Source organism: Urtica dioica, chromosome 12, assembly GCF_054948205.1.
Source record: "Urtica dioica subsp. dioica isolate 48M chromosome 12, U.dioica_male_clone48M_v1_H2, whole genome shotgun sequence".
Classification (NCBI taxonomy): Eukaryota; Viridiplantae; Streptophyta; class Magnoliopsida; order Rosales; family Urticaceae; genus Urtica; species Urtica dioica.
This window is the reverse complement of record NC_142767.1, coordinates 13,366,479-13,510,657: the sequence shown is the minus strand read 5'-3', so window position 1 is coordinate 13,510,657 and position 144,179 is coordinate 13,366,479. Positions and strand designations below refer to the sequence as shown.

The 144,179-nt window shown below is 35.6% G+C and overlaps 11 protein-coding genes, 1 non-coding gene and 2 pseudogenes across 16 annotated transcripts; 7 read left to right on the top strand and 7 right to left on the bottom strand.

The window, feature by feature from the left end:
• Nucleotides 1-15,572: 15,572 nt before the first annotated feature.
• On the bottom strand, nt 15,573-16,452 carry LOC149379290 (uncharacterized; annotated as a pseudogene).
• An 11,173-nt stretch (nt 16,453-27,625) lies between these two features.
• On the top strand, nt 27,626-31,504 carry MTP11 (Cation efflux family protein). 2 transcript variants are annotated; one of them, XM_089602880.1, is made up of 6 exons: nt 27,626-27,964; nt 29,375-29,484; nt 29,571-29,816; nt 30,068-30,148; nt 30,275-30,508; nt 30,630-31,504. In XM_089602880.1, exons 1-6 carry the CDS (start codon nt 27,808-27,810, stop codon nt 30,975-30,977), a joined length of 1,176 nt encoding a protein of 391 aa, XP_089459006.1. In that variant the 5' UTR covers nt 27,626-27,807; the 3' UTR covers nt 30,978-31,504. The 2 variants fall into 2 exon arrangements, with proteins under 2 accessions (XP_089459006.1, XP_089459007.1); XM_089602881.1 differs by lacking the exon at nt 27,626-27,964 and adding an exon at nt 28,514-28,644.
• A 5,720-nt stretch (nt 31,505-37,224) lies between these two features.
• On the top strand, nt 37,225-44,696 carry LOC149379287 (sulfate transporter 4.1, chloroplastic-like). The gene is made up of 17 exons (XM_089603360.1): nt 37,225-37,705; nt 38,635-38,683; nt 39,172-39,373; nt 39,686-39,854; nt 40,045-40,110; nt 40,194-40,301; nt 40,772-40,879; nt 40,980-41,045; nt 41,351-41,411; nt 41,557-41,684; nt 41,871-41,912; nt 42,355-42,471; nt 42,837-42,888; nt 43,181-43,319; nt 43,447-43,535; nt 43,761-43,837; nt 43,981-44,696. The coding sequence occupies exons 1-17, from the start codon at nt 37,400-37,402 to the stop codon at nt 44,275-44,277; spliced, it is 2,076 nt and encodes a 691-aa protein (XP_089459486.1). The 5' UTR covers nt 37,225-37,399; the 3' UTR covers nt 44,278-44,696.
• On the top strand, nt 44,539-44,694 carry LOC149379288 (U12 minor spliceosomal RNA). Its single transcript, XR_016294308.1, has one exon. It is a non-coding gene; the product is annotated as a U12 minor spliceosomal RNA (small nuclear RNA).
• Nucleotides 44,697-63,304: 18,608 nt separating the features above from the next.
• On the top strand, nt 63,305-64,801 carry LOC149379286 (uncharacterized). The gene is made up of 3 exons (XM_089603495.1): nt 63,305-63,427; nt 63,576-63,681; nt 64,272-64,801. The coding sequence occupies exons 1-3, from the start codon at nt 63,395-63,397 to the stop codon at nt 64,418-64,420; spliced, it is 288 nt and encodes a 95-aa protein (XP_089459621.1). The 5' UTR covers nt 63,305-63,394; the 3' UTR covers nt 64,421-64,801.
• On the top strand, nt 64,532-75,559 carry LOC149379285 (uncharacterized). The gene is made up of 5 exons (XM_089603981.1): nt 64,532-64,599; nt 74,165-74,462; nt 74,544-74,636; nt 74,709-74,813; nt 74,877-75,559. The coding sequence occupies exons 1-5, from the start codon at nt 64,532-64,534 to the stop codon at nt 75,456-75,458; spliced, it is 1,146 nt and encodes a 381-aa protein (XP_089460107.1). The 3' UTR covers nt 75,459-75,559.
• A 7,339-nt stretch (nt 75,560-82,898) lies between these two features.
• On the bottom strand, nt 82,899-85,783 carry LOC149379284 (glutathione S-transferase DHAR2-like; annotated as a pseudogene). Its single transcript, XR_016294172.1, has 6 exons — nt 85,588-85,783; nt 85,393-85,483; nt 85,162-85,305; nt 84,359-84,476; nt 83,809-83,947; nt 82,899-83,206 (listed from the first exon to the last, which is right to left on the bottom strand). The product of XR_016294172.1 is annotated as a glutathione S-transferase DHAR2-like (transcript).
• Nucleotides 85,784-87,081: 1,298 nt separating this feature from the next.
• LOC149379283 (glutathione S-transferase DHAR2-like) lies at nt 87,082-89,077 on the bottom strand. Its single transcript, XM_089602217.1, has 6 exons — nt 88,842-89,077; nt 88,642-88,732; nt 88,401-88,544; nt 88,029-88,146; nt 87,772-87,912; nt 87,082-87,382 (listed from the first exon to the last, which is right to left on the bottom strand). The coding sequence occupies exons 1-6, from the start codon at nt 88,897-88,899 to the stop codon at nt 87,296-87,298; spliced, it is 639 nt and encodes a 212-aa protein (XP_089458343.1). The 5' UTR covers nt 88,900-89,077; the 3' UTR covers nt 87,082-87,295.
• Nucleotides 89,078-92,596: 3,519 nt separating this feature from the next.
• TRM18 (Phosphatidylinositol N-acetyglucosaminlytransferase subunit P-like protein) lies at nt 92,597-96,009 on the top strand. 2 transcript variants are annotated; one of them, XM_089602214.1, is made up of 5 exons: nt 92,597-92,726; nt 93,275-93,358; nt 93,515-94,636; nt 94,820-95,006; nt 95,103-96,009. In XM_089602214.1, the coding sequence occupies exons 3-5, from the start codon at nt 93,602-93,604 to the stop codon at nt 95,678-95,680; spliced, it is 1,800 nt and encodes a 599-aa protein (XP_089458340.1). In that variant the 5' UTR covers nt 92,597-92,726; nt 93,275-93,358; nt 93,515-93,601; the 3' UTR covers nt 95,681-96,009. The 2 variants fall into 2 exon arrangements, with proteins under 2 accessions (XP_089458340.1, XP_089458341.1); XM_089602215.1 differs by lacking the exon at nt 92,597-92,726 and adding an exon at nt 92,745-92,825.
• A 68-nt stretch (nt 96,010-96,077) lies between these two features.
• LOC149379281 (dirigent protein 24-like) lies at nt 96,078-97,402 on the bottom strand. The gene has a single exon (XM_089602216.1). It carries the CDS (start codon nt 97,362-97,364, stop codon nt 96,210-96,212), a length of 1,155 nt encoding a protein of 384 aa, XP_089458342.1. The 5' UTR covers nt 97,365-97,402; the 3' UTR covers nt 96,078-96,209.
• Nucleotides 97,403-103,355: 5,953 nt separating this feature from the next.
• Nucleotides 103,356-104,208, bottom strand: LOC149379280 (dirigent protein 18-like). The gene has a single exon (XM_089604530.1). The coding sequence runs from the start codon at nt 104,177-104,179 to the stop codon at nt 103,448-103,450; it is 732 nt and encodes a 243-aa protein (XP_089460656.1). The 5' UTR covers nt 104,180-104,208; the 3' UTR covers nt 103,356-103,447.
• A 5,255-nt stretch (nt 104,209-109,463) lies between these two features.
• Nucleotides 109,464-114,319, top strand: LOC149379279 (spliceosome-associated protein 130 A). Its single transcript, XM_089602578.1, has 4 exons — nt 109,464-112,681; nt 113,042-113,533; nt 113,737-113,904; nt 114,003-114,319. The coding sequence occupies exons 1-3, from the start codon at nt 109,667-109,669 to the stop codon at nt 113,872-113,874; spliced, it is 3,645 nt and encodes a 1,214-aa protein (XP_089458704.1). The 5' UTR covers nt 109,464-109,666; the 3' UTR covers nt 113,875-113,904; nt 114,003-114,319.
• Nucleotides 114,320-115,702: 1,383 nt separating this feature from the next.
• LOC149379278 (caffeoylshikimate esterase-like) lies at nt 115,703-120,554 on the bottom strand. Its single transcript, XM_089603802.1, has 8 exons — nt 120,293-120,554; nt 120,163-120,195; nt 119,940-120,066; nt 119,723-119,869; nt 119,355-119,485; nt 118,230-118,367; nt 117,546-117,644; nt 115,703-116,189 (listed from the first exon to the last, which is right to left on the bottom strand). The coding sequence occupies exons 1-8, from the start codon at nt 120,293-120,295 to the stop codon at nt 115,920-115,922; spliced, it is 948 nt and encodes a 315-aa protein (XP_089459928.1). The 5' UTR covers nt 120,296-120,554; the 3' UTR covers nt 115,703-115,919.
• Nucleotides 120,555-140,998: 20,444 nt separating this feature from the next.
• On the bottom strand, nt 140,999-142,778 carry PPL1 (PsbP-like protein 1). Of its 2 annotated transcripts, none has more exons than XM_089602218.1 (8): nt 142,674-142,778; nt 142,420-142,528; nt 142,097-142,177; nt 141,925-142,007; nt 141,736-141,858; nt 141,578-141,649; nt 141,412-141,508; nt 140,999-141,333 (listed from the first exon to the last, which is right to left on the bottom strand). In XM_089602218.1, the coding sequence occupies exons 1-8, from the start codon at nt 142,719-142,721 to the stop codon at nt 141,230-141,232; spliced, it is 717 nt and encodes a 238-aa protein (XP_089458344.1). In that variant the 5' UTR covers nt 142,722-142,778; the 3' UTR covers nt 140,999-141,229. The 2 variants fall into 2 exon arrangements, with proteins under 2 accessions (XP_089458344.1, XP_089458345.1); XM_089602219.1 differs by having other exon boundaries at nt 142,420-142,522.
• Between the last annotated feature and the right edge of the window lie 1,401 nt (nt 142,779-144,179).

Sequence of the window (144,179 nt, the reverse complement as noted above, 5' to 3'; positions counted from 1 at the left end):
CTTACGATCAAAACATATATTAATACTAGGTTTGAAACAAAGTTTATACTTCTAATTGTGCTTGTCCAACATATCATTTTACTTTGTTCTATTGTTGAAACCTTGTGGAACAATTGAATAAAGTTCAAAAGCTCACAAACTTAATTCCAATCTTTTTATTATTGATATCGATCAACTCTATTAAAGGATCGTTACCCAAAATATGAGTTCATATTTATTTTATTTTATGTTTGATCCAATACCCAAAGTACTACACGAAAATTGATTCATGTAGTACTTTGTCATGTTACCCTTTGTGAATATCTAGACAGAAATATATAAATTGTTATTATATCCTTATAATATGTATTACCCAACTCTTTTGATGTTTTTGAATAAAAAAAAAGCATGAGTGAGATGTCTCTAACATGACACTATACGTTATACAATGAAATCATTCATCGATCACCAAGGCCGGTTTATTTATTGAAACTCTTCGAGAAGAAATCATGATATATATATATATATATATATATATTATATTATATTGCATATTAGCAATCTCATACTTAAATTTAGTGTATGTAAATCTCACAACACTCACCAGATTGAGTCATATCACTAGGATTTTTTCCATTGACTAAGTTAAATTCTACGTAGAGTCACAAGAAGTTGTGCATTAACTTTACGATTGAGATAATTATAAACACACCCTTTTGTTACTTTTAAGACTTTAAGCATTCAAACGATTTCCTCTTTGAGTCTTGAATCGTTGTTGGTCTCATTTAATATCTTCATTCGAGATATCTAGCTAGGAGAAACTATAAAGTCACAATTTGTATGCCACAAGATCCGACATCAATATCCTAACAATCATTACTTGGATTCAATTCTCCTTTTGATCCCAACATTTTGAGTGTAAATTTTAAGCAAATGGTTGAATTTATGCCCCTCGATGTAAATAATAGGTTACTCATTTTCTTAGGTCTAAAGTCCTTATGATATGCCGCAAAAACTGTGTTATGAATATATGTGCTTAGAAGAGAGATAATAAAAATCAAACAGTTTCGCTTTCCCTTATATTGCACGCCTCACCCTTTCCCTCACACTTCTCTCTTTTATTTTTATATATATCTCATGTATTGAGAGCAAGCCCGCATTTAATTTAGTTTAGATCACACTATTAGACAAATAGCTTTTGGTGGCAGTTTTTTAATGCTACTAAACACAAAAGATGACATTTAAAAAGTGTTACCTATGTGAGTGCTACTAAAAATTATTTACTATTTAGTGGCGGTCAAAATTTAGATGACGGTCATTATTTAAATGCCATTAAATAAAGAGATTTATAAACAATTAGCCTACTTATAAAGGGGACTTTTAAATTATAGTCTAACTATCTATTTATTTAGGGAAACGGTCCATATTTCTCATACTTCCAAAATTGCCCTTGGTTTCACAAAACTTTATTCTTATGTGTTTGTTAATTCCAGATTTTTTCCAGTTATTCATCATCGGATTTGAATCATGGAATCGTTCGCCAAATCGGAGACATGTATTTTGTTTTTCGAATGGTAAGTAATATTTACTATCGAATGGCCCGACTGTAAATATTATTTACCATTAAAATTATCATACGATTTGCAACCAGAATATTCGACGACTCATTTGGAATAGATGTTTAGGATCGTCGATTTCGTAGATGTTTTTCTATTGTTCTTAGATTATCTGTTCATCTATGTTAGTCATTTAATCCTTCTTGGTTTATGTTTGTCTAGTGTAGGTGTCTAGGTTCTTTCATTTCTTAAAACTTCGTTCTTATTTGTTTGTCAATTCCAAATTTTTTCTAGCTATTCATCATCATATTTGAATCATGGAATCGTTCGCCAAATCGGAGACAAGTATTTTGTTTTTTTCGAATGGTATTTAATATTTACTATCGAATGGCCCGATTGTAAATATTATTTACCATTAAAGTTTTAGAGTTTCGGTTATGGTGTTCTATGGGTTAATGAATTGGAAATATTATTTACCATATTTTATAGTTAATCTAACAGAGAATTGATCGGAGATGCGGGGTAGGGTTTCGATTATGGTGTTCTATGGGTTAATCGAATTGAAAATCATATTTACTTACCATTTTTTCCAAGTCTGAGAACAGAGACGCTTCGTCGGCTTCGGAAGTGACGAAATCAGAAAATTGGTGGCGGAAAAGAAGGTCGGACGCAATATTGGAGGATTGAAGGATTCAAAATCGATGGAGAGTTCGGAGGCAATATCAGAGGATTGAAAGATTTAGAGTCGGATGCGAAAATTTTGGTGTGTATTTGATGGGGGGTAAAATGGGAATATAATATTGTTTGGTAGTGGATTGAGCTAGTTACCTAATTTAAGTAATAGTTGGGCTAGAATTTTAAAAGAGGTGGTCAATTTGGGCTAGATACCTAACCGGCTCTTAAATAAAAAGAATCGCCACTAAAAGAAGTGCTTCCAAAAATAGTTGTCTACTAATTGTTTTTAGTGGCACTATTATCTTAACCGCCATGTATTTGTAATTATTTATTTATATAAAAATTTATAAATATATATTTTTATTAAAAAAATAATATATCATTTTTATTACAAAATCATAAATTTCGAATTTAATATTTAAATATTTTATTTGCACTAAAATTAAAGAAAACAAGTAGATAATTTATACTACAACCAACAAAATAAATGTATTACAAAGAGAATTTTTGTTATGAACAAGTTTTCAAATACTAATAACACACTAATGAAGAAATAATTTGCAAAGTCCTTAGAGAAACGGAGTTAGAGTATCCGCCCATTCACTTCGGAGTTCATCGATCTCTTTTTGCATGTAAGTGATTTTCTGATTGAACTGTCAAAAGAGAAAAATATCTGTTAACACTTGTGTTTTAAACGTGAAACACATTGTCAATGTAATATAATTTTTTCTTACCGCATTTTCCATCAAATCAATAGCTCTTGTTGAAGAATAAACAAGTGCTCGCATGTAAGACAAGATATAATATCCGCATTCCACATTCGTAGGTTGACGGGGACACTATAAAGAAAAATAGAAAAATTTACATATTAATTAATATATATAACATAGCATATATAATACATAATTAAATAATTTTAAATAAAAATACTTAAAAGAACTTACAACAACGTGTTTCCACAATAGCTTTTCGGTGCTGGATTTTCTTTGAAGAACATTGTTGACCATCCCAAAAGCCCTATATCATAATTTAATATTAAATAACTTGTGATAAATATTGCTAAATATCTATCTATACATTGATATCTTTTCATGGTTGTGTAAATTCACTCATTCATTTCAATCAATTTCTATGCAGTGTACTATTTTGCAATATTGTCTCAATATCAATTAACATCTCATGGCATCTTCAACTCTCAGTACACGCTATAAAACAAAACCCAATAACTTTTACGGTTAGGTTTATGTCAACTCTAGTATTTATTAAAAAAAAAATAACCCTAGCCACATATCATGATCAGACAATTTTTTTTTGTATATTCGACATAGATTAATTCAACGAGACTTATAAATTAAACTCATAGATAAATACTTATTTTCAACCATCTTTAGTTCTTATATTTATCTATTTGTCTAAATAATATAATTTGTATACACACATAATTATTTGAGAGCAACGCAAGAAATATATTGAATTTGATAAAAAAAAAAAATGAAAAGCTTAGAGTCTGAACTAAAATTTGATTTCACCAAGAACTATCTATACGAGACAATAAAGTATGAATGAAGTGAGACCGAAAAACTAAAAATATACTTACTTGTTAAGCAAATCTTCAAGCTCTGTAGGAACGCATCCACGGATAGGATCCAAGTAGTAAATAGTCTCAAAATATGGATGAACGACACACAAAACCCAATGCCTTCTAAATATACAAAATATAAATATATTATTAAAAAAAAAAGCATTGGTTAAGAAATATAAAACCAAAGATATTACTTACCCAGTATTGATAGGGAAAAAAATAAGTTGATCATCCATAGCTAAAGCTAAACTATTTGCCACAATTTTCGCTCGTTCCTCTAAAGATGGATCTATAAAAGAGAATGAAGAACGCTGACTTGATCGACCTATGAATTCATCTAGATACCTAGAAGCTCAAGTAAAAGATAAAATATTAGAACAATAATAACATTATTAATACACTTGTAGTTACTAAAAAAAAAAAAAAAAAAAAAAAACTAACCTTATGTAGAACACAACACAAATGGCAGATATTTCTTCCATTCTGCAAAATTGTATAATATCCTCTTGCGGGATATACAGCGTCTCGATGTACCCAAACACTTTGAGTGGAACTTCCACTGTACTAGAACGATTCATATTCTTACGAGCATAAATGAGCAAAAACTTGCAAGCGGTGGGAAGATTTTCTAAATCGTCTAGAATTTCATTCGACATTTCCGACTCTTTAACTTGTTGATACTGATGCTCATGATCTGATTGCTCAACCAAATCCCCAACTTCAAACGGTGATTGAGTTTCAATGAACGTTGGGTAATATGGAGTCAGAGATGTAGTCTTTTTTTCCTTATATGTACGAGCTTTTTTGGTATCTACCTTATCTTTTAATTCCTATATAATAAAAGTTCATATCACTAATTTGAATCGAAAAAATTAAGTAATGTGATGAAACGAAAATTAAGTGTGAAAAAAAGTTCATACAAAAATTAAGTGTAAGAGAAAATTACCAAAGTATCACCCATCAACGCCACTAAAGGTTTTGGCCATTCAACAATTGACCCAATTGCATCATTTACGGTTACTATTTCATCATCGAAGGGAATGGGAATTTCGATTTCACATTTGCCTTCTAGTGCAAAATCAGTAGTAACACGGTAGTTCATTGCACTTAGAGGTCGCCAATGGATGGTAGGATTTATTGTATCAATCTCTATGATGTTTCCTCGTGCAACAATGTTGTCAATTGATCCGATGGCCAACTCACGTGCTTTCACCTACGATAGAAATTGAACAAATGCAATACATAAATAAATATATAAATAACAAGTCAGAGACATTTTTGCTAACCTTTGGAGCTTGATTTGAAAGATTAGTATCCAAATCTTTATATGTTGCTGAAGTTGGATCTATATCGTCAGTTGTTTGTGAGCTGGAATACTTCACACCAAAAAATGTGTCGTCCTCTTCTTTTTCTCCTAATCAAGCTTGAAGTTCACTGATTTTTAGAAGAAGTTCTTCTTGAGTTGCTTCATATTTCTCCATTTTCGACTGTTGTGATTGTAGCATTTCTCATTGTTCCTTCAATAATTCTGCTTCTTGCTCTCTAGATTGTTTTACATTGTTTTTGGATTTTTTGTAGAACTCCTTCATAGTGACCCCAGCTCCAACACCTCAAAGGCGGCCAGAATGATCAGGTTTATCCAAAGCTTGGGCTAAGATGTCATTGGTTTTGTGTACGGGAAGTAATCCTTTCTCGTGCAATTGACTGAATTCTTCCTACAAAAATATTTAAGAATAATACTAGTTATAAATTTAAATTATGAAAAATTGGAAGTAATTGATACCGTACAATTCTATTTGCATAATATCGACTCTCATCGTCTAATGATTTTGCTTTCTTATCTTTCCGTGCCTCCACCCATATTTTTTCTCGACCGTAATCAAGGGGAACATCACTTTTCGCTTGCTGTAAAAAAATAAAATAATTTGTTATACAAAACAAATAAGAAATAATCCCAAGTAACTAATGTATATACCAATTCTGCTTCAAGTCCAGCATATCCTTTACGACCTGTGCGATGAGGACATGTAACTAGTTTTGCCTTTTTTGATTGTTTCTCACTGAGTTCCTGCAAAATCAAGCTTGTATTAAAAGCATTCTAAATCAATAAATGATAAAAAAAATATGGATAAATTACATAAATGCCCTGGATTCTTGACCACTTAACAAACTGGTCCCTACTTTTTTTTTCTCGCATCAGCGGTCTTAAACTTTGAATTTCTTACCAATTCAGTCCTTCCGTTTCTTTTTTGAACGATTGTTAAATTTTGAACGACTGATTTGGCAAATTATTAAAATGCCCTTTTTAACACATTATTAATTTATATTAAAATGCTATATAAATTACCTGAACCTAATAAACTTGCCTCCGACTCTCTCTTCCAAATGTAACACGAGCTCGAGATCGTGAGCCCTAAAAAACTCGCCTCCGAGTCTCTCTTCTTCGAACTCGAGTAGGATTAGAGGAGATGAGCCACGATTATCGCCGACGAAGTCAAACTTCTGACAGCAACAACGAAGTGAGCTCGTTCCCTGAAAATCGTCGACTGTGTCGATGTGGAGTCGCGAGCGTGGAGTGTACGGCTTGGACTGACGATCACCCAGGTCGAAGATTTCTTGGTTGTCGTAATTTTTAGGTACGAAACGAGAAATCTGGTTCTGTGCATTTGTATAAGGTTTCTATGTCGATGTTGAGTTTTTTTCATTCACAATCCTTTTTTTATTTCAGAACGCCAAAGACAGAGGATGTGGGCATTTTGATTGGTTGGATCCGCCAATGTGTACGAGGTCGATGCAGGTAATCCCACGTTTGCTGAGGAGGTTACACGCAATGGAAGGTGAAAAACAGAGGACACAGATTGAAGAAGAAATTGGTGAAATTGATATGGAGTTGAACGTACCTGTCTCTGTTGAAATTATTGGAAAAATTACAAATGAATAAAAAAAAATTAAGATCATGTTGATTATATGTATGGTATTGCTATTTGTAATAGTTTGCAAGTAATTTATAGTGTCATGACTGCAATTGTTTTGGTTTGTTGTTAATGTATGGGTCGATGGTGAATATATGCTGTTAAATGTGATTATATGCTTTGTTGCTGTTAAATGTGAACTAGATTATGACTTGCTTATAGGTATGTCTTTGTTGCTATTAAATGTGAACATATGTTGTTTATGTGTATTTTAGAATGAGGTGAAAGTTCTGAAATGTTACATGGTAAACAAATGATAACATTATTATGGGTATACTCATTGGAGTTGCTTCAAAGTTGGTCTTAAGAAGAGCATCCCAATGTAGACCTCCACTGACAACTGCCTAAGAAAAAAGACTTGAGAATTCGAGACAATAACATGGCTGAGTGCATACTTGTTGAGAACATTCAACTTTCTTGTTTCACAATTTTAAACAAGAACCACATGTGCTTGTTTCACACTTAGACAAGTGAAAGTAAAATGAGAAATTTCTGATTCTGAATCTGAACTTGACAATAGCAATCAAACAACCCAGTTCACTTAATTTGCATCATATTTTGGAAGGCAATGGTCAATAGTAAATGAACAAAAAATTGGTAAATGAAATCAAAAGAAAATCCATAATCCATTCATAACTTAATATTGTACCAAAAGAGGACCATAATACATGCATAATTTAGAATGAGTTTGACAGGATTTTACATGGCATCACTTACAGTGATTAGCTACATAATCTGTCCCAAAAATTGTTACAAAAAACAGCCTATTACCAACATGGTCCTTTCACAATGTTTCATAAAAATAGCCTAGACAATTCACTTCTTAAATAAACCCCTAGGTTGAAGTCCTGATTACCTGAGAGGTTCCATCGTTTGCAAGAACAAGTCCTGTCACTGAGATTAACCGCGTACATCAACCCATACATGTTAGTCACCTGGTAATCTGAATCACCGGCCCACTTTGCAATGTTTTCAGTGCTCTTCAGTTTGTTCTTCTCAAGAATTTCTGAGATCCTTGGCCCTATATCACCATGCCATCTATCCACTACAAGTCTTTGTTATGTGAACCGCTGCAAGATGTACATTCTTATCCTTTCTAGCATAGACAATATAGGCTTTTGTCTAGCTAGCAGAATAGCTCGTGTTCCATTGAAACATTCACACAAATTATTGAGGAGGATGTCACACTTGATAGCAGTTCGGAAGTTGCATCTAGCCCAGTGTTGAGGCTCCTTCTCCATGAACCACTCATACACCTTCTCGTCCTCGGCTTTTATGAAATCCATGTTAGTCTGAAAACCATGAGTTGAGTATGCTTGAGCAGCTGCCGTCATTGTGACCTTCATAAACTGTCCTTTGAAGACATGTACATTACAGAAAAAAATCACCAAACATATCTTTTAAAACACGTTTTTCCATAAACAAATCACAAAAAATATGTGGTTTTGAAACCTGTTTTTCCAGAAAAAATCACCAATAAATAAAGCCATCACAGATTTTTTACCTTTGTAAAGTTGCTTTTTGAAGATGTCTTGCGCAATGCCTATGCTCAGTCGGCTCTGATCCTTCGTCCCAAAGTCCGTTCAAAGCTTCTTTAAGGCCTTTTTGTTTGTCCGTGATAAACGTCCAATGCAATCCATTCCTAATACTGATATCCTCTCTCAGAATATTCAAAAACCATGATCCAGGATTTGTTCGCTTGATTTCAGCTCCATAAGTCCACAAAGCACCGTATTGTTCCTTATACGACCCTTCTATGACTTTCTCAGCAAACTTCCTTGCCCTATACGCCTTCATATACGAACAGTCCAAAATATAGTCGTTTTGGACTTTATTCATGAACTGTGGTGCCGACCAGGAATCATTGTCTTTAAAATACTGCATATATATGTTCGCCAGCCACTTGGAAGTGGCAAACTTATTCTTGTTTGTCCTCGCACATGTGTACTCCGGCTGATATGTCTTGATCACAAATGAGTTTGTCTTTCCAAGGTACGATGCATAACAAATCCATTGACATTTCGAATCCTTACATTCGGCTCGAACCCTGGTTGAGTCATTTTTCTTAAAGAAAATTTCTTTCCCAGCAGCTATGGCATATTCTCTCACTGCTTCTCTAAAAACCTTTGGACTGGGAAATACTAAACCCAACTTCAGAGTTGGATTTCTCATATTTGTCTCAGCATTGAATTCCTGAAATGTTGGCAACTTCTTTTTTCAGATTCTGGCCCTTTGTCGATGTACCAGCTCTCTTTTTTGTCACTTCTTCTGCCTCACTTGAAGATGAGTTATGCCTACCACCAATGTCGCATTCATCGCCATACTCACTACCAGATTCCAGTAAGCCTTCTTCGTCATTAACTACGTCATTTCCTTTCTTCTGTAGCTTTTTCAAACCAGCGTCTACGATATCACCATCGACGTGAACATCATCCTCACTCAGCTCGTACCCGTTATCTTGTATTGCATCTGTTTCATCTTCAACAACAACTCTCTCATCTTCTTCATCAGCTATTGCTTCATCTTCTTCAGCAGCTGTTTCGTCTACAATAGCACTGTCTTCAACATCTTGCTCTTCTACCGCATCTGGGTCGTCTTCTTCTTCTTGAACTGCATGTGCTTCAACATCTTGCTCTTCTACCGCATCTGGGTCGTCTTCTTTTTCTTCTTCTCCTTGAACTGTAGGTGCTTCAACATCTTGCTCTTCTACCGCATCTGGGTCGTCTTCTTCTTCTTCTTCTTCTTCTTCTTCTTCTTCTTCTTCTTCTTCTTCTTCTTCTTCTTCTTCTTCTTCTTGAACTGCAAGTGCTTCATCTTCAATTGCACGTGTTTGACATTCATAACTAATTTTCAGTGGTGGTGCACTAGGAAAAACTAGAGCATTTATCGGGTGCTCACAGTACACATCAACTTCCCTTGACATTTGCATCTTCTCATCACATATGCGGTATAGCTCACTGTCAGTTCCAAGTAGATCATAGTTAATCCCCTCTTTTCCTTTCAGATAATACAAAGGCACGCAGCTATAAACCATCAACTTTTTCACAATTTCATCCAACACCAACAACGACATCTCGTCCAAATCACAGTGATCAACATGATCAATTTTGCCACCAATGTACGCCATATGACCATTCTCGTAAGACATGGACCCGGCGTGGTGAAACTTTAAGGTAAACTTCGTAGAGGACAGATTTGCAATAATCAGAACAAAACAAAACCAAACCACTATTTAATACCCACCAACCATTAAAACAGAAAAAATTAAATAAAAAAAGGAACAAATCTGAATACAACAAGAAATATTTAATCCTACTTAATATTCCTAACCCAGACAAAAAGAGACAATAACAGGCGAGACTAATAGACATATGGGACCAAACAGATGAGACTAACAGACATATGGGACCACAACAACAAATCTTGGTCGACTCACGTGGTCAACACTTTACAACCATTATAAATTCAAGATTCAAAGATTCTTTACCATAAACAGGGGCTTTGCGCTCGGGTATAACTGGTTTAGAAGTTGAGGCTTTCTCCGCTGCTTTTTTCTTCGATTTCATCTTCCCCGTCGCAGGTGTCTTCATAGGGGATTTCATCTTCGCCGTCGCAGGTGTCTTCATAGGGGATTTCATCTTCGACGTTGCAGGACTCTTCATTACAGATTTCATCTTCGTTTTCTTCGCTGGAGATTTCGTTTTCATTTTCACGATTTGGGATTTTCGCGTGTTTTAGGGTTTCAGAGGATTTGGGATTTTCGTTTTCATTAGATACTAAATTATGCAATTATGCAATGACCATAATACCCAAATCAGAGAGTGCACGTGACCAACACATGATTAAAAATTTAACAGCCGTTCAAAAAAAGAAACGGAAGGACTAAATTGGTAAGAAATTCGAAGTTTAAGAGCACTGATGCAAGAAAAAAAAAATTAGGGACCAGTTTGTTAAGTGGTCAAGAGTCCAGGAGGCATTTATGTAATTTATCCTAAAAATATTATCTAGTTAACCTACCAAAAAACATGCTGATTTTCTTGAAGCAACAAAAAGATCCCAATCAGATTGACAAATTTGTGAATATTTGAGTGGAGGTTTCTTGAATGCCACTTGATTTTTAGTCTTCACAAACGGTCTTATATATTGGGTATTCAACTTATTTTTAAAGTTGCTCCATTTTCTTCCGATGGAATTCAATTATTTCTCTCTTCTGTCCTCTTCTAGGTCAAAAGCTTGCTAGACATGAATAAAAATATTAGAAAATTCTTTCAAGATGTACTTGATATTTAATAATAATAAAAAAAAGGTTACTTACCACAAGAACTTCCCAAAGCTTGTCTTTGGTGGTAGATGGAACTGCGTGCCAATCACTAATTGCCAACGGAACCATATTTCTTGCCAAGACACCATGATATCTCTTTAAATTCGAAGCATTAATTCCTACTCCTTGATTGTGACGGTTGTAACTTACGTTTATTTTTTCTCCTTGACTTTTTTTGCGTGTGAGGTTTTTCATGATCGGTTGACCTCTTACTCTTCTATTAGACTTGTCCTTTCTTTTATCCTGGTTAGGATTTGGTGGTTCTTCTTGATCAAAATCCATCTACAAACATAATGACAAAAATGTTATAATATATGTACAGTATATATAAAATGATCACAATAATAAAGTAAGGCTTTGCATATCACAATAATAATCCATCTACAAGCTATGAATTGTGGCGGCTGTAACAATAAAGTAAGGCTTTGCATATCACAATAATAAAAAAAAACATGTATTTCAATCACAACTGTGGCGGCTGTAACAATAAAGGTTTTGCATATCACAATAATTAAAAAACATGTATTTCAATCAAAATTGAGTGGTACTGAACGGTGTAAATAAAGTATGGCTTTGCATATCTTTTTTCTTTTGCTCATTTTATCACCAGAATCTTAACTTTTATGTATTCAGGAAGGAAAAAAAAAGCTACTAAATAAACCAAGCATCTAAAGACCGGCTGTTCGTCGACCGTAAAGACCGGCTGTTCGTCGTGCAACTCAGCGGCGATGGGAGCCACAACGCGAGAGGCAGAGAAGTCGTCGAACTCGTCGACCGCAAGGACCGGCTGTTCGTCGCGCAACTCAGCGCCGATGGGAGCCACAACGCAAGTGGCAGAGTAATCGTGGACCGGCTTCTCCGCCTCCGGCATATCCGATGACGGCGTTAATGAATCGTAAATTCATGGTAATAGAACATTATTACCCACACCTAAATATAATCTAGAGTCACCATTCTATCAAGTTCTAAAACACTACAAATGTCAATCGTGTATTCTTTATTGTACAATTAGCGTTAGCGTACGTTAATCTGATTGCTGTAGCTATTGTATTCCAATATATTAGTTTTCCTTGTCTAACTACCTGGTGAAAAATTGTGGGAAAACGAAAATAAAGAGGGAATAATGTTAGCTATATTGCTAATAATAGGCGGGAATAATAAGACAAATTGCATAACTAAATTAAATAAATAATCATGAACGAAACTAATAAAAATACTGACATGAGAACCAAAATAAATAAATTAAAATAACTAAACCGGATATCACTAAGAAACCGGTATAGAAAGGGAAATGGAGAACACGTCGAGGCTTGTTTGACAATTTCCTTAAAGCGTTATTGCTCTCCCACCGGGTGTTGGAATAACGTGAGCAACCGCCTCCCAGGATACAACGACGTACGAGAAGAACAAAACACCAACTTGTTCATCTCCGGCGAACTTGAACGCATGCCAGAATACTACCACCAACAACGAAAAATATTGAGGGGAAAGAAGAAAACATGTGTGCGTATTTACCATAGCTTATTAGCCATGTACTTGGGCTCATTCCTTTCTCTCAAATGATAACATGCTCCAGCCTTTTATAGGCTCGTGATCATAGCGGTTTTAGACCCAAAACCGTTACACAATGATGGCATTTTAATGCCCATCAAAGTCATAAAGTGTGTTGAAGGCTTTTGAAAACAAAAACGTCTAGCCTTAATGCTATGGTTGTAACCTCCAACCCATAAGTGCATGGTTACAACTCAAAAACCCATTAAAACATACAAAAACGTTTTTGATCAATGAAGGCAAATAACTAGTCCAAAAATTAGACCACAACACGTACAAATTCCTTCAGAATTTTTAATATATTCAACACACTTTGAACATCAATTTCTCATTCATCATAGCTCCGATTTTGGCACATAAATAACGATCTTATACCTCTCACAACGAGGAATAAGAATCAGTCAAAACATTTCAGTTTTGATGAGTAGACCCCACTCGAATATTTTCCACAAATTAGCCAATAACTTGATATTAAATTCTTGTTAATATCAATAACCACACAATTTTCCAACAATCCCCCAACAGAGAAGTTTGAGAATTGTGAAAACTTTAGTGGAGAGAGAGAGAGACCCGCGGCAGTATTTTACTTTTCCTCGGGTGACTATCTGAGGAAAAAAATGTGGGAAAACGAAAATAAAGAGGGAAAGATTAAAGAGAGAGGTTTGAGAATCGGGAAAATTTTAGTACGTGGAATTTTTTAAACGTGGGACTTCTTTAACGTGGGATTTATTCCTGTTTGTTTGCTTTTTTTTTTTAATCATCCCTATATCTACTCACGTCATTAACTGACTCTATCTTATTTGAAGGAGAAAAATACATAACTGCTTGAATCTGCTATTTATTTGATCAATTCATATATATTATACGATCACATTATACCATGTATATAGGAAAATAACAAACGCAAAGTAAAACATAATATTTAATTCTAATATCAATAATATATATATATATATATATATATAAGTATATGTTATACTCATGAGTCAAACCAAGAAGAACAGAATAAATATTTCATTCTAATATATAAAAAAAAAAAAAGCAAACGAACTAGATAAAATGCAAATAATTTTTTTTTTCTTAAGAAGTCATACAAGTCTTAAATTCGATGATCAATCCAAATCCCATCACAATCGAAACGCGCGTAAGCATTAGATGTATCATCTTCATCGTGCATATCTTCTCTAGACAAATGGGCGATCAATCGATGATGATCCTGGATATCATCGACATCCTCGTCATCACCAAATGCTATATTAAAATTTCGTTGGGGTGAAACAACGACTATTGACTTTGTTCTTGTTGGAATTAAGTAAATAAATAGTTGTTATTTATTTACATGTGTATGGCTTATTTGTGGCAACAATTTGAGTGGGTTCCACTAATCGGATTTGAATAATTCCAAGTGATACGGATTCCTCGTAACGAGGAGTATAAAATTGAATATTGGTTTGCCAAAAGCGGACCTAGGATGAATGAGAAATTGATGCTCAAAGTAGGCTAAAGAAACACATTTATGTTGTGTTGTGGAAGTGGAATACCAAGAGTCTCACATTGGATGAGGATGTGTGTTGTGGTAGTGTTTAAATACTATGCTATTTAATTAGTGGATATCCAAGTGCAAGAGAGGAGAGTGTGTGTGGGTTAACCCTTAACCCCTCACGCGCGCGCGCACACACACGCGCGCCGCCGGGCCGGGCTCGGTTTCGGGTTTCGAGAATTGTCTCGGTCTCGGGCTTTCTTTTTATTGCAAAGTTCACTTCCACAAATGTTTTAATTCCATAAATAACTCTTTTGTTACGTTGGGAACTAAACCTTGGGTTAATGCCATGAAGGCCAAAACCGGACCCTTGTTGAGTCTTGGCCTATATAAAGAGGCTTCAGCTCTCATTCAGAACACACGGAAAATCCTTCTCCCCACTGTTCCGAAATTCTCTCCACTCCAGAATTTTTTCTTCTCTTTTTGTCTTGGTGATAATTTCTCACAGGTCCTAGTTCGCCGAGAGTCAAGCCTATTGGTGCTAAGCTTGCCTCTACAGTCGTTGTATTCTTGGAGGCTTTCGCTCACGTATTCTAGCATCCGTGGGGGGGCGATAAAAAGCTTCAAGGAAACCGTCCAACGGGCCTCGACAGTTTCTTTTCATCTTCTCCGATTCGTTTTTTCCGGTTCTAAGGTTTAGCCGGTTTTTTGTTGTAATTTGTTATTTCAGTTTAATTTTTCCTCCATGCAAATTGTCTTGTATTTCCGTCAATATTAATATAATATTGCTAACCGTTCTATCTTTCGGATCTTGAACATAGAAGACTTGTTTCGCTTGAGATGCCATTATGAACGGGTCAGATTTATGACCTTTCTTGGTCAAATCAACAATGGTGAATCCGTGTTGATCAACTATCACACCGTTATTGTTGTCAACCCAATCACACTTGAGCATGGGAACGCGAAGGGTATAGTAATCAAGCTCCCATATTTCTTGAATGACCCCGTAATATGCCATATCTCTATATACCGGATTTTGATCTTTAGCAGTAGAGAAGTGATTAGCTTTTGCAACAATACTTTTTGCATAGTACGTACATCATCGAGTGATTTAACATTAAATCTATACCCATTAATGATGTAAGCATTATCCTTAATAACATACATTTTAGGTGTATGAGCTATCCATTTCAGCGATTCCGTTATGTTGTGTCTCTCTTCTTGTAGTTAACTTTCAACTCTATCTCGTAACCAATTTATGAAAGTACGACGATGCTCATCGTAAAACCATTTCGCACGCTTTGATTTTGTACGATTTATTGTCTTTAAAAACTTCATATGCTCCCTGCATGTCAAAAAAATTAATTAGTCATGTCAATTTTGTTTAATTAATCATTATAACATTTCATCAAGCTAAACAAGCATATGAGTAAAAGAATTAAGGTTATGACATGAATTACCCAACATAAGGAGCGACTTCAATAGAATTTTGCAAAACAACACTATGTGCTTGAGCCCATAGAGATCGATCAACTTGCATAGTAATCCCTGCTCCGATTATAGCTTTCCCATTTTCATATGAATCATATCGAGGTTTAGGCACTCCGATTTCAATAGCAGTTGATAGATATTCTGAGCAAAACTCTACTGCTTCTTCTATGATATAACCCTCTACAATGCTAGCTTCCGGTCGATTTCGATTCCTCACATAACCTTTCAAAATTTTCATGTACCTTTCAAAAGGGTACATCCACCGAAAAAAGAGAGGTCCACACAACTTGAGTTCACAAACAAGGTGTACAGCTAAGTGGACCATAATATCAAAAAACGAAGGTGGAAAAGTTTTTTCAAGCACACATAATGTTTCCACGATATCTCGTTGCAACTCATCTAACTTGGCAACATCAACAACTTTGTCACATATTGCGTTAAAGAAAAAGAAAAATTTTGTAATAACACGTCGAAGATTTTCAGAGACTATGCACCGAATCGCAATAGGAAGGAACTGCATGTTGCATCAAAGTATGGCAATCATGAGACTTTAGTTCATATAATTTCAAATCTTTCATTGATACGAGATTTCGAATATTGGACGAATATCCTTCCGGCACCTTGATATTTGCTAAGGATTGACAAAACTGTTCTCTTTCAATCTTTGATAAATTATAGCATGCTGGCAGAATGTAACTTCGACTTCCTACAATCACCGGCACTAATTTTGGCATTATCTGCATTTCCTCAAGGTCTAAGCGTGCTGTATATCCATCCTTAGTCTTACCCGGAATATTAAGTAGTGTACCTACGATACTCTCACATACATTTTTTTCAATGTGCATTACGTCTAAGTTGTGGCGTACCAATAGTTGGTCCCAATATTCAAGCTAAAAAAATATTGACTTTTTTTTCCAACATTTATCCCTTTCCGTTTCTTCTTCCGAATCCTGATTTGTTGAGTTGTATTCACTTCGAGGACGCTTCTTGGACTTTATTTTCTTACCTTTTCCAAACTGAAAATTCAATTTGCTCACTCTGATTCTCACTTGTGCTCCCGTCAATATTTTTGGAGCTTTTCTAACCTCTTTCCCTCCATAAAACTGTTTACTTTTTCTGAAGGGATGATCTTTAGGTAAAAACCGTATGGTCTTTAGGTAAAAACCGTATATGCCCAAGATAGCAATTTTTTTTCCATGTGTCAGTCTATGTGAGCTTATTTTGTCCCCGCATATTGGACATGCATGATAGCCTTTGACATTGTGCCCAGAAAAAATTTCCATAAGCAGGATAGTCGCTAATTGTCCATAATAAGATTCCACGCATCGTAAAATACTCATCTGCATGAGAGTCATACGTTCTTTCTTCACCTTTCCAAAGCTGTTGTAGATCTTCAATCAATGGTGCTAGATACACGTCAATGTCATTTCCAGGTTGTTTACTTCCAGATATCAACGATGTTAACGTCGTATATTTTATTTTCATGCACAAAGGAGGCAAATTGTATATCACAAGTATAACTGGCCAACACCTATACTGACTATTGAGCGATCGAAAAGGATTTATACCATCCGTAGATAGCCCGAGACGAAGATTTCTGGGCTCATCACCAAATTTTGGATATTTGTGATCAATGGACTTCCACGATGGTGAATCTGTAGGGTGTCGAAGATTTCCATCTACAACTCTGTCAGTTGCATGCCAAATTAAATTTTTTGCATGTTCTGGATTTCGAAAAAGTCTCTTGAAACGCGAAATCGGTGACAAGTACCATAAAACTTTTGTAGGGATTCCATCCATTACCTCTTCTGATTTTTTTTTTCTTTTTCCATCTTGATATATCACAAACTGGGCAACGATCTTCATCCTCGTAGGCTTTCCTGTACAAGATACAATCCTTTGGACAAGCATGTATCTTCTCATAATCCATACCCAAGGCAGATAACTTCTTTTTTACTGCATATTCAGATGGAGGTATTCCATATCTTCTGGCAACATTTTCTTCAGCAAATCAAGCAGCTCTGAAAATCCTTTGTCACTCAAACTGTTTCTTGCTTTAAAACTGTACAACTCAACCAATGCAGATAAATTAGTATACTTATCACAACCTTGGTATAATGGTTTTTTTTTCTGCATCTGATAATAAGTCATTGAACATCGTAGGATCATCAATTAATTGCTCCTCTGCATCTTCTACCATTACTTCAGGATTATCATTATAGTCGCTAGCATAATTTGAGCTTGACTTTTGGCGTTGAAAATTTGCACTTCGTCTCGTTTCTTCGCCATGAAATATCTTTTCTTTATAACTTTGATCTATGCCATTAAAAAAAAGTGTGCTCGAACATCATCTAGTTCAAGGATTTTTATGTTCCACATTTCAAACACGGACACCTGATAAAATTTGATTTCAGAGAACAAAAAAAAGACAATGAGACCTCAGGCGACAAGGAGCTTTGTGAAAGACCGAGGAAAATCAAGTGCTCGAGGTCGGGGACGGTACGGCGACGGAGATGTAGCGGAGTACAAGGGACTCCGAAAACAGAGTGGAAGGTAAGTGACTGCGTGGTCTCGAAGATTCGCAATAAAAGTTCGCCGGAGGAAATTAATTTCAGATGGCAACGGTGACAAGGTTAATTTCATCTACGCTGTACATCAAGAAGGCAGGTGCCTGGAAAGGCTCGAATTCCAAGTTTCCAATGGGGAAGATGATGCTTACGTTGTGTGTTGAGAATTTGGGCCTTAATGGGCCACTAGGGCTGCTTGTGTTTTTAATTGGTGGCGGTTAATACATTATAATAAATAAATAAAATAAATAATTTTGGTGGCGGTTATGAATGCCATCTTTTTCAATGATTTAGCAGCGCTTGATTTATGAATGCTTTTTTTTTTTGTAGGTTAATGTTTTGGTGGCAGTTTGAATATAATAGATGGTAGTCTTTCAGCAAAACGCCACCTTTCAAGTGCCACTAAATAGCATTTTTCTAGTAGTGAGAGATAGCCATGGAAGACTGTCATGCCGTCCCTAGAGGAGAATAGTTATCTCTCTGTGTTGCACATCGTGAAATAATTGGAGTGGAATATAAGAAAGACAAATACAAGGTTATGCTATCGAGATTACTCTTCTGTTTATATAATATTCCACGTGCGTTCTCTTTTTATTAGACTTCTTACAATTTTAGTCTCGTTCATGTTTACATTATAAATGTGAACGAATACAATGAGCCCTATAACTAGTACAAAAAACAGCATTGGGTGCGACTTTTTTCGCACCTAAAAGTCAAAAGTCGCACCCAATGATACCTTTAGGTACGACTTTTCCGCACCTAAAGGTCTTGGGTGCGAAAAGTCCGCACCTAAAGGTCTTTGGTGCGAAAAGTCGCACCCGATGGTCATGACTTTTAGGTGCGACGTTTCGCACCCATAAGTTAGAAAAGTGATGCTGAAAAAGTCCGCGGGAAGGCCATTGGGTGCGACTTTTCGCACCCAAAGGCCTACCCGCCAAACCTTTGGGTGCGAAACGTCGCACCCAATCGCCTTCTCGCCAAACCATTGGGTGCGACTTTTCGTACCCAATGGTCTTCCCGCCAAAATTTGGAGGGGAATATCGACCTTTGGGTGCGAAAAGTCGCACCCAATGGTATTCCCGCCATAATTTGGTGGCGGCGACGGAGCTCGGAGTGTGGTGGTGGTCAAAGAATTTGTAGGAGAGAAATCGGAGAGAGAAAGGCGAAATGAAATGTTTTGGCTCGGATAGAATGAAAACCGAGCAGAAATTTGATTTATAAAAAACTTTGAATTTGGGTGTGACTTTGTCGCACCCAATGACACTTTTGGGTGCGACAAAAGTCGCACCCAAAGACCTGTGTCAGTACTTTTGGGTGCGAAAAGTCGCACCCAATGATATTTGTAAAAAGAGGGGGAAAATTTGGCCGCGGAAAAATTTAGGACATTTGGGTGCGACTTTGTCGCACCCAATGACACTTTTGGGTGTGAATTTTCGCACCCAATAATATTTTAACCAAAAAGAGGGGGAAAGTTGGCCGCTAAAATGTTTTCAGCCTATGGGTGCGACTATGTCGCACCCAAAGTTAAAAAAATCAGCGAAAATTTTCAAAAGCTTGTTTGAGTGTTGGGTGCGAAAAGTCGCATCTGAAAGCCTTATTTGGTGGCAGTTTGAATATAATTGCCACTGAAAATATAAAATAGATGGTAGTCTTTCAGCAAAACGCCACCTTTCAAGTGCCACTAAATAGCATTTTTCTAGTAGTGAGAGATAGCCATGGAAGACTGTCATGCCGTCCCTAGAGGAGAAGAGTTATCTCTCTGTGTTGCACATCGTGAAATAATTGGAGTGGAATATAAGAAAGACAAATACAAGGTTATGCTATCGAGATTACTCTTCTGTTTATATAATATTCCACGTGCGTTCTCTTTTTATTAGACTTCTTACAATTTTAGTCTCGTTCATGTTTACATTATAAATGTGAACGAATACAATGATCCCTATCACTAGTACAAAAAACAACATTTAGTGCGACTTTTTTTGCACCTAAAATTCAAAAGTCGCACCCAATGATACCTTTAGGTACGACTTTTCCGCACCCCAAAGTCCGCACCTAAAGGTCTTGGGTGCGAAAAGTCGCACCCGATGGTCATGACTTTTAGGTGCGACGTTTCGCACCGAAATTCGCACGAATAAGTCAGAAAAGTGATGCTGAAAAAGTCCGCGGGAAGGCCATTGGGTGCGACTTTTCGCACCCCAAGGCCTACCCGCCAAACCTTTGAGTGCAAAACGTCGCACCCAATCGCCTTCCCGCCAAACCATTGGGTGCGACTTTTCGCACCCAATGGTCTTCCCGCCAAAATTTGGAGGGGAATATCGACCTTTAGGTGCGAAAAGTCGCACCCAATGGTATTCCCGCCATAATTTGGTGGCGGCGACGGAGCTCGGAGTGTGGTGGTGGTCAAAGAATTTGTAGGAGAGAAATCGGAGAGAGAGAGAGGCGAAATGAAATGTTTTGGCTCGGATAGAATGAAAACCGAGCAGAAATTTGATTTATATAAAACTTTGAATTTGGGTGTGACTTTGTCGCACCCAATGACACTTTTGGGTGCGACAAAGTCGCACCCAATGATATTTGTAAAAAGAGGGGGAAAATTTGGCTGCGGAAAAATTTAGGACATTCGGGTGCGACTTTGTCGCACCAAATGACACTTTTGGGTGCGAATTTTCGCACCCAATAATATTTTAACCAAAAAGAGGGGGAAAGTTGGCCGCTAAAATGTTTTCAGCCTATCGGAGCGACTATGTGGCACCTAATAGTTTTGATAGACTTTTGGATGCGAAAAGTCGCATCCAAAGTTAAAAAAATCAGCGAAAATTTTCAAAAGCTTGTTTGAGTGTTGGGTGCGAAAAGTCGCACCTGAAAGCCTTATTTGGTGCGTATTTTGGGTGCGAAAAATCGCACCTGAAAGCCTTATTTGGTGGCAGTTTGAATATAATTGCCACTGAAAATATAAAATAGATGGTAGTCTTTCAGCAAAACGCCACCTTTCAAGTGCCACTAAATAACATTTTTCTAGTAGTGAGAGATAGCCATGGAAGACGGTCATGCCGTCCCTAGAGGAGAAGAGTTATCTCTCTGTGTTGCACATCGTGAAATAATTGGAGTGGAATATAAGAAAGACAAATACAAGGTTATGCTATCGAGATTACTCTTCTGTTTATATAATATTCCACGTGCGTTCTCTTTTTATTAGACTTCTTACAATTTTAGTCTCATTCATGTTTACATTATAAATGTGAACGAATACAATGAGCCCTATATATTATAACGACCAACCAACCATTTGTATTACAAAGCACCAACGAGGGAAGCCGATAATATAACAAAAATGACAGTGTAATGTTTGGGTATAACTATTAAATCCGAGCTACGAAGAACGATAATGGCGAAACTAGGTTTTGGGAATTGAGAGAAAGAGAAGACGAGAAAGGACTGAAAATAATAATTCTCATTCGTATGTTCTGTTTACTGATTTGACTCGTATATAAGCGAAATCAAACAGTAATAACAACCAAAACTAACTCAGCGACCAATAAGCGAAAGACACGTACACAATTACAAAAGAAATATAAAAGCGACAACAATAATAAAAAGGTAACTAAAAATGACTTGTCGTATAACAGTGATCCCAATACTCCCCCTCAAGCGAACAAGTTCTGCAATCCGAGCTTGGATAAAATACTCCTCAACACCGGGGTTGGAAGTGGCTTAGTGAAAACATCTGCAAGCTGATGTTGTGTTCTGACAGGCAAAAGCTTGAACGTCCCTTTATTAACGTGATCTCGAACAAAATGCAAATCAATCTCCAAATGTTTTTTCCGTTCATGGAAAGAGGGATTTGAAGCAATATGAATTGCTGCTTGGTTATCACAGTATAAAACTGAAGTTGATGAAGGAACAACCTTGAAATCTTTCAACAACTAATGCAGCCAAATGATTTCACTAGCCGCTGATCCCATTGCCCTGTACTCTGCTTCCGCTGAGGACCTTGACACGGTCGACTGCTTCTTTGACTTCCAAGAGATTAGAGAATCTCTAATGAACATACAAAAACCAGTAACATACCGTCTTGTATCTTCACAATTACCCCAATCTGCATCTACAAATCCTCTAATCTGTGTAGAGGAACTCTCAGGGAAGAATAATCCAAGGCCAGAACTTGACTTTATATATCTGAGCAGGTGATGAGCAGCCTTGAGATGGACATCAGTGGGAGAATGGAGAAATTGACTCAGGGCATGTACTGCAAAGGAGATGTCAGGTCTTGTAATGGTCAGATACAAAAGCCTTCCCACCAGACTCATGTAGTGTTTTGTATCAGTAAGAACAATTCCACTATTTGAGGTCAACACTTGCTTAGGAACCATTGGAGTGTGGACAGGCTTTGACTCCAGGAAACCATAATCCTCCAATAACTGAATAGCATATTGTCTTTGATTCAACACTATTCTTGTTGAAGCTCTAGCAATCTCCAATCCCAGAAAAAATCTGAGTTGTCCCAAACTTCAGCTTGAAAGTAGCTGCAAGATACTCTTTAACTTCTTCTATAGCCTCCATATTAGGGCCTGCTAGGATTATGTCATCCATGTATAGCAGTAAGGCAACAAAGGTTTGTCCAGCTCCCTTTGTGAATAAAGAGTAGTCTGACTTTGACTGTGTGAATCCAGCTAAGACAATTGACTCTGTAAACTTCAAGTTCCACTGTCTTGAGGCTTGCTTCAACCCATAGATTGACTTATGTAGTTTGCACACCAGCCTTTTTCCTGTGAGATCTTCACCAAACTCCCCCTGAGGATGATATCCTAAAGGTAGTTCCATATAAACTTCTTCATGCAAATCTCCATTGAGAAATGCATTATTGATATCCAATTGTGTAAGATGCCATTTTTGAGATGCTGCCAAGGTTATCAACAGTTTCACTGTGACCAGTTTAGCCACCGGTGAGAAGGTGTTGATGAAGTCCACCCCTTCCTTCTGGTTGTATCCCTTGGCCACCAATCTTGCCTTGTGCCTTGCAAGAGATCCATCAGAGTTAAATTTGTTGGTATAAACCCAACGACATCCAATTGGTTTCTTATCAATTGGCAGCTGCACTATGTTCCATGTCTTGTTCTCCTTCATTGCTTGCAATTCTTCATCCATAGCTGCTCTCCAATGCTCATGAGGAGCTGCTTGATGATAGTATTTTGGCTCTGGTTGATCTTAAATTGACAAGCAAAAAGCCAAGTATGAAGGAGACAGCTGGTCATATTTGAGAACCTGAGACAGATGATGCTTAGTTGTAGGAAAACAACCTGGTTGGTTCACTATTAGCCCACAATGATAGTCTTTTAGGTAACTGGGGGCTGTTTTAACTCTTTGTGGCCTCATAGTGGACTCATGTTGAAGATGTTGATTCTCAAATTCAGACTGTGTTTGGTCTGATTGTATCATTGTCAAGCTATCATCCCTTCCATTGTGTTGTTCTCCAATAACATCATCATCATCATAGGTATTAGGAATATCCTCGATCTCATGATTGATTTCATGACTGTTATTGTTGTCTCTATGATCTGGAACAACAATCTCATAATCAATTTCATAAGTATCTTCTGAAGGGAAATTTTCAAGAGCTGTACTTGTAGGCAAAACAAGATCTGGGAAAGGGTCTATATGACTTAAGTTATCAGAGATTCTATGAAAAGAAAAAACATTTTCATGGAAGACAACATCCCTGGAAACAAAAACATCTCTGGTCTTGACATCTAGCAGTCTATATCCTTTATAATAAGGAGGATAGCCTAGGAAAACACATTCCTTAGCTCTAGGTGCAAACTTAGTTCTATGGTTTTTCAAGGTTGATGCAAAGGCTAAACAACCAAAAACTCTCATGGTCTCATAATCGACCTTTTTCTTATATAACAGCTCAAAAGGAGTCTTGTTATTAAGAACAGGTGTTGGAGTTCTGTTTATCAGATAAACAGAAGTGAGAACACAGTCTGACCAGTAGATAATGGGCAGTTGAGATTGAAAAAATAATGCACGAGAAACATTAAGGATATGTTGGTGCTTTCTCTCCACCACCGAGTTCTGCTGTGGTGCTTCAACACATGAGAATTGGTGAAAAATTCCATGCTTAGAGAAGTAATCAGCAAAGACTAATTCCTTGGCATTATCTGACCTGAAATGTTTAATCTTAGCAGAGAAAAGATTGTGAATTAAGGCACAAAAACGAGGCAAAATATGATGAACATCAGCCTTGCTTCTCATTAGGTAAATCCAGCAGAACCTTGTACAATCATCAACAAGAGTAAAAAAGAAACGATGACCTGTTCTAGAATTCACATAATAAGGTCCCCATATATCACAGTGTATCAAATCAAAAGCTGTGTCACAATGTTTATTTTGAGAAAAGAAAGGAAGCCTTTTTTGCTTGGCTTGAGGACAAACATAACAAGGAATATCTTTACTGCTAATAGTAAAACCAAGGTCAGATTTCAAAACATCAAGACACTTATGAGAAGGGTGACCTAGACGTCTATGCCACACATGATCAGCCACTTTGTTGATGTGCGCAATGGATTCATCTTGATCAGTGAGGACATAGAGGTCTTGGTGGTTTTCACCCCTGCCAATCATCTTCCTGTGAAGTGTATCTGTATGGTGAAACCATGATAAGTGAAAGAGATAACCAAATTTGTCTTGCGTGTTAAGGCACTGATAGAAATGAGGTTGAACTTGAAACTAGGAACAAGAAGAACATCTCTCGGAATAAGATGGTTGTTGACTCTAATGTCACCAAAAAAATGCACTGGGATAGATGTGTGATCTGGCAAGGTAACTTTTGAATTCTGTAAAGGCTTAAGACTCAAGAATAAAGAATGATCAGAACATATGTGCTTAGTTGCACCAGTATCAAGAATCCACATTCTATTATATTTGTTTGACGAAATATCAGAACAACTATAACATAAGGAACCTGTGGTATAGGATGTTATGTTGACTTCACCAGTTCTGGTCTGAGGAGTTGTTGTGGTGGTGATTCGATTTGACAGAAGACTGACGAGCTGATGGCATTGATCAGCCGTGAAATTTTCCATGGCATTCAGTGCCTCAGTCTTGTTGCCAGTCTCCTGAATCCCTCATTCAGCTGCATTTGCTTGTCCTCTAACCTTCGGCTTATAACCTGGTGGATAACCGTGCAACTTGTAGCATTTGTCTGCTGTGTGACCAACCATCTTGCAGTGAGTGCAGGTAGGCCTTTCTTCCTGTTGTTGGTCTTCTTCTGATCTTGAACAGCGCTTAAAGCCATGGTGCTAGATTGATCCATATTCCCAAGCATGTCACTCTGAACAGATTTCTGCTTTTCTTCTTGAGTGATCAGTGCAAAGACCCTGTTGATTGGAGGAATTGGATCCATGAGGAGCACTTGACCTCTAGCTTGAGCGAAGCTCTCATTGAGTCCCATCAGAAACTGCATCACATATTCTGAGTGAAGGAAGGTTGCCAGATCTTTAGCTCCACCACATTTGCATTCACATTTGCAGCATGGTCTGAAATTGCTCAATTCTTCCCAAATTGCCTTGAGCTTGGTGTAGTAGAGGCCAACAGATTTCTGATCTTGAACGCAATGCGCAAATTCTCGGCGTAACTCAAAGATTCTTGGAGCGTTGCTCTGCGAAAACCTCTCTTCAAGATCTTTCCAGACTTCCATGGCGGTTTCTGTGAACATCAAGCTCGACGAGATCTCTTTTGATACGCAATTTAGGATCCAAGAAAGCACGATCTTGTTGTTGCGATTCCATTGGCGGTGAGGCTTCACTTCCTCTGGCGAAGGTCTTGGAAGCGTTCCGTCAATGAATCCGAGCTTGTTCTTCACATCCAGCGCTATCTTCATGGATCTATTCCAGGAGATGTAGTTATCTCCAGTGAGAGCTTGTGAGACGAGGATCGAACTAGTGGTGTCGGAGTGATGAAGGTAATAAGGATCGAGAAGATCATCTTCGATCGATCGCTGAGAAATCGCCTTATTGGAGAAATCTCCAGTCGGTGTTGCTTCAATCTTGGGATCCATTGGAGATGATCTTCAGTGAAGCGTGCGACCGAGAATGGAGAGAGATGCGTAGCTAGGATCGAAAACGAAGGGCGTAGAGCTCTGATACCATATTAAATCCGAGCTACGAAGAACGATAATGGCGAAACTAGGTTTTGGGAATTGAGAGAAAGAGAAGACGAGAAAGGACTGAAAAGAATAATTCTCATTCATATGTTATGTTACTGATTTGACTCGTATATAAGCGAAATCAAACAGTAATAACAACCAAAACTAACTCAGCGACCAATAAGCAAAAGACACGTACACAATTACAAAAGAAAGATAAAAGCGACAACAATAATAAAAAGGTAACTAAAAACGACTTGTCGTATAACAGTAATCCTAATAATAACCGATACAAATCATTTTTGCATTTCAATAAAAAGGAATCCGAAAGATAATTCAAAGTTGGGATAATACAACTTTATCGTGGTTTGAGAAAGAAATTATTTTGTAAACCGTGGCGTAAGTGTTGCCAAACTACACCATGAGTGTGCTCTTTCTTCATTTAGATTTTTTGTGGGAAGGTCGAGAGGGTGATGACCAAGTATTGATGGGATGCGGGGCCGAGTACTGGATGACGGTTTCGATGGATGGATACGGAAAGATTGAGTCGTCACAAGTACAAAAAAGGTGAATGAGTTTTTGGACCAAGAGATTTTAATCTCGATCTTCTTAGAAAGCAAGGTTGAAACATTTGATGAAACATGAAAATCCATTGGTGAGTAGGGTGTTAAGTGTTCGCTACTTCCACTCATGTTCGTTTGAGATGTCCAACTACTCAAACGATATTTTATTTTAAGGTATGCGTCCAGAGGAGAAGGACCTAGGCCGGAAAGGTTGATGACGAAAAATTGATTTATGAGTGTGTACATAATTTTTGACATGGCGTGTCGTGACGTGATTCTTAGTTGGATAACACTCTAGTTGAGAACAACCATCTTTCTTTGGCTAGGGCCCGAGAGAATGAGACGTTGTTGTATTCATTGACCTCCCTCACTGGAAAATGAAAATAAATTCGTGACCACTTAAATAGAACAAAAGGAGAATAGAACACTAATGCCAAACTAGTTTGGTGACCACTTAAATATAAAATAATAAAAAAAATATTTTTTTAACTATATTTCTTTATCATAATATATTATATAACTACACATTTCAATAGAATTTGCAATCCACGGTTATCAATAAAACTTTTATGTAGATCAAATATATGAAATCATTAATTAACCAATTGTTTTGCAACATATCTTTGCGTAAAAAATGAGCCTCTTTCACACGATATTCTGTAACAAACAAACAAATTTTTAATAGAATTTTCAGATATCTTCCTGAATTACCATATTTAAAACGAGGCTTATTAAATTTAAAAAAAAAAAAAAAAAAACCCTGGCTTGAGAGAAGAGCAGATGATATCTAAGCCGGGTAGTTGTTATTATTATTAGGATTATTATTATTCTTGAACTCCCTCCTAACTTCTCTGGTGCGTGAATCGCTGACCACAACAGCCTCAATCACAAACACCACGACTCTTCTCTCTCTCTCTCTCTCTGATAATGGCGAACGACGGCGACGAAGAGGAGCTCTCGCTCTTGCGACGGCCGAACAATGGCGACCGGTCGTGGCAGTTAAACTTTGAAGGCTTCCAGTTGGCTGCCGAACGAAAAGACAAAAAGCCACCTCGGGGCCTCCACGATTGCTATGGGGTTTTAGGTATTTTTTTTTTCTTCTCTGTTTCGTTCTAAACTGACTGAAATAGAGAGAATCAACTTCACTGTCTTTCCTTTCTGTATCTTTTTATTTTGTGTGCCGATCTCACAATTTTACTTTTACTTATTTGTTTATTTATCGTTTCTTCTGGTTCGATGCTTCTGCGATTCTTCCTCCATTAGTCGTTTTGGTACTTTATTATTTGTCTCGTATGTACTGATTAGATTATTGTACGTGTCAGATTATTTTATTCTGCTGATTTCCCTTTCAATCGGGGTTATATATCTCTATATGTATAAATATTCCGTTTTCAAACTATGGGCGTTTTTAATTTATTTATTTATTGTGATTCTGTTTTGTTTTCTTTATTAATTTGATGTGATTTTTCTGTAATAGTCAAACTATTCTGAAATTCTGCGAGGAAAAACAATGATTCCCAGGTTCTGCATTGGCGGTTTTGATATTATTTTCGTGATGGGTCATGTAATCCTACTGCAATAAATTGTGAAGAATCTTTGAAGAGCCTTATATAAAATATAGTTCTTTTATGCTGTTGGTTGAAGTTTGACGATGCATATAAATACGAACAACTATAGAATTGATTATCTCACGACTGGCTGTTTTACTTTGGGTTGTTCCATAAATGGGTTTGTGGAATTTGAAGGTATTGGTTGCAGGTTTAGGTAAGTCAATTGTTTTCTTCTCTTGTGGTCAATGGCTGCTCTACTGAGTTAGTATAGAAGTTTGACTTGTGTGTGATTTTGCTTTGTGTTCGTTACTAAGCTAAGCTCTTTTTTGTTTTTTCTTTAATTGGTATTGTATCTGGCTTTTGGAATTTTCAGTTTGCTTTGTTTTTTGTTCTCTAGTGAATTCTTCTATTTAGGTATCTGCTTCTGGATTTCAGAACATTTAAAAAAAACAGTATTTTCCCAGGCGTGTCAGAGTCACTTTCCGTTTCCAGTTTTTATGCTTGAACGTCTGAATTCCTTTTTTTTGTCAAACACCTGAACGTTAAGTAATCAAAAGTGGTCATGGTTAAAGAAGAGATTCAAGGTTTTGGCAAGTCCACGTAAACTAATCTTAGAATGTAATCAGCAACCATTCGGGTGGTTATCGTTATGTCTGGGATTAGAGTCCCACTACCCAAATTAAGGCTTTGTATATTCGGATATTGCTTTCAAATAAGTATGAGCATCAATATGAGTGTGACATGTACCCATTTTGTTAAGACTAGTGGATCAAGAATATATTCACTTTCTTTATCCCACCCACATATGATGCTTTACTCTTAAAGGGAACCAAAAAAAAAAGATTGTTGTAAAGCTGAGTGCATATCATCTGATGATAACATTACTAGCTTCACTTTATAAGGTTTCTATGGCTTCCATTAAATTATTTGCTTGATGGCTACAGGCCCGGAAGATACGGTGGCCGAGTACTACCAACAGCAGGTAGAAATGCTTGAGGGATTTAACGAAATGGATGCCTTGGCCGAGCGTGGTTTTGTTCCGGGGATGTCAAAGGTACAGTCATTCTCTTACTGTCTTTGTAAAGTAAAAAAACACGTGATGTATTCTCAATTGAAGTGATTCATTCGTCTTGGTTGCAGGAGGAACAAGAGAGTTTAGCGAAAAGCGAAACGTTTGCCATCAGAATCTCGAATCTTGCAAACATGGTGCTCTTTGCAGCGAAAGTGTATGCATCGATCAGAAGTGGTTCGTTGGCCATAATCGCGTCTACGCTGGACTCGCTTCTCGACCTTCTGTCCGGATTCATCCTTTGGTTCACTGCTTTCTCTATGCAAACACCCAATCCGTATCAGTACCCTATTGGAAAGAGGCGTATGCAGCCATTGGTTAGCTCTCTCTCTCTCTCTCTCTCTCTCTCTCTCTCTCTCTCTCTCTCTTAACCAATTTGGAATTTACGGGATTGAATTTTCTGAGAGTCCTCTCTTGCTCTTTGACGATAAGTGAAACTATGCTGTCATGTGCATGATTTATAACCGGATATGGTTTGCTTTGGGAAAGGGCAGTGAGTTCAATTATTTGATTACGAGCATGAAAACAGAGAGAAGCATCTTAACACTTGATTGTCTTTGGTGTTTAGGGAATCCTCGTGTTTGCCTCTGTCATGGCCACTCTAGGACTGCAGATCATCTTGGAGTCGGTGCGCACCTTAATATCTGAGGCAAGCAATAAAATTTTGTGCCTGACTCTCACTTCTTGAGCTTTTAATGATCTACATCCACTTTATAAGCGTTCACCAAAGTTTTGTCGTGTGTAGCTCATTTTTTCTTTATGTGCTTTCTACTAGGAATCCGATTTCAGGTTGACCAAAGAGCAAGAGGAGTGGGTTGTTGGTATTATGCTGATGGTAACGCTGGTGAAGTTACTACTGATGCTTTACTGTCGCTCTTTCACCAACGAAATCGTCAAAGCGTACGCACAAGACCACTTTTTCGATGTCATCACAAACATCATCGGCCTCATTGCTGCGCTTCTCGCAAACTACTTTGATGCGTGGATGGATCCCGTTGGAGCTATAATCGTAAACCCCTCTCTCTCTCTCTCAGATTTCCACTGAACTTAACTCGGAATCAACAGTCTACTGTTGGGTGTTAACGAAAATAGTGATATGTATGTAATATTTTTTTGTAATTATTGTTCAGCTGGCATTGTACACGATCAGAACATGGTCGATGACGGTGCTGGAAAACGTGAACTCTCTGGTGGGGAAATCGGCGACCCCAGAGTACTTGCAGAAGCTGACGTACCTTTGCTGGAACCACCACAAGGCGATACGCCACATCGACACGGTGCGGGCCTACACGTTCGGGTCCCACTTCTTTGTGGAGGTCGACATTGTCCTCCCCGCCGACATGCCCTTGCAAGTGGCTCACGACATTGGCGAGTCCCTTCAAGAGAAGCTCGAGCTCTTGCCCGAGATCGAGCGCGCCTTTGTGCACTTGGACTACGAGTTCTCTCACAAGCCCGAGCACGCTCGCTCACACTCCTAGTCTCTCTCTCTCTCTCTCTCTCTCTCTCTCTCAAGCACTGTACCGACACGACCTTTCTGCTATCCATAGAGCATTGATTCATTCAGAAACAAGTGAATCGAAAGCCTTGTAACGTATAGATAATTATCCCTTTTGCATCTCCTAGTTCCAAGCCACGCAAAGCTTGGACATTTGTCTGCTATCCGTTGAAAATGTAAAAATGTTTGCTTTTCTCTGGATGAGGTTGACTTTCAGTGAGTCGAGTAGGGATGGCCGTGGATTGTGGCGGGGATCGTAGAATGTTTCTCTATTAATGTCTTTATTATTAAGAAACCACCTTAAAATCTATCCCCGTCTATACTTTAAAGCTGAGACGGAATCAGGAATTAGCTATTACAAAAAAGCGTCTCTATAATGGTTTCTAAACCTGGGTGTTTAGTCAGAACGAGAATTATGTTCTGAATGAACTGGAATTCCTATCCTTAATGGACTGCCATGTTCCGGTCCAAGTAGTGTTGGAATTTTGGCCACCTAACGTTCCGTTTCAATTAATTCCGGCCCTATTCACATGTAATAAAAATAATTGAATCCTAAAAATGTAATCCAATATCCCGGGAAAAAAAAATTCAATGAATAGTACCAGAACCCAGTTCCATAAATAATACCATAACATAATTCGAAGACTATAAATAGTGATGGGAGTTTTGTTCCGTTTTGAATGCTTACTTTACTTGAATTGATAAAATTCTTTCTCATGTGTTTTAAAGGAAATGAAAATATTATCCACCAAATGCAAATAAAATTATTTGGATTCCCCAACAAGATACAAACGGTATACACAATAAAAAGTTGTGGTAAGCATTTTGGTGTATAAAGCCAGTAAAATAAAAATAAAATTAGAACAATGAAAATATTAACGTCGTTTCTGTACTATTTATGTTATAATATTGCTCAAGGTAAAAAAAAGTAATACAATGCAGTGTTGGAAGTTGGAAGATATTGAATGAATGAGAATTATGAAATATGACTATCACAAGGGAAACAATATTCATGTAACTTTATTTCATAATTAAATAAACTGCTGGGTCAAATTTTCGCAAGATAGAAATGACACCTCAAGAGCAAAAAATGACACATCAAGCCCGTTCATAAGGCCAAAGCCCACAAGCAAACTCACGCGACAAGCTCCGAGTCAACACTCATAAAATATCTTTCAAAAGAGACTCTCAAAAAATGTTTTCAATCTAGACTTCTTGAAAAAGCTTCAAGACAAAATCACAAAAATGACCACCCGATCGGCCAAAGAAAATGACCACCCGGTCGGCCAAAGAATATGACCACCCGGTCGACCAAAGAAAATGATCACCCGGCCATCTTCACTTGGCCAAAACCACCCGGTCGTCTTCACTCGGCCAAGACCACCCGGCCGTCTTCACTCGGCCAAGACCACCCGGCCGTCTTCACCCGGTCATCTTCACTCGGCCAAAGACCACCCGGTCGTCTTCAATCGGCCAAAAACCACCCGGTCGTCTTCAATCGGCCAAAGACCACCCGGTTGTCTTCACTCGGCCAAGACCACTCGGTCGTCTTTACTCGACCAAGACCACCCGGACATCTCCATCAAACCAAGTACTTCTCACGAAACCCCTTGGCTCCTATAAATACCTCACACATTCACAACACAAAGTAAGTTTCTCTCAACTTGTCAAAACTCTATAAAAATCACACTACAGCTCTCTCTCTAGAAAATATAGAGACAAGTACAAATCGTTCACCAAAAACATAATACAACACGACTAATGTTGAGCTTCGGAGCGCGCGCCGAGAGAAAACCCTCCGCGTCCCTCTAGATTCACATTTTCTTTGTGGTTAGGTGACGGTGCAAGGATTCGAAGACCTGGCGAAGAACATGAAGAATGTCGAAGATCCGAAGACCCGGACACTCGAAGATCCGAAGAACACGATGAACGCGAAGAACACGAACACGTGAAAAACACGGAGAACGTGAAAGATTCAAAGGGTTGAAGGCTCAAAGAAGCAAACATTCAAGAATTCAACAAAGAACACGATGAACGCAAAAGATCCCAAGATCCGGAAACTCGGAGACCCGAAGATCCGAATAACATGAACACGACGAGAAAAGAAGAACTTCACCAAACCCAACTTACGTGCGATCATAAGGTCCAGCCCTAGATTGAACCATGTACGATTTTTAGTGCTAATCCAAAAACGCGATTAACAAAAACCATTCAAATAATACGTATGAATAATAAGTAAGAAGAAAAATTATCAAATCGAACTAACATCTTGGAGCGTTATGACGACTTTGTCGGTGAGCAGCCGATATCTCACTTCATATGTCGAGAATTACATCGACTTTTTCGGCTCCATAACCACTCATTAGAATCAAAATTAAAACTAAAAAGAACCATAAATGTTAAATATCTCTCTCAAACCATTTGAAAATAAATTTTCGAATTATTTTTTTAGTCGCCGCTCAAAAGCGTGTGAGATAAATAAAATCTTCACTAGAGAAGAAGTGCCCACTAGCTACCGTAAAGACTGCAAGAACTTACATGATCCACTATGAATAAATAAATTCTAATTTGCTCTTTAAGATCTTCTAGCTGTAATGAGAGTGTGACATGTGGCATATAGGTAGCATTCTCTCGCTATGCCATGTCATCGCTTCTAGAAATATTTCTCAAAACAAATTTCAATGAAATAATATCAAATCAGATATATAGGTTGATTTCTTATAGATTATATTTAAGAAATTATATGAAAAATAACTGGCACCATGGAGTAGCCACCAATTTTATTAGATCTTTTATCCTAACTGGACCTTAGCAAAAAATTTAGGGCTTTTGTCGCTGGAATTTTGAAAACAAGTGTTCATTTCGTGTGGTATGGTTTGGTATTGGCATAATTTAGTTATGTTGAAGGCTTGAAGCATTGTGTAACTATTTGTTCAAGATTTTATGGAGTGACCAATCATGTGTTTTTTCACGCGCGAAATCTATCTATCTAATTACATATTTTAGTCATACACGTTGCTTTAATATCATTCATTCATTCTTCTGGCCGTCATCGACTATGAGTTGTGCTTTTCAATCTCTGTGTGCACATTCATGACAAAGAATTGCTCATTATTTGTATTTGCGTTTGATTGTTGAATGATCTTTAATAGAGGGTTGTATGGAACATAAATGGATATTTTATCTAAAAAGATTTAGATTGCAGTTAATCAAGAGACGAATGTGACGACTGTATAAGAGGTAGTCTACGACGTAGGAGATCTGACACAAATTCTCTCATGAATCTTTCTTGTGGACTCGACGACGCAGATGCCTTGGCACAAATCTATCTTGTAAATACAATCCATGGCAAAGTTTCTCATGGGTTGTGTCCGCGCCAGGGATCTACGATGGTGGCTTCGCAAGATGATCCATGGAGTTAGCGTTAAGGACTCATGCGAGAGGTCCGCATCAAGGGGTCCACGATGACCGGCGCATCTACGTCTTGTTGATTTAGAAAGATTCAATTTTTCGAAAATCATTTGAAAAGTTTGAAACTTGCAAATCAAACTTTAAAAATTTAGTCATGTTTTTACAAATTTTTAATTTTTTTTTCAAAACACAACTACAAATGCATGAAAATCACATTTAAAATAAAAAAAAAACATAAAATTCTTAAAAAAAAAAAAGAGTGAAACTTACCCATATAACAAGACATGAGGATACACAATTAAAGGTTGAGGTTGATTATGTGTATTGTCAAACATATATTGTATTGAATTTAAGATTATATTAGTCTTTTCCATTTTTTTTTTCCTGATAAAGTCAAAACCATATTGTAGTTAAATATTATAGCTAGCATGATTTCTGAGTTCCCTTAATTTTGGTAAGGACTCAGCAAATCTAGCGTGTTAGCACATCATCTGCTTTGCTGTCAAGCAGAAAATATTATTTATATAGGAATCTCTTTTGGAGATTTTGAACTAGCCCCAAAATACAGTCCAAGTTCATTCGTTCCTTTAAAATCGCCACGTTTTTTATTATTTTATTTCTATATTTTACATATATATGATCAGTCATCTGCACAGTGACGCTATATGATGAAGATTCAGGTTTATTTTCTTCATATAATAATTCCTTTTATTTTTAATTCCTTCGAAAAAAGGGGGAAAAAAAAATCCTTTATTAGATCAAATTGTTTCTAGAACGCCAAGTAGGATATAATTTACCTTTCTTTTCAAAACTATGAGATAAATTACCTATGTAGCATGATGATCGTGATTATATATTTTCTTAAACAAAGGAAGGGAGAAAGTGATTTATCATGATAACTTTTTTTAATAACACTAAGTATTTGATACATGAAGAGCCGTATCGTCCTCTTACACGTACAATGTTGCACATATGAGCTTATTTTCATATTTCGTATGTCTTAGAAACGTATTGACTTGGAAATTTCCGATTTCTAGAGAACTTGGATTTTAGGTGGAAGCTGTGTAAACTCCCATAGTAAAAAAAAAAAAAATTGGAATAAGTGAATGATCTAAATTCATACGTTTCTAAATATCAATTCAACACAGACTTATACTGCCATCATTATTTTTAGATGAATAATAATAATGATAATAATAATTTGATGTGTATCCGCCCTTGTTTGTAAACTTGTAATCATTTGTTTATTGGAAAAAGTCTATGATGTTTTTATTTTTTTTATTTTTTTATTTTTATAATATACAAAGGTCTATATCAAGGATTAAAATATCGATACCGAAGTTTTGATTTTACTAATATATCGAATATCGACTGATATATCGACGAGTATCTTATAACAATTTCAATACCGATTAGCGATGATATATCGACAAAAATCATATAACAAATAGATATTATGTATATATCATTTAATGATACATATAACAATTATAATATATATATATATATATATATATAACATATCTATATATATTTATATCTATAAATATACTTAATGAATGAATATATAATATTTATTTGAATTTTGAACCGTTCGATTTTAACTTGAAACAAGGGAATACAAAAAATAAATAAATAATAATAATAATAAAACATGAATGATGTTATTTAACTAACAAATAGAATTCGCCTTGTGAAACTAAAAAATTGAATGAAATTATTCCATCTAAACCTATTTATCCTCAAAGGTCCGATTAGCCGAGGCGCAAGACAAGGCCATGCTTTTCTTCGCGATCTCTGCACGGATTCACGGCAAAAGAAAAAAATCGGAACAAAACAGACCATACAAAAACAATTTACAGATTTATTTGCAATCATTAATACATCTTCTTCTCTCATCAATAGCTTGATCTTTGAAGACTCCACCAAATATGGCCTCTGACAACTTCATGTTCTTTGTCTAATACTGTCGGAGCTCCATTGAAGAGAAGCAGATGAAAAATCTGCTCGCCAAAGCTTGATACTATCGGCGTGGACATTATTAAGTGTTGCACATAAAGTGTTTGATGAAAGTTCTGTGAGAAATTTAGTTTCTTGAACTTCTCTAATCAATAGGTGTTCTCTTCATGTCTTATCCCGCGTCGCTCAGTCATTCTCTTTGCTTTTTCCTTATTCTCCGACGAACAGAGGCGACATCAGAGTAGATTGAGGGGTGAATGAGCAATTGTGGGGTTTAAATCTACGAAAATAGTTTTTTTTTTTCAAGTAAAAAAAAATGTTTTTGCTTTACTTCTGGAAATGATGTGATCGATCGTGTTGGTAATTTGGAGTCTATACTCTATTGTTGTTTTGTTTATGGAAATGGGCTAATCTGAGCATATGCGCGAGAGAGAGAGAGAGAGAGGGAGAGAGAGAATTTTTCTTAAATTTTGTATTTTAATTTTTTAAAAAAAATTTACAATAAAACCTTTTTTTTTAGCTAACACGTGATAATTTTTTTGGCTATTTTAACGGTAATCCTAGCAGAAGGACTAAAAACAAATTTGAGTCTAATATAAAGGGGTGAAACGGCAGTTTTCAAAGTTCAAGAGTCAATCGTTAAAGACAGCATAGTTAAAGGAGAAAAATATCATTAATTCTAAAAATAATTAATAAATCCAAGGGGGAATAAGTTAAACTAACCGCTAAAGTAAAATTGATTAAAAACTGAAAAAAAAGACTGATGCATTGTCAGATAATTTCACCATTTAGACATATTCTTCAAGTATGATTGGGGAGCAAAATATGGAAAAGTAAATCTTGCGTTATTATATATGTTTCTATTAAATTTAAAAGGGAATATGAATTGATATCTTAAGCGCACTCTTGATTTTAATATAGTATATATTTTCCTATTTTCTATTTATCCACCAATAACAATTCTGAGAAACAGAGAGAGCCACGAACACTATTTTTTATCTCTCGATATTTTGCGCGGGAGTGTGGGAGAACATCATGGAGATAACTCACGCGTCGCCGAGCTCGAACGATCTGGCGGCACAAGGACGGCGTTCTCCGGCATCCCTGAGGCCGGTCAAGATCCTTCCTCTGCAACACCCAAACACCTCGTCTTCTTCGCCTTCTTCTTCGCTGAGCTTTCAGTTCTGGTCATGGACTTCCAAGGTACAGAGCATGACGTGGATCGACTGGCTCGAGACCTGTCTCCCGTGTTCCCGCTGGATTCGGACCTATAAGTGGCGAGAGTATCTCCAGATCGACGTCGTGGCTGGCGTTACCATCGGAATCATGCTCGTTCCTCAGGTCCGATTTTATTTTCCCCTTTCTGTTTGGTTCGTGAGGAGATATCGATGTGAATTGGTTGTTCGAAGATGTGATTGAATAAAATCCGAAAACTGTGTATCATTTGCTCTCGGTATCTGAATTTTATGTTTGATTGTGTGTTTGATCAATGGCGTGGTGAATGAATATACGCTAATTTTTTTCTAGATTCGTCAACGTTTTTGAGAAAATGAAGGAAAAGTTTGACTAACTCTGTTGCCACCACTTTTATAGTATGATGATAGGTTTTGCTCGGCTGCTGAGAAAATGAAAAGACATAGAACGAAAAGTAGCCAGAGACCAAAATTTTGGCCTCTCTCTGGATTCGCTTATATTGGTAGTGTTTGTTAATTTTAATTATATAAAGATATATGTATATATATATATATATATATATATATATGTGTGTGTGTGTGTGTATAAAAAATTTAATTGAAACGAAGCTTCAGAAAAAAGTAAGAAAGAATTGCAAAAGAAAACTAGATTTAATGTCCTGTTGCGTTGACGGTCCTTTCTAAACAACGGAATAAGAGAAAACGGATGTATTTAAAGCTTTTTCCGAGTAAGCCTTGAGATAATATGATAATTTTTTAATTTGTTTTTTCGTTTTGCTTTTCTCCAAAACGTTTGATTGATAAGACTTGTGTTTTCATCTGAAATAATTTTTTTTTTATTTTTTATTGATATTTGTGGACCACTTCAGTACAAATAATTACGTTTGGGACTATTCTCAGGCCTCGGCCAAAAAGAAAAGAAAATATAAATTGATTGTTCTTGACATGGGTCAATTTTCGTTATTTTTAAGTGTTTTGCTGCATCGTCATCATTTATCATTTAAGTGATATGTTTAATTAATTATTTAATTTAACTGAGTTTATCATGACTAACTCTTCATTTTTGTAAATTTGCAGGCAATGTCTTATGCAAAATTAGCTGGGCTTAAACCAATTTATGGACTATGTAAGTTGTTAAGCAAAATTACAAAGCTATGTATATATATATATATATATATATGTCTCTTATCGACATCTGTTTATGATACAGTCTGAAAAAAAAGTCGTATGGTTCATTGTTCACTTCTTGCACATTCTCTGCAAAATGGTTGATATATTTTATTTAGCGATTTCTGGACGATGTAGATTTTTCCGTCCAACTTATCGAATGTAGTAAATCCTTTCAAACTTGGAACATTAAGAAGATTTCGTATATCATTGAAGTTATTAACAAAGAAATCAAAACGAAACAGATTCTGTGTTCTAAGATTTCATCTCATAGTCTGTCCTTGATCACTATTGCCGTTTCATTCTTATAAGCGTCAGACTAATCACAAGTACCAACTTGTAGCAAATATTCGTACTCTAAGGGATGATATTAAACTTAAGCCATTAATTTTTCTGGTTGATTTACTTTATAGTTTCTGATTATGTTATTTTGATTTTGCAAGGAAGACTCTGGTTTTGTGCCTTTATTTGTCTATGCCATATTTGGGTCGTCACGTCAGCTTGCTGTTGGTCCAGTAGCACTGGTTTCTCTTTTGGTTTCCAACGTGTTAGGGACAATAGTTGATTCTTCTGATGCATCATATACAGAGATGGCTATATTATTAGCTCTCATGGTTGGAATATTGGAATGCGTTATGGGGCTTTTAAGGTTGGTTTTTTTTTTTTTTTTTTTTCTGTTTAAATGTATGAATAAGACGTGCATCCTGATTATAGCTAGAAATTGAGTATCTTAACCAGTATCCGTTGATTTTAAAATTCATGGAGGTTATAGAGAATAAACTTGGTGCCTTTTTTGGGAGCTAAGTACTATATCAGTCGTGTAGTTAATCTACTGCAGGGCATTATCTTTTGCACACATTGATTACTGACACTTGTTATGTTGAATTTACTAGCTTTTCCAAGTATGAGGATGACTAGCATGGTATGCTCTTAGCTAAATTACATTATCTTTGCTCTCCAGGCTTGGATGGCTGCTTCGTTTTATCAGTCACTCTGTGATATCTGGCTTTACAAGTGCTTCAGCCATTGTGATTGGCTTATCTCAAGCAAAGTATTTTTTGGGATACGATATAGAGCGAAGTAGCAAAATTGTGCCACTGGTTGAGAGCATCATCGAGGGTGCAGATGGGGTATGCTCTGTGTACCTGAGTGGTATATCCTTGAATATTAAAAGAGATACGAGTTAAAATGAAGTAAAATTTCATTTCAGCCTCTTTACTATACATCCAGAAACCACCATACTCTAGCATAGCTCTTGTATTTGCTATTATCTTTCGCTTGATGTTTCATTCCTTTAACCATGGAATTTTTTTTTGGTAGTTTTTATGGCAACCGTTTGTAATGGGGTCAATCATTCTTGCGATACTTCTGACCATGAAGAATTTGGTATGCCCTTATCCTTTATTGTATGTTTAACATCTGCCTTTAGACAGCCGTTCTGGTTATGATCTTTGGTGTTATGCATTTAGGGAAAATCAAGGAAGTATCTGCGGTTCCTGAGAGCAGCTGGTCCACTCACAGGAGTTGTTTGTGGCACTGTCTTTGTGAAAGTGTTTAACCCATCTTCGATATCATTGGTGAGTATAACCTAGTAAAGTAATTTAATATAAACATAGCTTTTATAACTTGAATTTAGAAGGATACCAGTCAATAATTAGATAAGTATTTGGGAATCATTAAAAGTGACCTTTCGCTATACTATCGAAGGATACCAGTCTATAAGTAGAGAAGTATCTGGGAATCATTAAAAGTGACTGTTCGCTATACTATGCATAATGTGTGTGGATAGAGAAGGGTATATTAGCAAAGGAGATGTAGAGGTTGGATTGCGACATATATTTGATTGCATTACTAGAGCAGATGCTTGTTGTCTATTTTGTGTAGTGTAATACATTGTAGATTAAATCAAAATTTGGAGTGAACTTTATTTTCCTCGTCATATTTTCCCATACAATATACTTGCTGCAATGACAGTTTCAATATCATTTAAATTAACCGAACGAAAAAATATTTGGAAAATGATGAAGGATAATGCTAACTTTGACAGGTAGGAGATATACCACAAGGCCTTCCATCATTTTCTATTCCAAAAGATTTTAAATTCATCAAGTCCTTGATCCCAACTGCATTTCTCATTACAGGTGTAGCTATACTGGTAAGATCTGATAATAAAAAAAAAAAAAAGAATTGTTTCATGCATCTTATGTTCTTTGGCGATTATGAGTTCTTGAAAAAAAAAAAATTCTGAACATTAGGAATCTGTGGGTATTGCAAAAGCATTGGCAGCAAAGAACGGCTATGAGTTAGACTCAAATCAAGAGGTATTCATTTGAATAGATAGTCTTTCATGAATCATTTTATCGTCTTCACACCAATAGCTTCCTACTAAAGACAAAAAAAAAACCATGATCTTTATAACTGTTTTTTTCTTCCTAAATATAATTTTTTAATTCATGATTCTTCAGGTCTTAATCAGCAGTTTCCATTTGTGAAACTTAAAAATTAAGTCAAGTAGCTAGAAACAATTATGATTTAGCGTGATAGAGAATGTTCTACCAATAAACTTAATGCAGTTTGAGGAAGGAAATTAAATAATAACACGAAGAGTCTTGTTTTCCCTTCTCAGTTATTTGGCCTTGGCGTGGCCAATATCTTCGGTTCATTTTTCTCAGCTTACCCTTCAACAGGTATGGTATCTATGAAACTTTAGAGTGTGGTTTTGCGATTGAGTTTGTAATCATCTTACTTTATATGTTAACTTTATTTATTATAAGCTACGCAAGAATAGGTATAATTTTAAGAAATTTACATGTTTTCTTATGCAATTTGCAGGGTCCTTTTCGAGATCCGCTGTCAGCCATGAAAGTGGAGCAAAAACAGGATTATCGGGAATTGTTACTGGAATCATAATGGGCTGCTCCCTTTTGTTTTTAACTCCGTTGTTCGAGTATATACCCCAGGTTCTGGCGATTCTAATGATTTTTCCTTGTTCATATTTGCTATGCTATTCGATAATTAATTTAATGGAACTTTTTCTTCTATTTATTCTGTTAGTTCACGAGTAAATTTGATGTTCGTTTCTGTTTCTTGGGGGCGATGGCTAACTACAGGTTTGACTGTTTTTTATTTTATTTTGTTTATTTCAGTGTGGTCTTGCTGCCATTGTGATCTCTGCTGTTATTGGTTTGGTGAGTATTGTACCTTTCCATTATACGACGTGATATTGGATAATTTTATAAGCCAGTGAATTTTTATGTGGCATGTTAATTACTACCATTGTTTGACCAGTTTTATGTGCTCAAAACATATGTGGGGAACATAATACTCGGACATCTATTAAAAAATTTCTCCATATCAATTCCTACGTCCAGAATAAGTAAGACATTTGCTAGCTAGTAAAAGATAATGGCTTGGTTGTCTGAACTGTTATGAGAAGTGTTAACAGACACTATACAAGGTTTATTTAGCTTAGGTGTTCGTGAGCATACTACAGCAGAAATTATTTACAGATACGATTTGTTGTGATGCATTTTACTATTCTTTCTTCTTATTGTGTGTTTTAACCTTCATCTGTTAATTATCAATGGATTTCAGATGACAAACTTGTTACCGCATTTTTTTTAATTTCAGGTTGATTACGAGGAGGCCATCTTTTTATGGCGTGTAGATAAAAAAGACTTTCTTCTTTGGACAATTACTAGCATTACTACCTTGTTTCTTGGCATTGAGATTGGTGTCCTGATTGGGGTACGTACTTGATTTTATTATGCTTGTGTACTTCGTTAATATTAGTTACTCTATTAGCCTCAGAAGGCTTTCTCCTCAGATCATGTATTGATCAAAAGATGATTACATGAAACATTGTAGGATAAGCCTATGAATCTACATTTACGCTTTGTGAATAAATTCTCTGAATAATGTAAACTTGGACATTCTGATTTTAGAACTGCAGGTTTTTGTTTCCTCAATTTAAAAAAAAAAAGAAAGAAATAAAGAAACGGGACCTTCTATTGAAACTGGCAAAGCCACAGAAGCAGTTTTTTTTGTTTCTCAATACTGCTGAGATATTCCGTTGAGTTTATTATTTGAATTTTATTGCTTTTTTGTCGCAGGTTGGTGTTTCGCTTGCTTTTGTCATTCACGAGTCAGCAAATCCACACATAGGTACATGCATAAATTCAGTTCTAGCAGTGCAAAAGTAGCAGATTGGAGCTGACCGAGTACCAGTAGAATGTTCTTCATTGCTGTGAACGTTTTGTAATTTCTCCCAAATGTCAGCTTTCTTTAACTGGAAGTGGGTGTTAGGAGAGCTTCGTACCATTAAAGCACTTTAAGACACCCACATTAAAAGTTAAAAGGAGGAAATCTTGACCATTTGAGTATCTTTGAGTGAATGGGTTTCTTTCTTTCTCTGAGTTAGTTGATACATATTCCACTTTTCAATTTTTGTTTGCAGCTGTACTGGGGCGTCTTCCAGGAACTACTGTATATAGAAACATTCGTCAGTTTCCAGAGGCATATACTTATAATGGAATTGTAGTCGTGAGGATAGATGCGCCGATTTATTTTGCAAACATAAGCTACATCAAAGACAGGTAAATACCTCTATAACCATTTTTATGCGGTGTTGAATATTTATGCTTTCTTCTATACCCTTTATTAATTACCTGGGTTTATCTTTCTCAATGAAACACCCTCGCTCATCCTTGTGTTCTCTGGTAGGTTACGTGAATTTGAAGCCGCTGTTGATAGATGTAGTAAACGTGGGCCAGAAGTCGAAAGAATATATTTCGTGATCTTAGAGTTGTCACGTAAGTCACTGATTCTGATCATGCATATTTGCTCGTCAAAGAAACTACAGGCACACAATTACTATATCATGACCAAAAACAGAGACACTAGGCCTTTAATAATTTTTTTTTAGTTTTGTGTTACTGGTATCAGACACTAGTCCCACTACATTCTGTTCTAATATCTGGAAATTAGGTACCTCGTCTCATTTTTTGTTTAATTATTTCTGTTCAATGTTATTGCAGCTGTTACGTATATAGATTCAAGCGCGGTTCAAGCATTAAAAGACTTGCATCAGGAATACAAGATGCGCGACATCCAGGTGAAAAATCTCGTTGAAATCTCATTCTCAACTACGTACATTATTGTTTTTTAAATTAAAAAAAAAATCATTTTCTTAAGAACAAATCATATTTCCTCAAAAAAAAAAAAAAGAACAAATCATATAGATTATTTTCTGTGCAGATAGCGATTTCGAATCCGAACAGAGAAGTTCTGAAGATCCTATCAAGAGCTGGCGTGGTGGAAATGATCGGTAAGGAGTGGTATTTCGTGAGAGTTCACGACGCTGTCCAAGTGTGCCTTCAGCACGTTCAGGGCTTGAAAGAGACTCCTTCCAACTCCGCGACTGCAGAGAATCAAAGCCACTTCCAGAGATTGCTGAGACAGAGACTCGACGACTCGTCAATTGACGATATAGAGTCCGGGGCTGTTGGAACCGTTGACCCTCATCTGGAGCCACTCTTGTCCAAAAAGAATTGAAAAAAAAAAAAAAGATCGCATTGCTTTGTTTCTTTTGCTTTTTTGTAGAGCAATATTCATTCAGGTTTGCTAAGTGTGATGTAATTAGTGACTAGGCTTTGTTGCAGAGCACGATTCAAATGTAAGAATAAATGACTAATGGCTCATCCTTAGACTCTATTTTACTTGAATTGCTTCTGAGAGAGTCCCACATCGATTGCAAATGAAGGAGTTTTCAGATATAGAGGTGTATAAATAAGGAGAGAGGTTGTGCAATAAAACTTGCCTTAAACTAATGAGTAAGGAAAACAAAGCGAGTGGTGGGAGCTGCTCGCAGCGCCTGATACAAGTTTTGTGCGCATGAATTTGTGGAGGGGTTATAGGCTGGCCGAGCGTTGACGCTGCTTACTCTGCAGAACTCGCTCTGGCGGGCCTCCCAACTTCCCTAATTTTTAGTCAAATCATTTATCATTTTTATTTTTATTTAGAATTTAATTCTTTATGCACAAAAATACCCCCTCTACTTTATGTAAAATTACACCCTTATACAAAAATACTTTAAAAGACTAGCTCAATCAATATAAAGTCCGAGCATTATTTGTGGCTAAAAAAGCTATCAAGTTCGTAGACAAACGCTATTCCATTATTTGTGACATTTTACAACTCTTTTCTTTCTTGCAGCGGAACAAACATCCGGAACCCACTACAAAAGACGGTCGTTATAAAAAAAAAAAAACATATATAGCGTAGTACAATTGTACTAAAAAAAAAAAAACTCGAGTGGACCCAAGGACGAAACCAGGAATTGCCGCTAGGGGGCTGACAATTAATATAAACATATAATATTAAATTTATTATTTAAACTCTATAATGTTATAGATTATATAGTTATTTTAATTGTCTATAAAAAGTAATTATTCACTATATAATTAAAAAAGCGAAGCACAAATATACAATATTTAGGATGAAAAATAGTTATAGTCACACCACATTTTTATTTATTTAATATTTGTTTGATTTTATCACAGCTCTTTTTTAAGTCTAAAGAACCACACATCACATATGTTGTCTATACTTTGCATAATCAAATGAATCTCATATAAAAAAAAATGGAAATAAATATGAACATTATGAAGAGTTCGATTAATAAAACATGGAGCTTCAAAATTATTTATTTGGTTATAAAGTCTTCAAAAAGTAATATTTTAGTTTAATATAATCTTGTCAATACATATATAAAACCGTGTAATATTAATTAATAACATATTTTTTTAAAAAAAATTATATGATACTTAGCCTAGTATGATTTGCCAAACTTAGACTTCTTCGGAGGAAATTTTTTTGGTCGTCCTCTAAAGAGGAGCTACCCCGTTTAAATGAAGGATTATAATACCGTTTAAATTTCTGCTCAAGGTCCAAAATATCCCAAAATTGCTTTTTACTTCACATGAGCACTTAAATACAAGGAACATCATTAATAGCACAATTATGAGTGACGAAAACACGAAGTACAAGTAGATAATGATATAAAATTTATGGAATCATACGCTTATTAATTCCACCGGTAGATAGAGGGCAATATTAACGACTAGTTGAGAAGTTGAGTTACCAAGCTCATACACATCCGAACATCAATTTCTCCGTTAGTGTTGTAAATCAATTTATGAGTAAGTCACACAAAGATCACTTGAGTGTAACATATCAATTGTTTTGATACTTGAAAAGCCAATGCAGATGCCTATCATTAAAGAAGAGTGAAACATTGGCGTCTTCGTAGATTCTGATTTGGCCTAACCCTCTAGTCGATGGTCTAATACCAATTATTGTACCTTCATATGGAGAATCCTAGCCACATGGAGGAAAAAAAAACAAGTAGTTGGACGCAACAACCCATTTGTTAATCGCGTTTTTGGATTAGCATTAAAAACTGTCCGTGGTTCGATCTAGGGTCGGATCGACCACACATAAGTTAGGAGTGGTGAAGTTCTCTGCTCTCGTCGTCTTCATCTCGTCAATGAATCTCTTTTGTCCTTCTTGCATTCGTCATGCTTGTCCTTCTCGTCGTGTTCTTTGGATTTTCGAGTCTTCGGATCCTTGAATCTTTGGGTCTTCGAGCTTTTGGATCTTCGGATCTTCAAGTCTTCGGGTCTTTGTGTTCTTCGGATCGTCGATTTTTTGGGTCTTCATATCTTAGAGTCTTTTGGGTCTTCGAGTCTTTGAGCTTTGGATCTTCTGCGTTCTTCTTGTTCTTCATGTTCGTCGCGTTCTTCGTCGAGTTCTTGAGCTTTAGCCTCCTCAAGTCTTCAAACCTTTGAACCTCTCTCCAAAGCCTTACCTTCAACCCGTTAAACCTCTTTCGAGACCTTATATTCAACCCATTGATCTTCTCTCTGAGTCTTCGCATCATCGTGTTCTTCACGTTTATCGTCGAGTCTTCGGATCTCCGAGTTGTTCTTGGATCTTCAATTCCTTCATGCTCCTCGTCGAGCCTTCGAATCCTCGCACCTTCACTTAAGTACAAGAAATCGGTTATCCGGTTTCATAACCGGTTATGCGATTCAAACCAACTTGTTTTCCTACAATTTTGTAATAATTTAGAAATAAAAAAATAAAAAATGATTAAACAAGTTCCAAAATTTTTTATCCGATTGAAATCGGTTACCCGGTTTTAAAACTGGTTATCTGGTTTCAAAACTGGTTATCAGTTTTATAAAAAGTTAAAAAATAAACAAAAAACAAAAATTGGTTAAATAACTGATAATCGAATTTTTGGATATTCAAAATCGATAACTGATCCAGTTTCATAAAACGGATAAGTTAACTGAACCAAATTTTTGGTTTGATGACGTGACACCGAATTTCGGTTCCGGAGCGGTTCGATTATCGGTTTAACAATTTTCGGTCAATTTTTGTACACCCCTTTTGGTGGCATGGTTTGGAGTTTTTTTCCAAAGAGTTGAGCTTGTAAGCTTGATTTTTCAGAGTCTGATTTGAGAACTCGTTTGAGATGTGTCTTGTTTTGGTGCTTGGCGCATGAATTCGTGGACTTGATTTTGAGTCGTTGTGATGACTCAAAAGATGCAGTCTCTGATCACCACGTGGACTTGAGATTCGACTTGTTGACGTGGTCTTGAGATATGTCTTTTTTGACGAGGTCTCGAGTCGTCTTGTTGACTTTGAGAAATGACTCGTCGACGTGGTCTTTTAAGTTACTTTGTGAAAATAACGGCGTAACAAGTACCACATCATGTCACAAGGAATTGGTGAAGGTATTGGGCTCAAAAGTCTTTTCGAGGAGTTAAAGTAGATGAGCAAAGGAATATTCGTCAACCTATTTTGTGATAATTAATCTACCATTTAGATTATAAATAATTCACTTCATCACGATTCCACCAAGCATGGGCGGGGAAATATAGACACTAATCACTTCGTCACTGGAAAGTTGGATAATTTTGTCCAACATGCATATTCTATAGTAATGATTGATATCTCACATCTCGCGGCTGTACCGCACCTCTAATTTTGAGTGTATCTCGTCTCGTATCATGGTATTTCGCGGTATTTGATTAACATTCAAGATATTTCGTACCGCGTAGTAAACTGCATTCCGCGGGGTAAACAGCAAAAAAAGTATTCCGCGGGATATTTGAACAACAAATAAATTTAAATAAAAAACTTCTCAATTAGAATACTCAAGGATACATTTAAAAATAGAGCTTTCAACATTTCACACAGAATTGTCACACATAGAATTTTCATCTCACATCAACCAAACCACACTAAATAGAATACAAATCAAGACACACATAATGAAGAGTTCTCACACAAAACTATACTAAATAGAGTATGTGTACTACAAACCAAAACATAGTAAAAAAGAGTTCACGCTCACTATTCATAGCTAGAGTTCAAACAAAACCGTTCGTCTTTCTTTCAAGGGGCGTATAATATTTTCGGGCCAGATCCGAACTCATTCTTCAATTATTAAATCTAAATTAACAAAATATATCAACATTAACAATAATGAATAACGTTGTTAATATTATTAATGTTGCATAGTTTAAATCAACAATAATTTAGAAAACATTGCATAATTAACAATCATTCAAAACAACGCTGCATATTTAACAATAACGAATAACATCAACCAAGCAATCAATAATCAAAGAATTAATTAAATTTAGATCAAATTAATTATAAATTAAATCTAAATCAACTAAATAAATCAACATTAACAACAACATGCAATTACTCAAATAATATTTGAATTCGGATTTTAAAACAAAAAACCTATTTCAAATAATAATTACAAAATCAAGTGAACAAATATTTCCATAATTAAAAATCTTCGTAATATTTATGAAATTCATAATTTCATTACCAAATCAAACTCCAAATCCATTAAAAAACCAACTATAACAAATTCAAAACCTAGCTCTGAAAACTTACCGCGTGAGAGCGGTAGAATTTGGTGAGATTTGGGCAATTTTCAAAGCTACGCGGCGGAAAACGGAGGTCTTGCACGAGAATTAGCGAGAATGGAGCAGATTTGGTGATAGACAAGACGAAATTCACAGAGAGCATATCTCGTCTGGTTTTGAAAAAAAAATAGCAATAATGGAGGATATTTGTTCACTTTTGTACGCGGCGGAAGAGAGAAATGGGGTGCGAGAAGTCACGCCTGAAGTCGCGAGAAATGATACAAATCATGAGTTATTCTCATACTCCTCCCGCGCCCTCGCGAGAAGCGAGCTCTCGCGTAAGATATCCCATCTCGTGCGAAGTTTTGAACCTTGATATATAGTACCGATAATAGATAATAAATAAATATTAGTTTATTAGATTTTATATATCTCCTGATTTTATGGATTTTAGTTAGGTTAAATCTACTCTATATATGATGTACTCTTATGTTTTTGAGTAAGTAATAATAGAAATCATATTTTTGTCCTCTCTTATTATTACCGTTCGCATCAGTTAGAGGTGGCCAAACTTATTCAGCCCAAATTCTCTTCACGAATTGAAATTCAAACATATAAATAACTACATTGACCAAACTATAAAATATTGTCTTCATGAAACTCACAATTAGCATTTCTTATTTCGTTGAAGTCTTATGATATGTTTGGAATTTTAAAAAATTGAGAGAGATAAAATGAGAATTCATTGTGTTCTTATCTCACGTGCATTGAGGAAAAATTATAACTAAAATTAAGATTTAGTTTCCTGAAAAAGAGTAGAAAATTAAAAGGGTCAAACGTGTGTTTCTCTTATATCAGTATCTCCATTGTTAGAAGTATCTCCATTGTTAGCCCCTCAAAATTTTCTCGACTTCTAAACCCAATGTAAAATTTTGACGTTCCCGTATAATTTTTCTTCCAGTTTTCGTTTTCTTTATAATTTTTACTTTTTATTGCAAAATTCTGGTTACAAACTATTAGAGATCAAATATGTTTGTATACTTATGGCTGCGTTTGGTTGAGATTAAAAAGTCTTGTTTTTGTTTTTAGAAAAAACTAAACTGCTTATCCGATGCTTGACAAAACTGTTTTTACAAAAAACTTCAAAAGCGATTTTAGATTTTGTACATGAGATTGAAAAGCTAAGATTCCTAACTTTTGGAAAAAAAAAATATTTTTAAGTTTGCTATACAAATTACTGTAATATCATCGTACAAAGTGTTTCTAAGTCATCTGTACTTTGCCCAGTATGATATTCTAAATTTTATCTCCCCTCGCAAATTGTGAGGATTTTTGTATCATAATACATAACTTTTTTTCTTTGCCTCATCTTTTTTTTCTATCTAAGAGTGAAACTTGTTCAAAAATGATTTGTGCATTTTATTGAAATATTGCTGGTCGTTGGAGTGCAATAGTAGTTTGTCTTGTTACGTTATCTTTTTTTCTATTTGTTTTTTTAAGAAAAAATATTATTCATATACATGCATATAAATAAGCATATTCATAATTATTATTTAATTATTAAGAACATGTCTATTTTAGTCTTTTTACTATAATATATTTATTTTACGAAACACTAAATCAGCTTTTGTTACCAGCAACAACTGTGTTATAAATAGTTTACCAAACACCTGTTAGTTTTTGAAAAAACACTTTTTTTAATCATCCAAGATGAGAGTTTTTTTTCCCCAATTCTCAAATCCAATTTCTATCTATCCTAACTTAGAAATGTAATATGGTATCAGAGCAAAATTTCATGTTCGATTATCCACTTCGTCATCCCCGATTCCTCAACGATCGGAATAGATCTCCGACGACAAGCTCGATGGAAATTCACGAAGGTCGATTTCATTTTACCTCTGAATATTTCGAATATTAAACGCCTCTTCTTCTCGATTTCAAGTTCTTCTCTCCATCGCTTCATCGACGAAAAAAAAGCTTCATCGACAGAGACGCACCGGAAATTCGGAGCGTTTTTTTTATCAAAATTTATCACCGGCGATTTCAAGCCGTGTCATTCATCGAGAATCTTCTTCCGGCGAGTCTCGCCGTGTCAACATTAAAGAGGCTTCTCCGGCGAGTCCCGCCGTGTCAAAGCTTCAAGTTCTTCTTCCGGCGATTTCCTGACGTGTCAAGGCTTCAAGATCTCGGATTTCTGATCTCCGATTCCTTCTCCATAACGATTTCAAGCTCCCTTCTTGTTGCTATGATGCCGGATATAATGAAGCTTCATCGAAAGAGATGGTTCAAGCGGTCCAGAGTTTATGATCCGGTGAAGATTCAAGACGACGTTCATTTCTCTCGATCCAATGAAGGAACGAGACAACGTTCAATCTTGAAGTTAAAGAAGGATTCTTTTTATAAGATACCCAATCAAATCAGTGTTCTTTCTTCCTCTACACGTCCGTACAACAATGGTGTCCTCGGATCCGGAGAAAGAAAGGTCGCTCCGAGACGAGCTCTCAGTGCCGATCTTGCTCGCCGACCGAGTCATCGAAGTCGGAGTGCTCTGAGCTTGCTCGCAGTGTTGTTCGCTTCTCGCAGATGCTATGCTCCAAGCGAATCTGCTCCACCTCCTCCGCCGTCTACGATCGTCCCGCCCGCCGAATTGGGATACATTTTCCTTCTGAAATCGCCCCTCCCCAGATCGTCTTTGATATCATCTTCGAGGTGGAAGAACGGCTCGTTCGTCTCATCTTCTTCTTCGCGGCCGTTGCTCGCCATGTCAAAGTACTGGTCGGTTTTTCCGTCGCTGTCGATCTCAAAGAGCTGTTCGCAGCCATTCTCGAGCTCGTTGCCTTTGTCATCCAAGAGATTCTCGTTGTGCTGTGACACTTCTTCAATAGTGATGTGGTGATTAGGATCAGGTGACAGTTCGAGAAAGATCTGACAAACAAGGCTAAAAGCTATGTTTGCGTGTGATGAAAAAAAAGGCTGAAGCTATGTTCTGCAATGGGCGTTCAGGAGTCTGTTTAAAATATGCACTCAAGGTGTTCAAAAAAATGCCTCTGAGAATTTTTTTTTTCTTCTCTCAAAACGAGATCAGTTCTTCACAAAGTCCCTGCTAGGGATTTGATGAGTGCGTATTTTATGTATGAATCCGCTCTCATTTGACTTGGACTTAGCGCGTTCTCAAGTATTTTTGATGGTTTTAGTGTGGTTATAGTGAATTTCAGGTCAACATAGATGAAAAATAGCTGCCGGGTCACATATCGATGGAACGGAAGTAAAAGCGATGAATTTGAAGTCAAAATGAAGAAAATGAAGATTTGGAGGCTGGTGCGCAAGACCTCGCGGCGCGATCTCAGCGATCACGAATTCTCGCGTCGCGACCATAAGATCTCGCGCCGCGACCCCCGCATTTTCACGAACACAAAAAGTTCCAGGAGCTTCTCGCGGTGATCTCGCGCCGCGACGATTCAAAGAAGGAAGCCTCGCGCCGCGAGGATGGATGGCGCGCCGCGAGACGACGAATCCTGACGAAAATAAAGTCGAATTTTGACTTAATCCTAGCCGTACGTTGGATCGTTTTTTAAGGCCCAGATCAGTCCAAAATTGTACTTTGACCTAAACCACTATAAAACATAACTCAGCCTCTATTTTTTAGGTTACGCTTTATTTTATTATTGTTTATTTGGAGTGCTTTAGCCAAGGAGAGAAAGCTTATCAACGGAATTGACAAAATCTGATCAGCCGGAACTCCATTAATAGTTTTTCTTCTTCCTTCTATTTATTTTCTGCTCTTAGTTTTTTTTATTGTGTTTTTGAATTCCTATCACGTTATAATCATGAGCTCTCTTCTTCATTCTATGCTAGTTTTATTGCGTTTAATCACTCTCCTTGTTTTGATCATGGTCATGAACACCGTTAGAGGCTAAGTCTTTAACGGGGTTACGATGTAGTCGGGGTTAGATATAGATTAGGGGTTTCGTTAGGGTTTGATGAGTTATTAACTGTTTCATGAATATGTTTGCTTGTGTGGAAGTGTTCTTAACGCATTCTTTAGCTTGATCACCTTTAGAATTGTTTAATTGGAGTTTTTAGCTGCTTGAGAGAGAGTAAAAACTCGTGCCCTTTTTCACTCATCACATTGTTTTAGGTTGCTTGACGGTTTAGATGATTGTGTAATCGTTAGAATTCTAGCGTTTAGTGCATGTGGTTGTTTTAATAGGATTAGAGGCCGAGAGGATAAGTAATCCGACAATTGCATAGGTTCACTAGATCACTCGAGAGAGGCTAGGGAACATTATTGAGAGGATGAGATTAGCTTACATAGGAATAGTTGTAATTGTTCGTTCCCGAAACCTCGATGCTGTGTTACCTGGTGAAATCGTAACCCCGTAGTTTTTTGCTTGTTATATCATGTTTGTTTCTCTTTTATTTTTACGTTAATTCATTTGCTATTTTTATTGTCACATCCATCAACAAATCTGTGAAATCAATTTGCTTTAGGGTGTTTAACGTCGCTATAGTAACTAGTCTCTGTGGGATCGATATCCGTAGCTTACGTAACACTATTACTTGTTCGATATGTCCACTTGCGTGCTAGTTATAAAAATATTGCAACAGGATTCACGTTGAAATTTGAAGATGGCCGTGTGAAGCTGAGCAGTGCACAAATCGATTCATTTCTTCATTCATACGATCGAGGTCTTCTCCGAGTTGTCTTCTCCGATATCCAAGTTCAATCCAAGATGGACTTTCGAGAAAGTTCATCTTGTGGGGGTGTATTAGAGATCAAATATGTTTGTATGTGTCGTTTATGTCTATTAAACGACAAATACGACAAGTTATATTTTCCTTTATGACGCTTATGTTTCATGGCTATATAAAGCCCTTTACTTATACATTTCTCTTTCAGATTTGAATAAACATTTTCACTCTCAATCATTCAAGATAAGATGAGAGTTAATTTTTCCCCAATTCTCAAATTTAATTTCTATCTATTCTAACCTAAAAATGTAATAAAAACATAGCCTAAGGTATTAAACATCTTAAAATTATGGACTACGTAGGTCACCGTAAGAATATTTCAGAACAGATAAAAATATATTAGAGGAACTAGCATTGAAATAACTAATAAATGTGGTAGCAGAAATAAAAGATTGCTCACGTCGCGTATTTGAAAGACGAACATGTATACGTATTGAATATATTTTATTGCGCTTATCATCACGTGACGACACGTTGCCAGCGGACAGTTTCTTCTGGCCAGTGCAAGAATATCAATAATGTATTCGGGGATATATTGGTTGTTTTACACCATAATAAGCTTGCACTGTAGTCTAAAACTCATACACATATTACGGGAATATTTATGTATACGTATATATAAATATAGTACAGCTGAAATAACATATCAGTATCATCGAAGGTTGTAGAAGAACGAGGACTTTGAAGACATATCCGAAAGGTGATGAGAGGAAATCAAAAGAGATGATAAATATGTGTTCTCCATGATTGATCGGGACCAATAACTAGTTGCCACGTCGTCCATCTTAATCTCCAGTGATATCTGACTCTAGGAACGCATTGGTACACCTTGGCATGAGATAAAAAAAAAAAAAAAAAAAAAAAAAAAAACAGAAAACAAAATAGAGACTGAATATACACGTAGGTATGCATAGTAAGTGCTCATAGAATTATATTAAGAAAAAAAAAGGTGCTCATAATTCATGACTGTACATATCTATGTGCTCAAAGCTCATTTTTAATTTTCTAATTTCTTCGTGCAGAATGCGACTGATATAGTTAAATTGTAATATAATATGCATCTAGACTCTAGTTATTAATGGTAAATAAAAAAAATTGTTACCATTCGGATATGCTACCATCAGTCACACAGCTAGAATTATATGAAGTGCGCAGTATTTGATTTCGGGTATTAATATATATATACTATTAGAGCATCTTTTTTTATAAACTACTATATCTTTGTCAGCAAATCTATAAAAAACGAGGGAGGTTTTAAATTAAGTATTATAAGTTCAAGCTTTTCTTTTTTAATACATTAGAGCATCGTCAAGGTGATTCTCTATATCGTCTCCTTATTATAGATAATTAATTGAGATAATAAGTACTTCTTTACACTCTTAAAGACTCCATATTTTAACTTTTGTAATAGGGAGAGCCCTCTAAACCTAGGGAGCTCTTTATTCTTTTGCAAAAAAAAAAAAATGTTATTTTAATCATAGTTACTTTATTATATCTTCCTAATTTTTCCAACATTTTTTTTTCTAGCTAACAGCTCTTTTTTCCCAACAACTCTTTTTTTAATAAAAAATAATGAATGTTAATCAATGTTAGGAGTGAGACTGAAAAAAATGACTCCCTATAATAGCTTTTTAGTCAAAATAACTTTTTAATGTTATTTTTATCATAATTATTTTATTATATTATTATCTTCTTTAATTTCTAACAACTCTTTTTTTTTTCTATTTAACGGCTCTTTTTCTCCAACAGCTCTTTTTTTAATAATAATACAATGAATGTTAATGTTAGTTAAAATAAAAAGTGTGGTTGGAGTGAGATGAAAAAAATGACTCTCTAAAATAATTGTTTAGTTAAAATAACTAAAATATAGAGAGCTCCCTTAAATATGCACTTAAGGTTTGGTAAATTAAAATAGCCTCCATATTGGACATTATAAAATCCTTGACAATACTAAGTTATTATAAGACCATCTTCAATACATATATGCAAAATGCATTGTATATATATAGAGATGGTGCTCTAATAAATCTCTTGCATGCCTATGGTTGTACATAAATTAAACACAGTGGCGATCCAAATATGAATTCATCAGTCACTGATGCATTTATTTGTTTCAATCGTGAAATTGTTAATAATTGCAGAATTGACTCCAATTTTAACTTATAGTTACAATTTATATACTTAATGTGTGCATATATAGTTTTTAATCTATATTTTAACTTTGATAGTTTTTAGTTTGTGTTTCGACTAATTTATACATATTATCTATTTTAAAAATAAGATATTCTTAAAAAAAATTAAATCATATACAATTCATACACAAGGGCGAGAGCAGCTTAAGCTCAGGTGGGTCAATGCTCCTCTCCTGAACTTTTAAAAATTAAATCTTTATCTAAAAAATTTTAAAAAATTAAATTTTTTATCTTAATATTTATATTTTTAGCCTAAAATTATATAATTTATTTTCAAATTTACCCTTCTTGAATTATTTTTTTTCTTACACACCCCTTATAAATTTATAACTTTTACTTTAAAATTTTATATTTTTAGCAAAAAATTATATAACTTTTTCATATTTACTCCTCCTAAATATTTTTTTTTCTTACACGCCTCTTAGAGTATTTAGAAAAACATATATAATCAATTTTTCCTCCTAATTACAAAATCTAGCTCTGCGATACTGTTCCTACATGGATTTAAAAAAAAAAAAATTAAACTACTACAATAAAAGTCATAATAATATTACATATGGCATCTCAGGGACCGGTATGTTTTTACTTTTATGCAATAAAATAATAAAATTAAAATTCTAAAAACTATAGCGAGAAAGAATGTATTTAAAATATTCTTTTTAAAAAAGACGTATAATAGAGAGGTGTTATGCATTTGTACGTTTTAAAGAAATTTATATTTGCATATGAATCAGAGATGTCATAATCAACTTGAATATGATGAATTTCTATATGTTGATAATCAAATAATAAATTCCAACCCCCACTATTTTTTTTGCTTGGAATTTCCAACCCCAAGTAGGTCCATGATATATATTGGATACTTTTTGTCTAGTGCGTTTTACATATACACGTATATATGAAGTAAGCATCAACATGTTTTGTAACCGTTTCGAAAACTTCTTTCTGGACCACTTGCGAGAGTAACATGATTGATGGGGCTCAGTCTCTTGAAAATTCTTCTAACTTTAGGCAGATCATGACCAAAGCACTAGAAAACAAGCCTAAAAACAATGATAAAAAAGATTATAAATATAATTAAGGACGAGACCTACACTATTATATTCCATATATACCATAGAAAGAAACACAAATATTGATTCATATATATATGGACGAGAGCTGTACGTACTACTCCGCTGATTGTGTTGTAACAATCAATGCCCAATACACGCGCAACAAGTTACAATTAAATTATTAGTTATTGTTTGCTGTAAAATTTATAATACGGTACACAAGTATAAAGTCTGTATACATTATGACTAAAAATTATATAAACCATGTAGACGTCACTTGCAGCTTTTGCCATTATTATTATTTTTTTTATTTTTTTTATTTTTATCATATGTAAACTATAATAACGGACTTTAAAGAAAATTTGACTAAGAGAAAACTCTCTCATTTCATTAATGATAGCGAAAATATCATTAAAACCCTAAAGTTTGACCAAGTTACAAAATAATACCTTGTATTTTACATTATATCGTAAAAAAATTCATTTTTTTTACTTAATGATAAAAAAAAGCTTAGTTTTCTTTTTTTGATTAAAAAACCATTATATTCACTTTTTTATTTAAAAATATATTGAAACCTAAGTATTGTTGATTTCTACACAAATATTTGTAAAATAGCCAAAATTATTATTATATTATATGTTTAGAATTCTAATTTAAATAGATTTAAGGTTTATCTAATTTATAAGGTTCAAAATGTTTACTTCTGCTATGTTATCAATAAATAATTAAATTATCGGTGAAATTTGTAATGTTATTTTTTCTATTTTAAAATTATTAGTTAGGGGTTTTTAAATATTAATATGATGTTCATTTTCAATATTTTAAAAATATTTGGTTGTAAAAATCAACCATAGTTAGGATTGAACATTGTTAGAAAAATAGAAGTGAATATAAGGGTTTTATAATCACAAAGAGAAATACTGAGGGTTTTTTGTATTTGTTAAGTCAAGTAAAAACTTGAAGGTTTTTTTTTAATATAAAGTGAAAAGCATATGATATTCTTATACGTTACTTAAAACTTAGGGTGTTTAATATTAATGCATCAAAGTAATATGCATAATATATATTAAAAGAGTTTAACTAACATTACTTCACTTAGAAACTCTAAAGAGACTAAACACTTGATACTGATAGAACCACGAGAGAAGAGTACTCGGACATGAGGAATACATACTTGATTCATTACATGCACATACGCCACCTTTTTTTTATAGAGATTTTATTGTAGAATGTTAATCTAAATTAACATTTCAGACTAAACATTCACAATAGTTGTGCTTGCAGTAACGTTATAGTTATCAACAGGTAACCTTAAACTTTAAAAAGTTAGTAAATTTTTCTAGAAGAAAAGCTCAATTTGGGTAATACACCGGTTTCTGTATGTACAACCAATCACTGAGTTAAAAAAAAAAAAAATCAAGACGAGTTGACCACTTAATTATTTATTTTTGTTTTGCTCAACCCTCAATTATTTATTTGCTTATTATTAGATCTAACTTTTTCTTTGACCCAGCAATTTAATATGCCGAACATTATATATATATATATATATATATATATATATATATATATATATGTGTGTTAACTATAACCAAGGATTAAAATCTCGCATCTCGCAGCCGTACCGCACATTTTTTTTGGGGGGTATCTCGTTTCGTACCGTGGTATCTCGTGGTATTTGATGAACGTTCAGGGTATCTCGTACCGTGTGGTATACCGCATTTCGCGGGATATACCGCAAAAGAAAGGGTATTCCGCAGGGTATTTGAACAACTTTTTAATTATGATTTCGTATAAGTTTATGATACACAATCTATATAAATTTTAGAATAAAGTTTACAAAATCAACATTAACAACATCATCAAATTATTCAAAATTACTACATACATTCGTATTATAATAACTTCATATCAACAATCCATTAAAAAATACTCAACAATCCAATCAAAAATTCATTCAAAATAAAAAAATAAAAATTCAGTTTCGAACCTTACCGCGCAAGATCGGAGGTACACGGCGAGATTTGAGCAGTTTTACACCTCCAGCGCGCGAGATTCGGGGGTACGCGAGATAGGGCGCGAGATTTCGCGAGATTTGAACAAACTCGCGAGATATACTCGTATCCCTCTCGCACCCCTCCCAAACGCGAGATCTCGCGCGAGATTTCAAACCTTGACTATAACTATAAGGCATCTGGAATAAAAATCTAACCCCACCCATATATGACTCCTTTTTAAGTAGAGCCACAGAAGAACAATGAGGTGATATGTGTAGTACTATTTGCAACATTGGTACGTTCCCTAGCAAGAAGTCAGGAAAACAGAGAGCCTATTTGTTATAGACCGATGATAATTGGGTGATATTAAGACTTCTATACATTCGTACCTTCCTTAGCTAGCAGTCAGAAAAATAGAAGCCTATTTGAACAAATTGGGTCTTTTTTTTTTTTTTTTTTTTTTAAAAAAACCCGAGTATCAGGTGAAATTCATTAAGGCAAATCTGCCAAAGCTAAAGCAAGAAACTCAGGGGGACAAATTGGGTCTTATTTATTTATTTATTTATTGAAGCGAAGGACAAATGGGCGGTTGGTTGATGTTATGTGAGAGAAGGACAAACCAATCAGCGTGTGCCACCACACAGTATGGGCATATTTTATAATTTTGCTTACGATGATCGTCGAGTGTACAAAATGATAGTGAGATTATTAGCCTTTATATTTGGGGGCAGAATTTCAATCGAGGGACAAATTTGAAAGAAAAAAACTTAGGAGGACAAATTTAAAAAAATTATATAAATTTATGTTTAAGATAATAATTACAATTTTCAAAAGTTCAGGAGCATTTGACCCTCCGGCCCGTGTAAGATGTAGCTCTACCATTATTGTTTATATCTATATATACATGTATCCTGAGCAAGCTGATCAATGCTACTCTCCCACACTAGACTAAATCTCATGAGATTTTTTATTTATTTATTTATCCAGAATTATTAATTAAAAAATTAGGGATTCTCAATTATGGAATTACAATTTTAAATTATGCAAAAGTAGAGATTCTCAATTATCGAATTAGAGTTTTATATTATGCAATTAATTTTTTATATTATGCATTTATTATTTCACATTTAGATTAATTAACTAGGGTTTACTTATATAACTAGAGTTATTTTTTTGGGCCTGACCCGCTAGCTTGTATACCTAATCTATTTAGGAGACACTAAATTAATGGCAAATGCAATCAATAGTCAATCACAAAAAAATTTGGTCTCTCTTAAAAGAGGAGATAGTAAGCTCGGTGAAAGATTGACAAATCTCCTGTTTCGAGATCGAAATCAGAGTTGTAACAGATTCATCATTGTATAGAATAATACAAACGTCACCTTACCCACAAACATGCTTAATCACTTGATAATTTGTTTAGTTAAAAAAAAGTCTTGTTAATGAAAAAAATCAACTGTTCTTTAATTTTCATAAGATAGTTAAACTAGGGTTGTCGAAAAAATTTAAATTTTTTTAATTATAATTTAATTCGACATTAAAAAAAGCTTAAACAATGATAATGCTTAATTAATAATAGCCAAAAATTCAGTTTACAAATTCATACTTTGGAGCACTAAATATGATTTCTCCACCGCTGTTTGTAGCTATCTTGATATCGAATGCCGAGAATCACAATTTCATAAACTCACCTATAAGAAGCACTCAATAGAGTCCAAACTAGAGAGCATTGAGTGTAAGCTTAAGTTAAATAACTAGAGAAAGACAAGTCGATTGTGTGTTTTCTTGTATGGAAGAAATTTGAGAAAAAGGAAGAAAATTCGAAAGATGGGGACAAAATGCATAAGAGGCGCGAGTGTATATATAAACCCTTATCTGTATAAAATGCTTCTCGATCTCTCAAATATAGACAACTTATTGTAGAGATCGAGTTTTCACTTCGATTTTGAAATCCTACCACTCCGGTGAGTCAAAATTCAAACAAATTTGTTTCATCAATTTTCGATAAAAATAAAAAACAAAATTTTAACTCATAAGCCAAACTTCATTATTAATTTTCTGTATACAAGTATCTTATATATGATAAAAAAAAATTGCTATATAATATAAATCTCACAATTGATAATTATGAGTGGCCCACTTTAGCGAGTATATATAACCACCACTCATTTGAATGAAACTTGAATTTAGCTGTACGACGGATCTTTGTTTGAATATATGAACTTTTTATCTTCATATTTTTATATTTTTCTAAATCCATATAACATGTTCCAACAATTGGTATAAAAATATAGGATAAGAAAAGTGCAAGTGCATATAAAACGCCTTCAATTTACTCAAATTTACACTTGATTTTACGAGGTTGATATTGCAAACTTTTGTATGCAATTTTTCCAATGGGTTGAATGATATTTGGAGTATGGACCCTGATCTAAAAGCCCGTAAGATTTATTTTTCTATTATAATAAATTTTAGATCAATTGTGAGCACATTTGTAGAGACCTAGGATTTTTCATGGACACCTCACCAAAGTGTCGGCCTCTTCATATCCCTACACCGAAAGCCACTCTTTTCCATAGTTGTACATCATACTCTCCCACACTGTATATACATGTACATGCTATACTCTACCACACTAAATTTGATCTCGTGAGATTATAAATTTTTTTATTTCTCACTCATAGTAAACTTATCCACAAATGATTAATCACTTGATAAATTTTTAGCTTAAAAATTCATTAATTAATATATTTATTGTTCTTTGAATTTCATAAAGTAGTTAATTAAACCACAATGGGCAGTCGACAAAAGTTAATTTAACTATAATTTAAGTCAACATTAAAAAGCTTAAAAATGACAATGTTTAATTAATAAGAGCCAACAATTTAGTTTCCAAAAATTATACTTTCGGAGAACTAGAATGTATTATAACTCCACCGCTATTTGTAGTTGTCTTGATATCTACCGAGAATATCACAACGGCAACATAAACTCGCCTAACAAGCACTCTTAGACCAACTCCACCCGTACTGTATAACTGTGATTTGGTGTTATGATTCACTCCACCCGAACGTGATATACAACGCTAATATAGCGTGAAGTGCTTTTCATTTATTGTTTTGCGCTATATATGATGCATTACTATTCATTACGCCAAATCAATTTTCACTTGTTATTTAGTCCTTATAAAATTTATCATTTACTCAATTGTCACTGTTTTATAAAAGTATTTCTTTTTTATCTAAAACATTATTTATATATATTAAATATTTTAAAAGACCACAATATTTTAAAATACAATATTGACATTTGGAGTTTGGGAATAACTAAAATGACATTAATATTAATACCGAAACGAAATAATATTACAACGGCGTCGAAATGCAAAACTTAAAAAAAGACATTAAAATAAAGGGTATGTAAATAATGAATAAGTGATATAATTGGAAGATATTAAATAAATATAAAGGTATGGAAATAAATAAGAGAAAGTGGAATATAAAATTAATATTTCTATTTGGTGTAAAAAATAGAGTTCGGTTGGAGATGAGGTAGTGTTTGATGTGACATGTACTGTAAAATAGAGTAGAAAATTGTGTAATCGGGTGGAGTTGGTCTTAGAGTCAAAACCATAGACAATCGAATGTAAGTTCAAGTAAATAACTAGAGAAATAAAAATGATTGTGTATTTTCTTATGTGGAGAGAGGGAATTCGAAAAAGGAAGAAAATAGTGTAAGAGATGACAAACTACTGAAGAGGCACGAGTGTTAGTATTTACATGGGGTTTCTCGGATTAAAAATTTATTAACTCTTATCTGCATAAAATGCTCTCTCTCTCTCTCTCTCTCTCTCTCTCTCTCTCTCTCTCTCTCTCAAAGTTGTGGACAATTTATCCTAGACAATTTTCACTTGGATCTTTGAAATCCTACCATCCCGATGAGTCAAAATTCAACAAATGTAGTTTTATCAATCTTTGATAAAAGAAAAATCAACTCATGAGCCAAACTTTATTATTAATTTTCTTTATACAAGTATCTTATATACACTCAAATATTACTATACATAAGATAAACTCTCATAATTGATTATTGATCAGAATGGCCCACTTTAGCGGTATATAACCACCATGCTCATTCGAATGAAACTTGACTATTATATTTGGATGTTTGTAAACCTTTCAAATTATTGTTTTTATAACTAATAAGAATAGTACTAAATGTAGATGGTAAAGATTCCCAACCATCTGACCCATTGAGAAGATAAGCACCTTGATCATGATCCTTGTATACATTCCCATTGTAATAGTCTTATAGCCATGTGCTAGGTTGGTTCTCTTACGGACCTAGCCTAAGGTCAGCAATGTGATAATAGTTAAGAGACTTGTACTATGGCACTTGGTGGCTAAAAACATTTGTCGTTTAGGGAGATTTATATGTTTAGAGGGAGGTCCCACTGATCACGTGGGTGTAACCCTCTATAAGACAGAAAATGGTCATTTACAAATCTCCTCTAATCCCTTCTCAACCAATTACCATCAATCTCCCACGGGAACTTTGGTCCCACCACACTTTCCTTCTATCTCCCTCTTCCCTATTTATTGTCACTCTACAACTCATTTGCTTCTACTTGATTTCTTTCAATCATATATGTTATTGAGATCATTAAGAGAGAGCGAGAGAGAGAGTGATTTTATCTATACAGAACATATATATCTACAGAGATGGGTGATTCTTCTGCGTCATACATACACTTGGTGAGAAAAAATAGAAATTAAAGGGAGATAAAGAAAGTACATGTTCATATATATATAGCTTTTGGCGATCATATTTGCTGTCCAGTTCTTTTGTTTATTTTGTGGAACATAAATTGATTCCTAATATATTCGCTTGCTGTGTTTTCAGGTGCAACACCTTATAGAGAAGTGTCTCATATTCCGGATGAGTAAAGAGGAGTGCATGGAAGCCCTCACTAAACATGCAAATATCAAACCGGTCATCACTTCTACTGGTTAGTTTTTATTACACAAACACGCATATATAGATACACTCTCTCTCTCTCACACACACACACACACACATATATATATATATATATATATGACTTTATGTTGGTGTGTGTGTGTTTGTTCCCGTTGATCTCATGCATGCAAAACGACATATTTTTATTATGTGTAGTAAGATCTATAATTGTTTGTGCATGTGTATTTGTAGATAAAACTCCACATATTTACGTACATGAGATCAATATAAACAGCGATCACTAGTAAGTTAAGTAAGAGAAATCATAAGATATTTTTAAAATTTCAACAAAGGAGTTTTCATGGCCTCAGGATAAGGTCGAAACCCCCTCAAGATATTAATGTTCAACGGCTAGGAACGTTTGGTGCAAGTAATTTGTCTTATTAGAAGGGAAGATAAATGATATATAATTTGCCTTATACACGCAGCAGGCATATTAATATCTTAATTTTTTATTTAATATTAATACACATTCTCTGATTATATATATATATATATATATATATATATATATATATATATATATATATATATATATATATATATATATATATATATATATGCTAAATTTGTGTCCAGTGTGGAATGAACTAGAGAAAGAGAACAAGGTGTTTTTCGAGGCCTACGCTCAATCCCAAAGGAAAGACGACAAAATGTCTGAGGAAGAGACAAGCCAAATGATACAGAAAATGATTTCGGATTCCTCCAAAAAAGATTCCGACGACTAATATAACCTAGAAAACGATCCAGGATTTGATCATCTATATATGTCTAATATATAAGTATAAATATTACCACTCTGTTCCAATCCAAGCTTCCTATAGATATCTTATAAAACCATGCGGTCCCAATTAGCTCTTCTTGATGTTGTGGAAAATCCAAGTGGACCTTGTTCTTTTGCAACAATGTATGTATATGCCATCTGCGGCAGCAAAGATTCTCTTCCACGTGGCCTATAAATTCATGCGGCGACCAATCCTGACGTGCCATGTTATTGTGCTATCCAATAGCCGATCAGAATTGGATTCTGCTAACTAGCTCTTGTTTTGTTTTATAAACACTCTGTGAAATACCGTACCTATTAATAGTAAATGCAAATTTGGAAGTTTTTATGATTTTATCGTTGTTTTTCTCCCCCTCATCGTCATCATCATCATCATTCTTATAATTATTATTAGGAAAAATAACACATATATATCCAATATTTTAGAGAAATGTCGAGTTTAACTTTTGGTTTTCAAAAATATCGAGTTCATACCTTTTATTTAACTAGAATGATAAAATTATACCCTGATATCGATAACAGTGTCACCAATCTCCTTTCATTGATATTAACTCTTATATAAGAATAACCGAATCAAATCCAAACCAGTACCCTAACTTCCAAATTCCCAATTTCGAAATAAAAATAGCCGTACATTGAAATTAAATAATAAAATTCATATATCTCAAGAGATGACTTCATTTGTGTTCGAATTGCAACTCTGAATCCTGAATTCTATATTTGAATCTATGATTTTGATGACTATCAACCGTTGATTTTTACCTATTTGCCTCTTTCTGTGTTCTTCACGATTAAGAGACTGTTGTTTATTTTTAGGTTTTTAAATAAATTACATATATGACGCGAATGAATAAAGATAATTGGTGTTTACATATAAATATTATAGTCAATGTTAATAAAATGTCAATAAAAAGAAGATTTGTGATACTGTTGTCTATTTCAGAGTATAATATCGTCATTTTGGTTAAACAGAGGATATTAACTCGACATTTTTGAAAATCAAAGATTAAACTCAACATTTCACTAAAACACAAGATATAGGTGTCATTTTCCCTTATTATTATTACAACTTTGTGTATAATATATTCATTTTGGAACATATGGTTGTGGCTTGGATTTCTTAATAATGTTTTTTTTCACCATGCACTTAAGGTCGAGCGCTATGAATACTAGCGTGTGATTATCATTAATTACAAACAAATTATGTAATAAATCAAGGAGTTCTATGATAACGAAGATATTGGAGAGAAATATGTTAATGTGCATGAGAGTGTCCCTTTTCTTTGTTCTTTTGATTGTATGTTTGAAAGTTATTTTTATAACCGCTAAGTGATCTGTGTGTGAGTGTTTATTTGTATAATCGTTTAGAAGTTGAGTATTTTTTATTGAGGTAATTATTGAGAACTACGTGTTTTCGGACGCTTATTCGAATTAAGGTATGACCTCAAATTTTTAGTTTTGTTAGTCTTTGACTTGCTGACTTCTAATCTATAGTGGGAAATCTTCAATGTAGAATGATGCCACAATGAGCAGTGAAATCTTTGTGGATGAATTAGGTGTACACCACGGTAGTTTTGAGCACAAATTTTTATTAGTTTTAGAGCTAAGAGAATCTTCTCCATCTAAATATTATGTATTTTTCAATCTGGTCAATATTGGAACTTACAAGCCTATTTTTAGTTGCAATATTTTTCTCTAAAACAACCAAAAAGTATTCAAATTTCATGGCAATAATACCGAGAATCGAAGAAAAAGCACAAATATTATTCTCAATGTCGCATGCGGCTCATTACTCGGTGTAAAGCAGGGTCCTCACTTGCGAATACTCCAACTTTCAATCTCTGACCTCGATTCCACGCGTCTCGTGTGTAATCGAAGCACTATCCTTAGCGAATGTCGACTCAAACTCTGTGTACTGACTATCTCTAACTATTCATGCAGTCGGAGCAAATGGGTGAGTTTTTAATTGTCAATATGTTCCGAGGGAATATGCAATTTTGACTATACAAATACACAGAGTTTGATCTCAATCCGCCTCAAGTTGTATCGTAACCGTTTTGTTTTATAGTATAACCTCAATGCGACTAAGGTGTATCCGAGGGCAACCTATGCATACCCTACAATATTAAGATAGCTACAAACAGGGACGATGTTATAATCAATTAATTTTTGTTGCTCCAAAAGTATGATTTTTGTATATTAAGCTTTTAGCTCTTATTAAGTAAGCATTAAAACTATATTATTCATTTTGTGGCGATGCTATTGTCATTGTTAAAGGGGTTTAATGTCGAATTAAATTATAATCAAACAAATTAAATTTCGTCAACATCTTACATAGTTGAACTGTTTATTGAAAATCAAAGAACAATTGATATTTTAATTAATAAGACATTCTAAACTATTAAAAAAAGTGATTAATCATAAGGTGACTTTTGTATTACTTTGTACACGTGATGAGTACACATGAGTATGATTTTTTTTTTTATATACAATATCATATAATCTCACAAGATTGAAAATAGCGTGGGCGAGTATAGCATTGATCAGCGTTCACGATACATATATTACACATGTCCTCATATTGTACATATGTCCTCGCGTGGGCGAGTATAGATATAAAGGCTGCTAATAATCTCACTACCATTATTAAAAAAAAAAAAAAAATAATCTCACTATCATATTGTACACTCATTGTCTAAATTTCACCTCATTGTCCTCTGTATATGCTTCAATTTTTCTGACCACTAGATCACAGAAAAAGTTCGATCTAATAGCTAAATAAATAATTGAGGGTTGAGCAAATAAAAATAATAACAATTGAGGGGCCAACTCATCGTTGGCTTTTTTTTTAATTTTTTTTTTATCGCAGTGATTGCTTTATCTACACAGACCGGTGTATTACCCAAATTGAGCTTCTCTTCTTAGAAAAAATCACTAAGTTTACTTGTCGGTAACTATTGGAATAAAGTGTTGATAATATATAATAAAGAGGATTTATTATCTTGTGAGCTGCTGATTTTAGGCAAAATTTTGAGTCGGATCCACTCAAGTAATTTGAATTATTCTAGCTTATTCTTATTCCTTGCGAAAATGGGTATAATATTGATTATTAATTTTCAAAGATCAGAGCTATAATGAACGAGAAATTGATGCTCAAAGCTTGCTTAAAGAAAGACAATTAATTGTGTTAAGTGTTAACACATTAGTTGTGTGTATGAAGTGAAGTGCAAGAGTTCCACATGGAGTGAGAATAAACAATTGTGTGGGCTTATATAACAAATTTGTTCAAAAGGGTTTGAGTTCGCAAGAGTGACCCAAATTTGTAGATGGTCAAGAATTTAGACAAGCCCAAGTCCACCACACACGCGCGCTCGCTTCCGCTCTGTGGTCTGGTCGTGTCGAGCCGGACTGGGCTGGGCTTGGACTTGTTTGTGGTAATCCTTACTTTTTATGGCAATTTTTACATGTTAAATTTCTCATTCCACAAATAACTCTGATATTATTCTGGGAATTAAACTAAGGAGTGTTGTAACTGTGCAATTTAATGCATCGGTTATGCACAAGAATGACGTATCTAACTGTTTGCATGAGTAATTAACAACGTAATAATTGAGCTTTAATGCGTTTAAAGGCCATAATGGCTTGACAGTTACTCAAACCTTGAGGCTATATATAAAGGTTTTTAGCTCTCATTCAAAACACACCAAAAATTCGCTCTCTCTCAACTTTTCCTTCTCAAATTGTTTTTTATTTTTCTTTGTAGTTGGTGTTTGATTCTGTTACAGTTGAAAAGTAGATGTACTATTTATTGTGATGTTTCTAAGGATGTTCTAACAGGTTAAGAAACAACTTATTAGTTTAGCAAAATAACACAAGCACGTAAACTGAAAATAAAGAAACAGAAGATAGGTAAGCCGGTTCGGCTAATTGTCACTACAAGAAATACCACATTTAGCGACGAAACTATTAGCGACGACTTAATCGTCGCTAATAAATCGTCGCTAATCACCCTTTTAGCGACGATAAAATCGTTGCTAATTCTTTGGTGCGAAAAATATTGAAGTTTGGCGGCAAAGATAATTAGCGACGACTTAATCGTCGCTAATTCTTTTTTGTTGTCGCTAAGTTCGCGGGAAAATAATTAGCGACGATAAATTCGTCGCTAATTATTTCTGAATTCATTTAGCGACGACAAATTCGTCGCTAAAGATGTTGAATTAATTTCGAATTTTAAAGAGGGAAAAATCCCTCCAATTTAATTAAGACGAAAACATTTAGCGACGATAAAATCATCGCTAAAGATTGTTTTATCGTCGCTATACAATTAGCGACGAAATAATCGTCGCTAAAGGTCATCCAATTTATGACGAATTTTAAAGAGGGAATAATCTCTCCCATTAAATTTAAACGAAATGATTTAGCGACGATAAAATCGTCGCTAAACGTATGAAATTTACTAATAGCGACGATTTAATCGTCGCTAAATGTCTGGTGAACGTAAGTTCATTTAGCGACGAACCTAAATCATTTAGCGACGAAAAAATCGTCGGTAAAGATCTTTAAATACCAGAAACGCGACCCAGCTCCTCATTCGCTCAGAAACCCTAAATTCTACTTTCTCTCTCTACTTTCTCCCTCCTCCGCTGTGAGAAACGACCGCCGTGTGTCGCCGACGCTCCTCCGCCGTGTGCCTCGCCGGTAAGTCTCTCTCATCACTACTTCTCTCTCTCTCCTCACATCTCTCTCCTAAAGTCCCTCTCTCTCCCATTACAGCTCATCCTCCGCCGCTCCTCCGCCGCTCCGCCGCCGACGCCGACGCCGACGCCGCTCCACCACCGACGCCGCTCCACCACCGACGCCGACGCCGCTCCGCTTCTCTGGCCGCGCGCGCTCTCTCTCTTGATCTTGATCGGTAAGTTTTTTTTTTACAAACTATATATATATATATATATATATATATATATTAGTTAGTTAGTTATAGGATTAATATATATTAGTTATAAATTTATGTATATATTAGTTATATAGTTGTATATGATTAATATATATAGGATTATAAACTTTAGTTATAAATTTATTTTAATTAGTTATAGGATTATAAACTTTAGTTATATATTTGTTATAAATTAGTTATAAATGAATTATATAATTTTAGTTATAAATGTTTGTTATATATTTTTTAGTTATAATTTTAGTTATAAATGAATTATATAAGTATAAATTAGTTATAAACTTTAGTTATATATTTGTTATAAATTAGTTATAAATGAATTATATAATTTTAGTTATAAATGTTTGTTATATATTTTTTAGTTATAATTTTAGTTATAAATGAATTATATAAGTATAAATTAGTTATAAATGAATTATATATTTTTAGTTTATAAATTTGTTATAATTTATATTTTTAGAATTATATATTTGTTATACCAAATATAAATTTTATAAATTATAAATGAATTATAAATATTTGTTATAAATTTTATAAATTATAAATGAATTATATATTTGTTATAAATTTTATATTTGGTAAAATTATGTAAAAATAATTAGTTAGTTTATGTAAATTAAATGGAATTGTATTTAATTGTTGTTAGAAATGATTAAAAATGTGATGGATTATGAATTTTAATAATCGAACCACTGAGGTTGGATTTATTGTTAGTTTTAGGACGTTTCTATGCAGGTTTTAAAGTTAAAGGCTTGATGCCGGGTTGTTAAGTTTATAGGGGAGGTTCTGTCGAAATTTCGGTAGGATCGATCGTGAAATTATAAAATAAAATCCGAAAACTACTAAATTTTGAAATGTTCAATCTATAGGTAAAATGAGTTATCCAAATAGGAATTGGATAATCGAGGACCAACGTTTAAGCGTTGAGTTTGCGGCTGGCATGACAGAGTTCATGGCAATGGCCCGACAACACGTAAATGTCGAAGGACGAGTTAAGTGTCCATGCAAGAGGTGTAACAACGTGTTGATGCAAAAAATTCCTGATATAGAGAATCATCTCTTTATCAGAGGATTTAAGAGGAATTACACGAGGTGGAACTTTCACGGGGAGGAAGAAGATGACGTAATGCAGTATCAGACGGAGTTCAGAGGAGGAGGGATGTTTGATGCTGTACACGATATCTTAGATCACAACGACGTAGACGGTGACGATGACAGTATTGACCCGAATGCAGAATACCAGAGTGGACAGTTCGATGACCTTTTCAGCGACCTGAACACAGAATTATGGCCGGGTTGTACGGAGTATTCGTCACTCTCATTTGTTGTCACGTTGATGCATTTGAAAGTGATGAACAAGTGGACGAATAAGTCGTTTGATCAGCTTCTGAAAGTACTGAAAAAATCTCATCCGATCGACAACACGATTCCAGAGTCACATTATGAAGCAAAGGCGAAATTGCGTCGATTTGGTATGGGTTACGAGTCGATTCACGTTTGCAAACACGATTGCGCGTTGTTTTGGAAGGACAACGCCAATCTAGACGAGTGTCCAGTTTGTAATGAGAGTCGGTGGCTGATGAAAGACGGTCGAAAAAAAGTAGCGCATAAAGTGTTGCGCTACTTTCCACTGAAAGATCGACTTAAGCGACTGTACGCGAGTCGGCACACAGCTCTAGAGATGCAGTGGCACGAGAATGAACGCATTAAAGAGGATGGTGTACTGCGACATCCTGCTGACGGAGCAACGTGGAAGGAGATCGACCGAAAATATCCCATGTTTGCGACAGAACCGAGGAACGTCCGGCTTGGACTTGCCGCCGATGGTTTCAACCCATTTGGTGACATGAGTTTATCGTACAGTATGTGGCCGGTAGTCTTGACTGCGTACAATTTACCGCCGTGGTTGTGCATGAAAACATCGTACTTGATGTTAACATTGCTTATACCAGGTCGTAGTGCGCCGGGTAAAGACATGGATGTTTTCTTACGACCGCTGATTGATGAGCTGAAGGAATTGTGGGAAACCGGTGTTGTGTTGAGAGATGGTTCGACCGGTGAGCTATTCAGGTTGTTTTCCGTACTTCTATGGACGGTGAATGATTTTCCAGCGAGAAGCAGTTTGTCGGGATGGAGTGGTCAAGGGTACCTTGCTTGTCCGACGTGTAACAACGACACACCATCTTTCAAGGCTCGAAACAAGATTGTTTACTGCGATCATCGTCGATTCTTGCCGTTGTTACACCCGATGAGGAAGAGCAAACTGTACAAGGTACGAAATGAGAAACGACCACCACCAGTGAGAAAATCAGCGAGCGATATACTTCGACAATTGCGATTAGTGGGAGATGCAACCCCGGGGAAGCACTCTGACTTCGGCGGGAAGAAACGAAAGCGCGATGCGAGTGAGCTGAATTGGACAAAGAAAAGTATTTTCTTCGAGTTGCCGTATTGGTCGAGTCTTACGCTGAAGCATAACCTCGATGTAATGCATATAGAAAAGAATGTATGCGACAATCTTCTGGGTACCTTGCTGAACATCGAGGGGAAGACGAAAGACACAGATAAGGCGCGGTTGACTTTGGCGGACTGGAACATAAGGCACGAGCTTCATTTATACCAAGAAGGAGATAGATGGATGAAACCGCCTTCGTCATACACTCTGACACCTTCAGAACGGAAGCGGTTTACTGAGTTCTTGAGATCTGTCAGATTTCCCGATGGTTTTGCGGGGAATTTGAAGAAGAATGTTACCGCGGATGGGAGGTTGACGGGTTTGAAGTCTCACGATTGTCACGTGATTATGCAGCGCCTATTGGCTCCTGCTATTCGTCCTTTTCTGGAGCGAACAATTCGAGATGCCATAATAGAGCTCTGCAACTTCTTCAGACTTATTTGCTCTAGAACGCTGGTAATTTCAGACATTGAGAAGGCGCAAGAGGATGTGAAGCTTATATTGTGTAAGTTGGAACGAATTTTCCCGCCTGATTTCTTCACAATCATGGTTCATTTGGTAATGCATCTACCGGAGGAGGCAATTAACGGAGGTCCAGTTCATATGCGGTGGATGTACCCATTTGAGAGATACCTTGGAACGCTCAAGAACTTTGTGCGTAATCGAGCTAGACCAGAGGGTTCAATTGCCGAAGCCTATGTTGTAGATGAAGCATTGACATTCTGCTCAAGGTATCTAGAAGGCGTTGAGAATCGTTTCAACATGCCCCAACGAACAGACGTCGCGTCTAACTTCGAAGGTGTCGAACGGGAGTTATCGGTGTTTCAGTCATCAAGTTGTCGGCCTTACGGGAAGATGACCACGATACGCTTAGATGAGAATATACGATTGCTCGCTGAGTGGTACATTTTACGAAATTGTCCCGAAATTGACGATTTCATGAGGTAAATGAGTGAAATAAATGAACTTGAATTATATTTATACGAAGTGATGTATTAAATGAACATGAATTTTATTTCAGTGAACACATAGATCTCATGGAATTAGAAGGTCGGCCAGATGTTGAAGAAGCGCATCGACTTGAGTTCCCAAAGTGGTTTTGGGAAAAGGTATTTCACTACCAAACTAAAAAAATATGAGATAATTACTAACCGACTCGTTAATGGTTGTATGTAGGTATTTCGCATGAGCCAAGACGGATTATCCGTTACCTCCGAATTATATGCATTGGCATTGGGACCACATTTCGCACCACAGACGTATCCGTGTTGTGTAGTGAACGGGGTTAAATTTATCTCTCGTCAACGTGATAGCAGAAGAACAACTCAGAATAGCGGGGTATGTGTACCAAGTGAAGGAGGTCACGACTTCTACGGTCAAGTAGAAAACGTCATTGTCTTGACGTATCAGAACAATTGTCGCGTCGTCTTATTTCAATGTTGTTGGTTCGGTGATCAAGATCCGAGGAAAAGGACACGCAACGACAATAACTTGACAAGCGTGTATGTGGCAAAAGAATGGTACAAAGACGAGCCATTTATTTTGGCAACTCAAGCGAAACAAGTTTTCTACTTGGAAGATAACTTGAATGGTCCTGATTGGCGAATCGTCGAAGAGTGTAATCATCGAAATGTGTGGGATCTTCCTGATATTGACCTCATTCTTGGTCAATCTTCGTCTTCCGTTCAGTTGTCAGTAGAACCGTTAGATTTAGATTCACTGTCAACGCGTCATCAGTCTGCGATACCAGAGCCCGTGAGCAACGACGCAGTGAACTTGTTGGAGAATATTGAAGAAGAAGAGTTTATCGATGATGAAGAAACTGAGGACGAAGATTTGATGGAAGAAGATGATTTGTCAGACGACGATGATTGATAGTATATAACGTTTTTCATTTACTTACTAAATTAATTGATTTAAATCATTAAGAATGCATAACCAAATATTTTTTTTTTTGAATTTCAGATGGCTGCGGCTACAGGAGCTGGAGGCAGCGGAGGCGGGGATGACTTCTTAGCCCGTCTCCCGAATTATTGCCAGTCGGCGCCCGTACGTGATGGCGTCGAAGAAGAAGACGAGGATATCGAACCGGCCGTGCGTGGGCCGACGGTCGGGCTTCGATCTGAGCGTGCACGGCGCCCCGGGGTGAAGGAAGTCGTTGTTTATAACGAGGAGTTTCAGTCGTTCTTGCAGCCAGAGCGCGAGATGGATCCGGATCTCGCGACGTTCGCGAACACGCTCGGGTTGGTAGTCCGAGACAAGATCTCGCCTACGGTCCCAAGGTGGACGAATGCGAACGTGGGGCCGGCGAAGGAGGCCGAGATCCGAGCAGCGATTCGAGACAAGTACGACATTCGAGTCGATGGTGATGCAACCGGGAAGAAGAAGGCGATTGTCGATGCGGCAATCATTCGAGACGCGAAGACTCGTCTTCGCGATTGGAGGCATACATTGCGGTCGTGGTTCGACATCGACTGCAAGAGCAGCGTACAGGTGGCGCGGTCGCTGAAACCGAAGACCGTTAAGCTCGACACCGAATGGGAGACGCTGATACAACGATATACGAGCGATGAATTTAAGGTAATATCGAATCATTTACGTTACTCGAATGTTTATTAAACGATTTGTTATTTACGTGTACGTTTACTTATATTACAACAGGCTATACAAGCGAAGAATAAGGCGAATCGCGCGAAGAATAAGACGAAGACTCGACAGGGGACGATTGGGTTCTCGACCCACCGCATGAAAAACGTAAGTTTTATGTTTATATGATACATCAAATCGTTAAAATTATCTAACACTTGAAGTTTTGTTTACATGCAGAAGAGCGTCGAGACAGGCGCATTCGAGAGCTTGTTTGCGAACTACAAGCGCCAACATCAGTCCGACAAGTCTGAATGGCTGACTCCTGAAGCCTCCGCACGTTATGTAAGTTTACATTTATTTTTCTTATTTTTCGATTAATATATACTAACTAGTTAATTATATCAGGATCGACTGGTCGCTAGGTTCAACACGTTGCGAGCGGAGGCTGAGCACCAAGGAGCGGACGTTGATATTTCCGTTCTAGAGCAGCAGGCGATCCGCGATATTATGGGTTCGCGGACTGATCACTTGACCGGCGTCGGACGTTTGGTGCCACAGGGAGCACGGATGGCGGCTGAAGTCGCCGAAGTCTACGGTTCGGAGGCTGGGACGTCGCAACCAGGATATGTCTCGCAGGAGGTGTTGGCATCGACCCTCGCCGCGTTCGCCGAGACAATACAGAGTCAGGTGCCCGGCCTCAACCTTAGCTCGTTCATGTCCCAATTTCCGCAGAGTTCGCAGCAGGCTCCGTCATCCCACAGCCAGCAGACTCCGACGGCCGACGTCCACACTCCGACGCCCGACGTCCGCACTCCGACGGGCGGCCAGCAAAGGACTCCCGACGCCAGCCAGCAGACGACGCCCGGCGGACCAAGTCAGTCTACTCCGACGCCGCAGCCTGCAGAACTTCAGCGCCAGCAGAAGAGCGTTTCTCGTCGAGGAGGGGGAAAACGAGTGGCGGGACGACAAAGCAAACGTCGCGACTAGTGGTTTATTAGTTCTTTTGTGTATTTATTATTTACATATTTCTCGATAACCGAAAACGTACGTAACCGGATTTTATATAGTTGTTGATTTGGATAATATAATTTAGTTTTTATATGATTTTTCATTTTAGAATTTCACAACAAAAAAACCGTAAAAAAAAATAATTAACGACGAAAAAAAAATAATAATAATAATAATTAGCGACGATTTTATCGTCGCTAATTATCATTCACACAACGTTTTAGCGACGACTTTGTCGTCGCTAATTGGCGCGGGAAAAATTCCCGCGTGAATTAGCGACGATAAAATCGTCGCTAAAACTCTGTTTCACAACGAAAAAAACTTCTCGTCACAACATTTAGCGACGACTTTGTCGTCGCTAATTGACGCGGGATTTTTTCCCGCGTTAATTAGCGACGACAAATTCGTCGCTAATTGTCTGTTTCAAAATGAAAAAAAATTTCTGGTTACAACATTTACGGACGGTTTTATCGTCGCTAATATCGTCGCTAAATATTTACCGACGATTAAATCGTCGCTAAATATATTTAGGCACGGCGAATTAGCGACGACTTTTATCGTCGCTAATATCGTCGCTAAATACATTTAGCGACGATTTCAGGGTTATTACCGACGAATAAAATCGTCGGTAAATGTTGTAAATGTTGTAGTGTGTGTCTACTTCTGGAGGGATGATACTCTCGATAGACAGAGAACTTTCCTACACGGTAAAGTAAGTACAACGTCGGACAACCATGGATGATCACCTTCTAAGTTTCTTATAACTTCAAATTACCCTAGCAATTTCTAACTCAGGCTCCCCATGTGTTTGAGCTCCCTTCACTTTCCACTCTCACTCTCCCAATGTTTTAACAACGTTTATTACAATACGTATTTTACAATAACTTGAATCAACACACAACTAACTATGTGACAAGGCTCTAACAATGGCTGTCAACAAAACAGAGTAACAAGCACACATAGGACATAGTATTTTGGTGACGACGACTGCAACAAAATTCCTAGATGAGTAACCCTACCAAAGAGGGAAAGCGACCCTTATATAAGACACAAACCAGCGTAGTGTCTTTGGCTAGGGTTTCCCAATGCATTTGGAGAATGCTTAGTGGACGATCAGAAAAAAGTGCAGAAACGAATCAAACAAAAAGCATGTCAGTAGAAATCCACGTCAATGTACAGGCGTGTAAAACAGACACCTCATGTTGTAGGAGGATGTTTCCAACATCGCTGATAACAACAATTTTTCCGTAACAAAAATAGCCAACTCAACGTAACAACAACAATATTAGTTCGTTGGAGAAGTTCTGTAGGTGCAAGGCTCTACTTAATCCGCTGTTGTATCTTGGGAGGCAAATTGCTCGTCGTTTTTTCAGCACTCAATCCTCACCCAAACGAGCCTTATAACATTTATATTTTACACTATCCTAAGAAAAATAGTAAAATAAATCGTTAAAACACCATTTACATCTAACACTTTTCTGACAATCATTAAAATGAAGTGTTAAAACAAAATTTCCTAACTGGATCTCTATGCTTTCCTTTTTTAGGAAACTGTGGAGGAGGCAGAGGAAGAATAGCTTCAAACCGATGAGTTCAATGAAGAACATGTGGGAACTTTCAATAATTAGAATTTCGGTTAACAAGCTAAAAATTAACCGAAGCTAAAAATTAATATGATTGTAGTTAAATATAACTAAGAAATAAATATATATAATAATCAATTCAAGCTAATTAATTAATAAAATAACCTAAAAATTTAAGTTTTTAGTAAAATATTCATACTTAATTTTGTCTAGAAATTTTTTGACATAGTCAATGAAATATATTGACCATAGCAATGAATCACTTTCAAAAAATTTATTGACAACGTCAAGAAAAAACTATTGACACATGGTACTTGCACATTTATGTAAATTTTAATTATTGCACAAATTTTAACCATTTTATAAAGAGAATTATAACAAGAATTAATGATATTTTTGCCCTCTGAACTATGGCATTAACACGTGACTCCCGAAATTTTGAAAATTGATTTTTCACTCATTCATCTCATACCTCATTGTATCTTTAATCCTTCAGTTAGTAATGTCGTCAAAATGGATTGAAAATGAACATGTGTTCGTCATGTGTTGGGGGAAAAATAGATTTTATTGTTTTGGCCCCGTCGAACGTTTTAAACAGACTTAATAAATAGAAAATGGTATTATTTAAATCATTATTTGTTTGAATCATATATATTATGTATATACTTCATTGTCATGACTTCGAAAAGACCCGAATCGAAGAACCGGGGTTTTCTTTCAATATTGTGATTTATATATTCAACCTGTCGTTGAGAGCTTCCTTCTAGTCGAAGCGAGATGAAATCTAGCCAAAGCTCATCCGTGCACCAAAGACCGCACGCACAAGGAAACAGCGGCGAAGCGAGAGATTGAGGTTAGCATTGACATGCTCCAACTTGTTTATGTGGTCTTGGAGGAGTTGAACGTACGTCATGGACGGCGGATAATCTTGGGCGAAGGTTTTTTGGATGTCCTGTGTATAAGATTTGTGTATGTTTTCATCTTTAATTTTTCAGTTTTTCAAATCATCAATAAAAATTTCCAATACTATCAGAATAAGAGTATGAAAGCTTGTGGCTTTTTTGGGTGGATACACCCACCTATGTGTTCAAGATCGATTCAATTAATTCTCAACCTGTTGAAGAAGATCAATTCATTTGAAGCCACGCTGCCAGAGTCAATTACGAAAGATTTTCAAGACCATTAACGAATTGTGACAATGAATGCATGACATGATCTGAAACAAATTAAGTTTTTTATTGTTGCTATTCTATTGATTGTTTGTTTATTGTTGTTCAAGTAAGTATTTGTATGTAGTAGGTTTAGGCATGGAAGTGTAATGTTGTGACAACATGTAATGTAGTGTATGAAAGTATTTGTTATTGGTCATCTCATCAATGCATTACTTCATGTATGCGAATGGGTAATATGCTTGAAATCATATAATGTACATACCCAGAATATCATTAATGTCATCATACTCGTCCCAAAAAGATTGACAACATGCATTACTATCATGTACTTCTATATTTTTCATTTGCTATACTATCACTTCTACAACGTTAGAAAACATCATTATACATCAATTTTTGCGCCCTTTTTACAAAAGTTTGTAACTAAAAGAGGACTACATACAAGCCTAATCTTAGTCCTATCAAGACCAACTTAGTCTCGAAATAAACCCATGTTAAGGATATTGCCCACTGAAGATAATGAAGAAGAATAGTTACTAAATACAATGATATAATAGAAAGTTTACTTTATTATGATTATTGATTAGTGAGTTATTTTCTAGTTAGAATCAATAACAACTATCATCCGTAGTCTTCGTATTAAACTGAAATTATATGTTGGGCATTTAAGTTCAGGCCGTGAGCTAAAACATGGTCCGTGAGTAATCTAAACTTGGGTAGCTAGATTGAAAATCACATATGTGAAACATTGGTGAAAGGTTGATCACTATGTAAGAGCATTCTATACAGTTGGTCTGTATACGACCGGGACAGATCTAGATTAGATGCTCGTTTATGTAATTGTTACGATGCACAAAACTTGGTCGACTGATGGTCATATGATATTGGATCTAAGTCCTGAAGTAGTCACAGACTTCTAGATTATATTACCAAGTTCTTTGATTCATTCGTTCATGGCTACATAGACGCCTAAATACCTATACCTCGGAAACTCGGGATATGATCTGAGCGGCATGTGATTCATAGATACATAATCTAGCCCTCTTGACAAAGGGTCAATGTTCACTCACATAAGTGTTGATTCCAGAGCCAATAAATTATCGACACTTTTGTAGTAAATTTGTACGAAAGAATTTTTCGAGGGGAAAACAACAATCCTTAGGGTTGATATGTAGCAAGAAGGGTATAACGGCAATATTTGACCTTTCTCGTTTCATGTTGAACCTGGAGGATTGATATCATGTAGTGACTATATCAATAGACACACATAAACATTGAGTAAAATGTAATTCTAAAAACAAGTAGAGTTAAGTCTCAGTTCATCTTGTGATGTAACATCGAAGATTGACGAATCGAATGAATAAGAGAAAATAGAGATTTTGTCTATTTATTCGGATTCGTAGAGCTTCATTTAATAGGTTCATAGTCCCCAAGGTGATTTTGATAAGATGGATAGAGATAGTCATAATAATTAGATAAATGATTACACACTCACTACTGCAACTTGATTGCAATATATCTTTCGCATTCGTAATAAAGTATTTTACGAATAAGTTGTTTATTGTTAAGTAACTTTAGAATATCACTGGCAATTAAATGGGCATGTAAAAAGGAAATTTTAATCAGCCCAAAAGGGCTTATGGTATGCATGTACAATGAGGTACATGGGCCTTGGATTTGTTTTATCAAAGCCTATAATAAGATCGAGACTTTTCTGAAATAGAAATAAATACTAGTTATTATATATGATCCAATTTGGTGAGTATATAATATATTAATTATTTATGATAGTATCATAGAGATACATAGAATACTATATCTTATTGTGAGAAACAAATAATATACTAATACTGTATTTATTGAGAAGATCATGGAAATATTATATATTATTTAGTTACTTGAATAATATATTTTAATATGAGAAGTAAATAAGTATTAGATGTCATCTGAATATTTTATTTATTAAAGTATATTTGATATATTTGATTTAGTCTATTAATATAATGAATATCTTATATTAAATAGAATAAGTTCAAATCAAATAAAAAAAAAAGTGCATATTTTATTTGGGTAAAAGCTTGAAACCTATACATAAATAGCTTAGGGTAAGAGGAAAAATGCTCAATACAGTGTCTTCAACTCTTGGAATTCACGCATCCCCCCTTTCCCTTCACTTGGATGTTTTTTCTCTCTTCTCGGAGTTGAGAAATTCGTTCAACCCACTTCCCAAAGAAAGAAATAATTATTCTGATACTTTGTTGAAATAATTAATGAGTTAAGACTTGACGAACACCTAGGTCTCTATCCTTCCAGAGATTATATCTTGGAAGATTACGATATCGATCAGCCCGAGCAACCGAGGAATCGACGATCCGAGAATAAGGAGGAGTCGAGGAATCCAAGAGTAAGGAGATCAATAAAGCTTGGAGCGTGGAGGATATGTAGCTTAGTCGAAAGGTATGTAAATATGAAATCCTCTTATGAAATTGTGTTGATTGTGTTGGCGCAAATATTAGATCTGTTGTTGTTGAATAATTTTGAGTGTCCTGATAATTATTGTTTACATTAAATAGGAGCTTAAATGCACAAGAAACGGCCCCCGGAAGTGAAAGTCAAAGCTAGAGAAAAGTCAACATTAGCCTCGCGCGTTGCGCTAGAGGAAATAAGAGCACGCGATGTGCAAGACCATGACGCGTCTTGTATTGTCACCAAGGATCTCTGATCCAAGTGCGATGGATGCGCAAAACGCCACGCGTCGCACACGACTAAAGTGCGATGCGCTCAAAGCCCGTACGCGACGCGCGCAGTAACAAAGACAGCTTTTTAAAGAGCTAATCTCAGCCTTTTGATCCCATCCAAGGGCCCAAAAAGTTATGAAAATATGGATTGGATACCATAAAGTCTTAACTGGGTCAAAGTTCATCATTCATCTCATACATTAATACTCCATTGTTTTAGATCTAGACCTATATTCTTAGAGAAAGAGAAGCCATTGGAGAGCCCTTGGAGTGAAGAAGAAGAAGAAGAAGAAGAAGAAGAAGAAGAAGAAGAAGAAGAAGAAGAAGAAGAAGAAGAAGAAGAAGAAGAAGAAGAAGAAGAATGAGGAGGAGGAGGAAATGACAACCCTCATCATCCTCATCATCAACCTCACTCTTTGTTATCCCTTTTTCTTTACTCTAAGAAAAAGAAGGAAGAAGTGACAACCCTCATCATCCTCATCATCAACCTCACTCTTTCTTATTCATTCTTCTCTACGCTTTTTTTGTTTTCATCTTTGTAGAATTATTTTACTTGTTTTTTAAGTTTCTTGCTTGTTCTTAGTGTTCTTGAGTTTTGGATCTTGGATTTGAGTTTGGATCATTGTTGATTTATGTTTTGATCTTGTTTTTATTTCATTTGAGTATTGTTGGAATTTAATCTTGATTTTTAACATTGAATAGAATATATTTTGATTTTGCCTTTGAATACCATGTCTCTTTACTTTCTAGTTCTCTTTCTTTTGCTTATTTTCATTTTTCTTTACTTAATTTCAATCATGGATAGCTAGATCTTTAAAGGGACATGATGTAGTTGGTAATTTGATGATGTTCAATTTTTTTTCACGGGAATGTGGGAGTGTGTCATCTCTAGTTAGAGAAGTTAACTAATTAGTGAATCTCTAGGCAAGTTTTGAAACCGAGAGATAATAAACATGCAAGTTCTACCCTTCCCGTCACAAATTTACCTAGATCTATAGAAAGACTAGGGGATCAGTGTATTCGTTTGAATCTCGGGTGTATCGCGATTGTTTGTTTTAATAAGACCCAAGCCGAGAGGTGTAAGTTCGTCAACCAACTAGGTCCCTAAAGACTCGAGAGAGATTATCATAACCCACTTCATTGACCCAACGAAGTCATGTCCCTTGCTTTTATCATACTTGTTTATAACATCATTTAACTTTCTTGTTTAGTAATATTTCTCACAATACAATTCAAAACCCCCCAACTTTTATTGTTCCTAATTTTATATTCAAATTCGAAAGAAATTAGTTGATTCTATATATCGAATCATCTAGTACTCGTGTGATCGATAACTCGTGCTTTAAGTACGACACGCGTGCACTTGCGATGTGTGTGTAGAGAGAAATCTCCACACATTCACCGGCCCCGTATGGTATGTTCTCGGCATTCAATAACTTGTTTGTTTCCAAAAATCTTGTAAATACGAAGGCCTAGGTCATTATTCCACTTCTCACCTGCGAGCCTTTATTTGGTGAACCGTCGTAGTAGATACATCCTTATGCGCTGAAGCATTGACAATATCAGTTTTTGCTTTGCTATAAGCAATGCTCTAGTCCCATTGAAACTCTCACATAGATTGTTCAATATAGTTTTCAGGTTGGATTAATAATCGGTAATAATTTTTGATGAGTTGATGTCAATATTTTCAATACTTATTTATTTAAACTATAATTAGTCAAAGGGTACTTTTATCTATTTTATTCAGTTAATAATGAGTGACACTTATGTGTAATTATTAACTAAACATTAACTAAATTACAATTTTAGCCTTTCAGAAAACCTATTTGTTAAGAGTGCCCTTTTATAAACCCATTAGCTACCATTGACTATATTTTACTAATCTTTGTCGAAGGTGCACTAAAATAATTAGTGCAAGCTGTAAAAGGCCATAAATAGAAATTGCTAGATATCACCGTCTAAATAAAAACATATTTTTTCACATCATCTAGTTTCCATATATGATAGATGTGATCATACTCTACCATATAGCTTCTCTATTGGTAATATGTAGCATTGTTATTAAGGGTCTCTCTCAGCCATATCTCTTGCTTATCATAGTAGTAGAACCAATAAGGTCCTTAGAAACCCAAAAGCCTAGAGCAATTTTATGGGTGGACCTTCGGAGCCCACCCCGCGATGACGTGCTCCTTCGCCGCCTTGGTCTTCTGGAATGAGTCCAGAGCAAATAGAAGCTGCCAAACAAAAACCAGATTCAGTCTTGGCAAAGAAGAGCACAACTATTCGTTTCATTGTGGAATGATATATATGTATATCATTACACTTCGCTAATTGGAAACAGCACAAGTTCTGTACAAAACTTACACGGTTGAATTCTTCATTGATGTTTCAGAGTTGTTTGAATGAGTGTTAATAGGACTACCACATGTTCTCAAACTAAAACGATTAGCTTCTATATGCTCATTATTCAAACCATGATTTTTGAGATATAAAGGTGAACCATGAAGACTATGCATCAAAATTAAAAACAAATGTTAATATGTTACTATGGGTTATCATCAATTTAATGAAATACATAGAATAAAGCAGATTGGAAAACCCATTGATATACAGATACATCCCAACATTGTCCAACCAACTAATATGATTAACAAGATCGAGAGATTCTATTAGACCAGATCTAACCCACAGGATCCAGAAAAAAAAATTAAAAGAAAGACACGTGTAAAAGACGTTGATCGACAAAACCTTGCAAAGCCTGGGAAAATTGGAATAAAGAATCGGGAGAAAAATTAGCGTTCTTCCATGATAGAATGAAGAAACATGAAGCACATACCTTTTTGTAGTTGTGAAAATGAGCCAAGTCTTTTGGAAGTCCACTTCTTGAAGTGCTCGAGTGCCACGTCGAGATGGTAAAGCTTTGGAGCCAAACTCAAGTCCACCGCAGTAACTTTCTCCCCAGCCACATACGGACCCTTATTCGAGGCAAAAAAAAAAAAAAAAAAAAAAAAAAAGCGAAATCAAAATCAAAATTTTGTTGCAAACTATCAAATGTAGTCCATATTTGTAAATCCCATGTACGTGGCTCAATTTGTTATTTATCTTCTGCTAGAATATTGATTAGCCGGGGAATGGTTGTATTAAAAAAAATGTTGATGAGACCACCCGTATTAGAGTCATCAACTCATCAGCGCGCTGATAAATATAAAGCATATACGAAGGAATTAATAAGTGAAAATCGAATTAGTCTTTTCACCAAATTGTTCATTTCTTCCTTATTCTCTCTATCGGTCCTCTTCTATTTCTCTTTTCTCACAATCAGTTAGAAGAAGGGGAAAAAAATAATAATATGTACACATCTCAAAATCGGAAATAAATGACCGTACATGTGCCTTGAGATGGTCATCGATAGCCTCCAGTTCATGGAGCAGAGCCTGTTCTGATCCATCATTCGAATCTTTGCTCTTCAAGAATTTCACAAATGTAACATATATTTTTGATCCCTTGCACGCAAAACGACATAAGGGTCCTCAAACGAACCTTAAGTATTTGCAACATGCTATACAAACATTCTCTCTATCTTCTTCAAACTATAACAAAGAAAAAAATCAACAGAGCATATAACAAAGACCATTTTTTTTCTTTCCAAAAAAGAGGCACCTTATTCCATATATTTTAGACAAATTGAAATAGAAAAAAACATTGGCTTCTTGAACGGATCAGTCTTATCTTATCTTATGTCATAAGTAACTCTGATTATTCCATCGGTCTGGCTAGCCTAGCTATCAAACAAATACTCAAATTCTCAATTGTGTTCTTACTTTTCGTATTTGTTCTATTTTTTCTTTCTTTTTCTTTTTGGAGTAGGTTGTTTTTATTATCGTAATCACCAATTAACTAATCCTCACAATCACAAACCTATGAGTAGTCCACTCCACACCACATACATATAGCACAATACGTAATTAATCATATCACATTTTATGCACGTTTGTTGATCTTTTTTTGTTGTTTAATTTCTTCATAATAGACAAGAATACGCCCATTATTCAACGTAGTGACCAAAATAATAATTTCCATGATCATCACTATTTGAAGTTTGAACAGACTCCCATTATAACAAAAGACCCTAATAACAAAAAGAAGAATTTTTATATAAAAAACAAGAGTTAGATGAGAGCGAACATACACATAAGCGAACTTGGGAGGAAAGACTAGAGAAGGTTGTGGATATTTCTTCTCAAGAATCCTAACAATAACATTAGAATCTGGCACCCATTTGTCACCAAACTTGACCACAGGAACTTTGCCCCCAGGATTCACATCCAAAAACCTACAAACACAACAACAATAAATTGACACATATCTCCCAAAGAAACTATAAAAATAAAGATAAAAAATTTGAGATGAGAAAACTGACCACTTGGGTTTGTTGGAGACGTCAATGAGGAGAGTGTTGTACGGAACATTCTTCTCCTCCAGAGTCAGCAGAACCCTCTGGCTGAATGGGCCTGAGAAGAAAAATGGGAAGATTATAGAAGAGCGTACTACGCACGCGCGCGCGTGGAAAGAGGAAGAGCTGAAAACGAAATGAGGGTTTGGTGGAGTCTCGCACAGTCGCCGAGTGTGTCGGGCGCGTCGACGGCGGCTTTCACGGCGATTTCGAGAGCCACCGCTTGCGCCGACGAGGGATCGGAGGAACTGAAAGCAAGGATACACAGGACCACACAAACTTTTTTAACACAACGTATCATCGTTCTGAAGTTTGATCGAAAACAATACATATATAAATATCAGTGCTCTATTTAATATGTTCTGTGAGTGTGACTCCAAGTCAGTCATGCCAGCTCAGCAGCACAAGTCCTAGTCACTGCCGTATCTTCATCCAAATTAGTTTGTATTCTTTTCATCCAAATTAGTTTGTATTCTTTTCAATGGTGGGGATGGTGATCATCATTTAAAGATGAACTATGATTATTTTTAAAGAGAAAGATAAATTAGCCCTCCCTAATCTTTCTTTTTACACATTAGCACCCCTCAATTTACATCTATGGCTCCGCCCTTGGATGTAGCTACCTAGTTTAATAGTAGTTTCGTTTCGTGAATAAGGAAATCATACAATAATTCAAAGATAAAGATAATCAAATCCACTCCGAAAGTGGTAATTGAGTATATAACAAATTCAAATCTAACCGTCAATATTCATTCATCTAACAATAATTCAAAGAAAAGGATAAGAAAATTCAATCCGACGGTGGTAGTTGAAGATGACAAAATCAAATCTAACCGTCGTAATTTATTCGTCCAGTTTTCAAATCAAATCTAATGTTTTTATAAACTAAACAATACATAAAATTGTAACACAAATTATTAAAGTCAATTTTATAATTATTAAAAACTTAAAAGATTAAAAAAAATAATTAAAAAAAAAAAAAAAAATGCATCTCCATATGTTTGAGCAAAATCTCCAAAGATGCTTGGACATGGTCTAGGGGGTATCCATCCAAACGCTAACACATTTACTGTTGCATGAAGACATTTTTAGATTTAATACACTCAATTGGCATTGTTTACACATTTGAAAGGTGGGAACCAATGGGTATGACGGGCTTCAGAGCTGAGCTGTGGAACTCGTCTTGAACTCTCCAGGGTCGCTGCTGCTAGAGAAGCACCGGTTACGTTTCCCGGTAGGCATGGGAAGCTGTTTAAGCTGTAACTTCTAAAAATACCCTCGGGTCAAAAGCCCTACTCCCCAGAGGAAAGAGATAACTTCCAAGGGATATGCCCGAGCATTTACATTTTACACTATAAGAAGAGGAATAAAAAAAATCTATTTAAATTTTTTTATTCCAATACTAATATGATTACAGCGCCGAAGGCTTGGTTAGGTGACGGAGAAGGAGGCAAAGAACGAAAGGGGCTCCAACTATGAGTTCGGAAATGAAAATGTGGGAACTTTCTTAAGCCTCTTAATAAAATTGATATGATAGTAATAAACTATTACTTATTACATAATGGTCAATTCGTTATCTTTTTAGCTAAGCTTTGCCTTAAGGACTATAAAACAACCATTTATTCATTGCAAGATAAGGGCCATAAAACAGAATAGTGGACCAAGCTAAGTCTGCTATATATCTCACCGTTTCCATTAAAACATGTCACATCATTTGTAATTCATATATGATATAGATGTGATCGTACCACAAAGCATATCCGTCTCGGTAAAATATAGCAATGTTCTAATTCAAGAGTCTCACCCATATCTCAGGCTTATTAGGATAGTAGTACTAAGCTCCTTGGAAACCCTAAAGTCTAGAGCCATTTCATGGGTTGACCTTCGGAGCCCACCCAGCAATGACGTGCACCTTTTCCGCCTTGGTCTTCTGGAACGATTCCCGCGCAAATAGAAGCTGCGAAAAAAAAAAAAAAACAACATTGAGTCTCGGCGAAGAAAAGAGCACTATTTATTCCCATAGATCGTCTCTTATCATTAACGTGTTACTTTGGCTCATCAGATTAATGAAAGATCGAACAAGCATGTTACAAACACTATTGTCCAACCAACTAATAGGGCCGACAAGACATGAGAGAATAATCTGTACAAGTTTCAGCCTCAGGGTCAAGATAAATTGGATTACGGTGGTCACAAACCATAAAGGAAATAACATAAACAAACATAAACCCGGATACACAAAAATCTTGCAATATACGGGACGATTGGAATAAAGAATTGGGAGAAATATTAACTTTCTTCAATGGTTGAATCATGAATGAAGAACATCAAGATAAAAGAGCATACCTTTTTGTAGTTGTGGAAATGAGCCAAGTTTTCGGGGACAGTCCATTTCTTGAAGTGCTCGAGTGCCACGTCGAGATGGTAAAGCTTTGGAGCCAAGCTCAAGTCCACGCCAGTAACTTTCTCACCAGCAACATACGGACCCTTTTTCCAAGGACAAACAAATAACCGAATCAGAATTGCGTTGCAAACAAGTTAGAAAGAAAGAAGGAAAAGAACACTTGTATGTCTCAAAAACACATAAAATAAAATGATCGTACATGTGCCTTAAGATGCTCATCGAGAGCTTTCAGCTCGTCGATCAGAGCCTGCTCTGATCCATCATTTGAATTCTTGCTCTTCAAGAATGTCACAAATCTGTCGAATATTTTCGATCCTCTACATGGAAAAAATAACACACGGGTCCTCAAATTAATCTTCTTATGTATCCCAACATACCATACTAACAAGGTGTTTTCTTCTTCTTCTTCTCAAAATTATAAGAAATTAAAAGGAACAGAGCATATAACAAAGTCACTGGTGCAAAAAAAAAACACACACACACACACATTTCCATAATCATCACTCACTATTCCAAAGACCCAAAAATAACGAAAATAAAATTATATAAAAAGACAAGTGAGCGAACATACACAGATTTGAACTCAGGAGGAGTGAGTAGAGAAGGCTCTGGATATTTCTCCTCAAGAATCCCAACAATAACATCAGAATCTGAGACCCATTCGTCACCGAACTTGACCACAGGAACTTTACCCCCAGGATTCACATCTAAAAACCTACAAACACAACACAACAACAAAATGCGTTCAAAAGAGAAACAAAAAAATACCTTGTAAATAAATCAAACACCGTGTCCGATTTCTGAAAACTCACCACTTGGGTTTGTTGGAGACGTCGATGAGGTGAATTTTGTACGGCACTTTCTTCTCCTCCAGGGTCAGGAGAGCCCTCTGGCTGAACGGGCCTGAAAAAAAACAGACACGAAAAACGGGAAGATCAGAGAAACCCCACACAAGGGTACGCGTGGAAACAAAGAAAAACGAAATCGAGAGAGAGGGTTTTGAGTGTCGTACAGTCGCCGAGGGTGTCGGGAGCGTCGACGGCGGCTTTCACGGCGATTTCGAGAGCCATAGCGATTTTTTATGACTGATCGGAAGTGAAACGCAGATGGGTTTGTATCTTCTGCTCACAAAAAAGATAATGGCGTTCTTCTAATGGGAGGTGGTACTGGGGAATCTGGGACGTGGTCGGTGGTGGCACCAAATACGTTAAAATAGAATAATGACATTATCGCTGATTCGATTGTTACACCTCGTGTATTGTGTGATACAATAATTGTGTGTAGTCAAAAATCAAAATAAGGGCATAAAGGACCACCATACTTTATGAATTATGACAATGTATCATTATGTGTAAAATTTAAAAACATTTCTACAAAAGAACGATTGATTAATATGCTCATATGATCAAAATTTCAAAATTAAGAAACAATGCACATCATCTTCATCTTTCATCTTTGTTTTATATTTTTACTTACATTTCATATTCCAATGTCATTTGATCCAAGGTTCGAAATACCGTTTTTTATGCTATTCGAGTCTCTTAATTTACGGAAAATCGACACGTCGACGGAAAACTGAACAGAAAAAATGTGAAAAATGACAAATGAAATAACGTTTTCGATGGAAAACCGATATGCCGATAAAAAATCGAACGAATATATATATATATATATGTCTTTTAATTTTTTAACCTTATACAATATATAGAATTTAAAATGTAGTTTAATATGTAGGATAATTATTTATTTATTGATATCATAATATATATAAATTAGTAATGATCTTTTCCCTTTTAAAATTCTTATTTTATTTGATATTTATAAATTTTGTGCTAGCAAAAACACTTAAAGAACTATATATTGTATCATTGTGTATTTACATTGTATAGTATTAGTATATTAAGGTAGCGGTAGTAGTACTAGACTACTAATACCTATTAATAAACATAATATATAGTAGTATTAGTAGTACTAGAGTCAGACTACTAGTACCAAAAAGCAGTAATAATATACTTTGAAATTTGGTCTCTTCTTCTCATCGTCTCTCTCCTCTTTCATCTTCTTCTTCTTCTTCTTCACCACAATTTTTTTTACAAAATCTGGGTTTATGGTTTCAAACCGAAAACGAAAATCGGGAATTTGATCGCCGAAACTCATCGATTTATTGCTGAATTTGCACTACGCCTTGTGGAAACAAAAGGAAAAGCCCCGAGTTTCGCCAATTGTCGCTAGAATCTCATTCTTCTTCTTCGTTAGGCAGAAACGAAAACGGCCGTTCAAAATATTTCCTCTCTCGACTTTCTTCGATTCTCCACGCTTAACTTCGCATTTTATTCATTTTCCAGATTGAAAAGTAGCGGCCGTTTTTGTTACAAGCGGCACGTCGTTTTCGGAGAAAATCGAACGACATAACATGGAAAAACGACTTTCATGAGTTCGTCAGCCGTTTTCTTGGTGAAAACGACATCGTCGACGAAAATCAGAGAATTTCGCCGACATTTAAATCCTTGATTTGATCTAAACTCGAACTTTATGACTACATATGAAATTAATTAAATATGGTGAAGTTCTCGATTCTAATAGTTTCATGTCGTTTGAAAAGTGATTTAATCACATGTTACCTAAAAAAAGAACAAGTTAGTAGATTATTTTCTTCAATATACTCTGATATTCAACATTAATATGATTGTTAAGTGAAATATGGGGTCTAGGCTCTTCTCTAGCTTTTGAATAGGGAAATGCATGAGCGAGACTAAGAGATAGTTTACGGCTTGAGTAACCATTTTGACATAGTTTTTTTCAAAATTGAGAGAAGCTTACATCAAGTTTGTGTGGACGAGGTCTTTATTATGTTGCGATGTTTCCGTATGCAAATTTATGTAGTCGTTCATGTAGTAAATCTTAAGTACGAGTCGGTCTCACGAGGACTAAAATTAGCCGAGAAATAAACGAGCTACCTATGAATTGAACTTCATTGGAATGTGAGATGATTAACAACTAAAAATTAATGAAATTAACTAAAACACAAAATATGAGTGTCAAACGGATACGAGGAACACAAGAGCTTTGATTTTATTATATTTTTTTATGGTTGAGATTTCTATAACTGCGCACGATTCTTTGGTCGAAGCGTGGTAGCTACCGGACTATTGTAGCAAGGAGTGCATATGGAGAAGTGTTGGCTGATGTTGCATGGAAAGGTAAAATATGGCTCGACTCACGAAGTGGAGCTAAATGCGATTCTCGAAGCTCTGAGTTGGGAATAGAGGCGTATTGGCTCCATTCTGACGCAAAATTGGTAATCGAGACCTGAAATGGCAAGCATGTGTGTTCATAGTGGTTTTTGCTGAAAAATGACCCATATCATAGGATTGTTTTTTTTTTCTTCGTGTTATGTGAATTTCAAAATTTTGTAATACATTATTACTTGATACCCGTTTACCCGCCTGTTACCCATTTCAAACATGTCGGGTAATATCCGTTCAAAATGGGTTAACAAGTAATACCCGTTAATATTTAAATGGGTACGGGTACAAAAAAACCTTTACCTGACCCATTATAATTTTTTTTATTATAAATTAGATACTTTTCAACATTTTAAATTCTTTTAAATTATTTGTGTTGTAATTATAAATTTTAATTTGCTTTAGTGATCCCACTTTAAATTATATTTTGACTATAAATTACAGTTTTTAATTTATATTTAGATTTTTTGAGTGATTATATTTTTTTTTTCTTTTTTCATTTTCGAACTGAGTTAAAAGGTAATAGCTAAGTTTCACACCCATTACTCAGCAAGTATTACATGTTACCTCTCAAATGGGTTAACATGTATTTTTTCTAATGAGTATGAATATTGGCAGTAGCGGACCCACGTTGAAGGCCCAAGAGGCCTGGGCCCCCAAAAAAAAAAAAAAAAATTCAGGCTTAAATTTTTTTTTTTTTTTTTTTTTTTTCCGGCCAAAATTCAGTTTTGGCCCCCCCCCCTCCCCCCCCACCTTCCGAGTCTGGATCCGCCACTGAATATTGGTATAGGTTCACCTGTTCATATTCGTAGCAATTCTTAGTGGTAAGGGGGCTAATTAATACAATTTTGTAGGTCCTATTTATATTGAGGGTTTTTCCCCCTAAGATATTAGGAAGGTTTTAGTTGAATGAAGGAGCTTTTGCCAGAGAAAAAAATTATCCTTCTTATTTTAAGAATTTTTTTAATTTATCATAAGACTACATAAAATATAGTAATGATAATACAATCTTCTTGGCGGGAGTTTCGGTATGAGACGATAACTTCGCGGGCACTTTCCAGAGAAAACAAATTGGCCACCCAAAAGCACGTGCTGTTTTTTCGTCTTTTGATTTTTTTTTTTTTAACAAAAAAGCACGTACTGTTTAGTAGTGAATTAGTAATAAATAATACAAAAAAAGAAGCCGAAAAAAACACAGTATTTCTTACACGTAAATCATTAATCATTAATGATCATACATTTAATTTACGTTCATTTGCGTATATATTTTTTATTTAGAATATTCTTTTATTGATTAATTTAAAGTCATAATTTTAATCAAACACGTCTCTCATATAACAATGATACCAGTCCTAATAACTCGAATTTTAATAATAATTCGAACTTACTCTCCAAATTTTATTTTTATTTATTTTGTTTTGTTTTTTAAAATCGGTTGACCAAAACTTTAAATCTTGTTTCGCTTTCGCTTTGTTTAAAAAAATATTAAATGCAATCTACAATTAAAGACCCAGTCACAAGGAAATAAATAGAAAGACCAAATATAATCTATTTTCCAATTATTGTAGTTAGGGCCTCACTGGATTCGATGAGGATTTGTCTTTGAATTCCCATTTCTGCCAGAAGAAGCAATAAATGACCCTATTAAGAAGGCAAGCGTTTCTCTCTCGATTTTTTTGAATGTATGAATTTTTTGAGCTATAATCTTTTCTATATTGTCTTATGAAATGATTTTGTCAAACGAAAGGAAGGTTGGATTTTGTGCCGATACTAGATATGATTTTTCTCCTCTTCTGTTTTCAATGAATAATCCAAAGCGATTGCTCTTGGATTTGTTGTTATCTCCATATGCTTGTCATTTCGGTGTTCACTTTTCGGTCTTAAAATTGTACGATTATGCCGATTTAAGTCTTCTTCTTCTTCTTCTTCTTCTTCTTCTGTTTTTGTGCGAATGGAAAAAGAGAAAAAAAAAGTGTTTCTCATCATTTTTTTCTACTCTGACGATCTCCACCTTTTTGTTTTTCCCGTTTAATGAGGTTTCCAAACCATTAATCTCATTTCCGTGTTCTCTTAATCATGCATTATTTTTTGTTTGTTTGTTTACCTGAGTTTTCTAATCCGTATTTCCTTATAATATTCATTTGCAGAGGTAAATTTATGTGGAAATTCATTATTTTATTTATTCTTGTTTGGATTACAGAGAAGACGATAGGTTCAGAAACCGACGAAGAGAAAGAGAGACATAATTTGTGATAGTTAAAGCTGTATCTACCAACACAGTTTGGTAAGCAAGCTTGCTTTCGTTGTTTCTCGTTCATATTTTGATAATTTTGATGTGCGTGAATTGAATGGTGATGCACCAAATAATGGGAGGGAAAATGGGTTTGAATCCTTGAACTCTTCTTCAATTTTTGTTTCATTTTTATTTATTTATGTGCAGATGTATTCTCTCTCTCTCTCTCTCTATCTCTCTCTCCCTTTCTGTAGAAAGTAGTGAAGTTTGAGGGAGTCATTTAATTTGGACTAAATGGAATCTAGACAAAAGACACAGAGTGTCATGGCGAGTCTTATGGGTCTTGATGAAGTGCCACAAGTTCCAAACAGGTGTCCCCAGAAGCCACAGCCAGTGATCTCAGAAACCTATCGTCAGAGAGTAGCTTCGATTGGCGCAAAAAAGAAGCGTTTGTTGTATCACGAGCGACATTTGGCTCGGAAGAGTCTCGGAGTGGATAAGGAAATTTGCAGCCCAAATGTGCAAAGCCAAAGCGAAAAAACCTTGGGTGTGTCTCAGAAATCATTAGAGCGTCAAGGCTCGTCCAAATTCGTAGTTTCCAGAGATCTTCGTGGCCTACAAGAAAGCCCTGCACATTCTCGGAACGCGGCGGCTTCGAAAGCACCACCAGGCTCTAGTGTCCGTAGGAACGTCGATGTCTTCAGAAAATCTAGGAGGACTTCTGAATTTGGGTATCTAAATCCACTCCTGAATTCGGTCACTGCAAGCTCTCGGGTCATGGCACGAGAACACGAAGCGCTGGATGAGAGAATAAGCGGCGGATCGAAGAGTCCTGAAAGATATTTCTCCTCGGGGAAGTCTCATCGGGGTGATCATAATCAGAGTCAGTTCTTTAGCCCGTTTGATCGGAGAGTAGGAGTTGGACAGAAGGAAAGAAATAGTGTCAGTCGTGAAGCGAAGTCTATTCCTTTGAGGGAGCTTAGTGGAAGGACAAGGCGTATGAGGGAAATAAAGGGTTTGAGCCTGGGATTATCGGAGAAGTTATCAGGCGTTGAAGCCGAAAAAGGGCTCGAAATTAGTAAACCAGATGTTTCGAGGCGGAGAAATCACGTGCGTGGCCTTAGAGACATTGACAGAAGAGGGCTATCGAAACTGCAAGCCAGATACGAAGCTTTTCGCGGCAAGTGGTATTTGAAACCGAGCAAACCACTGAATTGGGAACGGATTAACCTTGTGAAACAAAGCAGCTCCAAGCAGGACAAGGATAGTTCATGGCCCGAATTCGTGAATCTCAAGCTTGAGACATCTAACGTTTCTTCACCTCAACAGGTATGTCATTTCTTTTTTAGTCAGTAATCTCATTTAAAGCTCTTGCAATATAGATGTTCTTTTGTCACGTTGAGAACAGATTTGTTACTGATGTTTCCAGTTGATCAATTGTAACGTCATACTTTGGTACCGTAGAACTACATTTCGTGTATGACACCTCTTCAAATTGACTTGAAAATTCAGGAAGCATCATTAGGTTTTGTTGAAGAGCGTCCCGCTTTTTCACATTGCTCTAGAATGGAGCTAGATTCTCTGGATATCTTGGAAGAGACGTATCAGCCTAGTCCAATTTCAGTGTTGGAACCACCTTTCAGCGAAGACGGTATAAATGTCAGTGAATTCCTCGCAAGGGTCAAGGATGGCATCTATGGTAATTTCGTAGGGCAAGAATTTCGAGAAAGAGATTACCATTGTTTTTCCTTAGTCAACATCGTAATTTTTTTTTTCTTATTTTATGTGATAATAGACTTGGGACTACAGCTTGAACTACTAAGATCAGAGAGCTCAGAGACATGCTCGGAAGGACCTGGAATGGCTGTGTCGAGTGACGACGAATGCGAGGAAGGATCGTCATGTGGGGTCGAGGAGGGTAACAAGGATTTCACATACCTCGTTGAAGTGATTACGAAAGCAAGTCTCCATGGAAAGAGCTTGGAAGACTTCAAGACCTGGGACTCTCTCGAGACACCGATAAGCCTTTCGGTGTTCGAGACGCTAGAGAAGAAGAACTACGGCCAGATATCATCTCAGAGGTCAGTGAGAAGGCTTTTGTTCGACCGCGTGAACAAAGGGTTGGTGGAGATTTTCTTGCCGCATTTTGAGAATCCTGCGTCGAGAAGGTTTAACACCATGAGAGACAACGAGATGATCAAGGAAGCTCTGTGGCGACTTCTGGTTGCCCAAGAGAAGAAATGTGGGTCGGAAGATAATGTGTTCGGAAGTGAATTTGGTAAGTTAGAGTTAGGAGAAGAGATTGATGGGATTGGTCAGGAAATAGAGTGGTTGTTATTTGATGAGCTTTTAGCTGAACTTTCTCAATTTTAGAATAACTTTGTTGTTTCATTCTTTTTTGCATAATTCTTTTGTGATAGTAAAAGAGGTGAATATAGATAGAGTGAGTGAAGTGAGTTTTGGTCAATTGTGCAGAGGTTTGTGCCTTAGGTGTTAAGACATTCTAGAACATTTTGCTAATGTTCTCAAGAAAATGGTGTGTGATACACTTTGCAGATAGTTTGTAGAACACGTTTATTTTACAAGGTCCGTGATTCTGTTTTGTTTACTCGGCGTAAAAATCACATCGATCATTCATTACAAAACTCATTGACATGTATTCAAATTTTGGCCCTTTTATAATTATTATTTTGATTTTTACCCTTGCCTCTTATATTTACTTCTCAGCTCCGCCCCTGTACTGTACCCATTGGTTTCTATTCATCGGAACTAAAACAGGAAGGTACTTTTGATAATTGAAATATTTTCTTTCATAAGAATTCACACAAACACAAAGAAAAAGACAACCCCACAAACTAGACACAAGAAAACATTAGGAAATTCAACGGTGAAAATAGCGGAGTCAGTCGGAGAGGTAGACGTTGAGGTGCATGATGGTGTCGACGCCGTCGGTGGTGTGCTGGTCGACCTGCGGCAGGGACTCGACGGTGGCGTACCCCTGCGCGTTCTCGAACTTGCCGGTGCCTCCGATGACTGCCACGTGGGACACCAGCGTGGCGGTGCGGTGGACCCCGAAGAGGCTGATGGTGTCGTCCACGTGGTGGTCCCCGCCGCCGGCTCCGTGGACGATGAGCGTGATCACCATGGTGTGGCTGTTGCCGTCGAGCGAGCTGGCGAGGTAGAACCCCTGGGCGCGGCCCAGCACGGCGGAGCCGAGCTCGTGATCCTCGCTGAGCTCGTCGTCGATGACGGTGATGGAGCCGAACATGAGCTTCTGGAGGGTGGCGGCGCCGGCGGGGAGCTGGCCGGCGGCCACGAAGGGGAGGGAGGTGCCGCCGGAGACGATGTTGTTGTTGCCGGCGTTCTGGATGACGGTGGACGTCTGGGCGTTGGAGAAGCCGGACGACTGCTGGCCGTTGAGCCCCGCCAGGAGCGGCAGGTTGTTCCGGTTGCTGTTCAGGAACCCGTTCACGTTCGCCGACGTCAGCGGCACCCCGCCGCTCACCGGGAACAGGTTGTTGTTGGGCTTCGTGAACGCCACGTTCGACACCGCGCTCGCCACCAGCCCCGTCACCATCCGAGCCGTCGGCTGCGATCCTCCCACTATGTCGTGCATGAAGAACGACAGAGTCGCCTCCCCGGCCCCACCGCCGCCCGCTGCCGCTGACGTGGCACCGCCGCCGCCCCCTGCTGATGTGGCGGCTCCTCCGGCGACTACCGGAGGGACGGCGGCAGCGGCTGCGGGGATGGGGAGAGGGTCAGCGGGTGCTGACGTGGCGGGGGCGGGGCCGGGGACCACGGGTGCGTCGTCGTCGACGACTACCGGGGGGACGACGGGGGTGGCTACGGGGACGGGGAGGGGGTCGGCGGTGGCGACGTTTTCGACGACGGCCGGGATTTGGCCGCTTGGGAGGAGAGGGGCGGGGAGGAAAGGATAGGGCAATGGCTGGTCCAGCTCGTCGAGGAGCCTCGCTGAGTTGGCGGACCCGAGGGCTAGGGCGAGTAGCAAGAGGTACACGCTGGCATTGCTACGTGTGAATCCGAGGGTTTTGGCCATTTTGTTTTTTTAGTTTCTTTGGTTTTAGATATTGAGAAGGTACTTGGAGTTTGGTGGTTATGGGAATGATGTATGGAACTATATATATAGGAAGGCTTTATTCTATACTATAGGAAGTGGATCAGCTGAATGTGATGGATTAGTTGTTACACTTTTAATGTTTTGATTTGGTTGGAAATGAATTAGCTTCTAAAATGGTTCGGGTGATAACAAGATTAGGTAGTATGGTTTATGTACAGCCAGAAGTTTTAGGCATGGCCTTTTAGTGTTAGAATATATATGTTCCTTTTTAAGACCAAAATGGGTTGAACAACTACAATAGACCGGCTGGGATTTTGGTCCACTGTAAAGCTAATACATATGATTCTCGGAAATCTTTAGTGATTATAGTTTTTAGTATACTGTAATTTTGAAAAAGATTTGCATAAATGTGATTACCCGTGTCTTATGATTAATTTAAAACAAAATAAGTTAAAAGCTAGGAAATACAGATTATTGCCTTTTTATCTGATTATCATGGTAACGTAACCTTGGAAACCATCACCTTTGCAAAATATGATTTTCCTTAATTGCCACATGTAAAATAAATCAACAGGCAATCAAACACAAGTTAAACATTAATTATTTAAGCACCAATCAACAGTAACAGTAAGTCATTTCCGAGCCTCAGCAATCACGAACAAAATAAAAAAAATAAAAATATTTGTATCGATTTATATTTAGATGTGGATATCAGAAAGTTGTCGTATAGAAACAAGTATTTATACGTAAATAATAAAAAATAAAATGAAATTAAATAAGAATGAGAATAATTGTATTAATAATCCGATTTCAATTACAAAAATCGAGCTCGTTAATTCTGATATGAACGACGAACTCAAAAGTATAATTGAGAGAGAGAGAGAAAGATAAGCAAAAATATGGAAAAAGATGTGTATTTCTTTACAGCAGAAATGAATTTATATTACTACGAGATGAGACATCTCCGGAGACACGTGCTGGCGACTTCGTCATTCATTGCCTCTTGTTCTGCCACATCGCTTTACTCGATTGAATTGGCTTTGTAGAAGCCGTCAACTCTCCGGATTTTAGGGCGAGATCGCATCTTCGCGCTGACTTCGGCTTCATTGTGATTCCTAGCGAAGGTGGATTGAGTTCGCAACAAGATATGGACCAGTCCAGATGATTCTTTAAACGCTTTCGACGTCAAGTTACATACGACAAATACTTTTGCCGTTTGATTTACCTTGTGTGTCGTTTATGCTGGATGGACTTCGCAAATTATTGGGCTTACTGGCCCAATAACGTTTTATTGAGAAGAGTCGAACTCTACACCCACACATACTATTTTTTTGTTTTTTGCTTAAAATAGTAATAATTAAAAAGGACATGGTGTAGGACACTTAATGTCTTCCAATAATCAAATAGTAGGTTATCAATGTCTTCTCCTAGAAACTCAACAACATCATCACCACTAAGCCGTATTATATGGACAATTTCACCAATGTTGGAAAATCTCAAACCCGGTATCCAGACAACGAATTGAAAAGAGCTGCACACATAGGAATGATGAACAATACAAAAAATATCCACTCCAAATTTAATCCAAAATGGACACCTCCGGATGAGTGCCCAATCTTCTTATTGAATGCTCAAATGTCTAATGTTCTTCCCATTTCTTCGTCTCTACATTTTCTTCTCTCTTTTCTTCCTTCTGTGTGTTTCTTCTCGCTAGCTCGTGACATACCCAAACTAAATACACATTTCTTTGCTTTTTTTTTTAATTTTTTTTTTAATAATTTAGGCTTAGAGCCCTTATCATGTCCGGCACACTTCTTGCCCGTAGTCCCGTTGTCTAATAACATTTTATATCAAGACAATGACATTATTTGACATTGCTCATTAAGCTTGATTTTCGGTTTTTTTTAAGTAAAACCGTATTAAAGTGTTTGGTAAAATTACATTTTTTTTTTAAATTAAAAAGTGATTTTCAATGTTTTAACTAAAAATCTAAAATCTATATCTTGAAGTTTTTTGTAACATATCTTTTGCTTTTGTCTTATACTTTCTCTTTCTTAACTCTTTTATTCTCTTACTTTAACTTTTAATTCGAATTATCTTTATATTCTTTTGTCAAATAATTTTTTTGATGTCACTGAAATTTATAATTTATTTTGTACAATCTATAGACACCCATTTTAATATATTTTTGATATACCCAAGAATATCTTATTATTAAGAAAAATTAGTCGAACTAAGCCACCTGAAACGTTGAAATTGTAATCTAACCAACGTTTCGTCCAAATTTTCACTCTAGCAAAAAAATGATGACGTGTCTTAATTATGTAAGATGTTAATTACTATAATATCCTCTACTAGAATTTGCTTACAAAACTTGTAGCCCACGTTTGATCAACCAAAATTTTCGAAGTTAATACACGTGTATATATTTAGAATTTTTTAAAAAAAATCTATATTTGGCAAAGTTTGTTATTGAGCGTTTATTTCTTTCTAATTTTTTGTTAATCTCCGTTGCTTTGTTAATTTCTGTTAATTATGGTAAATTTACATATGTGCAGGTAGAGCCGATCAATGCCCACCAGTTTGAAGTTGTCGATAGTGTTATCAATTGATATTTCTTTCTTTTCCTTTAAAACGCATTTAATACGGTGTTATTCACAAGCTGATCAAATTTTCAATACGAATTTTTGAAGTTAATACACGTGTATATATTTAGAATTTTTAAAAAAATTCTATATCTGGCAAAGTTGGTTATTGAGCGTTTATTTCTTTCTAATTTTTTGTTAATCTCCACTGCTTTGTTAATTTATGTTAATTATGGTAAATTTACATATGCTCAGGTAGAGCCGATCAATGCCCACCAGTTTGAAGTTGTCGATGGTGTTATCAATTGATATTTCTTTCCTTTCCTTTAATACGCATTTAATACGGTGTTATTCACAAGCCGATTAAATTTGCAATACGCATTTATTTAGTTGACTTCTACAATCAATTAATATTTATTTCCCTTCTTATTACATTAACGATAAAGTTTTCTTGGATTAATTTCAGTTAATTTATGTTTATTTTACGCCCGATAAACTTCGGCTGGCTGAAACGTTGGCTAGCATTTGGTTTCTATGATTTAAGTTACATAAGGGTATTTTCGATATTTTCTAACCGTTTATTTCTGTAAATGGCTAGATTACAAAATTTACCAAACGTTGGCTACATCCTTAAAACCATGTTTGAAATTGGCTACGTTGCTAGATTACCCTATTATTAATTGCATTTTATATAAATAATTATTAATTACAAATATTAATACATATTTTATCAAACACTAAATTTTATTCTGCTAATAGCTACAACAATTTTACAGCAGTTTACCAATCACACATCTACTTTTGAAAACAACAGATTTTTCTAACATCAGAATCTAAAAACACTTTTTTTAAGGCACAACAATGCCAAACGAAACCAATATCCTTATAACCTAATAGTTTTTTTTTTTCTTCTAGACAATGATCACTATTATTGTTTTCTATTTAAAAGTAATAAATAAACAAGTGAAATAGCCTATAAAAAAACTCTCTAAATAGCCTATATAATAAAAAGAGACGTGAAATAGAAATGGAAAAAATATCATATGTCTCTCCTATGTTTAATCATAATGATGCGTTTATGCCCACAGTTTCTAGAAATATTAGAAATGTCCCTTAACATTTTCATTAATATTAACTATATACCCTTTATGTTTCTTCTTTGTTAAAGACTTAGTAAAGGGGAGAGAATTCTAGGGTTTTGAGTGAGAAAAAATCACACAAAGAGCTTTTGATCATGACGACTACGAAAATGCTGGTTGGGCTAGTAACCAGATTTAGAGAGCTTGCACGGTGCTTGGGACTATGCTGACGGCGACAACAATTCTTTCACTTCTCTTTGGTAAGCTCTTCCTTCAGTCGTCGTCGTCGATGTCCAGATGCGATCACTTCGTTTAAAAATGGCAGTTCAATTTTTAATTTTGAAAAAGTTCAACAAAATCTTATAAAAGAGGGTTTTGATATGTAAACACACTTTAAGGTATATAATTGAGATTAATAGGAAAGTTAAAAAACACTTTTGATATATCTAAAAACTATAGGAATAAACACAACATTTCAGTTAAATACAGAGAAGACATGATATTTTTCCAATAAAAATTGATTATATCTAAAACTGACGGTACAAGAGAATTGTTTGATGGCAAAAAAAAAATCCCACATTGAATAGGTAAAACAAAAGTTGAAAAGTAAAAGGCTATATATACCGGAAAAGAGTTCCTCAGTTAACACTAATGGCATCTTAAGTTGAAAATTTTAAAATAATGGAAATGGAGTTTGTTGGTATTTTTTTTAATGAAATGAAAATGTAAGGTTATTAGGTATGTTTTAACAAACAGAAATGATTTTTTGCACGATTAACGACTCAAAACGATCCACTCACGTGTTGACACGTGCCACGTGTCAACACGTGAGTGGATCGTTTTGAGTCGTTAATCGTGTCGAATAGCTTTACTCTTTAACAAAAGTACCATTGTATTTCATCTTCTTCGTCTACAATGACAACAAGAAACATCTTCCTAATGACCAGATCAGTCCACCCCGCAGAAACTCGACGAACTTATTTCACTTCCGCAACAAGACGTGACGAAGTCGAAATTAGCACGAGAGATGTGATTTTGCCTTCTAACTTGGAGAGTTGACGATTTCTCCCAACCCCATTCAAACGAGGAGGCGACATGGTAACAAACAAGGCAATGAAGGGTGAAGTCGACAACACGTGTCTGCAAGGATCTCGCATCTCCCTCGAGTATCAGATTTAGGGGACTTTTTTTTCTATTATTATCGCACCTTTGCTTTGATATCAACCGAGCTCGACTAGTTGTATTCCAGTTCGACCAATTAAATAAACAGTTCATTTTCTCTATTCAGTTATTCAAGATAATAGCTCTTAATTGCCTTCTCGTTTCTTGTACGACGTTTTTCTTAGATCTATACAAATAAATCGAAACAAACACACATAGTTTTATCTTTTGTTTTCTTTGTAATTGTTGAGGCTCAGAAATGACATCAACATGCATCATGGTAAAACTGAAAGCATAAGTTTTGCCACGTCACATTTATGGTTATTTTTCTTAATTATTGTAACGTTGGCTAAATTATCACTGTTAAGTTTGAAATAACTTGGTTATTAATAGCCTAATAGCACACTTTCATTTTAAAAAGTAGTCTAAGTTTCATTTCATTTAAAAAAAATAGCCCACCGGACTTGTAGTAAATTAATTAAAATACGCATGCGTCGACGTAAGCATGAATTGAACTATTTTTTTAATATTTAAAAAGTTATGCTATAATTTTAATAGATGATAGTCATTTGTAGTTATAACATTTTTTTTTCAATAATAGAAAGATCAAAATGTGAACCCATAAGAATTCTCTAATTATAAAGACCATTTGCGCTAACCTAAAAAAGAATGCGGGATTTATAAGCAACTAAGTCACATCAAATTTATTATTTGTTACATAATCAACATTTGGTTGATTATAACTAGTCACTGATTTTATTAATAATAATTAATTGATAATTTTGTCCAAATAATTTCCGTCTATTAATTGCCATTAATGGGCGGAAATTATTTGGATATTATTAATAAAACCAGTGACTAAATTATTATACTTAACCAAACCTCGTTATTATGCAAACTTAAAGTTTCTGCTATATAACTATATAACAAAAAATGTTTGACTGGTTATTCTAGTCAAATTTTAAATTACTTAGTTTTCTGAATAACGACGAACGATTATAACATATAATACAAGCCAATATTATACATGAAAGTAAAATACATAATCGTTCATCAAGTCAATATATTACTTTCAGCAACTAATAAATCGAATATATACATATGTACAGTTTAAACTGTAAAAGCATTTATTAACATTGCTGAGATAATCAATAATGATATTCTTCACACGTACTAATTTTTTTTTTCTTAAGAAAATGTCAAAATGGATTTGATACTACATAACAGTAATAATATATTAACTGAGATAGACATTGAACTTAAGAAGCTTATTTTCACGCCCTTTCTCTTCCACTCTCTTCACGGTCGCATAGCCATTGGCACCTTTATACTTCCCAACCCCACCAATCACAGCAATATGAGACTCATAATTCGTATCCGACTTCTTAACCCCAAAGAACCTCAATCCACTCTCACCTTCCCCATCATCGCCGTCACTAATTAACTTCACTTCCATTGCCATCATGTGGCTTCTTTTATCGTCTGAGCTGGCAACGAACATGCCCTCCGCTTTCCCGAGGAGCTGAGACTTGTAGCCCAAGTTAGGGTTGAACACCTCCTCTGCGATGTCGGTCACGACCCCGAGCTCTAGCTCTTGGAGGGTGGTCTTAGCCGTGAAGGGAAGGCCGATAGAAGGGAGACCGGTTTTGGGGACAAAAGCCGCGCCTTTCGGAGGGAATATACCGAGTGGTTTCGAGAAGGGAATGTCACTATTACTAGTGCTACTAAATTTTGTTGTTGATGGTTTGGCTTTACCACTATTAGTACCAATAGTACTAGCGCTAGAACTTGTACCAATATTGCAAAATATGTCTCTCATTAGGAACGTTATTATCTTTTGATGGGCGTGAGGGATTTGGCTGTTGTGATCAGTTGGGCTTGGGGTTGGATTTCCTACGGTTCTTGCTGAGGATGTTTGGATGAAAATGAGGAGTGACAAGGCAAAGGTGTTGATGAGAAGCTTTGACATATTTTGTTTTGTTTCTTATGAGGCTTTGGGTTTGATTGTAAACGTTGATTCTATAAAAGTGACACTCATTTGGTTTTGATAGTTATTTGACTTCAGCTGGTTTGTTAATTTGGTATTAGTTGCTTGTGGGTTTAGTATACCTAACACGCATACCTCTTACAGATATTGAACTGCAACACTAAAAATGATCAGATATAAACATATAAAAAATATAAAAAAAAACACTAATTACATAACATAGATATGCCGGCTAATGCTGGCCATGTAACATAATATACTACAAAAATAAGGGATTATTTTTTTTTTTAAGAAAAAATATACAAAAATAGCTATTTGAAACTAATTAATTAACAAAATAGTCAAAGTTTCAAATTTTTTTTTATACAACAAGAATAATTTTTTTTTTACTATTATTATAAGTAATTTTTCACTTTTTAAAAAAATAATCTTAGGATTAAATTTTTTCTTGAAACCTGATTATTGCACATTTTTTACTATTTCACTAATTTTATACAAACTTCGGTTATTTTTTTAATTCATTACTTTAAATTGACTATTTAGATCTATTACATAAAAAAATAATAAAAAATTAGGGATTATTTCATTTCAAAATAAGTTACTCCTTTCAATCCCAATCCGCAATTAGGGGTAAATGAGTTCATTTTTTTTTATGAATTTTTTTTTCTCTTACTAACTAAAATAAACGGACATACAAATTGTTTAAGGGCCGGCTAAACAACTAGCTAAAACAACACCCCTACTTTAAAATTATAGCCCAACTATTAATATATTTAGGAAAATAGCCAATTTATCATGACAAAATTCCAATATTCCAATACTACCCTTAGGTTAATATTATTAACGATCATAGTAAATAATATCGTCCATAACAAAAAAATTAGTAAATCTAATTAACAATAACAAAAACTACAGTAAATCTTATTTTCCGTAACAAGAACGACAGTAAATCTTATTTACCGTAACAAAAAAAAATCGTAAATCTTATTTACCGTAACAAGAACAAAAGTAAATCTTATTTACCGTAACAAGAACGGCAGTAAATCTTAGTTACCGTAACAAGAACGGCAGTAAATCTTATTTACCGTAACAGGGAAAGTATCAGAGATGAGAATTAGTTAATCTATTAGTAAATCGTAACAAGAACGGCAGTAAATCTTATTTACTGTAACAGAGAAAGTATCAGAGATGAGAATTAGTTAATCTAACTGTAAATACGATTTACTAATTATTTCCGTGAACAATCGAGGACAATAAATATAACAGTAAAAGTATCAGAGATGAGGATTAGTTAATCTAACCGTAAATACGATTTACTAATTATTTCCGTGAACAATCGATGACAATAAATATAACAGTAAAAGTATCAGAGATGAGGATTAGTTAATCTAATAGTAGATACGATTTACTAATTATTTCCGTGAACAATCGAAGACAGTAAATCCGACAATAAATCATATTAACCATTGGCAGTTAATAGTATTAAGTGTTTCAAATTCTTTGAGTTTCATTTGCAAGTTAATAGTATTTTTTCGTTGTAAATATTATTTATATTAACAGTTAGTAATATTAAGTGTCAATGTAAATAATATTAACTATTAATATTTCACAGTTAAAACTTCTTTTAACCCCAAAACCCAGTACGGCAAACATGGCCGCTCGTTTGCCTCTCTTTCTCTGCTCATTCCATCCCCAATCTCGCAACCGACGTTCTCACCATCTCCTTCCCGCGCTCACCGCCGCCACCAAGGTTCGCTCTCAACACCACTTCCAATTTGCCGTACTCTAGTATCGTTTCACTCATTCTCTGCGTTTCAGATGGAAGGGATTCAGGCGAGCGAGATCACCGAAGACTCGAACCAGAGGAAAATCTTCGTCGCCGGCCCTACGGGAAGCACCGTCAAAAGAATCGTCGACCAGCTTCTCGCCAAAGGCTTCGCCCAAATCACCCAAATCGCCCAAATCGACCTCCACAACCATCGGCGAAGCTTCTCCGCTGGGAATTTTTGCCTCCTCCGATGGGTTCATCACAGGCGCTGGCGAGCTCGCTCATCACAGGCGAATTGATTATTGACGAGGGTTATGGGGGCATTTTGGGTAACCGAATTTCATGTTGGCTATTGTTTTAAATAAATGAATAGATTGGCTATAATTTTAAATCACACTGTCTAAATAGGCTAATTGTTAAGAAATCTCATTGTTTAACGATCTCCAAACTAACGTTCAAAATTTGGAGAAAATTAATTCCAAAGCATGTCGACACTGAAATTAGGATAACCGAGTCCAACTTTTCACCTCGACTCAACATCACATATCATTCAATTATATATGCTAGGGCATCTCCAACGGGGACCCTCATTTTGAGAATCCTAAAACCTCAAAATGAGGGTTAAAGATCCTCAAAATAAGGGTTTAAAGATCATATACTTCAATGGGACCCTCATTTTGAGGATCCTCAAATCTAAAAAATTATATACATATATATATATATATATATATATATATTACATATTAAAATTACACAAAAACATAGAGTTACATTTAAACAAAACATAGATGAAAATATAAAATTACAAACAAACATAATTTTATTTTCTATGTTTGAATATGAATGTTATTTTAACTTTAATATTAATAGTACGTGTTTTTTTTATTATTTATTCATCGACTTGTAAATATATCAAATTATTAAATTAAAAAGATTTAATTGTAATTTATTTATCTTTATGTACCAAAATATAAAATATTTGATTAAATTTTAAAAATAGGGTATATTTTAACAACTTATACAAAATATAAGACTAATATATAATTAAACAATAATTTTTTTATGGTGTGAACTGTGGACTCTCAAATTTAAAGTCTCAAATTTGAAGTTTTAAGGGTTCAAAATAATTCCCATTGAGCCCTCATTGGAGATGGTATGGATACTATATTGATTAACCATTATAAAAACCTTTGAAAACTAGTTTATTTAACAAGCTTTAGACATATTATCCACTGCCGGCATGTTCGTAGAAAGAGCATATGAAAGATGGAAGAGTTTTATTTTTTAAAATCATTGTTTTCGATGTTAATATAGTTTTTAAGCTTTTTCGAGTTTAGTAATGTTTCTCTTTCTAAGGGATTTTGAATTCAAGAATCCAAAATGGCACATATTGCGGATTATTTTAAGCATTTAGTCATTTCTTTATTGTTTATAACAAAGATAAAATTTGATAAAATGTAAACGTACTTGGTTCATGCAAACAATGACATAAAAGTGTTATGTCATCGTTTTCACAAAATAAAACGACACGGAGAAATAACAACAAAACAGGCCCATACACAAAATTCAAATTCGCAAATAAAGTCTTTAGGTTAAACCTCGAGTTAAACTCTCAAGACAAAAACACAATACATGTCTCGAAGCCTCAAGTCAACCTTTTGATGAAACCATCAAGTCAGACGTCCTCGAGTCAACTTCAAGACCCTCGAGTCGACTCCAAATCAAAGTCCTCAAGTAAACTCCAATGTCCTCGAGTCGACTCTATATCTAAATCCTCGTGTCGACTCTATATCTAAATCTTCGAGTCGACTCTCGAGTCCACAGGACAACATATCGAGCAAAAGCTCTCAAGATAGACTCTCGAATGAAGTCCTTGAATCAACCTCATTGATGAAATCTTCAAGTCAAAGTCACAAACAAAACACTCAAGATAAGTTTACAAGAAAGGACTCTTGAAGCCCCTCGGAAGGCAGCCAAATTTTCCCTTGTCTCCGATCTGACTTCTACCTTCAAATTGTCTTTCGCCTTCAACATGACTTTTGCCTTCAACACTACTTTTGCCTCCAGCCTGAATTTCACTTTCAACCTGCATTTCGCCTCCAACTTGATGATGCCGCCAATCTAATGAGCAACGTCAACCTGATGAGCTCCACCAACCTGATAATGCCACCAACCTAATAATCTGATAAGCGCCACCAATATGATGGTACCGCCAACCTAAAAATGGCTGCCAATCTCAGAATGCCCCCAAGCAAGCTTTGGCTTCAATCCCCATTTTCCTCAACCTCGTGGCCAAGACAATGCATTCTCATGCCTCAAAGAAAAACTATATATACATCCTCCATTCACACTCAATGTAATTCTTTATGGACTTGAAAAATTTGTGCCTCTCTCTAACCTCACATTCTCTCACTAGAGAAAAAATTTCTCTCTAAACAATTTCTAATTCGACACAAGAGACGAGAGATAGACACCCATCTCGACTAATGTCGAGCGATGGAGCGCGCATTAGGAGAGATCATCCACGCTCCTAACTAATGTTTTTTGTTTATTGAATGAAGAACACGAATAACACAACAAACACAAATAATACGAAATGCCAACTATTGACAAAGAAAAGAGGAACCGAGAACCTCTTTCCAGCGAGACAATGATGACGAGGATAGAAGACTTCACCACGTCCCAACCTACGTGCGGTCGTAGGGGCTACGTGCGGTCGTAGGGGCCTGACTCTAGAAGGAACCACATACGATTTTAAGTGTAGACAAAAAAATGGCGTTAGTCGTAAGCAATCGTTAAATATAAATAATTTAAATAAATCAAATTATTTTCATTTAATTCAAAAGAGCTAGTAAAATTAAATATAATTTTTTTAAGTTAGAAATCATTAATTGTTGAAATGGAAAAAAGCACTATAAAAATGCAAGGGAGAACATAAAATGTACTCTTAGATGTTAAAAAATAATGTACGGTTAGAACCAAATTAATATGGACAATTATTAGGATAAAAGTTAAAAAATTGCTTCTTATGTTTTTAGAGTCACAAGTTCAATTTTGAGTCGTTATTGTTGTTTTTTTACCACCTATATTATAAAAGAGAAATTTTATTAATCGGGTTTAATAAGCCATTAAATATCAAGATTAGACCCTAATGTTTAAAAATATCTAAATATGGACTTTTGATCCAAAATCGGACAAAAATACCCCTGATTCAAAAAACCCATATTTTTCTCTCATTTTCAAATGATTTTCATCACAATTCTAATCCTAGCGCAACCAATTCGAACATAAAAAAGAATTGTGATGAAAATCATTTGAAAATGAGAGAAAAATATGAGTTTTTTGAATTAGGGATATTTTTGTCCGATTTTGGGTCAAAAGTCCATATTTATATATTTTTAAACATTAGAGTCTAATCTTGATATTTAATAGCTTATTAAGCCCAATTAATGAAATTTCTCTTTATAAAATGAATAGAATAAGTCAAAATACCGTAGCTTTCACCTTCGTCTAGGGTTTAGATTCTCTCTCTCTCTCTCTCTCTCTCTCTCTCTCTCTCCATTTCACTCCCAAATCTAAAGCCCTAAAACCCACCAGAAATGGCGATGAACTGAGACTGATAGTTACATTTGAGCCCTAGACAGATCTTCAGGTCTAATCCCCAAATTGTGCGCTAGTTATTGTTGTTCGAAACTCGAGCCATGTATCTGTACAGCCTCACGCTCCAGCGGGCGACCGGCATAGTCTCCGCCATCAACGGCAACTTCTCCGGCGGAAAGGTCCAGGAAATCGCCGTCGCCAGAGGGAAGGTGCTCGACCTTCTCTGCCCCGACGAGAACGGTAAGATTCAGACTGTCCTCTCCGTCGAGATTTTCGGCTCCATTAGGTCTTTAGCTCAGTTCAGGCTCACCGGTTCGCAGAAGGACTACATCGTCGTCGGGTCCGATTCTGGCCGAATCGTGATCCTCGAGTACAACAAGGAGAAGAACGTGTTCGACAAGATCCACCAGGAGACTTTCGGGAAATCCGGCTGCCGGAGAATCGTCCCGGGCCAGTATTTGGCCGTCGATCCCAAGGGTAGAGCCGCCATGGTCGGGGCTTGCGAAAAGCAGAAGCTGGTCTATGTCCTCAACAGAGACACCGCTGCAAGGTTGACGATTTCCTCGCCCCTGGAGGCTCACAAGTCCCACACAATCGTTTACTCCATTTGCGGGGTCGATTGCGGGTTCGACAACCCGATTTTCGCCGCCATTGAGCTGGATTACTCGGAGGCCGACCAGGACTCTACGGGCCAGGCCGCGAGCGAGGCCCAGAAGAACCTGACGTTCTACGAGCTTGACCTCGGACTCAACCACGTCTCGAGGAAGTGGTCGGAGCAGGTCGACAACGGGGCTAACATGCTCGTCACGGTCCCCGGCGGCGGCGACGGACCGAGCGGGGTCTTGGTCTGCGCCGAGAATTTCGTGATTTACAAGAACCAGGGACACCAAGACGTCCGAGCCGTGATTCCGAGGCGCGGCGATTTGCCCGCCGAGCGCGGGGTTTTGATCGTCTCGGCTGCTGTGCACAGGCAGAAATCGATGTTCTTTTTCCTTCTGCAGACAGAGTATGGAGATGTGTTCAAGGTTACGTTGGACCACGATAACGACCGCGTGACCGAGTTGAAAATCAAGTATTTTGATACGATTCCGGTGACGGCTTCTATGTGCGTGCTTAAATCCGGGTTCTTATTTGCGGCTTCCGAGTTCGGTAATCACTCCTTGTATCAGTTCCAGGCTATTGGCGATGATGCCGATGTAGAGTCCTCTTCCGCTTCATTGATGGAGACCGAAGAAGGTTTCCAGCCAGTGTTTTTCCGCCCCAGGAAGCTGAAGAACCTTGTGAGGATCGACCAGGTCGAGAGTCTGATGCCGATTATGGACATGAGAGTCCTCAATCTCTTCGAGGAAGAGACATCTCAGATATTTACGCTCTGTGGACGAGGCCCTCGTTCTTCTCTCAGAATACTAAGACCGGGTTTGGCCATCAGCGAGATGGCAGTGTCGGAGCTTCCCGGCGTACCGAGCGCGGTGTGGACCGTCAAGAAGAATATCAACGACGAGTTTGACGCGTACATCGTCGTGTCGTTCGCCAATGCCACGCTCGTGCTTTCGATTGGAGAGACCGTCGAGGAAGTGAGTGACAGCGGGTTTCTCGACACGACTCCTTCGCTCGCTGTGTCCCTGATAGGGGACGATTCTCTCATGCAAGTCCACCCCAACGGAATCAGGCACATCAGGGAAGATGGGCGTATAAACGAGTGGAGAACGCCCGGGAAGAGAACGATCGTCAAAGTTGGCTCCAACAGGCTTCAGGTTGTCATTGCTCTGAGCGGAGGAGAGCTTATATATTTCGAGGTCGACATGACAGGTCAATTGATGGAGATTTCCAAACACGAGATGTCCGGAGATGTCGCTTGCTTGGACATTTCCCCGGTGCCCGAAGGAAGACAGAGATCCCGTTTCTTGGCAGTCGGTTCATACGACAACACGATTCGTATCCTGTCCCTCGACCCCGACGACTGTATGCAGATTCTGAGCATTCAGAGTGTCTCTTCCACTCCGGAATCTCTCCTTTTCCTCGAGGTCCAGGCCTCTGTTGGTGGGGAAGACGGGGCCGATCACCCGGCGAGCCTTTTCCTCAATTCCGGTCTATCGACCGGCGTTCTGTTCAGAACCGTGGTGGATATGGTGACGGGCCAGCTCTCAGATTCCCGGTCGCGCTTCCTGGGACTGAGAGCCCCGAAGCTCTTCTCCATATCCGTGCGAGGCAAGCGTGCGATGCTCTGCTTGTCGAGTCGCCCTTGGCTCGGCTATATCCACCAAGGGCATTTCCTATTGACGCCCTTGTCCTACGAAACTCTCGAGTACGCGGCCTCTTTCTCGTCCGATCAGTGCGCTGAAGGTGTGGTCGCGGTTGCCGGAGATGCTTTGAGGGTCTTCACCATTGAGAGGCTTGGAGAGACCTTCAACGAGACCGTCATTCCTCTCAGGTACACACCAAGGAAGTTCGTGGTTCACCCGAAGAGAAAGCTTCTGGTAATCATCGAGAGCGATCAAGGAGCATTTACGGCGGACGAGCGCGAGGCCGCGAAGAAGGAGTGCTTTGAGGCACCTGGAATGGGAGAGAATGGAAACGGTAGCGCCAACCAGATGGAGAACGGTGGCGAAGACGAGGACGGCGATGACCCGTTATCCGACGAGCATTACGGTTATCCCAAAGCAGAGTCTGATAGATGGGTTTCTTGCATCAGAGTTCTCGACCCAAAGACATCAACTACCACGTGTCTTTTGGAGCTTCAAGAAAACGAAGCTGCGTTCAGCGTTTGTACTGTGAACTTTCACGACAAGGAGTACGGTACTCTTTTGGCGGTCGGTACCGCCAAGGGTCTTCAGTTTTTCCCGAAGAGAAGTTTGATAGCCGGGTTCATCCATATTTATAGGTTCGTAGAGGATGGGAAATCCCTCGAGCTTCTGCATAAGACGCAAGTCGAAGGTGTTCCTCTCTCGTTGTGCCAATTTCAGGGAAGATTGCTGGCTGGAATTGGACCAGTGCTGAGGTTATACGATTTGGGGAAGAAGAGATTGCTTAGAAAATGTGAAAACAAGCTGTTCCCCAATACCATCGTATCAATCCAAACGTACCGCGATAGGATTTACGTAGGCGACATTCAGGAGGTACACTACTCTATTATTTCTTCACTGTTGTCGTATCGATTCCTAAATCCTTAAACCAATTAATTAAAACTGATCTCTTTAGAATTGTAGTAGTGACAGTGTTGTGCATAAAGCCTAAGTATATTATTGCTTGCTTGTATCTTTGCTTCATTCTAGATGAAGCTTTCTTTTTTCTTTCAATAAAATTTCAGTTTCTCTAAAAAAACTGATATAACACGATAAACATACATAAACTAACAAAAAAATCTTTTAAAAAAAAACTTTAATATTCAATAAACATAAATGTAGCTATCTAGGGTAAAATTTGATTTTCTGATGTGATTTTGTCTTATAAATTCTGACAAATATAACGATTTGCAGTCGTTCCACTATTGCAAGTACCGTCGGGACGAGAATCAGCTGTACATATTTGCGGACGACAACGTGCCGAGATGGATAACGGCGTCGTACCACGTGGACTTTGACACGATGGCCGGGGCCGACAAGTTCGGGAACGTCTACTTCGTGCGCTTGCCTCAGGACGTGTCGGACGAGGTGGAGGAAGATCCGACGGGCGGGAAGATCAAGTGGGAGCAAGGGAAGCTCAACGGGGCTCCCAACAAGGTCGAAGAGATCGTTCAGTTCCACGTCGGCGATGTTGTCACTTCCCTCCAGAAGGCTTCTCTCATCCCCGGCGGCGGAGACTCTCTCATCTACGGGACTGTCATGGGAAGTTTGGGCGCTTTGCTCGCCTTCACGTCCCGCGATGATGTCGATTTTTTCTCGCACTTGGAGATGCATATGAGGCAAGAACACCCACCCTTGTGTGGCAGAGATCACATGGCTTATAGATCGGCCTACTTTCCCGTTAAGGTAAATTTTTCGTGTGATTTTCAAACGTCGTTACGTTTCTTAGGTTGTATTGTATTTACAGGCCTTTTGAGTGGTGCTATGGAACTGTTTTTTTTTACTTATTTTGGTACTTGTCGGCACTGGTGAATCTTAAAGGCGTCTTTCGTTTTAGATCGTGGGTAACGGGTTTTGGCTTTTTTTTTTTTTTTTTTTTTTTTTTGCAGGATGTGATTGACGGCGATCTGTGCGAGCAATTCCCGACATTGCCGCTCGATTTGCAGAGAAAAATTGCTGATGAGCTAGATAGGACTCCTGGCGAAATTCTCAAGAAACTCGAAGAGATCCGGAATAAAATAATCTGAGAGGATGATCATCGGGGGAGAGAAAAAAAGGTGGCCTTTCCGTACCAACGTTCCGAATCTTGAATTATCATATTATAAATTCTGAGCATTTATTCAAACTTTCTATGCATATTGGTTTTTGTTTTCAGATTTCTAGTGTGGTTGAAGCTCTCTGGACGTTGCACTTCATAAGTCTTGAAGCAGCTAATGAAGTCTTTGGTGTTGACAGTTTTTTGAGCCGTCCTTGCACACTTCATAATCTGTCGATGTCTTTCAATTCTTGTAATTAGTTATGCCAAGACTTTTCCCTGCTTTCTTCTTCTTCTTTAACATATTGCTGAATAGATTTAGTGATGGTGATTGCATTGAATGATCTGTATCTCTAGTATCGCACTTTATTCAAAGATCGGGAAAATTGTAAAACTCTAGTTATCACTGCGCAACAGAATGATGGCTGTCTTTTTTTTTTTTTTTTGGTTATGGGGTCTTTTTATGTATTTACAAAAAAAAAACCTTAGAGAGAGGTCGCGGAGCTTGGTATCCCTCAACTCTGTTAAATTTTTTTGAGGGAAAATCATCCACTAAGTAAAAGTAGTTTCAATATTTTTAGAGAGGCGTCGCGGGGCTGGAATATCCAGTATTTTTGGATTTATGCACGTTTTTTTTTTTGGGATTTATGCACATTTTTTTTTAGGGATTTATGCACATTTTTATTCTGATATGAATACTGAATGTTACATTCGCCATTAATAGCAATAAGCAGGTAAACTCGGCCAGACATTGATATTTCTATATACCCAATTTTAGGCGTTATGAAGCTGGCTAACTGGTTTGTCCGGTCTTTTCTCGACAAAACATCAGGTGCTATCAAAATTTAATTATAATTCAACTCCTGATGATAAAAAAATAAATTATTTTCTGTTTGGGGGTGTAGTTCTATTTGTTGAAAGTTCTAACCATAAATTTAGTTACATGTAAGTACTTCCGGAGGAAACAGACTATCTTTAAGACTAGCTCCTATTCATGAACCGCAGTTAAAATTTGTATTTGAACTTAACGGTGTAAGTAGTTACGACGTTGCTAAATTGTAACATGTGATATTTTTGCCAAAGAAAAAAAAATGAGTATATAAGTAGTGTTTTGTCTCAATATTGAGTATTTTTGCAGTCATTACACATTTACACCTTTAAAAAAAATGGATTGAAGTAGGAGTAAGAATTCATCGCTCACACTTCACTTTCTTCACTTTATACATTAGACATGTGCTCAATATAAATACATAATTCTAAGTAGGAATGACATGTGCTCAACATCGATGGTTCTAATGTCCGATAATATAATGGTAATAATCTTGAATTAAAAAAAAATCGAAACTCATCAAAGCCACATTTCTTTTGTTGACATAAACAAAGCATCTCATCATCACGTCTGTAGCGAAACCTAAAACTAAGCCATCTCATTTATAGACGCGTTTTCGAACTTTTATCCGAACAATCATTTACAAGGAGGTTTTATGATGTCAACATGCTAAAGTAATTTTTTTTTTATTTTTTTTATTTTTTTTTTATTTTTTTATATAGAAATAAGCTCTATTTAAAACCTAGAATCTAAAAAAAACTCCATTTTTCTTTTATTATTAATGGAATTAATGTGGCATAGACGCTCAATACTCATTCGTTTAAAATTTAACTTCCATGTGTCTTTTGACGGGTGACACTCGAATTTAATGTTTGATATATATGCTGCCTAAAAAATATGAGTACATATGTATATGAATAGAAAAATGTTGGGTATTTATGCCGCTGATAACCTAAAAAACTGCTGCCTAAATTTCTATTTGAGGTGAAGATTGAAATTCGGACCGCAACAATTAACAATATAATATACATGGATTGTTTTAAAGAAATAATACAATATTTTTTTATTTTTTTTTTATTTTTTTTGCTAGCACAAACAACATGGATAGAAACAACACTTCACTTTGATACATTAGACTGCCAATTCAAAATAAACAAATAGGAGAGGCAACAACAAGCATACAATTTAAGGCATTCTTATGTTCCTTATTATTTGGAAAAGGGGTCATTCTCAGCCTTGAGTTCATTTTCCAATCTCGAGTTTCCGAGAGACACTCTCTCATCCAACCAACCAATAATGTCATTAAAAACGACATTTATGTTCTCTGGAGTCTCGCCGTAGAGCAGGCCGTGCCACATTCCTGGGTACAACTTGAATGTCTTATCGGAGCTCGAAGCAACTTCGTGTAACAGCTTGCTAACTGCTTTGTCGGTCACTCGGTCATCCCCTCCATGAAGAACAAAGAATGGCAAAGTGATCTGAGCACATTTAAAAAATAAAAGAGAGATATTAAAATGATACCCTCCTAACATTTTTTTTTTCATCAGAGAGAAAAATGCTAAAATATAATATTTATACACATTTATTTTTTTTAATAATTTTCCTCTCAGTAAGCTAGGAAAAAACAAGAGAATTGAATTAGTGAAGGAAAATTGACAGCAATAATACCATTTGTTTGACAATTACGAAAAATCAACAAAAACTCAAATATTGATATATCTAGTACCAAATCGATCACGAACTGATTGATTCCGTGACACATTTGGTACTAAACGTGTCAATATTTGGATTTTGATTAGTTTTTGGTAAGTGACAAACAATTGATATTATTGCTGTCAATTTCTCATTAGTGAACTATCAAAACCAAATGAGGAGACGGGTTTTAGTCACCACGAAAGTAATAGGCTAAAAAAAAAAATTGAAATAGTGATTTGGGATTTCTTTAACTCAATTTAAGTGAAACTATCAATCTGATACCCCTTAGTTTTTTTTTACTCAAGTTACAATATCTCATTAGTTTGACATAATATCACAAACGTCCGTTAAGTTAACTGCTTATTGCATAAATGTCCCTTATATTTACAGATTCTTACAAAATCATCCTTCAGTCAACATTAATTATATATTTTATTTTTTTATTAAAAAAAATATTTTTTGAAAGAGAAAAATAATCGAAGTCATTATAAAAAAAACTCTACGATTTTAAGAAAAAAAAATCATTTTAAAAGTTTTTCTTACCATGAGTTTTTTTTAAGATATATTCAAACAAAGATATATATATATATATATATATATATATATATATATATATTTAATTAAAACTACTAGAAATATGAGAAGTCACCTAAAAATGATGCTTATATTTTAACACTATATCCATACATTAGAATAATATTAAGTAAATGGTTATATGATGATTTTAAGTAAATTTATTGCAATTAGCTAATTTTCTAATTTTAAAAAAAAAATTATTTAAAAAAAAAAATAGATCACCAAGTCAAATTAAATTAATTAATTAAAACAATTTATTCAATTGGATTACTAGACAACTGACTTAATTGTCTATTATTTGTATTCATAATATTTAATTGCTATGATTCGTAGTCATTAAATTTTATACGAATAATTTGGTATAAGAAAACAAATAAAATTTACAACTTAATTTAAGAAAAAAAAAATTAAGGACCTCTCATTTGATTTCGAAATCGATAAACATGCGAGGAAAAAAAAAAGAGCATATGAAAATTTGACGGGAAAAAAACAATAGAGAGCAACTCTGTGGCACCGCCCACGTTTCACAAAAAAAAAAAAAATAGAGAGCAAAGAATATGTACCTCATGAAGTTGCTTTTCAAGAGCCGTACTGACTCTTAAAAGTTCATAGCCAGTTTTCAATCGAGGTCTGCCCTTGTAGCAATATTTGTTTTCCCTAACCTGTGTATCAATGTATGTTATTTATTATCAGGTTTTTTTTTCAGAAAAATTATTATTAGTCTACTAAAGTCTATAGATAAACGCTTAGGAAAATTGACAGCAATAATATCGATTACTTGTTAATTATAAAAAATCAATCAAAAATCTAATATTGAAATATTTAATACCAAATGTGTCACAAAATCAAACAATTCGTGATTAAATATTTCACAAAATTAATCAATTCGTGACCGATTTGATATTAGATATGTCACTATTTAAATTTTGATTGATTTTTAATAATTGTCAAAGAAATGATATTTTATTGCTCTCAATTTTTCAAACGCTTACAACGGAAATAAAAGTAACTATCAATGCATTTTTTATATTATTTTCTAATTTTAAAAAACTTGACGTGCGTAAGTACAAGATTGAAAGTCAAAGAAAGATAAAATTATTACCACTAATTAATCATTATAAGGTGGCGTGGCCATTTTGTATCCATATAAAAAAGATAACAGAATAATTTTATTTAATTCCATACCTATTGTAGAAGTAAATTTCATTAGAACAAAAAAAAAAAAAAAAACGGGAAAGAAAATATACCGCTTTTCTAACTTCAGGCACTTTAAAGGCGAGATCAATAATATCATTTGAAGGGATTATTTTCCACGTTGGAATAATCTTTGTAAGCTTTGTCAAAACGTTGATCACTAATGGAGATGGCCTCATATCATCTGCAATCTGATAAAGAAAAAATCAAACAGATTAATAATTATTAATCGAAAACAATAAAAATCTGGATATTTTTTAATCAGCGGGATAATTCAATAATTTTATAGATGACGACGACTCAAAGGCTTTTCGGATCTTCTTTGACGCGTAAGTATAAAATATCGAATTTCTCAAGATTTGATTTGGAGATTAATGTGATCGATAAAAATATACAATAATAACATAATATATCGTCAACTAAACGATCTCGAATCGCAACATGTTACAGCTACTAGAAGCACTTTCATTTTTGTTAGTATTAAAAAATTATTTAAGAATTGTGAAAGTTCATAAACTATTCTATAAGTTAGTGGGTATGGTTTTGAGTGCGGTGGCAAATGATGAAGAACTAACTTTTGTAAGCAACTTGGAAACTAGATGGCAAAAAAAAAAAAAAAAAGCATCTTTGCAAACTGTACAAGATGACGAATTAAGTAAACAGCAATGTTTTAATTAATTAACTATTTTATTATTTTTCTAAGACTATTAAATAAAACTGTTGTTATTAAATAATTCTGACCCACATAAAAGAATATACACGTTATAAATTATAATAGGGAAAAAAATCCAAATTACATGTGCAATTTTTGTTTTCTTATTAGAAAATAAGGGGGCATGTATTTCTTGGGGGGGTAAAACTGAGACTTTTCTCATTGCATTGGATGTGAAAACCAAATTAATATTCCATTATCAAGTTGAGAATAAGTAAAACGTCATAATTACATTTAAGTTTGACACCCCCCAAATTTTTATTTTTAAAAGGTCTAGAAATGTTTTCACTATTTTTGTTTTTTCAAGTTTCATTTGGGAAAGATCCAATTTTTATGGAGGACCATATTCAAAACTTGCCAAAAAACCTAGCTAAAGAATGATATCTCGGAAAAGTGTGATTATAAAGGAAAGCATTTTTTTAAAGGGAAATATTTTGGCAAATATAAATAAACAATAAATGTATACCTTGCACATGGGTGCGGCCAAAATAGCACCATCCCAATAGTAAGGCTTTTTCCGGTGAACAAGTAGAGCCATTGCTCCTCCCATTGACTCTCCCAACAAAAACCTCATTTTCCCTTTGTACTCCTTTTTCGCTGCAAATTATATATTAAAAAATGAATCAATAATTGCATAAATAAAAATAATAACATTATGTTAACAATAATTAATAAAAATGGTCACGATCAATGATAACGAATAATTATAACAAAAAAAAAAGGAAAAGTTGGTATCATGACATGACTTCTATTTGACGAGAATTAAAAATAAATAAATAAAATTGGAGGATGAGAACAAAACAAAGGAGTTGGTTTTGGATACGAAAGTCAGACCACAAACGGAAGTGAAGTGATCAGAGCAATCGTTAACGACATCGTCAAAGCTGTTGACGAAGCCTTGAAGACCCGCCGATTTTCCATGCCCTTCGTAATCTATTCCGTACACCGCAAAACCAGCTTTCACTAGTCGAACCGCCGTGCCTATACATATTATTTAAATATATATATTAATAAACAGAAATACTTTTTTATTTTGTTTATGACTACTTACTGTTCATGGTGATGCTACACTCCATTCCATAGCCATGGCAAAGGAAAATCAAAGCTTTTGGGTCTTGGTTTTCCGGTAGCCATTGGCACGTGAAAAGCTTCAAGCCCCGGGGATTCGTTACGTGTCCCTATTATTTTAATATCAAACCATACAAAAAGTTAATAATTTATCGGTAATAATAATCCCGGTGATGAGTTTGTGATATATGTGTATGAGATCTAACCTCTGTGTAGATGGTTTGATCTTTGTTCTGATCCTGAAGGATATTAAGAAAAATAATTAAATATCGTGAATATATATAAACGGTAAATTAATACACGAGAGATATCATAGGGAGAGAGAGAGAAACAAACCATTAAAACTTTGATTGAGATGAGCAGAGAAACAGACTGTTGTGGAACTCGGAATTTAGGAGAAAAGGAAAGAAGTTCACAAGTGCATGTATTTTTATTTTATTTTAAGGTTATTAAGAAAGAGATGAAGAATTTGCGGAGAAAGGCATCGCCTATTTATAATTAGTTTGATTGTTTGGATTGGAGAGGAGATAATTATTGTGTGCACTGTTGTTTGTTGTTATCCTTCTACGGGCTTTCCTCTATTTCGCACTACTTCCTAGTTTCAATTAAATATATTCATAAAACTAATAAATCTACAGGCTTGGTCAAGAGAGGAGGATCGTCCAAGCAATTTGATTTTAAAAAAATCAACATATATTAAAATATAAACCAATAAAATGTTGGCGCATAAGTGTTATTCTAATTATTAACTAATACCTTAAATGTTTTTATTTATAATTTCTCGGAAAACGAAAATGTTTTATTAGGAGATAAGAATAAATTTGGGAAAATGAAACTTGTATACCTTGTGTTTTAGTGAAATGCCGAGTTTAACCTTTGATTTTTAAAAATGTCGAGTTCATACCCCCTGTTGAACTAAAATGACGAAATTATACAATGAAATAGACAACAGTACCACAAATCTTCTTTTTATTGATTTTTTTTCATTGACAGTAACTATAAAATTTATATGTAAACACCAATTATCTTTATTCATTCGCACCATATATGTAATTTATTTAAAAACTAAAAAAAAAATAAACAACAATCTCTTAATCGTGAAAAACACGGAAAGAGGCAAAATGGTAAAAATCGACAGTAAATAGTCATCAAAATCATAGATTCGAACAGAGAATCCAGGACTCAGAGTTGCAATTCGAACAAGGAATAAAGTCATCTCTTGGGAGATATGAATTTTATTATTTAATTTCAATTTAAGGCTATTTTTATTTCAAAATTGAGAATTTGGAAGTTAGGGACTGGTTTGGATTTGATTCGGTTTTTCTTATATAAGAGTTAATATCAATAAAAAGAGATTTGTGACACTGTTAGTCAGAGTATATTTTCGTCATTTTAGTTAAACAGATAGTATGACCTCGACATTTTTGAAAACTAAAAGTTAAATTCGACATTTCATCAAAACACATAGTATATATGTGTTATTTTCCCATTAAATAATAGATATGATTGCCGCAAATGGTAATTATGTGTCTTCATTTTACAGATTTAATAAGGGTAAGTAATGGTACAAATATGAACGAGTGCACTTATTTTGATTGGGTAATGATACCCATCGGATAACAACTGTGAAAATCAAATACCTATTACCCATTATTTCGGCTCACAAATAAAAAACTAAAACAAAAGTAACCACTCAAAAATATAAATATAAATTAATAACGATAAACTTAAAGTTAAAGTACAATTTAAAGTGATGATACTCAAGTAATTAAATATTGGAATTCATGATAGTTACAAAACTAAGAATATAAACGTTTGGAAGGTATCTAATTTAAAAAATAACCAATTTTTTAGTGGGTTGCGTTAGTGAGATAACGGATAAAAGTTTCATGTACCCGTGCCCGTACTTGTACTTGTCCCCGTTTATATGTTAACATATATTACCCGTTTTAAATGTGTATTATTTGGGTGGATAAACGTGTATCGGGTTTTAATATCATTCCTAGGTAATAACTAAGGTGATACATACATGTTGTTCCATAAATTATTGGACAACATTAAGAGGACCTTGACCCGATCATCGTCCTGCTCGACTCATTGCGCCGATCCATATTTTAACGATGATAGCACGGTCATCCTCTTAATTGTTTTACAGAAGAACTCGATAATAATAAAATCTATGTTACACACTTTTAGCCCCTCGTCTGTAAAAGATTCAGAAAATGTAACCAAGTTTGCAAACTAGCAAATAGAAACTAATCCTCGCTATCACGAGTCTCAGTATTTACTATTATTTTGTGCATGCATAAACTTTTTGAGTGAGATCTGAGCTTGAATCTTGCAAAGCATTTTGAATTTTTTTTTTTTCCCTGAAAAAATTAGAAATCGGAGTCAAAAGTTTCTGCCAATGATATTCAATCATTTTCTTGTAGCAAGAATAACTAACCAAAAGCCTAATAATAGAAAATTTTATGAACGGATTTGTGATATTACTGAAATACACACGCGCGCGCACACGCACAATGAAAAATCGGATAAGTCTTAAAAATTTTAATTGGTAGTCTAATTTGAGGATCTCTCCTAAAGAAAATAGAACAAATTTTAAAAATAAAAATAAATGAATACTTTCTTTTAAAAAAAAATTTGTATGAGGTTGTTATTTCATTAATTACAGTTAAGATAAAATACACCACGTATCATAAATAGGTCTTTCTCGGTGTCAAAATGATCATCTCATCGAGATATTTGCATAAATCTCAAATTTCTTAAAAATAGAGGTCTAGATAACGAGTTATTTAAATTTAAAAACTACGATTGTTAACGTTAGTATACTTTAAGAATTGAACTCGTAACTAAATTTCTGGAAAAAAACAAGTGAAATTTCAGATAAGCATATAGATTTTTCCATTAAGGATATCAACAAGGGGCTACAAAAAAAAAAAAAAAAAAAAAAAATCATCTTGAAGGTAAATATCAATTAATAAGAAATAGACTGTCAAACAAAGTACAACTACTCAGCAAAGTTAGAGCATCTTTAATGGTAAGCTAATGTCAAATTAGCTTACCATGCCACATAAGTCATAGTAAAATACAACTTATTTAAACTAAATCATCCACAATGGTAAGCTAATTTCTCCTCTTGCTTAAATTTATCCTACTTGTCAATTGCTATTTTTTTTAATTCAATTTTCACTTGTTAAAACTATAATTTTTTATTATTAAAAGTTATATAATTCAATTTATTAGACCAAATGAAGAACATGTAATTTTTTTAAGAAAATAATTTGAATATATTATACTAACAATATATTAATTATATATATACAAAAAAAAAATTGTGTCAACAAATAATTCACACAAAAAATATTACTAAAATATTGGTAATTAAAAATTTATAAATTTAAGTAAAATAATAAATTTAACAACACATATAATCTTATTATTAAAAAGATGATACAATACTAACCAATATCACCAATAAGAAGAAGAAAAATAACTAACATAATGGCAATATTAGCCCATAGTCACCTCTTGTACACTCCTCCGAAGACTTCAATAATAATAGCATGACAAAATTTAAATAAACAATGAATAGATGTGCTCTCAATAATTTAAATGGGTCTCATTTATTTGGCTTAAGCAAGTAGCTCTATAGAGCTAATTTATCTAGCCAATCACGTAGCCAAATTGCAAAATAATGGTTAAGCAAATAGCTTAACATTTCTCCTAATTGCAAGCAAATCCTTAAAGTTGCTAAGCCAAACACCATTAAAGATGCTCTGAGATAACAATCACACTGTAATTTCGTTTATTATTATTATTATTATTTTTTTTTAAGTGAACTTTCTTTTTTATGGGCATTCAAACAATTAATATTATTGTTATTATATTTTAACCGAGAATTTTGGTTAATAAATATACGTGATCTAAATATTTTACATGGTAAAGTTTTCGTGCTATATCTGGCATTGGATATTAGAATATTTGATTTAATATAACTTATTTATTACAAAATCATGCAATTTCTTATCACGTTGATTAAATTATTGATCACGACTAAAGTCTTCGCTAAGCAACACTGCTCAAAATAAAATCAGCGACGTGTTTTGTAAGTTCAAACTTCAAATGACGAGTGAGTCGATTTGTGATATCGACCATTATACAGATAATCGAGCTAAATTTGTGGTCAGATTTCATTATGACTGGTTAAGTCCTTTTTGTGTGGTAGACAAATTATTTAAAATCGACCTCTAACAATTCTTTGCTATTTTCATGAATTATATGATTATTTTAATACTTTATTCTTAAATTATATAGTTTACCAACAAATTACATTTAGCGCTAGATATAGAAAGAATAACCTTTTAATTTCAATATTTCTACATATTTAAACACATATGCATAACAAATATTTTTCTTATTATCAAAAGGGTTCGTTAAAGATAATATATTGATAAAAGTCAACGAGGCTCAAAACAAAATTCAAAGCTTTGTTTAAAAAAAATATGAAAACTGATCACACAAACATAGTTACAACAAGAAGTGTGAATAATCAATCAACACAAACTATCACCATAAACCTCTACTTTGATCTATTACATAGTATTTTTCTCAAATATCTTCGTTCTAGAGAAATTTAGAACGAGAACCACAGTAAAAAAATTTACTTGAATCTGTTGCAACGTGTTTTTTGGGGCTTTCATTTTTTAAGTCTTTTCGACTGAGATTCACGTCCATAAAAAAATTGCACATGAATTTGAAAAGAATGAATTTCTATTGATCCAAGTCGAGATGTGACTCTAGCGCTCAAATGAGGCATTATGAAAAAAAAACGGACAGAATTCCCTCCTGAACTCATATCGCGATTGCAATGTGCCCTCTCAACTCGAATTTGTTACAAAAATTACTCTGAACTTTTGAAAAATAAGAGATATAGATAAATGAGATTTTATTATTAGTTTTTTTTTTAATATTTAATTTTACTCTTTTATTGTATTCAACTTTGAGAAATACAATTATAACCTCGAAACCGTCTTCACGTGACAAAAACTTTATGAGATAACAGTCAAAATTGATGGAAGGTGCAACGTGCGAAAAAAAAAGAAGTAAAAATTCAATGTAAATTTTGCAACAAATTCGAGTTGAGAGGGCACATGGTAATCGCGACATGAGTTTAGGGGAGAATTCTGTCATTTATTCTAAAAAAAAATAAACAAAACCTAGAAGATGATTTTTAGGGTGAGTGAGGTTTTTCTTCTTTCAATAACAAACATTTATTATTCTTTTCAAAACAGAAATCATTTATTATAGTCAAATATCTATCGGCATTTTTCAGTTAGTGCGACTTGTCATTTGGTAAACACTTTTCTTGCAACGTACGACGTCATTGTGCTATTTTTCGGTGCTCCTATCCTTGTAGATGTAGTTATCTTCTTTATAGTTATAACTATGTCAACGGTGACATACACAATCGCTTGAATTGAGGTCTGCTAGCGTATACCATATTCAATGGCATAAACCATAGCCAAGTCGATTGTTATTAATAAACGTGTTCAATGTCCAATTGATAATAAATCTATAATAAATAATATCCCATATCAAAATTATCTGTTAGATTATCAAAGTTTTTAAAACAATCTTAACCCATCGAATCAAGCATGAGCGAAAGCTTAAATTGATGAACATCGACTAGTGGTATTATAGTCTTCTTAAACCGTATCTCCCTAAACCGTACGTGCTTTCTCAAATGGGAAAGAGAACAATTATCTCCGATACGGCGTATTAGTGATCATAACCGATTTATATAAAGTTCCAATTAGAGTTCTCATAAATTCTAAAAGACTCGATTATTAGGTGTGTGTGCCTATTTTTGACCCATATTTTACATAGTTTAATTGAGCTTCTAAATTAGATCACTTAATTTAGCCAACAAATATAAACAATAATATAACACATGAATAGTGTTTAGCCCACAATATATTATTGTAAATAAACAACGTTAATACCAACAATACAATCTAAACTTCACTAAATAATTCGGAGGAAACTAATTTTTCTGGGTCTTAAGATAGGCATAATTAGCACTACAAAACACTAGAATAAAACTATGATCCAATCACAATAAGAGATAGCCGCGACATACCGATATACAACACTAGATTTTGGTAAATAGCCGATTTAAAGTTAAAATATACAAAATAGCCAAAGTTTCCCTAAGATTAAAAGAATAGTCAAAATGTGCAATAATCAGGTTTCAAAAATAAAATTAATCTTAAGATTAATATTTTTGAAACTGATAAATTACTTATAATAATTGTTAAAAAATTTAATATTGGTGTCAAAAAATATTTGACAACGTAACTTTGACTATTTTGCTGAAAATTTGAAACTTTGGCTATTTTTCTAATCAATTAGTTTCAAATGGTTATTTTTTACAATTTTTCCTTTCAAAAATACAAAATTATAGTGTTGTTCATCTAATTTACCAAAATAGTTCTGTCTAGATAAAGGTTCGAGTGGAAGCTTAAGGATCAAAAGCTTATATAAAGAAACCACTAGCTCATAACGTTAGAGCGAAAGCTATCGACCAAAATTGTAAATATTAGAGAGACAGGTAGTCAATAAAACTACTCAATATACTAGAAAACATGATAATTATTCAAATTTAACTGTTCTATACAAACACTAGACAACTATCACATAAATTACCATAAAATGGATGGTTTGATTTCGCACAAATTACATGAAACTTCATAGTTGAAACAGACCAAGGAGAATGAAATTACTTAATGTGATGTTAGATGGTTGTTCAACTAAGTTGTTGTGACTACTAGCTAAACAACTGATTGATTTGAGCAAGTTACTAAGTTTAGTGATCATTCAAACATATAAACGAAAGCAATAAGAGACACACAAGATTGATAACCATGTTCGGTGAAAATCATCTTCTCAGGAGAATTGATACATCCGGACGAAAAGCAATGCACTAGCAATCGTCAAAGGTATAAGAATATTAAGTTTGACTAATCTCCCCTTCGCAAACACCTATGTCTTTGACACCTTATGTATTCTTTATAACCCAAGCTCCTCTTAGGTTTGAGACTCCCCCTCAGCTTCACCCAATCTTCTCTTGAAGATTAATAACACATCAATATGCAAAACACGTACTCAAACTTAGTACGACGGTACAAAATCTATGAGTTACTCAGAGTTTGTTTTCGATGACGATCTCTAAAATAGATAGATAAACTCAAAGCTATTTGAATTACCAAACAGAAAAGTTAAGTAGCTCAAATAAACCCTAGGTGAATTTTATATGATCGAGTTTCCTAATATCTCGCGAACAACTCATAAGTTGGACTTTCCAAATCCGATCTTGTATACCATGAAAATCATAAACTGAACAAAGTGTTTTGTTGCCCATTTTGTTTCGCGTATGAGGAAAAAGACACAGGTACCCTGCAGCTTAACGCTGCTTGAACAACTTCTTGACGCTTTGACTTGAACAACACTGTTACAGTTTGTTTTACCAAACAAACTATGCCACAAAAGATCAATAATCTCCCCCTTGGTATTTTACTGCCAAAACAAAGAAAGATCACTACGTAGAGTGTTTCAAGTAAAAGAATTCCAGGGATTTACCATATCTAATTAGTTCAAACTTAAAAGCAGTAAAGCAATTGTTTAACTAGCTATTACAAACCCAAAATAAACTTCAATAAAAAATGCTCCCCCTTTTGCCATAAAAAGACAAGTAAATAGAATATATAAGTCTAGATTGAGAGTAAAACATACTTAAAAATACTTAAAAAAAAAGGAAAAGTTACAACTTTTCTTGAGCATGGAAACTTTAGTCTTCATCTTCTTTTTCATTTGGAACTTGAACTTCTTCTTACACTGGGTACTTGATGTCGTGGATGAGGTTGGTGAGAAGCCTTCTTTAGTTGGTGATCAGCGTGAGATCTCGGCTGTCTTGAACTTCACTTCAACTTCAAGCTGCCTAAGAATCTTATCCCTCATGGACGAGGAGTAATGGGATGTACCTGCAGGGACTGAACATTTGGAGTTGGCTACTCCCCCTGTGTTCTTATGCTTCCATGTAAAGATCTTCGGATATGCGTAGATCAACTTGGCATATTTGGATAGATCATTTTGATGCACTGCCAGCAATAAGCTTCGTCCCACCACCAACTCATAAATGAGATATGGAAAACCAATGGGATGATTTAAATTTTCTGAAGGACCATGGCAGCAATCTGGCTGAAGATAATTCTTCCAATGTCAACTCTATGTTGGAATTGATCTAGGGTTAAGCAAAAGTTTAACGCTTCGAGCAAGCGTCGGAATTTAAAAATTTTCTTTTTGACAAGTAAAATGATTTTACCAACCTAGACAAAGAGCAAGTACATGTAAATAAAAACTATTATGAGCATTAAAAATTTACTAACCTTTTTAGAAGCTTGAACGTTGATGAGCCTTCGGAAGGTTGAAAACGTTCGTCTCCTTTCGCAGCACGTCTCTCTTCTTTCCTCGTCAACACGAGCAACCACGATAATTTCTATCACAAGAATCACTCGAGAGAAAAGGAATTAGTGAGTGGGCACTATTAAACACGACGGCTCGAGAACAAGTCTCAAAGTCGAAGAGCTAAAAACGCTAGGTCAAATGAGGACCTAGGTGTCAAAACAAAAACGAAAGAAAACTAGAGAGAGAGAGAGGATAAGTTGGCCAAGTCTAGAGAGAGAAGCTCTCAATCTCTAAAACTTTGGATGATTAAACAATGAGAATGAGGTCTCTATTTATAGGGGATGGATTACCTTCAAAAGGTAGTTTCCTTTTCTCTATAGAATATAACATATTCATGAGCAAACATTATTTCCTCTTTTCTCACCTATATGGACGTCCAACATGAGCCAATTAAGGCTTTGGATTTGTTTCCTCATTTAGTTTGCTCTCTCTTGGCCGAAAATACACTTGCTTCTAGAAGCAAATTTGTTTCCTCTTTTTCTTTTGGCAAGTATCTTTATACATTTAATGCACAAAATAATATCTCTTTCACACCATGGCATGCACGAAATTTAGCCTCTCTTTTCCTTGGGTTGGACGAAAATAAGGCTTCTAGAAGGACCTTCTAGATGTTTCTTCATTTGTTCATGACAACATAAGAAAAGCCCACTAAGAATTTTCAAGTAAAATTCTATGAAATGAAATTAATCCTCAAGGCCCAATTACACTAATATGGCCGAGTAATATTTATTTCATTTGTCATCATATGACAATGTCAAAAAAATTTATTGACATTCATTTCGTCCTATGTCCAAAAAGACAAAATTACCCTTTTGACAATTTTCGTAAAACTTGTCTCGTTCTTGTTTTGATTTAGCTTCTAGTTTAACTATTCCTACTCGATATGATTTGTGACAGTGACCTCATTGATCCAAATGAACAAAGCTTGAGCTAAATACTTTTACTCAAAAGTTCAGAAACATTTTCCAAGTTTAGTTTAATGCCAACTGACTCCACTAAAGAGTTGACACTGAAAATCTCTTGGTTCAAATGAATTTATTTTCTACTCAAGAATTCAACCTAATTGTAATGAGTGGATCCACTGAATATTATCTATGTTTACCCTTCATGAATATCATCAGCTAGTCGGGATTTACAAAATTACCATTTTACCCTTCTAGCTGTTATTTCCTCAACTCTTTTGTCGCTTGTGAATAAGTCAAAAACAATGTATTGACGAGGAGCTAACAAGTCACATTGTTTCATCCAAAAGAGTCAAGACTCAATTTGGACACTAGCCAGTTCATTTATTCACATTCCAAGGAACAAAGCATGAGGTGATATACATTGCATTTCAGCAATCTTGTACATGAATTCCATATCTATGAGAACTTCACAAAGTTACTCATGACATCTTCACAACTTAGTACTTCACCAATAGGTCCTGTTCAGAATCACATAGTGAGTCCGAACTCTGACTTTCTCAAATGAGAATACGTAAGCTGTGAAATGGCATGTCTCATTTTAGGATTAAGGTAAGCACGATGCAATTCATACGTAGTGACTTCGAGACATAAAAGGTTAAATGGTTTGATCTTATCTTGTCTATAGAAGTGCACTGGTCAATTCAGTACCTTCGGAAGATACCTAGAAGAACTATAGAGTCTCCAACTCTCAATGCCCCATAACCAGACATCATAGATTCTCCTAACAATCGTACTAAGGTCAATAGTCCTTTGACCTTTAGATTGCGAATATATCGTTTTAAGAAAACTACGAAGAGTTTGTTCATGCAAATCTACATTTGTCTCTTCGTAACTTGTTAAGTTTGTTTATGGACTAAAGACTAATGTTTTACCATAAAGCTTCAAACAGACAAGGAAGAATGAATGAACGTTTCAACTTTTTATTAAATGAATAAGCAATTACGAGCAAGAGTCTTCGTGAGACTTTATTACATCAAATGTAGAAAATAAAGACTACAACTCTTCTTATGGGCACCATTGACAACACTCTCTCCTTGTTTCCAATGACGTATAGCAGTTGTGTCATAGACTTGGAAAACGTGCCTCTGTGAAGAGAAAGGTACCAATTCTTGATTGTAATCCCATACAATAGTGAGAACTTTGTGGTGAGGTCAGTTGAGGACATGTCTTGCTCAACCCAGCTGGACTTCTCATCTCCAGTAAGACAACGAGCATTCTTATCAAAATCTGTCTCTGGTTCCACAGGTTGTTCAACCATAGAATTGTAGAACTCATTGATCATGTCAGGTGTAATGTACAACTTCTTACCCCTGATGATAAACTCTCCAAACAATGGACTTGATGAGTTCCCAAAGTTCTCAATGAGATTAGCTATCCCTTTTCAAACAACCTGAACAATAAACTTCTTAGAAGAAGTCACGGTAGAGAATAACTTTACCTTTTTTTAGCAAAGACACTAACTTATCTTCATCGATCTTCTTCTCATGGATCAATGATCACTTCAGCACTATTTCCCATTTGTTAGCGTGAGCCTGAGACATGAACCAAACTCCCTTCTTCCATACTCCAGTAGCTTTGGATGTGCTGGTTTCTCCACCCCAAACCAAGTTCTTGTTCTTAGAATGAACATTCTCCTTGGCATGGATTGACTTCATTGCAGGGCACTTCTTCTTTGCAGGGCTCTTCTTCTTGCCTTTTCTCGAGGCAGGTTCAGAAGCTGTTATTTCTATTGCTACTCCCTGCAAGAATGATGCATCTGTTGCTTCTTAAACGGATGTTGTTCCTTCTTTTTCCTGAAGAACTTCTGGTACATCTTCTTGAATAACTTCAGGTTCCTCAGGAATAGAGGCATGATTCTTCTTCTTCTTCTTCTTCTTCTTCTTCTTCTTCCCGATGAGTGGCTCTTGGTCACTCTATGTAGCTTCATCATCATCTGGGACTCTTGGCATCTGTTCAACTTGCTCTCCAACCTTCCTCTTCTTGCTCTTCTTCTTCATAGGCTGAGGCAGAATGGACACCTGTTCGTAAGTGGCAACTTCGTCGATGACGTCTTCTCTGCCAGCATCAGCGGCCTCCTCTTCTTAATGTGACTAAGTTGTTGTGAATACTAGCTGAAAAAATGATTGATTTGAGCAAGATTACTAAGTTTAGTGATCATTAAAAGATATAAACAAAAGTAATAAGAAACACACAAGATTAGCAACCCTGTTCGGTGAAAGGGACTGATATGTCCGGGCGAAAAGCGATGCACTAAAAATCATCAAAGGTATACGAATATTAAGTTTGACTAAGCTCTCATTCGTAAATACCTTCGTCGTTGACACCTTCTGGATTCTTTGCAACCTAAGCTCCTCCTAGGTTTGAGATTCCCTCTCACTTTCACCCAATTTTCTCCCAAAGATTAACAACTCGTCAATATGCAAAACTGTTAGGAATTCTTGCCCACGAGAAGATACTTATGTAAATTCTCGTTGAAATTATTAATAAAATAAAGTTTGACATTTATTATCTATTTGAATTGAAAGCGTTATTTCTTATTTAATGAGATTTATTAAACATTCATTATTCCATAGCCTCCGTATCTAACTGAGTCACGTGCTGGGTACCTGAGTTCGGGCGGTGTGCTAAAACATGGTCGATGACTGATATACGCCTGGAAAACTATATCTAAAGTCATATATGTGGAACACATAGGTGAAGGCTGATCACTATGTGGGAGCATTCTACACTTGTGGTAAGTATACGACCTGGACAGGTCTTGGTGTAGATGTGTCGTTTAAGGACCGTTACGACACACTAACCGAGGCCACTATGATGATCACAGTGAGACTTGATCTAAATCCTGAAGTGATCATGGACACTGGGTTATGTTACTGAGCTCTTTGACTCATTCGCTAAAAGGCTATTCATGCTAATCACAACTTATGTCTTGGGAGTTTTCTCAGAGCATAATTCGAGTGCGAAATGATTTACAGATACGGAATCCAGCCTTCCTGAAAGAAGGTTAATGTTCTCTCACCTAAGGGTTGATTCCAGAACCGATAGATTGCGCGCACTTTCGAAGTAAGTAACGTTCGAAAGAATCTTTCGCTGGGGAAGCAACAATGCTTAGGGCTGATATGTATCAAGAGAAGTATAACGGAAAAATTGACTTCTCTTGACACGGGTTGAACCTGGAGGATCTTGATCACGAACTGACTATATCAGTGGACACTCGTCACGATGAGTAAATATAATTCTAGTATAAAGGAGAGTTCAGTCTTGGCTTACAAGGTGGAGTATTTGACCAAGATTAGACGAATCGATGGACAAAAGAGAAAGGACTATTTCGTCTTTTTCATCGGATTTGTTAAGCTCCTATTACTAGGTCCATAGTCCCCGATTCGGCTCTGATAAAGGCGGATAAGAACTTTCGTATAATAATGTTTATCATTATTAATCTCACTTGCTGTAATTGTGATTGACAGCATTAATTCTGGAAAACGGGTATTCGCAGAATTAAATAAATATTTATGGTAGAATTGTTTATTTATTGTTTGATCAAGTAAATAAACAATTATTAATTATTTGTTTATTGTTGGACCAAGTAAATAAATGATTAATTGGGTTTTAAGCAATTGGGCCTTGCACAAAATATGAAAATCGAATTTAGGAATTTCGGCATAGGAGTTGCGCAAATTCCCCTTGGCCGTGTGTAAACCTGGCCTAACGGTAGCGGGACGGGACGGAATCCCCGCTACCGTTAGGCACAGTAACGGGAGCGGGACTCCCGTTACTGGTAATGGGACGGGACGGGAGTCCCGTTAGTGCGACTAACGGGACCGGGACTCCCGTTAGTCCCGTGAAGGTTTTTTTTTTTTTTTTTTTTTTAATTTCGGCCGTTGGATCAAAGATCCAACGGCAAAAAAAAAAAGAGCTGTTTTAGGGAGTTTATTAACGGGACGGAACTCCCTTTTGCCCAAGTAACGGGACGGAACTCCCGTTTGCCCGTTCATTAATGGGACGGGACTCCCGTTTGCCCAAGTAACGGGAGTCCGGGCTTGGCGGGAGCGGGAGTCGCGGTACCTCCCGCCAAGCCAGGTTTAGCCGTGTGCCTAAAATTCGATTTTCTCAATATTGGTATTTACCAATATTTTCTCTTTAGTTGTTTAAATAAAGGAGAGAGAAAAATATAAGATATTGTCCTATATTTTCTCCTTATTTAAAGGAAAGTATTTAGGAGAATATTTAGGAGAATAATATATTCTCCTTTATTATCTCACTAAATAAATTATTCTCTATTTAAATAAAAGAATAATATCCCATAGATATTGATATGATGGATGAGAGAAAAAGTAGGATTCACTTGTTGAGATCCAAGGGCCTAGATTAAATCCTCTAGTGTGAACACAATAAAAGGAAATAAAATATTCTGGAAGATTCCATGAATATCTCCTTTTTACTACTATAAATAGGGGTTCATGAGAAGGCAAAAATAAGCAATTATTTTAAGCAAATTTTGAGTGAAAATTTCGTGCAACCTAGCCTTCTTGGCCGTGCACTTCTACTTCTCATCCCCTCGGAAATTCGTTTCCATTCTTAGTAAAATAAGAGCGAGATCTCGAAATACCTAGTTTCGTGATCTAGTGAGATAAAGACTGTGCCCACTCATCTTTCTTATTCGTCTCGTAGATTACGTTTCGGAAGACTAAGGTGTCATCACATCGAGCCCTTGAAGTAGAGTCCCTTGTTTGATTGTGTGGAGGCTTGTACGTTCAAGACGAAGACGGATTGTGAAAGCTTTCAGTTCGTGAACCGAAAATCAATGTAAGTACTTGTTTACTCTTGTTTCGGTTGCTTGACTTATATGCTCTCTTATAATAATTAATTAATGTAAATCTAGATCTTGTCATATAATCATTGAATTAATTAGCTCATGATTAGCGTAATTAATTACTTTTCCGCATTTATATGGTTATATGGGGGAATCATCCCCGACAAAAACATGTACTCACACTTAGTACGATCGTGCAAAATCTATGAGTTATTCAGAGTTTGTTATCGATGACGATCTCCAGAATAGAGAGACAAACTCAAAGCTATTGGCTATGTGAATTACCAAACAGAAAAGTGAAGTCGCTCAAATAAACCCTAGGTGAATTTTATATGATCGAGTTTCCTAATATCTCGCGAACAACTCATAAGTTGGACTTTTGAAATCCAATCTTAAATACCATGAAAATCGGAAACTAAACAAAGTGTTTAGTTAGTTTTGACAAACAAACTATGCCATAAAAATCCAACAGAGAAGATGGAAAAATGTACTTATGCACTTAAATTCTTACCTATCATTGGTTACTCTTATGTTTGTTTGGTTTATTTTTTATTTTTTATTTTAAGATAGTTAAGTGTGTTTAGAGAAAGTTCGATCTAAAGTCTTCTCGTACTCAAGCATTTATACTCTTAAGAAAAGTTTACCATTGTTTTACTATTTTTTTTCTTCTTACAATTATTTAATTAATTTTATATAGTTTACGTAATAGTTTTTCGTATCAGCCCCCAACATATTTAATTGTGGAAAAATGATCTTTTTGGTCCCTCAACTTTGTCACCAGTAACAAGTTGGTCTCTGAACAAAAAAAATCTGCAGTTTTACCCTTTCGTCATTGTAATTGTATCATATTTGGTCCTTATGTTACTTATATCGCCAAAATAAACGAAATTTGATCGTGTGTCTATCATGTGTTGGAAAAAATAAAAATTATATTGGTAATAACGTGAATTCGCAACATTCGAATCCATTCGGTAGTGTTTCTGAGGCGGTTTGGCTTTCATGAAGCCGTTGTCGTCACCATCGGTAAGTAATTAATCTCTCTTGAAATGGGTCTCTCTCGAATTAACCTCTCATGTTATAACCAATACAACATTGTTTTTTAACACATGATAAACACACCACGAATCTCTATTTTTGCGATATAAGTAACATAAGGATCAAATATGATACACTTACAATGACGAAGGGGTAAAACTGCAGATTTTTTTGTTCATGGACTAACTTGTGACAAAGTGAGGGGCCAAAAATATCATTTTTCCTTTTATTTTTTCAAATTAACTCCCCTTCAACGAGTGTGATAGAGACTTTTCGTACAAGGCAAGCAAAAAACAAAAAATTCTCAATCAAACTCATCCATAGAGTGCCAAAAACCTAATCTAAAGAAGTCGTCCCTAAACATTCATGAAAAATCCTTATTGCGGGTTGAGATCTTCACGAATTATTGAAGAGCGTGCGTGTCTGTGTTCATGGACAGCAAAATCTTGGCGAAAACAGAATATTCCAGCTAAAAGCTCTAAAAATGTAAATTTACGTTTTAAAGTTGTCGCTTGGTTTGGTTTGGACCTACTTAAATCATAGTCTAAGACTTTATTCCATGAGAAATAATATCCTTGAATTATTAAAGAACGTGCGAATAATAATAATAATAATAATAAGATGATCGTGTGTATGGATGAGGGCCATTAGTTGTCTCAGCCGTCGAAAACCTCATGATGAAGAAATATATGTATATATGCAAATTTCAAAAGAGAAAAAAATGCATTGACTATGAAAATATTGCCAAAGGAAAGGACCCATAAGAAAATAAAACCAAAAGAAACTCTCACGTTGCCATTTCCCAATATGAAAAAGTACTATTTCACTTTTAATACACAATTGACGCGGTGACGTTGACCATCAATATTCGGCCGGTTTTCCACGTGAAATAATAAACTACGTATTAAGCAACTTAGATTGAAATTCTAGTTAAATGAGAACGGGTTATCGAAAAAAAAAAATGAAAACACACACACACATCAAACAAGCTAAGGCAATTTTCCGTTTTAAGCCACTTAGATTAAAATTCTAGTTAAATTTTCCCAAAATAAACAAAATCTAGCCACCCACCTTTCTTGTCTCTTAATCATGCTTTAGCCTATGCTGATTGTACAATGATTCTTCTCTTTGGTCGCTTTGACAATTTGACTCTTTCTCAGTTTCTTCAAAATTGCTCGAATAATAAAACCAATTGTGAAAGTTAATAAAATTAACTTTTGAGAATTCATAGTATGTTGTTAAATAAATTCGAGAGAGAGAGAGAGAGAGAGAGAGAGAGAGAGAGAGAGAGAGAGAGAGAGAGAGAGTTAAATTAGGTTAAAGCTCTTCATCAACAATGTCGTCAAAGATTCTCGTCTTTATAAATAAATCATCGATCGATGACATTATCCCCATGGGCACTAATGCTTAAATTTTGGCCACATTATTTTAAATATTAAATAATTTGTCGGCGATGTTGACCCTAATGAAATCTTCAATGAGAGTATCGTGAAAAGTGCTTGTAAATTAATGCATTAAAATCTTGCATCATTTAATTTCGTTACAACTATCTTCGACAACATTTTTCATCGAGATTCGTTTTTGTGATTATCTTCGGCTTTTTGTTGTCGAATAATGTTATATCATCCTGGTTTAATAACAAAAAATTAATTTATCTTTTCTTCGAAAACTCTCACCAAAGATGCCTTGACTGTAGCGATAGATGTTAGCAACATAGTCGTCAAAGATTGCCTCATCGCTAATACCACTTTGTTTTAGTGAAAGTCTAGAAAATTTACTAGTAAATTCAATGAAAGTTACACATGAGATAAGGAGAGCGAGAAAACGTCGGGAAGACGGCCCAAAATGTGATCAACATATTTTGCGAAGTAGATCCTTGAAGTAAATCTAGAAATCATATTAATTTGAAGAACCAAATGATCAACATATTATAATATTCATTGAATTAATAATAAATTTGTTGTAACTATGTATCTAAGTAATTTACGGTTATGTTCTAAGCGATCATGTGAACTTAATTATGCAAAAGAGGATGAACACTATTGATCTTTTGGAGCACATTGTATAATGGTTCCTCAAAATTAAAGTACCTTGCTTTCGATTGCCGATTTAAAAATTGTTCAACATCCGTTGCATTTTCCGATACCGTATTTAGAAATACAACTAAAAAAATGACTTTTAGAAGCGGCGCACAGTTTTAGAAGCGACATTTTACCATTAGAAGAGACAAGTTGTTTCTAAATAAAAATAAAAAATAAAAACCAGCCCTTTTAGAAGCGACAATCCGCTTCTAAAGTCGCTTCTAAACCCTTCCCGCCATTTCGTGTGAGCTTTTTCCAGTGCCAAATTTTATTTTTTAGAAGTGGCTTTAGAGGCGACATGTCGCTTCTAAAAGTGTCGCTTCTAATTTTTAGAAGCGACTGACCTTTAAAAGCGGACTTTTAGAAGCGACAAAATCGCTTCTAAAGGTCATTTAGAAGCAACTTTTTGGTCTTTAATAACTACTTTTGTCGCTTCTAAATGCCGTTTTTGTAGTACTGAAATCTTCCCTTTTTTTATTTTTATAATACTACCATTATTGAGATCGATATATTTTCTTTTTGCAATTGTGTTTTCATTGGTTCATTTTGTCTTGCACGTGGAACACAAGTCGGAGGATCTAAATGTTCCTCTTCATCTTCCTCTTCTTCGTATTGACTAAGTTGTTGAGTCTCATAATTATTCTCCATTTGAGACTCGTGAAAACAACAGTTTTGGAGCTATTATATTGGTGTGGAATTTTTGAAAAATAGCCATGTTGCAAAATGGGTACTTGTTGTGGAATGTAGATCTAGATTGGAAGTTGAACAATGGGCGGTTGAATATAACAAGATAATTGATCGAAATGCGAAAATCGACTATGGAATGTTAGAGTTGAGTATAACTCTGGATATTGAGTCGGGTCCTACTCGGTATTTTGAAAATGAGTGAAATGTGGATATGGAGGCAGCAAACTCTTAGAAACACTTGTGATTGCATATCTTTCACCAAATATTAATGATTTGATAGCATGGTTTTATGGGGCTTTCACGCTGGTTGGTTGGTTGAAAATTCGAATGTGACAAATAAAAATATATATTTGTGTAGCCTGGTCAATAGTTCAAGTCACACACTCCCATAATCCATTTTATCTTACAAAAATTCACTTCAACTATGAGTGCCGAATAAAAAAAATAATAAACTTATCTAGTTTCTAGAGCTGAAGAGAAATATCCAAATGCATGTCTTATTCTTATCAATAATTCATATTTGTAGCAATAAAATACTTTCGTTCTTCCTGAAGCAGTGAATAATAGCTAGCTATGAGAGACTCTATAAAAGACCACAAATACCTTGTTTCCGTATCGTTAGGAAATGCATTAACATAAATACGGCAATACGAATAGGTAATACAAAAGTGTGTAAACTATAAAAACAAGTCAAAGTGGATTATCCCACACTAGCACTCCCGTGCAATAACTCTATCACAGGCGACCATATAACAAGAATAGCTTCTGGCACACCTGTTACAATTTTTACAACCCAATAACCTATTTGGTCCCACGGTAATGAATAATCTATTACAAAAGATACGGCCAATACAACCAAAACCACAACGGTAGCCCAAGTCAATTCACCAGGTTTTTTTAAAAGCCTCAGTGAGATACACACGAAATACGTGTAGGATCATCATGAGTACCATTATACTTGTTGATCATCGATGAACTGATCGGATTAGCCAACCAAAGTAAGCTTAAGTTATTATATATTGAACAGAAGCAAAAGCATCTGTAACTGCCGTATGATAAGAAAATGTCATAGCAAACCATGTAGCTATACTTGTACTAAAAAACAAGTAACCGTAGTTCCTCCTCGACAATAAAATATGATGACATGAGGAGGAACATATTTACGTTATATTATCATCAACAATTGCCTGGATCTCAAGATATTCTTCGAACCAGTCATAGATTTTATTGAGATAGGTAAACCAAGGTACTCACCTCTGAGAACCGTATATGATAATTTCATCTCGTACGGCTCGAAGATAAAGACCAAAATATAAAATTCTATCGGATATGTGTTTGAAACTTCCTAATTGTACAACCCACTCTTTTTCTGACGATACGAACGAAAAAAATCCGAAATTTATTTATTGTGGGTATAATGCCAACATATCAAGTCGGCTCCTTCATTTATATGTTGAGGCCTCTTAAATCTTCTATAATTTCCATTTTTTTGTAATGAGACTTTACGACGGTTTTCTTTATTATTGATAGGAATTCTCTTGTTAGACCTATGAATGAATTACAACCTCAGGTTCAGGCTTACTGTATTGCTGTACAGGCTTGTTGTACTACGGTACAACCACTATTTTGCTCCTCATCAATGTGGCCGATCCATTTTCTTCCAAAAAAAAAAAGTTGATATTTGAGCTCCAAACTCGCCCGTAATCACCTAAACATATGTAAGCACTCAAATTATAAGATGTTCAATTACAAACGTGATTTTAAGTGATTACAATGAATAATTATTAAAGAATGATCACAAAATGAATAAGAATTATGCACTTTATCATGGGCACATATTGATTAGTTCGGATAAATATGGAATTACTGCCCCACGCCCATTCTCTTTTTTCTCCTTGGTTGATGCTAGTCGGTAAAATTCAAATAATCGATGCAACTTCAACATATCTCCGTCCATTGAATTTTTTTTTTTAAAGAATAGCTTATTCCTCCGTATCTCACTTATGTTTCAAAACTATAGAACTCGATATGCGATATCGGACTCAAACGATTTCATTTCACAAATAATTTCTCATGGATTTATTGGCGCCGTGCTTTTTTCTTGGCAAGAATGAGTTATGATCGAATACGTCTTATTTATCTTGATGAAATGGACGGAATGACTATTAAAATTCCAAAAATATTTATCATTTTCAATATCTTACCAATGGCCTCCCTTGCATTATCGAGCATGAACGGTTTTGTTGCAGAATTGATAGTATTTTTGAAATACTCACTAGCCAAAATATATTTTAATGTCCAAAATCCTAATTACTTTTGTAATGGCAATTGAGATAATATTAACTCCTATTTATTAATTATTTATGTTACGTCAGATTTATAATGGATACAACCTTTTTAATGCCCCAAACTCTTATTTTGTTGATTACGGGCCCCGACAATTGTAAGCCTATCAGTCCATACAGCTGTCCAGGTAACAGTTGAAGATTCTGCAACTACCACAGCCCCTGCTTCTTAAGGGGGAACTTCAAGTTCGGGAGTTACTCGAAATGCTGCTAAGATATTAGTATCATAAGTTTTATATTCAAGAGTGTAATAAGTCCATTTATAATCTTTAACACCAGCTTTAAATCCAACATTTGCTTTAGTTTCCATTTGTGGTGACATAAGTCTCTCCCTACAACTTATGAATTAAAAATTCGCGCTATAACAAAGTCTACTCGACATGAATTAGGACTTGATAAAACATTTTATAGGAATTTGTCAACAAATTATCAAACAATATTATAAACTGATCAGAATGGTTCCTTATTAGACCGCGGTATTTGATTCGCCAAATACATCATTATTGTATACTCTTTCATATGTATAACCCAACCCAATCTTTGTTTTTGAAGTTTATATTGTAAGCTTCTCACATTCATACAGCAACATGAATTAAGAACGAGACATAAATAAGCTCAAAATACTTTCCTCTATGAGGCAAGTCTCCATATATAAAAGAATATACATGTTGAATAACAAATTCTTTTTATTCCCAAACCAAAACAGGAAAACCAAAAAAAAAATAAGAATACAAAGAAGTACACTTAAGAGGGAGATAGATAGATAGATAGAGAGAAGAAGTTACTCGGTAATTACGAATTGGAGTATGAAGAGAAACATGTCAAACATCGGAGAGCTTGAAAGATTCCACGACAGTGTGTAATTTGTCTTTCATCTTCTCCCACCTCCTTTCATTTGCGCCCGTTGTCAAAGTGTAGAAGTTGCCTGCAATTTTTTAAGGCATCCAAGGTGTCAATATATATGGATGTAAATAGCATTTGAGTATAATCAAAAGCTAAGTACCGTTTCCGATAGTGATCACACTGAGAGCATGGCGAGTGTAGTTTGGAGCTTGAGCCACAAACTCGATCGTGTAGTATGCTCTCCCATCAACATCATTCTGGTACAAAATGAAAAAGGTAATTAAGAATCTAATCTTTGTTTGAGGCCTAAAGAAATTAAACTAAACCTCTTTTGCCTCGATTAGCTTCGTTTTCTGGTTCGGAGGAGCGAGAACCTTTCTTATCAAAGTTTCTGCAACCTGCCAGAATTCAGCCACTCGACTCAGACCACTGAAAGAAGAAAACTAAAAACCAAAAAAAAAAAAAATGAAAGGCTGATACGAACCTGCTCAGGTGGTCCGAAATCTCGAATATCTTCCTTGACTGTCGGAAACAGATTTACACTAACGCTTTCCAACGGTTCGATGACATCTTTGAACACCTTATCTTGGCCTTCTATTGAAACTTCCTAAAAAATGAAAAAAAAGACCACTTAGGAGGAAAAGCAAGAGAGATGGATAGTCGAAAGACTGACCTGCCAGCCAAAGGGGTAGAGGAACGAGTACTTGTCTTTGTTATCGGTCACTCCCAAAAATCCCTTCTTGTTTTCTGCACCAACTGAGCCATATCAAGGGTGTGCTCTTAGGATACCAAAATTTTCACACCAGAAAAGAAAAAAGAACAAATTCGGCTAAATAAGCACTTACATGCTATGGAGTTTTGATCGAGCAGCGAAACCCACGAGCCAATTATCCCCGCGGCAATGACGTGGCGTCTCCCGGGTCTATCTGCCGTATATAAACCATAGATTAAAAGAAGAAGAAGAAATAGAAATGCAGAAGAAAACGCCACAGAATCCCAATTCGTTAAAACATGGTTTCAAATTTACAATCTATATCAGTGGGGATTGAGTTCATCAGTAGCTTCATTGAATTGCCATTATCGTGTAATCGGTTGGTTTGGGATCAGATTTTAGAAAAATCAGAATCACAAAGAAGTGCAATGCAATGTAGTGTGAAAAAGGAGGGACCTTCAGAGGAAGAGCAGTCCGGAGATTGAGATGATTGGTGAGCCTTGACTACAACTGAATGTCTTCTTCTTGGGAAAGAAAAAGCCCCGCATTGTTGGTGCTTCTGCAACTAAGAATGGACAATAAAATCAAAGACAAAGAAAAACCAATGGCATTATAAAACGAAATATATATATATATATATATATATATATATATAGAGAGAGAGAGAGAGAGAGAGAGAGAGAGAGAGGGAGAGGAATGAGTTAACATACCTGAGGCAACGAGTTGAGAAAATACTGTGAGCTTTGGACGGAAGCCATGGCCAAGCTTAGATTGTGAAGAGAGAGAGAGAGACTCAGACCTTATCTTTTGGTCTCAAAACTTTATCTGTTTTGGCATCAGTTTATACGTTTGTAATCGTTAGTTGGATTTGAGAGGGACCCGTTTCTGGGTCCCACCTCGAGGAACACCAAACAATATATACATTTTTCCTTTCTTTTCTTTTTAGTTTTTACAAGCTTTTCTATTTAACTTTACCTGATTACAAGTCGGACTTACTTAGCCTTTTAATGATATAACAACAACCGTAATAGCACCCTCATACGGTCATACCCAAGCGGACTTCGTCTTCATAGTACAATTTAAGCTAGAAAATTTTTTAGGGTCTAATCAAATTTGATTCTCGAAAGAAAGCTGAGTACGAAACTCATTTCAACTTAAGCTAAAAAAATTTGAACTTCTTCCTAAATTAATTTTAGACTTCTAAATGCGCTTGTTCAACAATACCTAATATTTTATTCTAGTTTAGAGACCTCTTACACTCTTATAAACAAAACTTTAGAATAAAGCTTCGGACTTAAGAATTAGCCAACTGTTTTTTTTAAGCTTATCACTCTTGATATCTATCAATTACACTAAAAGATCGATACCAAAAAAAAAAAAAAAAAAAAAAAAAAAAAAAAAAAAATTGATTCATATGCGTTGTTTTTTTTTTTTTTTTTTTTTTTTTTTTTTTTTTTTTTATGCAATGCACTCAGTACTATATGGTCCAAATAGTATTTTATGATATTACCCGTGAATATAAGTAACTAGAGTTATTGTAAAATAAATCATTTCATCTGCTTGTTCGTTGAATGAATTTATTCATCAAGTACTATCTATTTTTTTTGTTAGTACTCACAAAAAAAAAAAAGCATCGCTAATTGCTTTTAGCAATTTCGTACATGTTGATATCATAAATCCAGCTAGACTAATAGTAACATCAAATGTCTAGTTATCAAACAATCGTTTATAATCTAGCCAATCAACTGCTAAATTGCCAAGAAATGTCACGATGAATTGTGCTTTTACTTTAAGATTGAAGTAATTATGGAAACACCATTTAGTTATGACATTAAGCCATCGATCATTCAAATGTTTTAAATTAAGCCTTGAAACACCAATGGTTACATAACAGATATATAATATACTATAGAGTCACAACTCTTACGTCACAAGACTTTGTCCCAACCCCCAACAATTGTCACTTGAATTTAAGTGTCCTTTTTTTTGTTTGAGAGAGAGGGCTTTATAAGTAGTCAATGATACAAGATCGGATATTTACAAATATGGGGGGTTGGACAAATATAAGTATCTATTTCTAGAACCACACAAACACACCTCAGAAATAATTAAATGTGGGCATTGTGCCCGCCGGGATTCGATCCCGCGTCCTCCCCTTGGGAGGAGAGTGGTGTTACCACTAGGCCCAATCAAGCTTGGGTTTAACTGTCCTTTTT

Excerpts from the sequence above, each read along its gene's own strand:
- MTP11 (XM_089602880.1), top strand. The coding sequence starts at position 27,808 with ATGGCGAACGACGGCGACGAAGAGGAGCTCTCGCTCTTGCGACGGCCG. Across the intron at positions 29,485-29,570 it reads TTGTTCCGGGGATGTCAAAG|GAGGAACAAGAGAGTTTAGC; the intron begins GTACAGTCATTC and ends TCTTGGTTGCAG. Across the intron at positions 30,149-30,274 it reads TGCGCACCTTAATATCTGAG|GAATCCGATTTCAGGTTGAC; the intron begins GCAAGCAATAAA and ends GCTTTCTACTAG.
- LOC149379287 (XM_089603360.1), top strand. The coding sequence starts at position 37,400 with ATGGAGATAACTCACGCGTCGCCGAGCTCGAACGATCTGGCGGCACAA. Across the intron at positions 41,046-41,350 it reads AGTTAGACTCAAATCAAGAG|TTATTTGGCCTTGGCGTGGC; the intron begins GTATTCATTTGA and ends TTCCCTTCTCAG. Across the intron at positions 41,412-41,556 it reads CTCAGCTTACCCTTCAACAG|GGTCCTTTTCGAGATCCGCT; the intron begins GTATGGTATCTA and ends TGCAATTTGCAG.
- LOC149379286 (XM_089603495.1), top strand. The coding sequence starts at position 63,395 with ATGGGTGATTCTTCTGCGTCATACATACACTTG. Across the intron at positions 63,428-63,575 it reads CTGCGTCATACATACACTTG|GTGCAACACCTTATAGAGAA; the intron begins GTGAGAAAAAAT and ends CTGTGTTTTCAG. Across the intron at positions 63,682-64,271 it reads ACCGGTCATCACTTCTACTG|TGTGGAATGAACTAGAGAAA; the intron begins GTTAGTTTTTAT and ends ATTTGTGTCCAG.
- LOC149379285 (XM_089603981.1), top strand. The coding sequence starts at position 64,532 with ATGCGGTCCCAATTAGCTCTTCTTGATGTTGTGGAAAATCCAAGTGGA. Across the intron at positions 64,600-74,164 it reads CCTTGTTCTTTTGCAACAAT|GTGGACGAATGCGAACGTGG; the intron begins GTATGTATATGC and ends TACGGTCCCAAG. Across the intron at positions 74,463-74,543 it reads ATACGAGCGATGAATTTAAG|GCTATACAAGCGAAGAATAA; the intron begins GTAATATCGAAT and ends ATATTACAACAG.
- LOC149379283 (XM_089602217.1), bottom strand. The coding sequence starts at position 88,899 with ATGGCTCTCGAAATCGCCGTGAAAGCCGCCGTCGACGCTCCCGACACC. Across the intron at positions 88,733-88,841 it reads TCCCGACACCCTCGGCGACT|GCCCGTTCAGCCAGAGGGCT; the intron begins GTACGACACTCA and ends GTTTTTTTTCAG. Across the intron at positions 87,383-87,771 it reads ATTTCCACAACTACAAAAAG|CTTCTATTTGCGCGGGAATC; the intron begins GTATGCTCTTTT and ends TTTTTTTCGCAG.
- TRM18 (XM_089602214.1), top strand. The coding sequence starts at position 93,602 with ATGGAATCTAGACAAAAGACACAGAGTGTCATGGCGAGTCTTATGGGT. Across the intron at positions 94,637-94,819 it reads ACGTTTCTTCACCTCAACAG|GAAGCATCATTAGGTTTTGT; the intron begins GTATGTCATTTC and ends TTGAAAATTCAG. Across the intron at positions 95,007-95,102 it reads GGTCAAGGATGGCATCTATG|ACTTGGGACTACAGCTTGAA; the intron begins GTAATTTCGTAG and ends ATGTGATAATAG.
- LOC149379281 (XM_089602216.1), bottom strand. The coding sequence starts at position 97,364 with ATGGCCAAAACCCTCGGATTCACACGTAGCAATGCCAGCGTGTACCTC.
- LOC149379280 (XM_089604530.1), bottom strand. The coding sequence starts at position 104,179 with ATGTCAAAGCTTCTCATCAACACCTTTGCCTTGTCACTCCTCATTTTC.
- LOC149379279 (XM_089602578.1), top strand. The coding sequence starts at position 109,667 with ATGTATCTGTACAGCCTCACGCTCCAGCGGGCGACCGGCATAGTCTCC. Across the intron at positions 112,682-113,041 it reads ACGTAGGCGACATTCAGGAG|TCGTTCCACTATTGCAAGTA; the intron begins GTACACTACTCT and ends AACGATTTGCAG. Across the intron at positions 113,534-113,736 it reads CGGCCTACTTTCCCGTTAAG|GATGTGATTGACGGCGATCT; the intron begins GTAAATTTTTCG and ends TTTTTTTTGCAG.
- LOC149379278 (XM_089603802.1), bottom strand. Across the intron at positions 120,067-120,162 it reads ATCAAACCATCTACACAGAG|GGACACGTAACGAATCCCCG; the intron begins GTTAGATCTCAT and ends TTAAAATAATAG. Across the intron at positions 119,486-119,722 it reads TCACTTCACTTCCGTTTGTG|CGAAAAAGGAGTACAAAGGG; the intron begins GTCTGACTTTCG and ends TATAATTTGCAG.
- PPL1 (XM_089602218.1), bottom strand. The coding sequence starts at position 142,721 with ATGGCTTCCGTCCAAAGCTCACAGTATTTTCTCAACTCGTTGCCTCAG. Across the intron at positions 142,529-142,673 it reads TTCTCAACTCGTTGCCTCAG|TTGCAGAAGCACCAACAATG; the intron begins GTATGTTAACTC and ends GTCCATTCTTAG. Across the intron at positions 142,008-142,096 it reads CGATCAAAACTCCATAGCAT|TTGGTGCAGAAAACAAGAAG; the intron begins GTAAGTGCTTAT and ends GATATGGCTCAG.